This window comes from Ictidomys tridecemlineatus, chromosome 1 (assembly GCF_052094955.1).
Source record: "Ictidomys tridecemlineatus isolate mIctTri1 chromosome 1, mIctTri1.hap1, whole genome shotgun sequence".
Lineage (NCBI taxonomy): Eukaryota > Metazoa > Chordata > Mammalia > Rodentia > Sciuridae > Ictidomys > Ictidomys tridecemlineatus.
In genome coordinates, this window is record NC_135477.1 from 129746564 (window position 1) to 129880360 (window position 133797).

General features: G+C 50.9%; 2 protein-coding genes across 4 annotated transcripts; both read right to left on the bottom strand.

Annotated features, from left to right (window-relative positions):
• Window positions 1–3966: 3966 nt before the first annotated feature.
• Camk2a (calcium/calmodulin dependent protein kinase II alpha) lies at window positions 3967–66310 on the bottom strand. 3 transcript variants are annotated; one of them, XM_005324162.5, is made up of 19 exons: window positions 66059–66310; window positions 50515–50609; window positions 43830–43889; window positions 37006–37060; window positions 36044–36109; window positions 35889–35961; window positions 33140–33242; window positions 31788–31871; window positions 31558–31652; window positions 30526–30648; window positions 30077–30160; window positions 28852–28894; window positions 26028–26068; window positions 21057–21089; window positions 20004–20052; window positions 13636–13711; window positions 10847–10941; window positions 6981–7209; window positions 3967–6752 (listed from the first exon to the last, which is right to left on the bottom strand). In XM_005324162.5, the coding sequence occupies exons 1-19, from the start codon at window positions 66118–66120 to the stop codon at window positions 6749–6751; spliced, it is 1470 nt and encodes a 489-aa protein (XP_005324219.1). In that variant the 5' UTR covers window positions 66121–66310; the 3' UTR covers window positions 3967–6748. The 3 variants fall into 3 exon arrangements, with proteins under 3 accessions (XP_005324219.1, XP_005324220.1, XP_040128935.1); XM_005324163.5 differs by lacking the exon at window positions 21057–21089 and having other exon boundaries at window positions 66059–66307; XM_040273001.2 differs by lacking the exons at window positions 3967–6752; window positions 21057–21089 and having other exon boundaries at window positions 6977–7209; window positions 66059–66309.
• Window positions 66311–72925: 6615 nt separating this feature from the next.
• Arsi (arylsulfatase family member I) lies at window positions 72926–79714 on the bottom strand. Its single transcript, XM_021725679.3, has 2 exons — window positions 78852–79714; window positions 72926–75179 (listed from the first exon to the last, which is right to left on the bottom strand). The coding sequence occupies exons 1-2, from the start codon at window positions 79160–79162 to the stop codon at window positions 73772–73774; spliced, it is 1719 nt and encodes a 572-aa protein (XP_021581354.1). The 5' UTR covers window positions 79163–79714; the 3' UTR covers window positions 72926–73771.
• Between the last annotated feature and the right edge of the window lie 54083 nt (window positions 79715–133797).

The following is a 133797-nucleotide window of genomic DNA, read 5'->3' on the forward strand; positions in this document are numbered from 1 at the left end:
GTCAGCACTGTGGCAAGGCTCCTTGTAGCTGGGCTTCAGTGTCTCCTTTTATATAACTAACGGGTTGAACAGGAACAGTGGGCTCCACTGATGGCTTGGGGAGAGAGGTGAGCAAAATGGACGCTTGGCCTCTACGCACCCCTTCAGCCTTCTGGAAGGACCACGTCTTGAGACCTGAGGAGGGGAGCAACGCCTCCTTCTTCAGAGATGGATTTGGAATTGGCTCCACCTGGTGGGAAAGAAGTTCAGTTTCTCCGGCAGGACAAGCTTAAAAATTAGGAGCTCGGGTGGTCTCCCCAGTGAGCTGGTCTGCCCAAGCCAAACCAGTAGGAACCAGGGTGGGGATGGGGGAGAGGTGGGGAGCACAAGATAGGAGTGGCCACAGTAAGAAAACCATCTGATGGGCTGGGATGGTGGCTCAGAGGTAGCAGTGCTCACCTAGCATGCGTGAGGCTCTGGGTTCGATCCTCAGCACCACATAAATATAAAATAAGGATATTGTGTCCACCTATAATTAAAAAATAAATATTTAAAAAAGGAAAATCATCGGAACCCTAAGCTTTGCTTTGACCTTGACTTTGCTGACCATGGTCAGGGTCTCAGAGAGCTTCTGGGCTTGGGTTGGCAGGAGTTTAGAGGCAGGGGAGGGGCTGATGGTCAATATTGATCTAGCTGAGTCAGGGGAGAGGATGGAGAAGTGGGGAGCCTGAGGTGGGCTCCCTGTGTGACTGTGGGAACCGGGGCAGCGATGCTCTAGGCAGGACTCCCTAACCTGGGGCTTACTTACGGCTGCTTGGACTCCTGCCCAGCTTATTCTCATCTCTGAGGATGGGGTCTGAAACATCTTTATTTTTAGCAAATTCCCAGGAAGAATCTGCCGCTGCCAGACCCATTCCCATATTTGAGGACCACAGTTTCAAAGGAATTGTTATAATGAGGCACTGAAACCCAGAGAGAGGATATAACTCATCTAAGGTCACGTGACCCAGTTTGGCTTGATGGGAAGGGATAGCCCACCTGGCCAGGCTGCCTTCGGGAGGTAGACTCTGAGAACTTGGCAGGCCCAGGTGCAGAGGGAGGCTGGGGTTGGCCCCGGGGAAGGCAGGACGAGGAGAGGGGGATATTCCATAGGACTGGACCTGCTCCACCTGTCCCCGGGTGCCCATATAGACACTCCCAGCTCCTTCTGGAGGATGTTTCCTGGAAGAGTTACTAAAATCCAGGTGTGAGAAAGGCCATTTACATTGCCAGCGACTCACTATGTCTTAGAAAAGGACAACCACATCATGGTGCATTGGGGGCTCTCTTTCAGCCTGATACTTCTGGCTCCTCCTAATATGTTTTCACCCTTCCCACTCCATTTCTGGGCCCTTGACCTTTGCTCTGGCCTCCATGCTTCCCTCATATCTCACCCCATGAGCACCTCCGCAAAGCCTCCAGGCTCCAGACACCATCTCTCCTCCTTCCTGGAGGCTCCCCCAGGGTTTGCACCTCTAGGTCCAGCCCCCATCCTGGCCTGCCCTGAATTCTTGTTCTGTGCATGGCTTTCACTGTCTGAGATGGCCTCAGGGATTCCTGGGAGACATCTGGCTCATTCCTGATCCTTTCCCAGAGCCCAACCTGGCTCCAGCATACCTCAGGGAAGCAGGTGTTAATTGTGGCTCAGAGTCCAAATCCCCCTTCCCTCCCATATGCCCGGGACCATCTTGAGCAGCTTCCTCACCCTGTGACAGCGGTCTCCTCAGTCATGGAATGGAGGGAATGATGATAGTGCCCATCGTAGACAGCTGTGCTGAATATTGAGAGGACAGAAGAGAAAGGATAGAGGGTGTCATGGAAGCCCCCCAAGGGACCTGCAGTGTGGACTTCAGGAGTAGACAACCAAGAGATGAGGGAGTCTCTGGTCAGGGATAGAAGGTCAAGGGTAGGGGAGTTTCTAAGAAGCCCAGTCACTATTTGCTGGTGTCCAGAGTCAAGGAAACACAGACCAGGATAAGGGAGGCCCCTGGGCGAAGTGAGAACTGTGTCTCTAAATTAGAAGACTTGGTGAGTCCTGCCTCATGGTCTTGTAAGAATCCTTTTTGCCTGAGTCTTGTCTCCATCTTCAAAATAGGCCTGTCGTGACTGGCAGGAGGAGTTGTGCAAGCACACTGTGAACCACAGAGCATCACGTTCCTGTGAGATGAGGAGAGTATTTTGAAGAGAGCTGGTGCTTTGTGTATATATGGCACCAGGGATTGAGCTGAATCCAGGAACACTGTGCCACTGAGTATATCCCCAGCTCTTTTTATTTTTTAATTTTTACTTTTTAAAAATTTCTTGCTAATTTACCCAGGCTGGCCTCGAACTTACAACTCTCCTGCCTCAGGGTCCCAAGTACTTTTGAGAGTTGAAGACTGTCTGTCTCTTGAGGTCATCCAGGTCCTCCTAAAGTGTGAGGCAGAGGACAGTAGGACTTGCTCCTGTGCTGCCACCTGCTGGTGGTGTCTGTAATAGCAGCCTGAGCCCTCAAGCCCTTTGCACTGCCCAGGGGGAAGAGTCCAGCTTGCAGGGAGAGCTGGGAGTTTGTGAGCTCCAGGACAAGGTGTGAAGAGAAGTCCCCAGGTCCCTCCTGCTCTTCTCAGCCTTGGCCTGGCTCCTGCTGCGGAGGTCTTCCCATGTGGGCAAGGAATACACTCCCCATACACACTCCCCCTGGCCACCCCCACTTCAGCAGTAAGGAGAGACTGGGAAAGCAGCTGGTGCAGAGACTCTGGAATCCCAGGGACCTGGAGCATAGTCTAAAGGGAACTGTGGGCTCCATGGGAGGATCCCTGTGGCCCTGTTTAAGGCAGGCCTCTGGGAGTGGGGCATGGCTTAGGATGGCCAACTCACCTAGTTTGCCTGAAACAAGCCTGAGATTTAGCACCAAGAATCTCATGTCAGTATCCAAGGTGGTTGGCTGCTCTATCATGGGCTAAGGAGCTACAAAATCACTGCGTTGTCACCCTGGTTCAGCCTGGCCACAGGCGAGCAGTTTGGATCCAGAGAATCTCCCTGCAGCCAATGGGGCCTCTCCTGGCATCCAACTCCCCAGCCCAAGGTCCCTGTATCAGAGGCTCCGCCCACAAACTGTAGGTAAGAGGCCTCTCACACCTTTCCCCAGAGAGCTCACCAGGTGCTCTGAGACCCGAGGCTAGTCTGTGAGGTTGGGAGGAGGGAAGAGAAGGGTAGGGAGGATTTCAGAAACAACTTCATTCTACAAGGAAAGCCCGGGCCTGGAGGCCACAACCTCCCCCACACACACACCCTCCCCACCCCTTGGGGGGCTGAGGAAGACTTTACCTCTTGGTTGTTATGGGAACCCATACCCACCCTCTTGCTCTTGTTAAAGGTACCCTCAAGAACCTGAGAAGACACTGATTTCATCCCTGGTTCTGGGTGTGTGTGGGGTTGAGTGATTGGCTCAACCTTGAGCGTGTCATCTAAGCCAGTCCAACAGAATAAAGACTTTTATTTTAAAGACTCTCCTGTCTTTTTCCATAGGAGAGATCTGGGACAGAGAAGGAACACCTCTTAGAGCATGGTGCTTGGCCAAGACAGAGAGAGACAAGGAGTGCACAGAAGTTTGTAGCTATTTATTGCACTGAAAACACCAAGAATAAAACAGACACCCCTTTCCCTCCCCCGCGCCCGCCCCCAGCAGAAAGTTTGAGCAGTGGTCATTCAAGTTCACAGCCACATATTTTTAAAAAAAGAAAAAGAAAAAGAAAAAGAAAAGAAAGAAATAAAAACAGAACCCAAAACAAATAATAACAAAGAAACCAGCATGGGGAGTCTGTCAAACACATCCCCCAAAGGGTCTCCCTCCGAAGGGAGACTGGAGGCCGGGGTGAGGGGACGAGCCATGGTGGGCACAGACCCAGGAGAGTGCTTTCCTGTAAACGTATTTGCATGCTGGAGTCTGGGTTTTGGCTTGGGTTTGGCTTTTTTTTTTTTTTTTTAATTTTATTTTTTGCATCTAAAGGGTGTTTGGGAGGAGCATGGAGACTGGTGAGGGTGGGCTCTGGGAAGCTTTTTCTGCCAGTTTCTCCCGCCTGCTGCCTCAGGGTCACTGTGGGGCCTCGGGGTCTACACCAGGCGGTCACCCACCCACCTCCACATCGGGGACCATCTCGGCCTGGGGCAGGAACCTGCCTCCACTTCTCTAGCACTTGGAGAGGCACATGGTGGGCAGGCGGTGTGTCGGCCAATGACAGGCAGGACCTTGGGGTCCTTCTGCTCAGCTTCCTCTGGTAGGGAAACCAAGGTGCAGAGACGGGAAAGGATGGGCCCAAGGTCACACTGCAAGTCTGGTCAGAGCTGGGAATTGAAGCCTCCTAATTCTCCTACCACTTCTCTTTCCCCCGCAGCCACTGCCGATGAGCAGCAGATGGCACCAAAGAGGGGACCGAGGGGCCAGCGGGGCAGAGGGTGGGGACTGGCCAGGCCCAGAAGCAAATTAGAGGCCAGTCAGGGAGGAAGCCTGGAAGTTCTCACAGGCGAGATGGGCTTCATGTCACCATCTATGTGATCCTCCATCAGCCTGAGTGGGAACACTTAACCCTTTTAACTAATGGGGAAACTGAGGCTGAAGAAGGGACCAGAACTTGCTCGGTAATCGCAGCATCCCCTGGTGAAGGACACATCCTCAGCTTTGGCTGGGGATGGCTGGGGGGGACCTGGCAATTCACAGAGGGACAGGTGGTTTTGCTGCTGGGATGATAGGATCACTGGACAGTTCTGAGAGGCCCTCTGGACCTGGGGCAGGCCAAGAGCCCACCCTGAGGCCTGGGCATCAGGGTCTCTGCAAAGGAACTTGCAGAGGCCAGCGATAGACCAGCTTGGAAACAGGAGGCTTCGGCAGCCAATTTCCTGGCCTGCAGCCCAGCCTGTCTCACCCGTCCTTGGGCAGCAGGACTGAAAAAGGAACCCAGCAGACAGCTCGTGATAGGGAAAGGCAGAAAATTCTGGATTAAATGACCTCACCAGTTCCACTCCTCCCAATACCCAGAGCCTCCTCCCAAAACCCTGGAGATGTGGCTCTTCCTCCCCTGAAATCCTCCCGAGGGGACAGTATCTCATGCTGGCAAAACACGGCCACACAGAGGCCAGAAGCACGGAGAGGCAGCAACATAATCCCGAATTGGACACTGAGAATACAACCTCTATTATTATGATTATTATTTTGTCCAAAACATGTAGATTGATTTTGCTGTTTTTCTTCTTTTCATTTTTGTTTTTAACATACTTACTGCATATAAAGTCATGCAAAGAGAACAGTGCAGACAGCAGATCCCCATGGACGTGCCAAGGCACTCACACCAGAGTCAATCCCAGGGGAAGAGGGTAGGCGAGAGGAGAAGCGAGCAGAGAGGAGGAGAGCCCGAGGTCCAGGAGGAGGCGTGGCAAGTAGACATTTCCGGGGCTCTGCTTTGGCCACCAGATGCCAGGGGGAGAGAGGCAGTGAGGACACGTGTTCCCGGGGCCCTCAGAGGTACGAGGGCTGCACAGACAGATGGGATGAGATCCTGGGAAGTGCAGTCATAGGACCGAATTTTGAGGGAGTAGCAAAACAGAGCCTGGATGTTTCCGTCTTGCCAACCTCCCTGCTCCCTGCCCTGCCTTGCCATCTCCTAGTCACACTGGCATCGGATGCTCCCCCATCCTGGGAGGACAGCCTGTGTTGGCTCACCTCAGACCAGAATGGCAGAGAGACCATGATCCCTGGGCTGAGCCCCCCTTGGCCTCAGAGTACCACAGGTGACAAGGTCCATCTCAGAAATGACAAAAGAAGAAGAAGAAAACAAAAAAAAGTCTAGAACAGAATAAAAACTACCCCTCATCCCTCTTCCCACCCCCTCTCTTCCCAGCCCAACCCTTCTCACAATAATTTGAGAGGTCTAGTTATTACATAAATATCCATTAACGCAAAATCCATTTACGAAATACACAGAAGTTTGGCTATAAAAAGGCATGCGGTCCAAGTAGAAGTGATACCTAAACGTTGCTTTCTTTTGACCCTGAAACACAACCAGATCCCCTCTCAGACAGGACCAAGCCGGAATTCTCCAGGGACGATGGGAGGGCAGGTGGTGGGTTAGCGTTGGAAGGCAGCAAGTGGGGACACCTGAGGGGTGGGACTGTCCACATGGGGGGCCAGGTCTGCTGACCAACCTCCAGGGAGGGCAGCGCAGGCCAGCAGGGGGTCAGGAAGCAGTTTGAAGCAGGGGCTCCTAGTGTCTGCTCCTCTCTTACCCTCTCCCACAGGGAAGTTTGGCTCTGGAGACCTGGGGTGTTCATCTGCCCTTCCCCAGGGACCCCAGAGGAGGAGAGATCCTCAGCACATGCCCCTCCTTTTCCCTGAACACACGGCTGGGGCATTTCTGCCTACAGCCAAGGCCAGACTAGGCCAACAACAGCCAGGTAGAGGTTGGGGGTCCCTGGGGCCAGCACCCTGGGCCCCGGGGCCTGAGGAAGCCCCACCCTGGCGGAGGGAGAGCGGAGACTGAGAACTGGGGCTGGGAGACCTGGCCATTTGCTCTGCAGTCGTGATGGCTTTGTGAACAGCAGGTTTTCTTGATGCAGGTACAGAGTTGACAGTGGCGGTGGTGGGACAACGTGATGGGGAGAATTCCAGCAAGATCCAAGTGGGAGAACCAGCAGCACATTCCACGAACAAAGAGTGGACCCCTGCGACACAGCAACGCGGTGACCCCAGCCTGGTCCTTCAACTGCAAGGCACAGTGCAGATGGTGAGCCCCAAGGAACCTGAGGGAGCCCGCCCAACGCCTCCCAGGGCTCTGGTCCAGCTGGGGCCCCCAGGACCTGCAGCCCCAAGGTGTCCCTCCTGGGCTCCTCCCACCCTGCTAGGTGGCTTCAGAGACAGGTCCCTGCTCTAGGCCAACAACCCCCCATGCCTTTAGAATACCCTGGGGCGAGCGGGAAGGAAGGATTCTTACTGGGGCAGGACGGAGGGCGCCCCGGATCTGTGGAAGTGGACAATCTGCCATTTGCCATCCCTGCGGTGCCAGACGCGGGTCTCCTCTGACTGGGCGGTGCGGGGAATGCCGCCCGCATCCAGATACTGCGTGATGCGGATGTAGGCGATGCAGGCGGACTCGTCCCCCATCAGGTGGATGTGGGGGTTCAGGATGGTGGTGTGCACGGGCTTGCTGTTCCGGGACCACACTGGAGGCAGGGACGGGAGGGGCAGAGCAGATGCAACTGGGGGGCCTCCTGCCTCCCCTCCTTCACTTTCTCAACTCGCAGGAGCCCTATCAGGGGAGGTCCCTCCCCCTGCCTCATTTGCAGAAGGGGAGTCTTGTGAGAGGGCTCCGATAGCTGGGAGTCCAGGCAGAACTGCTAGGTAGCAGAGACCTCCCACCCCCGTGCAGACGCAGTGAACTTCAGACACGCAGAGTTTTCCAAACAGGAGGGAGTGGGATTTTACAATCATAGTCTCTTGGACACACCGAATTATAAGGCCAAAATGATTAAAGAACTAGATGAGCTCCACCTGCCTCAGACCCAGATCCTACATGGGCCAGGCAGGCGGAGGGACCCTTCTGGGTCAGGGAGATGACGGGGAGTAATGGGAACTGTGGCGGATAGACCTCCTTGTCCCCTCAAAAGGGAGTGCCTGGCCCACAGCTTCTCTGGGGTTACCATGTGAATAGGTGGGACCCCTGTTGCCACACTGGGTGTCTCAAGAGGATCTGGAAATCTGGATGTTTCTATGAAACTCTTCACTTTTATTAGTGATATAGACTTTGAATTTAAAACATGACACAGGCCACATGGAAAGCTTCTGCAGTCCAGATATGACCTGTGGGCTGCCTGTCGGCCATCTCCATGAGAAACATACAGAATTATGAAAACAGGGAGAATATGAGAATTGTAGAATCTTAGAACCTTTAACTTTGGGGATTGGTAGTCATGGAGTGAGGTCATGGAGCTTTCCAGAGTTTAGGGGGGGGATGCATAGCTCTTGTAATCATGACTGAACTGATAAAAGGACCTGAACTACCTCCTGCTATATGAGGTCACCACTGCAATTATTATTATAGAACAGCTGTTTTTCTTTTTTTCATCAAGATAAAAAATAAAAGCACAGAAAGACAATGACCCAGGGGTGGGTTAGAGAATCAGTTGGCTGATTCTCACCCTTTCGAGGAACCCTTAAGAAGAGCCCCAATATAGGTCCTATTTGAATAACTGATTCAAAATGCATATTCTCCAGTTCCACCCCTAGACACTCCAGTTTAAGAGACTAATAAAAATCTCCCTTCCCAGTCCCCATCCTCAGATTCTGATATGCAGCCAGATTTGTGAGCCACTTATTTCCTGAAAAGTGTAAAGAGTCTAATTTTTTTCTGGATTGCAGAAAGTACCCAATAGCCTCCATTTCCTAATATTGTAATCACAGGGTTTTCGATAAATCACCAAAATCATGAGTCTTCGACATATAGAATATCAGGCTTAGAATTCTGGGCTCTCAGGCATACAGAAGGTGGAGCTTTAGTGTCATTGACTTGGGTAACCTCAGAGGTCAAAGGGCACTCCTAAACAATGCATCTGTGCAATGTCCCTGACAGCATGCAAGGAGGAGGCACACAAAACCATCTATTTTAAAGCATCTCTCTAGTAGGAAACTGAGGTCCAGAGAAGCCGTCTAACTTGGCCCAACCTGGTCCAGTTTCTGAAAGTACTACAACAGAACCTAAAAGAAGTCAGGCTCCTGGTGGAACTGAATTAGGACAATACAGAACAATTCCAGAAGGGATGAACGGTTTAGCATTGTCAGGGGATGGGTATTACCACTGTTGTTAAGGACTGAGGTCCCCAGGACACCATGTTAACATGGTGTCTCTCATCCAGATTAAAGGCCCCAGTATCCACCCTATGGATAGGGTGGGAAACAAGGCCACGCCCTCTACAAGAAAGAACTAGCCACATGGAGGGTATGAGCGAGTGGCCACTCTCGGTTTTTTGCTCCTGTGGATGCTGCCTTGGGAGTGACCGGATGGTCAAGGCATGGGCCAGCGCAAAATGGCAGCTGCTGCATAGGCAGACGGGAACTGCAGGGGTTTCTCTCTCTGTTTGGTCCCATGATCATCCCTGCACCCTCAAAGTGGAGCCTTGGCCTGGTCTCTGCTCTGATTTGTCAGGACAGGAGAGTTTATACCAGGTGACCAGCGCCCCCATAGCACAGAGGTATGGTAGTAGCCCAGGATCTGAGTGTGAACTCCAGGGTGATGGGGACCCATGGGGCCCAGCCACCCCTCCTCACATAAGGATTTTATCTCTACTGCTACTGATTTATTAAAGGAGGATGTAGCTTCATTCTTCACAGCTTTTTTCTAGGGAGAGGTCCCCTGTAGTCTGTACTCTATAAAATTCAGTTAGAGAGGGTGCAGACCAGGGAAGGAATGTCCCCCCTAACTGGAGGCTGCTACTGTGCAGATGGATCTGGTGACACTGGCAATGGGAGGAGAGTGAATCAGGTTTAGGTTCTGCCTCTGGCTTCCTTTGGACAAGTCATTTCCCTCTTTGGGCCTCAGTTTCCTCTTCTGAATGACAAAGAGTTGGACGAGATCTTCGGTCACTGAAGTACCGACCTTGCTGTTTTGACCATATACAAGGGCCACCTGTGCTTATTTCATGAAGATATGTTCCTGGATTGACTCACTTTACTAATTTACATGTTTAGTTTGAAAGGAAACTTTTGTGCACAAGCATTAATGAACAATCAGTATCATAGAATAAAATCTTAATACTAAGTTCAGAGAAAATAAAGTTATGCAACTCTATCCAAGGCTCTTGCCTGCCGGGGATTGAAGCCTAGAATTGGCTTAATCCTTGATATAAAGGGACATTAGTTTGGAGACCTGGTAAGGATAGGCTAGCACCCAACTGAGCCTTTCCCCTAGGTTGGAGCAGGAGTATGGAAAGAGATTTTCGAAGGAACAGCCTTCTCCCTGTGATAGTCAGTGTTTCAGGTGGTGCCTGCACAGCCCTGAAATCCTGTTGCATAGTCCTAACGGTACATGCCCCTCACCTTGGGGGGGCCCCAGATAGACCGCCTCTGGGGTCCTTCCTCCAGATCCTAAAGCTGCATGAATCTAACCTGCATGCCCATTTCCTGGTCCCTGTCCGACCCGTGGCCTAGGTGAGACACAGACACAGGCAGAAAGCACCCCAGGGCAGGCCCAGCTGCAGCCCCCTGACAGCCCCTGGTTGCAAAGCTGGCGAGGTCTCTCCTGCAGAGGAGAGGCCCAGAAAGGACGGACATGCAGGACAGAGACCTAGACAAACAGGCAGGGGCACAGCAGTGTGAGCTCGCTGTCCCCCCCTCTTTCCTGCACTGCCCGCCTACAGGGGGCATGTGCACCACAACCCAGGAGCCAGCTTGTGACCAGCGGGGCAGCAGGGATGGCTTCAGACATCACGATGTAGCTTGGGGTGTGAGCCAGTGGGAAGGCTCCCTTATCTGTGAAACAGGAACTAATGCCTACCCCAGACCCCTCCCAGGGTCAAGGATAGGAGAGGGCTGCAATGGCTTGTCACCAGTATCCCTGATTTCTGGGAACCCCCCACCCCACCTTGCCCCATCCTCAGCCATAGGAGGGACAAGTCAGGCTGGCAGTGGATAGGCCAGAGTTAGGAGAGGGAACCAAGAGGGTACCAACCCTGGTCCATACGGAATCCTCCTCTTCTCTGGCTCCTGAGCCGCCCCTGGGGCCCTGCCCGTCACCCTGCTGTGCCATCCGGCAGGACATGGAACGAGAGCAGACAACAGGCACCCCAGAGAGAAGGGATTGCTCACGGTTTTCAAAATAGAATCGATGGAAGTCCAGGCCCTCGACCAGGTTCCCCAGGGCCTCGGGTTCGAAGGCCGTCATCCCGGGGTCGCACATCTTCCTGGGGGAGGAAGCCAGAGGAAAGAGGGGCTGGGGCAGCTTCTTGCTGTGGCCTTGCAGGGGGAGCCCCTGAAGGGCGATCAGGGAGACTGCTGGAAGGGGCTTGTAGACTGCCAAGTGTGGGGCGTGGCTGAGTGGATGGTGCCATCTAGATCCAGGAAACCTAGGTACAAGTCCTGGCTCTGCCACTTATGGTTATGAGACCCTAAGCAAGTTGCTCAACCTCTTGAAGCAAGAGAAACATGAATAGGTGAGCAGGGTCCTGCTGTAGGCAAAGTGTGCCAACAGGAGAGAGAGACTGCTTTCTGCTTCCCATGCAGGGTCCTGGCCTGAACTGTGGACCCAGAGGGGGCGTTTCCTAGTTTGTCTTCCTGGGGTGTGAAGGTAGGTGGCTACCGTTTCTTTTTCATAAAAGGGCTGGGGATGTGGCTCAAGCAGTAGCACGCTCGCCTGGCATGCGTGCGGCCGGGGTTGGATCCTCAGCACCACGTACAAACAAAGATGTTGTGTCTGCCGAAAACTAAAAAATAAATATTAAAAAATTCTCTCTCTCTCTCTCTCTTAAAAAAAAAAAAAAAAAAAGGACCTCTGTTCACCAGGCCAAGTAAGTCCCTGCATTTTGCTAATTTTTGCAGACGTGCCCTGACTTGAGCCTCAGTTCCCTTCTGGAAGATGAAGAAAATGGCATCAGAGGAGGAGGAGCACCTGGAAGGGAGGAGCACGGGGGCGTGGCTGAGGAGGCCCTCAGCAAACAGAGGCTGTGATCAGCCAGCTGCTCCTTCCAGGAGACATTGACAACCAGCTGGGCAAGGGAACAAGTTATCTCCCTCATCCCCAGATGTATAGAATCTTTTGAGGGATAACATAAACCCCTGTGGCAAAGCAATGAAGCCAGGGGTAAGAAATGCCCCAAGAAGGATGAAACACCCAATCCAGGGTGGAATTAGGGATACTGGAGGAGGATGTCAGACCCAGCATTACTCAAGCTGCCTAAAGCTCAGGTGAGCCCACACAGTGCACTTCTCCACCCAGGACCTCAGATTCTCCAGCCAGATTAAGCCAGGGAGATGGGATCTGTGCTCAGACCAAACAGGGTACTCAGGACACTGTCAGCTCCAGAACCTTCCAAGGGTGGGAGCTGGGGGCTGAGTGTGTGGGAGACTGAGCACACCACTGGTGGAGGTGTCTGGGTGGCCCTGCCTCTTAGAATGGCAGGACTCAGAGGCTGCATTGTACAGATGGGGAAACCAAGGCTAAGGGAGATGCAGGGGCTTATTCAGAGACACACAGCACCCAGACTCCAGGGCCCAGACAAGGGCCCCAGAGGTCATGGCAAGAGTCAGAACCTAGGGTAGGCTGCAGATGCCAAAGTGACATCTCAGAGGTGGAAGGGGTCTCAAGAAATGGCACTGAGGGGCATGGGGGCTGTGGGGTCCCCCCACTCTCTTGCTCTCTGGATGTGTCTTTCCAGAGTCATTGATATATCCCAATTGGCATGATATATCCCCATTTAGTTTTTTCTAGGGCCAGTGGCAAGACCAGCCTAACAACCTGTTTCTGGGCTTTTATGCAACACCCAGGCATACACGTGACTACACACTTGGGCACACTTCTTGTGCACACAGTCACAAACGTGCACATATGTGTACGAGTGCATACACACATATGTACAGGATACGCCAGTTGCAGTTTCAACATGCACCTCTCAAGCGCCTTGTTCCTCCAGAGAAAATCAGTGAATTTCTAGGGGTTCTGTCACCCACTGCTGCAGAATCCACCCTCCCCCCCAGAACCATCCTGGCTGCTGAGCCTTTGGGAGGCACACTTCAGCTCCTGGGCACAATGAACACCAGGAATAGACTGTCCAAGGTGTGAACCCCAGCCAGGTTATTCCCAACTCACCTTAACCCAACAGGCAAGGTGACTCTGCCTCAGCAGATTTTCTCTACCAAAAATCATATGTGGGGTCGCCAGAGCCAGGCCTCACCAGCACTGGCCAAAATGCTAAGGCCTAAGTCCAAAATTTTGCTCTCTAGGACGGGCAGAGTCTGCTTCTGGGCCAGAGCAAGAAAGCAGGAAGGACCACCAGGGGGCGCCCCAGCCAAGCCCATGCTCATTTCTCTTGGCAAAGGCCAGCAGCGACTGTGGGATGTCGCAGACTACCTGCTTCATCTGATGCTATTTGTGTGCATGGTGCCTTAGTCCCCGGAACCTTGATTCAGGGTTCCATTTTGAAGTGCTTTGCTCCTCCCTGCTCACTGAAGATACCCATCCTATGGGTCCCTGCCTGCTCCAGCCCAGCCGAGGTCAGAGGCTGAGAAGGTCCAGGACAGGAGCCCGACTGGCAGGACTGAGGAGGGGCCCGCCTCCCTCCCTTCCTTCCCATACTGGAGGGGAGACACCCTCTCCTTCCTTGAGGAAGCAAAGGAGCTTTGATGGAGTTCCTCCTGGGAGCAAGATGAGAACGGGGAGCAGGGGACGGAGGACTGAGTACAGAGTGGAGTTGTAAGCGGAATGCTCAAGTTGAAGCATCAAGTCTGAGTGCAGAACAGAAACTCGAGCTCAGTCTCATTCACAGCACATGCAGAGTGAGCGAATGAATGAGCGCCTGCGACAGGGACCCCCAAAGTTAGCCGTTGGCACCCCCTGAACCACGATCCAGGCAGGACATGCAGAATGAGCCCAACTGACTCACGTGTAGGACTCAAAATCTCCATTGCTTATGGCTTCAATCAGCTGCTCTGTCACTTTTATAATTTCCTGTTTCCGCACTGTAAGGCAGGAAGGGACACAGAAATAATAATGATGATGATAGTAATGAAACACCAGCTACAGTTTCCTGAGTCCCCGTGTGCCAGGGAGACCCTGTGCTGGGACCTGAGGCCTCATACAGATCATCTCATTTATCCTTGCTTGTCCCTGCAGGGTAGATAGCATTCTCCCCATTTCAAAGAAGTAGAAACCGAGGCCCAGAAGAGTGAAAAAAGGTGAACGTTCTCTCAACTTCATAGGGCAGAGGCGTCTCAGCTGGAAGCCTTTGCCACCAAGAATCACGGTGGACATTCCATAGACCTGATTTGAACCCAGGTCTTGACTCCAAAATATGCTTCCCTTCTACCTTGGCCATGCAAATCATGGCCAGATCTGAAGCCCCACCAAGGACAGCCTCGAGGTTCACCCATCCTTGTGACTGAGTGAGATTTTGGCTCAATCCCCCAGGATTCAGGAATTGAGCTGTGGAGATCTTTCTAGCATTCATGGATCCCAATAGCTCTCTCCCCTCTTTGCCACTGAAACACCACGAGCAGCTGACCTTTCTAGTGGAGAGTTAGATGTCAGTTTTCTTATGAGATGTGTGATGTTCTGAGCCTCAGTTTCCCATTCTGTAAAATGGAGGACATTATCACCCTTCATTCATTCAGAGCCAAACACATGATGGAAACCAGCTGGGCTTTGGTCCCAGGCAGATCTTAATTGAACTCCAGCCCAGGTCCTTACAAACTTGTGCAGCTGTGGGCCACAAGATGAACAGGCAGCACTTGTTCAAAAGCCTGACACATAGTAGGTGCACGTTGTCAGCACTGCCATTTTCTGCAAGACCCTGTCCCCCCCAGGCCAAGGGGCTGCCTCCTCTGCTCCTCATAAACACCCTGGGAGGCAGGCAAGGCTGGCATGTCCCCATGTCACATATGAGGTGACAAGCCTCATTGATGAAGGAGTTTGAAGCCAGGCATCCTGGCTCCCAGCACAGAATGGCAAAAGCCTCCCTCAGATTCCCAGAGACAGGCCCCGCCTCCCTCCTCCCCAGGCTTGGCCTCATGCCTGGCCACTTGTTAGCCACTGGAGCAGTCCCAGGTGAGGTAGGTGAGCACATTGCCTGGAGAGCAGGCTCAGGCCTGGCCTCAGCATGCTTAGTCTGGAAGCTGGCAGGAAGATCAAGCCTGGCAGAGGCCCTGGCCTGCCCCTTCTAACCAGCTGTCCATGCCCAGAGCTCACCTGAGGCCTAGGGGCATATAGAACCACCGTTCCTCCAGGCTGGGGAAACTGAGGCTGTGAGGGACTGTGACTTGCCCAAGACAGGGAACACAGCAGGTGCCAAGCCTGACTTGCAGTCTCAGGTGCCCCAGCCTACTCACTATCCCGACGCTCCACTTCACTATTGCTTGGCCCACATGCTTTCCTGTCTCTCAATTCAATATGAGCTCGCGGGGGCTGGGCTGTGGCTTCCCTGGAGCCTAGAATAGGCCTCGCCCCCTCAGCCCCTTAATATTGAATGAACGAACGAACACACCCACCCAGCCTTGAGCCACACGCTTAACCTGCAGAGTCTCAGAGCCTCATAGCAAAGCTTCCCTCCCATATCACAATGGTGCAAACCAAAGGTGAGAGAAGCTAAATGGCTTCCTTCGGTAGAGCTGGGACCCCAACAAGAGTTGGCAGCTTCAAAGCACAGCATCTCCCCCACACCTGAGCCCAGAGCTCCCCTGGGCCTATGGTGGGTGCTAGACAGATAGAGCGATTATGGTTTAATGCCCACCACACAAACAAATAATTATTTTGCTCCTGGCTCCAGTTAGCATCAACTGGCTGGAAATGGGCCCATCTTGAGACCATGTGCATGACCTGGTCATATGGGTTCTCCCCATTGCTTTTGGGACCGTGCTTGGGTTGGGCAGAGGCAGCACTTGGTGCAGAGCGAATGAATGAACCAGTGGATGGCTCCAAACCAGAGTTTTGCCTGGTTCCCTGGAATACCACAAGTCTCCTGACTGCCTGCGCCCCTTAGTGCTCCAGACCCTGGCCTCCTAGTCAGCTCAGCCTACCTTCATGAAAGCATGAAGATGGGAAGAACCCAGCCCTGCCAGGAAGCACCTCAGTCCAGCCACTCCCACACGGAGCCAGAGGTGACAACACAGAGCAGACCAACCAGTTCCTAATGGAACATGGGACCCATGCCACCACACTTGCCTTCTCCCCATGAACTTGGAGACCCCTCCAGCTTGTCATCCCGTGAGCCTCCACGTATCGTCCTACCTCCTGTGGGCTGCTTGTCACTGCCATCGCAGGGAGTCCAGCAAAGTGGTCCAGGGCATGGATTCTGGAGCCAGACTCTGCCTAGGGTTCTCTTCTGGTTCTGCCACTTAATAGCAGCGTGTCCTTCAGCAAGGGCTGCCCTGTGCCTCAGTTTCCTCACATGCATAATGGCGATACTAATGGTACCTACCTTAAAGAGTTGTCTGGAGGACTGAGTTAAGAGATATCTAACACAGAGATAGCTAACCCTCAGAGCCAGCTGCTGTTCCAAGACCCTAACCTCAAGCCACTCATGTATACAAGGATGCATTGGGTCGAGCATCTCAGACAGCAAATGGCACCCCATCACAGACAGCTGTGATTCTTGTCATGAGGAAATCTCAGAAGCAGAGCCTTGCGTCTCTACCCAGGGCAGGGAGGCTTCCCAGCGGCCTGACAGGACGGCTCAGTCTTGGTTCCTCCTTGTTGGCTTATGACTTGCAATGTGTACACTCCTTCTTCTTCCACATTGACACCAGTGTCCCTGGAAGCCCCTAGGGAGAGTTCTGGTCTTCTTTCTTCCTTCTGGAGTGAGCACCTTCCCATCCAGAGCCTGTCTGAGTCTCCTGCCACCCAGTTTTCTCTTCTCTGGATACACAGCCTTCAGAATATGGCTTCCAGGTTCTCCCTCAAGCTGGCCAAGCACTTCTCAAGGGTCCTTGCGCTGTCTGGATGGCTCTCTGAAGGTGGGCACACAGTCAGGTGTGGCCCAGATAATGCAGGATATCAGCTCTCTATCCCCTCCCGAGTTCTGGACCCTGTACCTCCATGAGCACAGCCTGTGACAGTGCTGGAGGCTGTGTCTCCTGCCACTTGGCACACCATTTTGCCAACAGTCGAAGCCCAGTGGGTAAGAGCTTCCCCAGCTTTCTTCCCTAGGACAGAAGATCTAGAGTCTTTGTGCTTCTTCCACAGGAAATCCACTCTTGTCTTGAGCTTTCTGTGCCCGAAGAAACCCCATTGCTATGCAAGGAATTCATCCAGCAGATGCTTGGTAGTGACATCTGGCATTTCTCCTCTGCCAGGTACTCACCCAGATGATCCCATCTGGGAGTGCTTCCCTACGAATGGAAAGGCCAAGGCCCCAGAGAAGGTAAGGTGCTCTCTTAAGATCACACAGGATGCTGAGGCTGTGTGATGGGACCAGCATGCCTAACTGGTAGTTCCCAGAACGTCCCTGCCCAGTTCTTCAGATGGGAGAGAAAATTAATTTTGCATGGAGCTGATCAGGAGGAGGTAGGGAAACGGGGAGGGAGGCTGAGAGAACCTAGTGCAGTTCAGAAAGCGAGAGACCTGTGCACGAAGCCAGAGGGCTCTGAAATATTCATGTCCCTTCCTTTCCTCGGGGGAACTTGCTCCCTGGAGGATGACATTTCTAATTAACTTTAATGTTAGTTCGGAGTCCACCCCACCAGCTGCTATTCTCACTTAGTAAGAGGGCTTAACAAGTTAACACCAGAAAAGAGTTCTCTGGGAACTTTCTCTGAGCCTGGGGAGGCTGGGGGAGGCAGGAGGCCTCTTCCCCCCTCCCACATGAGGAGCAGGTCCTGGCTGGGCCAGAAACTCTTCCAGCAGACATGGCCTCCCCGGCTCTTCTACATGTGGGGAAACTGAGGCAGGAGACAGGGTCCCCGTTCTGCAGTAAATAATACATGCATGCCCTTCCTCCTCTCTAGGGTTCACACTCCTGAGAAAAGAAGTGGAGGCGAACTAAAATTCAAAAGTGTCCTCTCCTGATCCCTGTAAGAGGAGGATGACAGCAAACGTGGGGCCTCAGGAATGTCACCGGAAGCTGTTATGTCAGGTAGAAAACGTCTCTGATGGTCCCATTTTACACAATTATGCATCTGCAGTTTGCATTCGACTCTAAATACTTCTCTGTTCAATGTATAGTTTCTTAATATAATCTTTGATTAAGATTAATAATCTAAGAAAATGTCATGTGACTTCCTGTCAATCATGAACTCAGTTTGGAAAAAAAAAAAAGAAAGAAATTAAGATTGTTTTTAAAAAAACACTTACCACATACTAAATGTTGTGAATATACTTTTATTTTTATTTATTATTACTAATTTTCTTACAGTACTAAGGATTGAACCCAGGGGCACGCTACTGCTGAGTTACATGCCCAGCCCTTTTTATTTTTTATTTTGAGGTAGAGTCTCTCTAAGTTGCTATGGGTGGCCTTGAACTTGCAATCCTCTTGCCTCAGCCTCTGGAGTCGCTGAGATCACAGGAGTGCATTACCACACCTGGCTGGTAGATGTATTTTATATGCAGTTTCTCGTTTCATCTGCATAGTGATTTCTGCGGTTGGTACTATTATCATTACCTCTTTGGTATTAAGGAAACTGGGTCTCAGAGTGGTTGAATATGTTATCCAAAGTCATCCAGCAAATGGATTCTACCAGGGAAGTACAGAGCCAGGCCACCTCCACCATCCCTGTCTACCCTGAGGCCAGGATTATAAAGCCACATGAGGTTGCCTCAGAACCCCAGAGCCTCTCTCTCCCCATTGGGAAAGAGAGAATATCTTAGAAGCCCCATGATTTGGTCTACTACAGACTTACACAATCAGAATCCACAGGGGGAGAGTCACAGGGGATGTGGTTAGAAGTTTGTACCTGGGGGGACCCCGCACACTGACTTGACTCTAGTGGGCAATCCTTCAAGAGGAGGCATCTGTAAAGCTGTTCCTGGTGCTGCCATAGAGGACGATTTGCTAGCACCAGGCTGTGATCCCTCAAGTTGGAAATGACCAGAAAGAGACACCCACAGGTGGGCCCATTTTCTAGGCTCCTGGCAGAAGTCAGGAACCATCATGGTGAGTGGCGCGTCAAAGCTGCCCAAAAGCCTGAATCACATTTGTGCAAAAAGCATGCCATGATAAAATCCTCTTTCCCCAACACTGTCTTCTTTTCAAAGCAAAATATCAAAACTCCTGGAAAATGTCTCAACAGATACAGCTGAGTTCCCTCTCTATGGATGGCCTTTCTGTGTATTTTCATAGACTCCCCAGGTGTCTCTGGCACCTACTGGAATAGACAAACCTCTGAACCCAACAGGCACTCTGTCATGGGAAATGAGGAGGGCTAGGTACCCAGTGCAGGTGGAGCAGCAGGACATTGTTAACACATCAGGGACTTGGTGTCCCCTGGGCAGAAACCAGCTCAGGGTTTCTGTTCCTTCCTCCAGCCTCTCAGAATGCTTGCTACCTACCCTGTGACCAGACCTGGTTCAACTCCCAATCCTGCTGGTTAATTGGTTTGGGGGCCAGTTTACCCAGGCTCTGTCCTTTCCTCAGCTGGAGTCCACCACAGGGAACTACCTTGTAGGGTTGTTGTGAAGCCCCAGCATGTTAGACCAGAAAAAGTCCCGGGAGCAGGCACAGGACTTAGCAAGTATTCATAAATCACAGCCGTGCGTGCTATTCTTGCCATTTCCTCCTTTACCACTTGATTGCAGGTAATCCGTGCCCCCCATTACTCATTTGAGAATTTTTATAGGCTGTTAGCCTTTAGCTACCATAACCTTTGCATTTATGGTTGGTCTTGGGCACAGTTTTCCATGCTCCAGCAGACTGAATATTCTAGATTTTTCCTCCTCCTTTCTTTACTATTATTACTTCGTGCTTTAAATATCAACTCACTTTAAAAAAGAAACTCTCAGAAACACTTATTTCAGAAGCAAAATTTATACCACTAGTACACATTCATGACTTGAATTTGTGATTAATTTTTTTCTCTAATATGTATTAAAGTAAAATCTATGAACCTAAAATAAGAAAAGACCATCCGTGCCCTTCCGGTAACCTGGTACCCCACACAGGGACGTCGTGCCCCACGGTGTGTCGGTTGTCAGGAGCCGGGGCAAGGCTCCACCCAGGCACAGGAAACAGGCTGGCATGGGCCTTTCTGGGGTGAAGCGGTCTGCCCAGAAAGCACCAGGGAGTCTGGGGGGCCAGATGCCAGAGGCAAGACCGTCCCCTACCTTTGGTGTCTTCATCTTCAATGGTGGTGTTGGTGCTCTCAGAAGACTCCTGCCAAAGAGAAGGAGGGAGGTGGTGAGGCCTGTCTGGTGAGCGGCACAGGTGTGGCCAGCCGGGGGCTGCCCCAGCTGCCTGCCAATGTGGACCGGCGTCTGAAGTCCCAAACGGCTCCGCCATCCAGATGCTGCCTGAAACCCTGCCAGACTTCCCGGCCTGAGGAGGGAGGGCCCCACTCTGCAGGTGGCTGGGTGAGGCCCGGATGAAGGGGTACTGCAAGGAGATCCCTGGCCTGTCTGGAAGGGCTGGAGGGGGATTCCTGGGTCCTGTCTGCTCAAGGGGGCAAGAGGGGGTTGCAGAGGAGCAGAGAGACACCATGGCGGCCACAGAATGGGGAAGGAATACACACACTGGCAGGAGAGGAAGACAGATAGAGGGAGGCCCAGTGTGAGAGAGGGTGGGCTTTTCAGAGGGGAGAAAAACCACACAACTGAGTGAGACAGCCATGGATCCAGAAAAAGAGGGACGTGGGCCACCTGCAGCCCTAGACAGAGGCAGGGCTGGTGGCTCCTCTGCCCGAGCAGACTTTCAAGCTCCAGGGGACCTCCATGGCACCTACTACTTTGGCCAAACACAGGTGGAGCACAGCCCCACCCTGGCCGCAACTGGCACAGACCAAGCCCTGAGATGAGTTCTAGAGCAGAGGGGTGGGCAGAAGCCAGAAGCCAAGGGCTGGACATGGGGTTGTGCTCAAATCCACCTTCACATCCGAGAAGGTCTCAGGTCTGCTGTCAGCCTGCTGGCCTGGGCTGTGGAGTTGGAGGTGTCAACAGAAACACGCCAACAATACACACACACACACACACACACACACACACACACCACACACACACACACACAACACACACATTGTCACACAAGGCCCACATACCAAGCACGCCCTGAGCACCCTCTCCCCGCCCCGGGTTCCCGTGCAGCCTGCAGGAGGGAGGCAGGAGCAAGGGAGGAAGGGTCGAGGCCCAGCATTTACCGGCGTGGAGGAGACGGCAGACACTCACCATTAACTGAACGCTGGAACTGGACTTTCTTTTCTGGAAAAACAAGGAGAAGAGATGGGACAGGAAAAGACACAGCGTGAAAACGGCACGGAGCAGAGAAACGACAAGGGATGTTTGGAAGGAGGATGGGCCTCAGGGTCATCCTCTGTGGTTCTTTGCTGGCCTGGCATTGGGAAAAGCAATCAGGGCCACCAGTACAGCTGGCCTAGCGGGGCCAGCCCTCTCAGGCTGAAATCCTGGGTCCTCATGTACAGCTACCTGGGTCCACCAAGATAACAACCAAGCTCAAGGCCAAGCCTCCCTTGGACCAGGGCTGCCTACTACACCTCACTCTAATGGAGAGAGCTAATCCTGACTTTGGCTACCAATTGCCCAAGGCCTTCCGAGCCCAGTGCTCTTGAAGAACAAAAGGGAGATGAGGCTGAGTGCCTTCCCCAAGGCACTTCTCTGCTAAGAGAACCCCACTCCCCTCTCATTATCACTCAGGAAATGTGCAGTGTGGGGATCAAACCCAGGGCCTTGCACATGCTAGACAATCTACCACTGAGCTGCCTCCCAGCCCCAGGAAACTCATCAAAAATGTACAGAATGAGGTCCCCTTTGAGGAGTTTGATAACTAGATCTGGGGCGGGAACTGGACATCTCCATTTCCAGAAATATCCCCAGGGGACATGAGAGATATCAGGACCAGGCAAAGGGTCCTGATATGGTCCTGATATGGCCTCGGGCACTTACAGCTTCCCAGCTACAATCCCATTCGGCTCCTTTATGTTGATGGAGAAACTGAGACACAGCCAGAGTGAGGCTGAGTCTAGAGCTGGAGTCCTGTGGCCTGTCCTTGCACTTGGTAGCATACCCTGTACTGGCTGTGGTGCCAAGGGAAGCGGGTGTACGAATACGGATCCCCTTCTCCTTCCTTTGGCTCTCAGAGCCTGGAGTCTTGGGCTCACACTTATAGAAAGTGCAGGTCCAGACTGGCATTTGTATTGGCAGAGGAGACACTAAGGCCCAGGAAGGGGTAGTGGCCTGATCAGGTTCTTTCAGCAAGCCACTGGCACATCTGAGACCTGAGTGCAGGGCTCTGTCCTTTGCCCAGGGTTCTAGGTCTCCACAGCCTGACGCCCCTTCAAAGGCTCATCCTGTCCTAGATGTTCTTGCACCTGAAAGGCCAGGAGGCCCCTCATCCTGCTGCCCTGTGAGAAACTTGAGGTGCCACCACCGTCAGTCTTCACCATAGAGATGGGGCTTCTGATATTTTTTGAAGGTCTCAGGTCTAATCCTGGGCTTTCTAATTCCATTATCCAGCAACCTTCTGAGAGCCAGAATCTATCCTGTGCCCTCCAACCAGGGCCTCCACAGATGTAGCAGGGATGGCTCACCAGGCATCTCTGTGATCATGTCCTTAGACTACATCTTCCCCAGCTGGGCGGGACAGTGTGGCTTATAGCCAACCACCTGCATCAGCCGCTCTTCTGCCCTGCTCGCCTGGCCTCTCCTCTCCTGTCCTCTCCTCTCTTTTTCTCCTAGTGTTGGCCTCCTGCCCTGGCTGGAGCCAAGCCAGGCTCAGTGTGTGGGGAAGGGGACAGGCCCACACAGCTCAGCTGTCAGCAGAAACCTGAGGAGCCTCGCAGGAGCCAGGAGGTTTCAGGCGGGACACGAGTAGGTAACACAGAGCAAAGACTGCATCAGATTCAGACGCACAGTGACAGGATGGGACATGGGGAGAGAGGTCACGACGGCACGGATGGGACACCAACAGGGGCAGTGAGTGGGGTGAGGGGTAGGAGCAGTGGGCCCCTCCTGGTAGAAGCTGAGGCCGATGGGTGTCAGGGCAGGCACTGCTTCTTGGAGAAAGACTCAGTTTCCCTAAATCACCAAACAACGATGCCACCAACAACCCATATCGGCCAGCGCTTTAGAGTGTGATTGGAAAGGGCTTCCACTGAATGCAGAGTCACCTGTCTTAGAACCACGCGTAGAGGGAGGTTCTAAGCTCAGCAAGGGGTTGGAAACCAAATGTGATTGACGTCAGCCTTGAAAAGCCCTGAAAGACCCGCAAAGTGCAGTCATCTCTGAGCCCCAGCGGAGGTGGCCTCCCTCCAGCGCTGGAACCAATCACTGTTTTTCCTGTGAAGCCCCAGATGAAATGGCAGCAGGTCTCTAAGGACCGGGCTTCAGGAAGAGCATGGATGTCCCCCTTTGGCTGGACACGTGAGGGTCATGGTGTGTCTCCACCAGGCCCCTCCGGGGTGACTTTCTCACCAACCCTTGCAAACAACCACAATGCTCCCCTTGTACAGATGACAGACCCAGGACCATGATCCTCAGAGGGAGGGAGCAGTGAGGCCCAGACTCACCGTGGCTTCTTGGCTTGAGGAAAACATGGCTAGACTCTTTCCCCAAAACCCACTACCCTCCCTTCTCTGGGAGCGACTTGGCAGGCCTCCTGAGTTACTCGCATCTCCCAGAAGGACTTCCTCCCTCCTCCATCCAAGCTCCCAGATGGAGCTACATAAAGAGATGGTTTGTCCATGGATGGCCTTTGAGTTTCACCCACACCCGGGCCACCCTGAGGAGGAAGCAGTGGCGCTGTTCAGCTGAGCCCACTGGAAAGCTCTGTGACGACCAGCAAACCTCTCCTGCCCACTGCCCTCTGCCAGCCTTGGCCTCCTGGCCTTGCTAGAGAGAAGCAGAACTTAGAGCTTCTTTCTTGGGCCTCCATCCAGCCCAAGGGAGGCCCCTTCTGATCCCATGCCCAGGGCTCCTCATCAGCCTCTGTCAGGGCCACATTCAAGAGCAGCAGACCCAGCGGCCTTTCTCTTTCTGCAGCCTCCTCTTCCATTGGCCTGGGCCACAGCACACTAGCGTTTGTGGCCTCTGTAGCCATATACCGAAAACTGCGGCCAGGAAGATGGCCTTCCCCAGGGCCCAATACCCCCAGCTCAGCATCTACCCACTGGGCAGAGAGACCCCTCCAGCTGCTCCCAGCCTGGCAGATCCATACTGCACAAAATCTCCAAAGGCAGGCTAGCCCAGACCTAACACCAGAGGCCACACAGTGTTTTGGATAGGTGCGCATTAACTTGATAAACTGCGTTGGCTTTTAATCTGTGGTTTCCAAATATTTTCTTGAACAAACTTTGCTTTCAAGGGAAATTTCACACAGAAGTCTAACATATAAAATAGAAAAAAGAATCCTGACCGGCATCTCGTGGGCACGTGCCGTATCCCACACTAGCACAGTGCTAAGCTCTCAACGCACATTATCCCAGCTAATCCTCGTGAGTATCCTAGGAGGTGGGAATCCTTTCAGCCTCATCACATGAAAGAGGAAACTCAGGCTCAGGAAGTTTAAATAAGCAGCCAAGGTCTAGCTGCTGGTGAACCCACCCTGATCTCTTAAGCACCCTGGCGCCTGTGACTAGAAGCTGTCCTGGTGGAAGGGAGTGTGGGGATCTTGTGAATGGGGCTTCCCCCTTCCTAATGCCAGCCAGTCCATCTGCTGCCAGAAGGGTCTCCCCAGAACCTGTGGGTTCCAAAGAGTTCAATGTGAAAACCACTGACTTTGACTAATCGCAGGGACACATTCTGAGAAACACATCCTGAGGTGATTTTGTCATTATGTGAACATCAGTGGTTTAGGTGGCATAGCTACTATGCACTTAGGTTACACGGCAGGGCCTAGGGTTCATGGGCTGCAAACCTGTGCAGCGTGGTACTGCACTCAGGGCTGTAGGCAGTTAGAGCACTGATGTTTATGTATCTAAACATAGAAAGGGACAGTGAAAATACTAGGCATAGGAATTCCTCAGCTCCATTGTAATCATCTGGGACCATTGTTGTATATGCCGTCTGCCGTTGACTGAAATGTCATTATGTGGCACAGGACTGGGTCCCTCAAGCACCCAGGAAGAGAAGGGAAAAGGATGAGATGGGGTTTTGTTTTTTTCTTGTCTGTTTTTGGAACTGAAATCTTGAAATGACCACCAAATCCATACCCCAGCCATCGTCCCTAGAGGTAACTCAAGTGGGAGGAGGCAAGGGGCAGAGAGGAGACTCCATCCTGGCCTTGGACATCTAGCCAGACCGCCCCCCCCCCGCCCCATGCAATCTCTGGCAGACCAAAGCCACTGGGTGGCCAGAGACTGTAATGAAGCCATGAAGCCACCAGAACACCTGGGTGACAGTGTTCTTAGAGCATCTCACCTTCTAGTGTCCTGGGCCCCTAGCCAGGTGGGGCACTGAGCCCAGAAGGAAGCAAGATCTCAAGAAAGGAGAACCCACAAGGTGATAGGGTGGCAGGGGAGGAGAGGGCTGAGAGAGCAAGGGGGCAGGCCCCAGAAAGCAAAGGGAAAAGAGAGAAGAGATGGGAAGGAGGGGCCAGCAGGGTGTGGAGGGAAATAGCTCGGGCATCGGGGTGGGGACAGGGGACAGGCCCGGTGGGCAAAGGAGGGGATTCTTGGCACGGGAGCAGCAGGCCTTGGCAGGGAAGGGGCACCTCTGGATCCCACAAGCTAGAGGAATGGCTGCGTTCCCCACAGGTTTTCTGGGTTGGACTAGCATGTGCAACAGGTAGGGGCCAGCCCAGTCCACCCACACTGGGACAGGAGAAGGAGGTCATCCTTCATACCGTTTCTGTCCCTCCCTCCACCCCCTTGTTCACAGTTCTTCAGCCCTGGAGAACCCCCAGAAACCTGATCTTTCCCTTTCCTGTGCTCATTCCAACCCCAGGCTACCTCTCTCTCCCGCCCTCCGCCATCTCCCCCTCCCCCAGCTGCCCTCCCCACCAGCACAGTGAGAGGATGATGCCGCAGCCCAGCTCACTGGGTCTGGGGACAGCCTGGCCACAGACATAACCTGTGTCTGCCCAGAGCACATCGGCAACGCCCTGGTCTTGCCCCAGGCCTCAAAACCCATCCCTGTAGGCAGAAACGGCCAGAGACAGGCCCTGCCGGGCCCCCCGGGGCTCACCTTCACACCATCGTTCTTCTTGTTCCCTCCACTCTTCCCTCCTGTGGAGGAGAAAAAGTAGAGGGTTAGCAACACCAAGCAGGGCACCAGGGCCCAGAGGGTGAGGAAGAGCAGCATCCACAAGCAGCCGGAGAGCAGCCAAGGGGGCGACCGTGCTGGAATGGAGCCGGCCCAGCAACCAGGAAGAGACTTCCTCCTCCTCTTCTTCCTCCTCCTCCTCCTCCTCCTCCTCCTCCTCCTCCTCCTCCTCCTCCTCCTCCTCCTCCTTCTCCTCCTTCTCCCTCTTCAGCAGCCCAGGCTCTGCCAGGGGCCCACTGAGTGGGCCTAGGCTCCTCTGTTCTCAGCAATCTCAAGTGTAACCCTCTGGCTTCATGGGTCCAGGGAGGCATCCAACGTGCTCCGGGACTGTGGGGTGGCTGTTTCAGCCTGGGGATTCCCTCTGGATCCCGGTCACCACTGTGCTGTTGGTGGCCAACCAGGAGGCCTGCTGCCTGGCCTGGGGGCTGGACGCTCCCCTCCCTCCCCGCCGCCCTCTCTAATTTTAGCCCCATGCGGCTGCAGAGGTCATGTGTCAGCCTGCCTACTCACTCAGGACAGCTGCAGGCTGCGTTTTGCCAGTGACAAGAAGCAGATGCCCCCCACGGGGGCCCACCCCTGCCAGAGCAGCCCTTCCCTGGTTTTCCCTTCAGGCAGCATAGGCCTCCCCAGCATCAGAGTCTGGGTCCCCACACAGAGGCTGGCCATCGGTGGCAGGCGGTAGCAGAGGAATGGTACTGGTCTTTTCCCCTCCCCCTCTTTCACTTCCTCACTGGAGCCCTGGGAGTGGGCATCAGCCAGGAAATGGCATAAACACCCAGCCCTGCCCCACCTGGCATCCGGCTGCTTCGGACCTTAAGCAAGTGCCCTAAATGAGACCGAGATCTGTGAAGTACTGCGCGCTCAGCCTGCGTGTAGCTGGTGCTCCATAAACGGCAGCCGTCATAAATCCTTCTCCAGGCAGTCTCAGGAACGTGAGCTGGGCAGGGGTGGTGGTGGTATAGGGCCTCCATGCCCCAGGGGCTCTAAGGCACAAGGCTCATGGCTGGCCCAGCCTTCCAGTCCCCCCACATTGCCACTTACGGTCCCTGCAAGCTGTCATCCAGTCACCCACTTGCAGATCAAGGGATTAACGGAGCACCTCTGGGTGTCTGAGAGGAATGGTTGCCTGTCATCCGTAGACTTTTGTGAGTTGGACCAGGAGGATCCAACAAGCATGAGAGGGTGCTTGTCCCACATGCATCAAGGAGGGTGACCCTTTGATGCTCCAGCCCACTGTGACAGACAAGGCCAGACTGATTTTCAAGAGATTTCAGAAATTTGAGTTTTTCTATGAAATCTACTTACTTTTGACCTGCTCCATTTCCAACCTGACTGATTCACCCCTCCTCAGTCAACCTGGTGGTCCCCTACTCCTAGGAAGTCACCATATGGATGCCAAACTTAGTAAGGACACCCAATGTACAGACCACACTACAACCCAGAACTCCGGGGCTGAAGAGATCCTCCTGCTTCAGCCTCCTGAGTAACTGGGACTATAGGTACATGCCACTGTGTCTGACCAGTCTCCTGACTTTTAAGAACTAGAAACCCATTCCAGAATAATTTCTTAAACATCCTTGGTTTCCTGAAGCACATCTAGATATTGGAACTAATCCATAGGCCACCATTTTCTGGGCTCTGGAAGAGAGTTCTCCAGGGTGCTTCAGGTGTTTAAAAAAAGACTCTGACTAGGTAGCTCATCTTTCAGTATAAGGAACTACAGGTTCCTTGTCTGGGGAAAGGGCAGGAAGGCAGCTCAGTGTGGGGGAAAACCCAAGTCTGGGGTTCTGGAATGCTCCCAGCTCTGGGCCTTGCTCATCCCAGCTGGTCATGGGCAGGTGGACCCTCTGAGGGAAGCCAGGCCTGCACCCTGCTCAGAACTCACCCCTGGCTACAGTGTGGGCACGCATCCGTGGCAGCTGTCTGTGCTGGCCCCAGCCCAGTCTGAGGGCCCCTCGGGTGAGCTTTGCCATATCTGCCATCTATATCTGCTCTGCTGCCCCGTCAGCGCCCAGGGCTCCCCAGAGACAGACCTCTGGCAGCACTGGCCTGGAGTTGGTCCACATACCAAGAGGAGCTATTTGCTAAGCCCTGACAATAATCCCTTCCCCTTCTCTCTTTGGGGCCACATGCTCAGGTAGTTGGGCACTCCCTGCCTTAACCAGCCCAGCTTTGGACAGGAGCCAGGGAAACTCTGGCCCTGGTCTCCCTGGTGACCCAGCCTGATCAAGGGTACTTGCTTTGGGCTGCTCATACCTATGAGGCAGGCTCTGCCTCTCTCTCACCTTTGACCTGATGTCAGAGCTCACCCCTTAAACTCTGCTTCCTCACCAGAAAAAGGAGGATGGCAACAGCCCCCCAGTTCCCTGTCATGAAGGCTATCTGAGCAGAAGTGTGGGGACTGGATAGCACAGGGATCCCGCAATAGCTGGGCAGTACTGTTGCACCCTGGTCCTGGCTTCATCCCTCCTGGGCCGAAACCCTCCACATTCCAGGAGGTTTCCCCTCTAAGGATCCCAGTGTACTGTGAGGCAGGAGAGCGAGATTCACATCTAACCAGGCCTGGAGTTGCTCACCTTTGACCTTTCTCCTTTCCTTTTGAGGTACAGGTTTGTGGCAGGTGAGCTAAATCCCAGTCCAGAAACATTCTGCAGCCCCCACTCTGAAGACACCCAAATATCCAACAAGACCATGCTCGCAGCAGACCAGTGCAGGACATACTAGTGACTCAGGCCCTACCACCTACCAGAGAAGTTCCTGGTGGCCAGCATTGTGGTCAGAATGGCTCCCTGCAACAGATAAGAGTGGGGACAGGGGAAGGAGGCCGGAGGTAAGGGGAGGAGGGGAGACAGAGAAATGGGAGGGGTATAGGGAAGGACAAGCAGGTGGTCTCTTCAGGGACAGATCCAAAGCCTCGGCCCCTGTGCCCCCATCTGTCCCCCACCCCCACCCTGCAGCCCAGACCCCTTCCCCCACCCTCCCTGGAGAAGTCGGCTTTGGCTGGCACAGCTCTTGGGACAGGGCCATCCCAGGCGCAGATATTAATAGGACCCATGGCCTGGCCAAAGCTGATGGACTTGAGGACACCTACTGGCGGGGACTCCTAAAGGCCACTCCTAAAGTTTCCTGCCTGGGCAATGACAGGAGACCTTGCATCCCTCCTCTGGGCTGAGACTATTGTGCTCCAGGGCTAGTTCATTGCTTTGTGGCCCACGGCTCAGAAGCCCGGAGGATCTCCTTGTGGAGAAGCCCCTTGCTATCGGCAAAGGGCTGGGGGAACACCCCTTGCTCCTCCTGCTGTCTGATTCAAACCTGACTCAGACGCTTTCTGAATCTGAAAATCTCTGATGTTAAGCATCCCCATTTCCATTTTGAGACTTCCTCTATGACACAGCTCACTGTGCAGTGAATAGGACCCGGTTCTCCTGGATTATGCTGGCCACAGTCATCCTCCCTCAGAGCTGCGGCCTCTCACCCCACAGTGGTCTCCTGCACAGTCATCTCTTGTCCCCAAAGTTCTCTCCAGACACTCACAACCCCCTCTGGTCCTCCAGGAGGTCATGCCCACCCCTGCCAGCAAGGGCTTTTCGGTGTCCGGAGCACCTTCCCTTTCTGACTTGACACTGTGCTAATCCAATCCCTGCTTATCCTTAGGGTCTCAGCTGACTCCAGGAAGGCCTCCTGGGACCCTTTCCAGAACCTTCCAGACTTGGGAATGCCATTGACCCACTATGTCCTCCCACAGCCCCGGCACAGCACTCACCATGGCCCCGCAATGTCCTGGTCACTTGTCTGTCCTCTCCACCAGACCACGAGCTCAATCAGGGTGAGGATGGGGTCTAATTCACTGCTCACTCCCCAAATCCCAGCCTGCTGTCTAGCATGCAGTAGGTGTTCCATAAATGCTTGTGGAATCAATGAAGGAAAGAACTAGTGAGCCTGGGGGTGTATGGAAGGTAAGGACCTGTTACCTTCAGTTTCCTCCTGGCATTGAACTTCTTCAGGCAGTCCACGGTCTCCTGTCTGTGCATGCAGGAGGCCACAGTGGACCGGTGCTGGAGGAAGAGAAAGAGAGGTCTGTAGTGACACGTGCTGGAAGACAGCCTAGGTCTGCAGCAGGGCATCTCAACAAGGTGTGGTGGCTTTTTGGGAAAATAATTCTTTGTTCTAGGGATCATCTAGGGATGGTGCAGAGTGCTTAGAATGTTGGCCTCAGACGGTCAAGGCCAGTGACACTCCTGGTCATGTGCCAACACAGGACATCCCTCAGTTCCATATTGTCCACGAGCATCACAGTAGGGTCAGTCTCACTGATTAAGCCCCATCAGGCCCAGCCAGGAGCAGGGCCAGGATACCACAGGGGCCTGGACCTTGCAGTCTAGAGGGACTCTGGGGAGGGTCCCTGCTGTGGGAAGCTCACCGAGATCCAGGGGTGCTTGAGGGCCTCGGCAGCTGTGATGCGTTTGGATGGGTTGATGGTCAGCATCTTATTGATCAGATCCTTGGCTTCTGGGGTGACGGTGTCCCATTCTGGTGATGGGAACTGGAAGGGGCAGAGAGGCCAGGTTTGCCCAGCCTGCCCCAGGCCACCCCTGCGATCCCCCAGCCCCTGACTGGCAGGGGAGCAGGCAGGGGTGATAATGCCATCCACTGAGCCCCCACAGCCAGGAGTCGGGACTCCTCGGGACCAGGGGAGGGTCAGAGCCTTGGGAACCAGGACCGATGAAAGCCTGGTCACAGGGAAAGGAGACCTCCCTCTGTCATCCTGAGGCTGTGCCCTCTCTAGAGAAGGGCAGACAGTGGTCATGGTCCAGACAGAAGAATCAGAAGACCTGGGTCCAGGTCCTGCCTCTGTCTCCCCCAGACCTGGGCCTGTCATGAGCCGTCTCTGGGGATGCCGCGGTGTGGCTATCACAGGACTCATGGCACAGGGCTTGATGGACTCCAGCCTTAGAGAAAAGCAGTATGGTTCAGTAGCCAGAAGCATGGATTCGAGGGCCAGAGGCTTCCCTATCTGTAAAGTGAGGATGGTATTCGTGTCTATGTCGTAGCCTGGTGTGAAGATCTCATGTCTCCAAGTGCATAAAACAATCAGATGTGTGCTACGGACATGTGAGCTACTATGATCATTTGTACATGTAAGAAAAAGAGAGAAAAAAAAATTCGAAAATACAGCTCAGGGCTGCCCCTCCCTTCTGCCCTCTAGGGCCCCGCAGGACAGATCTCGTCACTTCGAGCCTCTACTCCTTAGGCACCTCTTGAGCTGCCTGGCCCTGCCCATCTTCAGGCTCCCCTGGGCTTCACCCCTTGCCCCAGCTCTAGAAAGTGGCCGGGAACCTAGGAGGACTGGAAAGGCAGGAGGAAGATGTCCTTCCTCAGATCTCTGAGCTTCACTAGAAGGGGACCAGAGGATGACAGGGGCAGGGTGGCTGGAGAGAGGAGCAACACTCACATCATAGGCACCGGCTTTGATCTGCTGGTACAGGCGGTGCTGGTCCTCATCCCAGAATGGGGGGTATCCAACCAGCAGGATGTACAGGATGACCCCTGGGGAGAAGACCAGGAGAACCTTCAACCCCCTGCCCTGCGGGGAGGAGAGATGAAGGCAGGGTGATGGAAAGGAGTGAGGGGACCCAGGGCCTGGGTGGCCCAGGGGAGGAGCAGGCCTTTGGATGGACTCACCGCAGGCCCACAGGTCCACAGGCTTCCCGTATGGGTCCTTCCGCAGCACTTCTGGGGAGAGGTATCCAGGTGTCCCTGCAAACCCTGCTCCCCAGACACACAGACAGGCAGACAGACACACAGAGATTGGCATGTGAGTAATCTGGAGCCAGATCCTGCTGGGAGAGGGGATGAGAGTCATCTAGAGCTGGAACAAACAGCCTCTGACCCCCAGAGCTTGGGGTTACACCGTGCAACCCTGGTGGGCTCTGGAAGCCAGCAAAGTCCCTAGGCCAGGGAGATAGGCACCTAGCACACCAGCCACCACTCCCCATGGCAGAGTCTGTGGCAGACAGCAGTAATCAATCACAGAGCTCCTTCCCGCAGGGTCCTGATCAGGGTCATAAATTTCCCAGAACAGCCCTCCCAACCCCTCTACCAACCAACTATTGGTGGCCTTCAGCTCTTGCCATACCAGTTCTGCACGGAGAGCTAACATTCCTATCTCCCACTCCCCACTGCCTTGTCAGAGCTGGTCATGAGAGGCCAGAGGCCTGTCCCTAACTCTAGCTTTGCCCCTAATTTCCTCATCTGGTTTCTTTACTTTAGAGCCTCAGCTTCCTCCTGTGACAAATGAAGGATTAGGGATTTCTATTTTAAATACCTCCCAGTGTTTGGGGGAAGATCAAGCAAAATGAAAGACAAACGAAGTATTTTAGCAAGTAATCATGGAACAGTTACCAGTTACTGGGTGTGCATCCTGAACTTGAGCAGAGCACTTTCTAAGCCTGGTCTTAGTTAATCCTCACACAGACCTTGAGGAACATAGTATGATTATCCCCATTTTACAGTTGAGAAAACAAAGTCTCAGAGAGGTGGCTGAGACTCTCAGGGCTGCCCCTCCCTTCTGCCCTCTAGGGCCCCGCAGGACAGGCTAAAGCCACACACTTCATAAGTAGCAGGGTCGGGACTTGAACCCAGAGCTCTGGTCCTTGACCACGGATCATTATTATCCACTAAAAAGTATAACCAGATTTTGAATCATACCGAAATCCCAGAGAGTGCTGGGCCATCTGAGCTGAAGTCCTAACTCCAGCCCTCTTAAGCTCTTGACCTTTTCCGAGTTTCCTAGCCAGTCTCCTCATCTGCAGCATCCAGGCTGAGGTTGCCCACAGAAGCCCCTGCTGACAGTGACCATGTGGCTCACCTGAAGAAGCCATGTTATGGTTTTCGTGATGGCCCTGTTCCTGCACCTGGCCCCAGGGAGACAGGGTGGGCACTACTCACTGACTGGCTGGAGGCTGGATGGGGTGGACGGTGCTGCATGGACCCTGGCTGGCCCCCAACACCCCTGCCACTCCTGCCCCACTCACCAAACCATGCCTGCTGCTCCCCCTCCACCTCTATGGCCAGGCCAAAGTCCGCCAGCTTCACGGCAGCGCCCTTGAGCTTGGAGGCCAGCAACAGGTTCTCCGGCTTCCCAGGACCAGGAAGAAAAGGGGGAGGAGAGGGCGAGAGACAGCAGGTTCAGAAGCGCACCTTGGGGACTGGGCTTGTAGGAAGACCTGCCACACAGTCCAGGGGCCTGGACCCAGGACCCAGAGAGGGAGCTATTCCCTGGCAATTTCTCCATCTTCTACAGAAAAACCCTTCCTCCACCAGCCACCCCAAGTCTGGAGCTGGGTTGAGGGGAGGTTGGGCACAGGGTGGGGGTGCTAAGGCCACCACCACAACAAGAAAGAGGCAGCAGGGTTTATGGGTCCTGCTGTGTACTAGCCACTATGTTCCAAGTGCATCCTCTCACCCACCATCCCAACAACCCCTTGGGTCAGATGCCATTATCTCTGCTTTCCACAGTGACCTTACATCCTTTGAAACAGTCCTGCCCACCTTCCACCTCAGGGCCTTTGCACTTCCTGTTTCCCCTGCCTGATTTGCTCTGCCTTCCAGCCTTGTAAGCCTATCCTCTTCCCTTTGTCCAGCTCACTTCCACGATACTCCTTCAAAGAAACTCCCCCACCCATGATTACTCAATGGAAAGAAGGAGTCATCAGTGTCATCTGTGTTGTCTCTTGTTACCTACATATTTATCATATGTATAAAGTTAAGGAAACCGAGGTTCAGAGAGGTTAAGCAAGATCACACAGCTGGAAGGGGTGGAGTCGGATTCAAGACAAAGATTGACTCCATCTTAATCACTATAGGTTGAGAGATGATGGAGCTTGGCCCCAGGACTACAGCTGACCTGGGGGGAGGCCCCATATCTGTCCTCTGGGTCACTGAGGTTGCTGCCTTCCACTGGCTCAGACCCTCAGAATTTCTCCACTTCCTGCTGGTCCCCCTCCATCTTGGGATTCAGGACAAAGAGAGACTAAGATTCCCTCCATTCTTGGGTCATCCTGGCTTCAGGTCCCAGGATTGCCACTTCTATGCTGTGGAACTTCACCAGATAATTTCATTTCTCTGAGTTTAGTTTTTTTCTTCAGGGAAACGGAGACAAGTCCTCCCTGATGGGGTGGTGTCTGGATTAACCCAGACAGTTCACGGGAAGCACCTTGCTAAGGCGGACTATCAGCGCTTGAGCTTGGCTGCTTGGGGAGGAGCCAAGAGACTCTGGGGAAAATTGGCTCCCACTCTTCCTCTGACCCTTTCTGCAGCAGGGCTTCGAGGGGTCCCACCTCCAACCTTTCCCTGTCAAAACCAGCTTGGACCCACACAAATACAGCTCCCCCTGTCTGGCTCCTGAAGACTGCCTTTGTCCTCTAGGGACTGTACTTTCGATGTGCCCTGGGTCTCAGTGGCTGTCCTGCCCTGATTTGATGAATGTGCCTCTAATTAGTGCATCCAGGGTGGCCTAAATTTGGGCAGCCTCTCCTCCTTCCTTCCTCCACCCGGGCAGGGGCCGGAGCTATAATGGGAACAGGCCTTCAGGGAGAGCCGCCCTGCCTCTGGCCAGAGACCCTCTTGGATCAAACCCCAAGGACCTTGCCCGGGGCACAGGTCAGAAGCCTTGGATGGCCAAAGAAAGTTAGAGGTGGGCAGGGGTGCTTATCAGAGCAGTGTCCCCAAGAGGGGACTGGAACAAATGGAGCACCCGGGAGGTATCCAGGGGGAGGAGGGCCTGGAACTCACATATGGGTAGGAAAGGGGAGCCCACCCCGCCAATACTTCGGGGTTACCACAAAGCTGATCAGGTCTCTCTAGAGCGGAAGGCTTGATATCTGTGTGGTTCCAAACTGGGGTTCAGGACAGAGTCCCACAACAGGAAAGAGCAAGGGACAGCTAGGGGCAGCCCCATGGGAAGTAAGTTCATTGTCACTGAAGGCCAAATAAGCAGAGGCTCCATGGATACGCAAAAGGGTCACCCTAGAAGGGACTGGCTGCTGCAGAAGTACGGGCTGTCTGAAGTGGCCTTCAGGCACTGGACTCTGAGGTTATAGGACCTGCCGTTGGAAGGCCTGGGCTCCATGCTCCTTGCTCAGGCACAACTGAAATCCATGCCCTTGGACTCTTTCAACCTTAACGTCCTATTTTGCAAAACCAGGATGCTCCAAGCCCCTGATGCCATGAGGCCCAGCAGAGGAGGTCCACCATGTTTAAGAGAAGAGGGCAAGGCTGAGTGGCCAGGACAGTCCTAGGCTGCATAGGCCTGTCTATCTCTTTAGGTGGAAAGAGGGGTACTCAGAGGTCCCCAAGTCCTATTTTTCCCCTTTCCGTTTGCCTGAGACCCGAACAAGAGTCTGGGTCAGGGAGATCTCTCAGCCAACATCCCGCCAAGGAGGAGTGAGCAGGCAGAGGGGAGACAGTCAGGACCAAGCAGCCCCAGCAACTGTAGCCTGATTGGGATCTGGACCTTTCCAGGACTGCCTCGCCCTACAACCCGGGAAGGCCTGGTGGTCTAACTGCACTGGGGCTGGGAGTCAGGAGACCTGGGGCCCAAACCCAGCCGCTCTGCCTTCCTGAGCTCAGCTTCCTCCGCAGACAGTGGGGGGGATATTCTCTCCCTCCCAACAGGAAAACAAAAGGGGTTCCAGTTGCACCCCGCTCCGTGGGAGCGGGGAAGGGCAGAGGGGCCCTGGGCTGGGCGGACTCCGGTTGGCCACACCCATCGCGGGCGCTCACCTTCAGGTCCCGGTGCACCACCCCCATCTGGTGGCAGTGCAGCACGGCCTCCAGGATCTGCTGGATACAGTGACTGGGGAGAGAGAGAGGAAGGGTCAGCCCAGGGACAGGCCTCCTCGCCAAGCGGGCAGCGGGCAGGAGTGCCCTGCGCTTACCTGGCATCAGCCTCACTGTAATACTCCCGGGCCACGATGTCTTCAAACAGCTCCCCGCCAGTGACCCTGGGGGACAGGCACGCAGTCACCCTCCCACAGAAGCCCCAGGCGCCACCCTGCCTAGAGGAGTCTCCCAGAAGCTAGGGACGGGGCCCAGGGACCTCAGAACCTCAGCCCAAAAGAGAGGGACCTGAGGCCCCTGGGCGCCACCACGGACACACCCTCCCTTCCCCTGGCCCCTCCCCCGCCCCTCAGACCCCGCCCCCGGCAGGGTCCTGGCTGGTGGCGGAGGGCACCCAGAACACTGCAGGATCACCGCTGCAGGAGCCCAACCACTGTTTGGTTGTGTTCTTTCCATGTCCTTGCCCCCAACGGACATGATCCCCGCCAACAGATGAGACCAGAGTCACTGCTGATTCCCAGGCCACCCCCCCACCCACCACGGAAGATTGCCATCGCCTGCCTGCTCTGACAAATCAAACCCATTCGAAAGGAAACTTGATATCACCCCTATGAATGGTAAACCAGCATCACTAGCCACGAATAGAAGAGAAACAAAAATAAATATATGGCCCGGAGTGGTGGTGCAGCCTGTAACCCCAGTGACTGGGGAGGCTAAGGCAGGACGATTGTGAGGTCAAAGCTAGCCTCAGCAAAAGCAAGGCGCTAAGTGAGACCCTGTCTCTCTATAAAATATAAAATGGGGCTGGGGACATGGCTCAGTGGCTGAGTGCCCCTGAGTTCAATCCCCGGTACCCAAATAAATAAGTATATGATCACAGTTAAAAGTGTTTGGCCGTTTAACTAGGAGGGCTTGGAAGAGCAGACCTACCACATCTGGGGAAAGAGCAAACCTACCACACGTAGACCAGAAGAGGGAATTCTACCCAGCCAGGGAGCGCTGGGGACCCTGACCCAGCACCCCCACACCCATGCCACATCCCAGGTGGGGCCAGACTCACAGGTCGAAGATCAGGTAATGGTGTCCCTCCTCAGAGATGCTGTCGTGGAGCCGGACTGTTGGAGAGGCCAAGGCAGTTGGTTACACCTGGACACACTGCTCCCCACCCCCCACGTCCTCTGCAGCCCATAATATGGCAGGAGGGACAGGAGCCTGAGCTGCCTGCAGAGGAGCTGTCGCCTCTTCAGGCCAAACTGCCAGGAATCCAGAGCTCCCAGATTATTCTTGTGCTTCTGAAAGGAAGGGTAGAGGCCTGGGGATGGCCTCTGGTTGGGCCAAAACCAACTTCTCACGGGACAGGGCTCTCAACCTTTCCTGTACCACAACCTAGACATGAACATGGCATAGGGCGGGGACGCTGGCTCTGCAAATCATGCTTCATCCACACAATGGAAAATCACATGGCTGTTAACATGGCAGTTCTAGATCCCCTGGCTTGGAATCTTCTCCAGATTGTATTGTTTGATGAAAAAGCAAAGTGCAAAACAGTATGTACAGTTCTTTCTAAAAAGAAAGTGTGCAAAAAACACATAACACAATCAATAAGTGGACCAAGAAACTGAACAGGCACTCCACAGAAGATGAGATACAAACAGTCAAAAAATATTTGAAAAATGTTCAACATCTCTAGCAATTAGAGCAATGCAAATGAAAACTACACTGAAAACAATGGAGATAGATAGATAGATAGATAGATATACACATATATACATATATGTGTGTGTGTGTATGTATAGATATATATGAAATGGAATGTTACTCAGCCTTAAAGAACAATAAAATTATGGCATTTGCTGGTAAATGAATGGAACTGGAGAATATCATGCTAAGCAAAATAAGCCTATCCCCAAAACTAAAAGCTGAATGTTTTCTCTGATATGTGAATGCCAATTCACAATGGAGGCAGGGGAGTTAGGGAAGAATAGAGTTACTATAGATTAGGTAGGGGAGTAAAGGGAGAGGAGGGGTATGGGGGTAGAATGATAGTAGAATAGATCAGACATTATTAGTCTATGTACATATTTAAATATACTCCTAGTGTGATTCTACATCATGTACAACCAGAAGAATGAGAAATTATACTCCATTATATATAGTATATCAAAGTGCATTCTACTGTCATGTGTAATTAACTAGAACAAATTTAAAAATGTTTTTTTTAAAATACTAGACTGAGATTTCATCTCATTCTAGTCAGAATAGCAGTTTTTGTTTTAATATTTTATTTTTTAGTTCTCGCCGGACACAACATCTTTGTTGGTATGTGGTGCTGAGGATCGAACCCGGGCCGCTTGCAAGCGCACTACCGCTTGAGCCACATCCCCAGCCCCAGAATAGCAGTTTTCAAGAATACAAGTAGCAAAAAAATGTTGGTGGGGATGTGGGGAAAAAGGCACACTCATACATTGCTGGTGGGCCTGCAAATTAGTGCAACCACTATGGAAAGCAGTATGGAGAGTCCTCAGAAAACTTAGAATGGAACCATCATTTGACCCAGTTATTCCACTCCTGAGTTTATACCCAAAGAACTTAAAATCAGCATACTACAGTGACACGGCCATATCAATGTTTATAGCAGCTCAATTCACAATAGCCAAACTATGGAACCAACCTAGATGCCCTTCAACAGATGAATGGATAAAGAATATGTGATATATTACTGGAATATTACTCAGCTTTAAAGAAAAATAATATCATGGCATTTGCCGGTAAATGGATGGAACTGGAGAGTATGGTGTTAAGTGAAATAAGCCAATCCCAAAAAAACAAAGGCCAATTGTTCTCTCTGATATGCAGGTGCTGACTCACAATCATGGGGAGAGGCTCACCAGATTGGACAGGGGGAGATGAGTTGGAAGTGAGGGGGGATGGGAATGAGAAAGACAGTAGAATGAATGGGACAGAACTTTCCTATGTTTATGTATGAATGCACGACCAGTGTAACTCCACATCATGTACACAAGAATGGGGATTTATACCCAGGTATGTATCATATGTCAAAATTCATTCTACTGTCATGTATAACTAAAAAGAATAAATAAACAAATTGAAGGAAGTGTTTAAGCTTCTATACAATGTAAGTTTCTCTGGAAGAATACAGAGACGTGGGCGTGGGGCTGCCTTTGGGGAAGGGAGTTGGGGAGCAGGTCATGGGGGAGACTCGCTTTTCACTGAAAATCCTAGTGTCACTGATGTGTGCCGTGTGCCTGTATCTCTGACTCAATACTGAGTCCCCTGAATTGCTGTGGCTTTCATATTTGCACATCAAGTTTAGAAAGTGAACTAGGAGACAGGCTGGATAGAGTCCCAGGTGGGTGTCTGCAGGGATGGGAACGGGGGACCAGAGATGGAGAATGACCAGGACACCAATTCAAATTAAAATTTTAAGACTTTGGGCTGGGGTTGTGGCTCAATGGCAGAGCGCTTGCCTTGCATATGTGAGGCACTGGTTCGATCCTCAGCACCACATAAAAATAAATAACAAAATTAAAATATTTTTTAAAAATTCAATACTTTTTTTTGTAGTAATGGGGCTAAAACCCAAGGGCCCTCTACCACCGAGTTATGTCTCCAGTCTTTTTTTAATTTTTTTTTCAACTTCTTGCTAAATCGCTGAAGTTGACCTTGAATTTGCAATCCTCCTGCCTTAGCCTCTCGAGTCACTGGGATTACAGGCATGAGCCACCACACCAGGCTAAAATTTTAAGACATTCTTAAATAAGGATAACTACTAATACATGAGAACCAAAATGTTTTAAATATATTTAAAGCAAAAAAAAAATAATAATCTCAAGATGTACACAGGATAATCCTGCTTTAATTTACAACATTTTATTATTTTAAAAATCCATGCATACAGTCATGTGAAAACCCCTAGGCCCACCACTCTGGTTCCTGTTTTCCTATACTTACTTTACTACCCTTCTACCTGTTCCTCTATTAATCTGTTTTAATTTTCAGTGCATTTAAAAGTAAATGCAGGCTAAACTTTTACAATTCATGTGTGAATTTAGCTGTGCATTTGATTGATGGGACCCAGCAATCCTACCTCCCCTCCACAGAGCCCCGACTGCTGGGAGTACCAGCTGCTTGCAGAGACTCCGCCCCTGTCTCAGGCCCTGCTTCTAGGAGACCTGACCTGAGCCGACATGCCCAGGTGTGAATGGGGAGACCCACATGGCATCCCATCTCAGCTCTAGGTGGACAGCTAGTGGAAGGACTTCAAAAAGTATTTGCCGTCCCGTTTATCTGCAACTAATGTGGATTCTGAGTGTGTGTGGGGGGGGTATGTAAAAGACCCTTTTCTTCTTCCATCTTCCTCCAATGGGTCCCAGGGAGTGCACCCTTCTGGACCCTAGAAGGAGGTTGGTGGTCTTAATGTCCCTTTCCTGAGTATGAGAAGCTCTGAGAAGCCAAGCTGCCGCCAGAACCATCTCAGGAAGGGATTTCAGAACCAGGTCCACACCTTTGGAAGGAGCTCCCAAAAGACGGGTGTCTCAGACCCACCCTCAGGGATCAGGAAAACAGACGGAAGGTGGCAGGGATTTTTTCTGTGGCACAGACTCCTGCCCTGTGATGATTTTGTGCTATTATAAAATGTTGTCCTTCTAAGTCGCCGGGCAGGGGCACAGAGCCTGGACACCAGCCCCCACTTGGGCAGTGCACCACCTATACAACAGCACTGGAGTCTGCCTCAGTCCCTAAGAGAGAGCAGAATCACCCCTCAGAGCCCAGGGGACAGGACTTCTCTCAGTGTCGGGTTCACACACAGCCTCCCCTCCTATCATGGAGGCTGCCCTGAGGAAGGAGAGGAAAGGATTCAAGAACAGCAGGCTGTAGTAGTAGCCCTGCCTCCTGGTGGAGTGACTGGACCATTGTTATACTGTCATTTGACTTTTAAATATTGTCGCAGAACAAATTTGTAACCTAGTTTTCAGGAATGCAGCCAGAGTTATGAAATTCTGACATTCCTGTGATGGTTCCAGTGGATGTGATTTTTGTCTTGAAGTTGAAGGGCAGCCCTTGCTCTTGTCCCTGGGTGCCCTGACACGACACCCCGATGCCCACTTGGGAAGCTAAGTGGAGTGACTAGTATCGTGGACTCGCAGTCAGGCCTGCTGAGTCCCCTCACAGGTCCACCTCTTACAAGCCGTGTCTTTGGGCAAACGACTCAGCCTCCTGAGCCTGCATTTCTAATGAGTGCTCATCAGGTCGGCCTGCTCCAGGTGCTAATGTGAGGGGTCTTGTAGAGTACTCAGGTAGTACTCAGTGCTAGGAAGAGCTTCATAAATGAAGACAGAGCCATCTGGCCCATCACAATTCCCGTTCCCAGCCCAAATCACCTACCAAGCCCCCAGGCTGTCCCTAGCACAGGTCAAGTTCCCTGAGCCCTGGGTGGTGAGGGTGCAGAGAGCAGGGTACTACTGGCCCCAGCTGGACCAACCAGTGCTGAGCCAGGCACCTCCCTCACCTGGGCCACATGTAGACAGTGCTCAGTGCCCTTGTCTGAATTTGCCACGCAGGCTGGGTGAGATGCAGGCTAGTTCCTCTGAGCACAGCGGCCCTCTGGGATTCTGCAGCCACATCTGTCTCCTTGCACTTTGGGGAGATTGCAAGGAGATTGGAAGCAGCTGCCGGGAGGATATCTGGGCCCCTCCCAGGCCCTTCTAACCCTGGCCATGGCTCAAGACTCCTCCATGATTTTCCTGGCTGGACGTTCAGCTCTGCCCTCCAGAGCCCTGGGTACTAGCCATGCCCAGCCACGCCCACCCTGTCCTCATTTCTCCCACCCATCCTCAGGACCTAGTAGAGGCCTCGACCTGTGGTATGCCCTTGACATCAGGTGTATGAAGGAAGGAAGAAATAAATGTCTTGGTGACGATAACAGCCATGAAGATGACAGCTGTCACTTCTGAGTGTAGCTTGGGGCCAAGGGCACTGTCTCCTTTAACCCACTCAACAGTCCCAGAAGCTGAGTACCATGATTATTTCAACTTCACAGAGGAGGATACTGAGGTTCAGAGAGGTTCACATCCCTCCAATCTCAAACACCTAGTAAACAGCAGAGCTGAGATTGATACCTGATGTGTCTGAACCTCTTAATCAGCATGTTATATGGTGTCTTCTGTCGACGACCTACAATCTCAATGGCTCTGAGCAATGATAAGCCTGTGGAGTTTCAGGCAAGAGGGTGTCTTCTTTTTCTTAATATTTATTTTTTAGTTGTAGTTGGACACAATACCTTTATTTTGTTTATTTGTTTTTATGTGGTGCTGAGGATGGAACCCAGGGCCTCTCACGTGCTAGGCAAGTGCTCTATGGCTGAGCCCCAACCCCAGCCCCGCCCCCCAGAGGGTGTCTTCTGATAAGATCCTTCTCTGAGAAAGCGAGGACTGGGAAGGGCAGCTTAGCAATCACAAAGCACTTGCCTGGGGTCTGTCATTGCATTCTGCTCTATCTAATTACCACATCTATGAGGCAGGTATGTATCATTCCCATCCTCTGGATAAAACTGAGCTTCAGAGTGGCGAAGCAATATGTCCAGAGGAACACAGCAATTGAGCAGCAAACCCAGGATTTGAGTTTCAGTTGGTCTACGCCAGAGCGCACAATTCATTGCCCCCCCCCCCTTTTTGGTTGGGAATGGGAGAGGTGCGCGCAGCAGGCAGCATTGACCGGAGACAGCTGCAGTTATACAGCAGCCCCCCTCCCCGCCACCTCTTCCCAAGCCAACAGCCTTTGTAAGAACCACAAGGTTTATGGCCAGAGATGCAGACACCAGAGATGGAGATTGTCTAGACCCGCGCATGGAAGGCCCTGAGTGGTGGGCACTTCCCAGGGCCACCCAATGGGAAGTTAGCAGATGGGGACAGGGTCCAAGCAGGATTCCTTGCTGAGGCCAGCACCTGGCTGCCCCCTCTCTGCCACTGGCCTTGGCCGCTGGCTGCTGTTGTGCAGTGGGGGAGGGGCCTCCTGGACATCAATAGCCTGGGGCCTCTCCTGGCAGGAGCGTTAACCCCTGGGGCCCCGGGCACAGAGAGAGGCTCCACTCCTGATGCGATGCCTGTGGCACTGTCAGGGTGGAGCCATCCGTAGGAGCGGGAGGCCTTCACTGGCAAGGCGTGCTCTCTGTCAGCAGCCTGGCATCTCCTCTCGACTGTGGGGACTGCAAAGCCTGAGGCCCCACCCCAGACAATGAGTCGGAAGCACTTTTCACAAAGTGCCCAGGTGATTAGAGAAGGTCAAGCCCTCATCCACACAGCCCCCTCCTCATGAAGATAGGGAAAGTGGCTCAGAAAGGGTAGCGCTCCTGCCCAAGGTCACACAGCCAATCTCGGACAGAACTAGACAGATGGACAGCTGCGCTCTTCCCCTCCTAACCCTAGCCCTGACTGGCAGGGGTCCACCCCCAGGTGCACAGTAGGGGGACTCAGTGCTGCTGCCCTGGCTCTGTCCTGGTCCCCCTGGGCACAGTCTCTCAGAGGCAGGTGGTAGCAGGTGTCCCAGGACTTAGCAGGGGACCCGTCTGGGGAGTGGGCGCAGGTCAGGGCTGAGTGCGCCCCTGGGCCATTTTCATCTCCGTCTGGGCCTCGGGAGCTTTCCTGAAACAGCTTTTCCGAGGGAGGCTGCCGCAGTGTGGGGCAGGAGGAAGGGACTTTCTTCATCTTCCCCGGGAATGCGCTGGTCTCTGCGGCAGGTGGAAGCCATCAGAGACACCCCCTTCCCACCTCCGCTGCCTCCACCACAGAGACAGCCAGAGGCCAACACCCGCCAGGATGGGCCAGGCGGGGCCACCACGCGGGTACCCCACGCCCCCAGGCTTACCGATGTTGGGGTGCTTCAGCAGGCGGCAGATGCGGGCTTCGCGCTCCAGCTTCTGATGGTCTGAAACACAAATGCCAGGTGAGTCCCAGGGGAGGGAGCAGCCTCCTGCTCCCCCTCTCCCCAGGGCCTCTTCCTGTCACCCCTGCCCGGGCAGCTCGGGCTGGAGGAGCTGGCCTTTGGGTCTTGGGAAGCTCCAGGAAGGCAGTGGGGCGAGTGGGAGGCAGGGAGGCCAGGTGAGGCCTCCCCCTCTGTGGGCCTCCGTTTCCAGTGCTCTCAAAGGTGGGGCCTTCTTCTAGACTTCCTGGGCCAAGCAGCCCAGGTGCCAACTCCTGCCCCTCGCCCAGATGTCCCTACTGAGCGCCATACCTCCACCCCTACACTTGGCCACCTCCCTCTGGGAACAGGCAGCTCTCCAACGTGGAACATCTCCCGGCCTCCCAGCTGCCATTCACCGGCCATCACTCGCTCCCACCCGTCCGTCCATTGAGGTCACCAGCTCCTGGCCACCTATCCTGACAGGCAGGCTGGCAGGGCCTTCCTCTGCACTCTCAGGGCCCCGATGGACATCTGCATCCTTAAGAGCAGGTGCTGTGTTGTACCCCAGCATCTGCCTGAATGCGTGGCACACAGTAGGTGCTCAAGAATAGCTGAATGAAAGAACAGATGTTCGATGAATGAATCTTCCTAATCGAGTGGCTATTCTCTCCAGAAGAGCTATTGCCAATTTCCTTTCTGAGGACTCTGGGACCAGGGATCTGCAGGGTAAGTGACAGCCTCGGCCTGGCCCCCCAATCTCACCCTGCCTTCCACGACCCCTGCCCAAGGCCCCTGGGTCTCCCCACCCACGAGGGAAAGAGGCCTTGTTCAGGATCAGCGGTTTTCCAATTCCCTTTGTGTTGCTTTCCTCACAGTTCCATATCTAATGTCTCCTTTTTAAAACAAAATGGTTAAAGAGAAACTACTAGCAAATGAGGAATACCGGCTGAGAATTCTTTATCTGAAACACTGGGGACCAGAATTGTTCAGAGTTCAAAAAAATTTTTCAGATTTTGGAATATTTGCATATACATAATGAGATACCTTGGGGATGGGACTCAAGCGGGCCACAAATTTTTTTGGTTTCATTCACATTTTATGCACAGACTGAAGGTATGATATTTTTAATAGCTTTGTGCGAGAAATGAAGTTTCAGGGAGTGGAATTTCCCACTTGTGGCTGCATGTCAACTCTCATGAAGTTGTGGATTTTGCAGCATTTTGGACTGAGAGTGTTTTGCTCAGAGATGCTCAAACCTGTAGCTACCATGTGCCAGGCCCTGTGCAGGGTGCTTTATGTGCCATTAAAGCCCTCACGACAATCCTTTGAGAGAGGTACTATCGTTTTTCTGGCTTTATAGAAGAAGAAACAGAGGTTCATAGAGTAAGTACTTGTCCCCAATCTCCCCCACGGGGAGTGAGGAAGCCATGCTTTTTACCCAGGCAATCAGGCTCCAGAGTTGGGATTTTTTGGGGGGAGGGCAGTGGGTATCAGGGATTGAACTCAGGGGCACTCATCCCCGAGCCCCGTCCCCAGCCCTATTTTATATTTTATTTAGAGATGGGGTGTCACTGAGCGCTTAGGCTTCACTGTTGCTGAGGCTGGCTCCGAGTTGGGCTTTAAACTCTGCTGAGCTGTTCTCCTTGCTCCAACTCAGAGCCACTGCCTCCACCGGCCCCCATCTGCTGGTGAGAAAAGTGGAGCCCGCAGAAGGGAACTCACAAAGATGCTCAGAGGCTAAGGCAGAACCAAAACCCAGGCCACTGAATGGCCCCTGCAGAGCAGGTACCCAGGAAGGTGACAGAGATGGAGAAAGTCCCAGCTCTTGTCCCTGGGCACCCAGCTCCCCCTCCCCATCCTCCTCCACTAGAGCAGTCCCTGGCTGCCCTCCAGGCTACCAAAGCCAAGATCGATGCTGAAATGCGGCTCTGCCATCAGCAAAGCAATTAAGTCCAATTCTGTTTCCATAGGCTCAGCCCCTGGGGAAAGACCTGCTGCACGCCAGGGAAGAGAGGGGGTTGGGGAGGCATCCAGCTCCCCCCCCCCCAGTCTCCTTCTGTTTCCTCCAGGGCAGAGGATGTCGGTTCCTGGGCAAAGGAGGGGCCTCCCATCAAGGACTGACTGGGAGCACTCAGAGGGAGCTGGACCCTCTCCCTGCTTCGTACAGATGCCCCCACCCCAGCCCCACAGAACCAGAAGTCAGGCAGGTCAAGGCCAGGCCTATCCGAGGGGACAGGGAATCTTCTGGCCCAGGTGACACATGCAGAGCCCAAATCTGGAATGTTGGTGTTTTCTCTACGTGAGGTCAGCCGGGAGCACAGTTCCACTGGTGGCACACTGGTCACACAACGTTCAACTTGTGTCAGGTTACCAGACCTCCCTACTGGAATGTCAGGAGCTATCGTTTTTATCTTTTTTGGTGGGTATGGGAGTACCAGGGACTGAACTCAGAGGCCCTCGACCACTGAGCCACATCCCCAGCCCTATTTTGTATTTTATTTAGAGACAGGGTCTCACTGAGTTGCTTAGTGCCTCACTTTTGCTGAGGCTGGCTTTGAACTTGCGATCCTCCTGTCTCAGCCTCCTGAGCCACGGGGACTATCATTTTAGGCATACCACAATTGCCCTGCATGGTACCTTTTACCATTAAAAGCAGTATTTATTGGATGCAAATATATACATTTGTAACCGTCTTTGCAACATTGTCATTTTCTGATGTATGGAGAACCTCAAGACAAGGACCATGTTTCTCTTGACCTCTGACTTCTCATTCTGATGTATAGATGGGGAAATGGAGGCCCGGTGGAAAAAAAAATGTTGACCCCCTTATCAAAATCACTTGTCTGGTGGCCCTTTTAGACCTGCCCCACACAATCATTCATGGCAGGTGAAGAGCTTTCATTATTTGTTTATTTATTTGTTTGCAGTACTGGGTACGGAACCCAGGGACACTTTTCCACTGAGTAACATTCCCAGTCCTTTTCATATTTTATTTTGAGACGGGATTTCACTAAGTTACTGAGGCCGACTTTGAACTTGTGATCCTCCTGCCTGAGCCCTCCCCTCCACCCCGCCTCATTCATGGATTACAAGCGTGCACCACAGCACCCAGCAAGTAGCTCTTTTAAACTATAAGTAAGATCCTGTCACTCCTCGGTGTCAAACTCCAATAGCTTCCCCATGTACCTATGATATGACCCAGACTCCACCCCAGCCAGCAGTAGCAGGCTGAATACTGCCTCATGTGGGCAGGAAACTACAGCCACAGAATGACCTTTCTGGCCTCAGGCACACCAAGCCCCTTTGCACCACAGGCCCTTTACACATGCGGTTCCCTCTGCCTGGAACGCTCTTTCCCAGGGACAGCTGCCTTTTCATCATAGACAGGTCCCAGGACAATGTCACCTCCTGCAGAGCCTCCCTCCTGTCCCACTGCTTCCCCATTATCCTGCCTTTCTTGACATCACTCACCTCTTCCTGAGACTACCCAGCTGATTTATGTGTTTAATATTCTTTTCAGCTTCATTCCCTAGAAAACAGGCACACAGAGGGCGGACCTCTTCTGTGGGTCCCTGCCGACTTCCCAGGGCCTAAGATAAAGCTCCCAGGCAGCTTTCCAGGGTAGCAGTGCAGACAAACGGCTGAGCTGGATTTCAATCCTCATCCGTAATGACCATCCTGTGTGGCCTCCCTTTCTGATAATTCATTAATTCTCTACAGTCCATCCAGCTCAGGAGAGTCTCTCACTGGTAAGAAGTCTCTGGAAGCCAAGAGTCTCCAGCTTCCTGCCTGGTACCTGGGAGCATCATCTCTAATGCCCACGGTGACATCTTGGAAGCACTCTTCCCTCCCTGGGTGGGTGGCTCACCGACAGGGTGTTGAGGTGAAGTTGGTGGACACTGGATGAGGTCCCTGGGGGCCAGACAGTCCCAACAGGGCAGGGCAGGGCAGGACAGCCCAGGCCTGTGAGGAAGTACAGTCACACATCTGGTGGGGTTTTGTGTCCAGAGGGACTGGGCTCCAGCAGACAGGGGGCACACGAGCCAGGGAGGAAAGAGGCCTGAGTCTGGGAATGGGAAATGCCCCCTGGCTGCATAGGGCATCAACAGGGCTACCAATGCTGGGAGGCTGGAGAAGTAATTCCAAGGTCCAGGCGAGGTGGGAGGAGACTGGGGAAGAAAGGAGACAGGTGCCTTACTCCTGGGGGTGGGGCATGGAGTCAGGAGCTCACAGTCCCCAAGCTAGTTCCTCTGGCTGCACTGAATACACCCATATGTCCAGAGCCCTAACGAGGAGGGGCACGGGGAGCCTCTCTGAGCCTCTGCCAGGCAGCTGCAGTGGAGCTCGTTCCTCATCGACTGACTCCACCCCTCACCCGCTGGCTCCACCCCTCACCCGCTGGCTCCACCCCTCACCCGCAGAGCTCCAGCAGCTGCATTTTTAAGAAGACTCCCAGGGACATTTGGCAAGGATTGGGACAGGCAAAATTTTACTTTTCACTTAATTTCTTAATAGTTTTTTGAATTATACTATAAGCATTTTTTAAGACTAATTTTAAGACACATATAGAAAAGGCTTCTGGGTTTGGGAATCACTTGCTAGGAGAGGCCAGGCGGGGTGGGGACAGGGGAGCTGTAGCTCCCTGGGAGGGTAGAACAGATGCCCCCAGCCCCTCCAGCCCCCATGGGCACTGCCTCTGCGGGAGCTGCCAGAAGTCCCCCAGGGGTGCCAGCAGGAGGAGTTCAGAGTGTGTTGCCAAAAGCTCAGCTCTAGACCCCCCTGGAGGCACCGTGAGTGGCAAACAAAGAGGCGCTGCTCCTCTCCCGCTGGGTGCAGAGCCTGGCAGTTGGCAGACTTCTTCCCCAATGTTCCCGATACCTTCCCTGCCCCCACTCTCCACAAACTCACCTAGGCTTGGGCCACAGCGCCAAAGCTCAACCAATAGCCAGAGGAAGGGTCTTGGAGGTGACTGCCGCTATAGCCAGAGCACACACTGTCCCAGGAACGCTTAGTCACCTCCCAAACAAAGAGGTGGCCTTTCCACTCTCCTATGCACCTGTCTCTCAGCCTCTGTATGTGTGTGTGTGTATATGTGTGTGTGCCCCTGAGATGGCGGCGAGGCCCTCCAGTCCCCCAGCATCCAGGGAGATCACTATTCGGAACACCCCTCTTGGGACAACCTCATCCTGTCACCACCAAGTTATAACTCTAAGCACATCCTCCCTCTATCTCAGAGATTGGGACATCTCCCTTGATCCCCAGAGACACAAGGCACAGAGAAGGCACAAGACTGCCACTAGTCACACAGCAATGGTAAAGCCAATCCAGGCCTCTGGACATGAGAGCCAGCCTTCTGGACTCCTGCCAGCTTTCCTGCCCACCCTGCTCCTTGCCCCTGGCTCTCTGGTCTGGCCTTTTCACCCTGCCATGCCATGGGTGAGCCCTGGGCCTTCAGAGGCCCCGCCTCTGCTGAGCCTCTTGTCCCTGCAGGACACCAGGGGAGGTCAGTGAATAGGAGAAAGTGCTGGTCCAACAGCACTGAACTGGAGAGATGAAGGGCAGCAACACAGAATGCAACACGGGGCCTGCCGGGAGGCCTGCAGGGAGCAGCGGGAGCACCCCATACAGCAGGACCTCCAGGAAGCCTAGGTCTGCCAGCTGCGCCTCTCAAATACCTGACACGAAGCCTGCCCTCATGCGATGGCTCCCTTCCTCTGCACAGCTCACCATTGCACCCACACCATCCCTCAGAACCACCCTCCGCAGATGGGCCCAGAGGCTGCTCCCGCACTGCTTCATTTAGGATGGAGATTGGCATCTGTGAAGACAACATCTTCTCCAACACACCGACCCTGGTCCCGGCCATTACTGCCCCTCCACACAGGCCAATGAGGAGCAGTCTTCTGGGCAGCCTTCTCAAAATTGCATGTCCATGTGACTCGCCCAGGCATCTTGTTAAAATGCAGATTGGGGTTTTTTAGGTTTGGAGTGGGGCCCAGTGCTTTTGAATTTCTCACAGTCTCACAGGCACATTGACGCTGATGTTCCAGGACCACTGGTAAGGTCCTAGGCCTGAGGTTCCCAAACCTTTCTGCAAATTAGAATTAGCTGGCTCTCTGTCCCCAAACCTAGGTCACCTCCGAGACCACTTGTTTTGGGACCAGAGAGTGGGCTGGTGTGGTTGAACCAGAGCTCACCTGCAGTTCACTAGCCTCTTGGAGTGGCTAGTGTGGGCGCTGTCCCAGGTGCTGAGCGGAGAGCTCAGAATGAGACCCGCCCACCCTCTTGGAGCTTACAGTCCAGAGAAAAAGATGTTAAACAAGGAGTCAGCCCAGCAAATAGGATGAGGCTAGGTCAGGGGAAAGCTGTGACGGAAATAAACAGTATGAAAGAGAAAAGGGGGAGACTCCCTCAGAATGGGTGGCCAGGGGAGCTCTTCCAAGGATGTAACAGAGCTGAGACCTGAAGGTTGAGACAGGGCCAGCCATGTAAGCAGCCAGGTTAGGGTATCAGGCAGAGGGGATGGCAGGAGCACTCCCATGCCAACATCCAGGGGGACGGACTTGGGTCTTGGTTCTAAGCCCAGGGGTGGAGGAGGGAGGCAGGGGAGGGGAGCCTGGAGGTGGGCAGGCCTGGGTCAGGCACCTACCTCTGGCTGAGAGCTTCTTGGTGTTGATGATCTTAGCAGCATACTCCTGGCCAGCCAGCACCTTCACACACCTGCGCACGACCGAGAAGGCTCCCCTGGGAGGACAGAGAAGGCAGAGAAGGTGAGAGGCCCGGGGTTGTGTCCTTGGGGACACTGGAGTTCACACAGCTGCACAGTGCTGGGAGGGAAGCCTCTATTGGAGCTGCTCAGGGGCACAGGGACTGCTGTGGCCCAGCTCAGAATAGCATGGCTGGAGAGAGCCAGAGAGGGACCCAGAAGCTTGGTCTCACTCAAGATCAGCCTCCTGGGGTCACCAAAACTTTGGCTCACCAAGTTGCAAAGCTTTGGAATCCTGTAGTGGTAGAACCACTGAATCCAGGTCTCTTAAAATCTTTAGCTTCTTTTATTCTTTGAGTAGGTAACACATGGACATGACTCAAAGTTCAAAAGGTTTTTTTAAAAAGTACAGTGAAAAGACTCCCCCCAACCCTGTACCCCAGCCTCTGAGGTCCCTTCTCTGGAGGTAGCCACTGCTACTGGCCCTTATGCCTCTTTATGCAGATACCTACCCCCTCACAAAGCTGTTCTGTACCCTCCTTTTTCTCTGTTAGTAATGTATTTTGGAGATCATTCTTCATATCAAAACATAAAGAGCTCCTCATTATATCATATGTAATTGTATGACTGTCCTGTACTTTACCAGCCAGGCCCCTAGTGAAGGGCAAGTGGGTTAGTTTCAATCTTTAGTTATTGCAAGAGTATTATACTGACTAACCTTGTACTGGGTATTAGGATTACATTTCCCATGTGCGCACACATCTGTGGCATGAATTCCTAGAATGGGTGTCTTTTGGTCAAGAGGTAGGCATTGTTTGGAAATTTTGATAAAGACTGAGAGTGTGCATCTTATTTAGCAATGGCACCAACTTACTTTCCCACTAGTATGTGAGGGGACAGATTCCCTGTGCCACTGTCCACAATGTGTGTTATCAACCGTTTTTATATTTGCTGGTAAGAGAGATGGAAAATGACAATGGATATTGATTTAGTTTTTAATTATCATATTAAGAGTGAGACTGAGCATCCTTTCCTGTGTTTTAAGAGGCTCCTGGGATTCTATCCGCAAAGTATCCATGACCAGAAGAGAACTTGGGGGAAGGACTGTGGGTTTCAGAGCTCATGGGGAAATGGATTATTGTCCCAAGCAATGGAGCTCATCACCCCACATCATTTAGTTTTTTAAGAAAACCTAGAAGTCTAGATAATTTCCCAATTGGAGTCTTGTCCCCAAAGGATTTGAGGGCAGGACCAGCCTGAGGGCTGGATCTGGAGCTGAGAAGCCACCAAGTGCTGCACTCTGCTCTGTCCCACAGAGGCAATCTGGCCCCACAACTCACACCAAGGAGGCTTCCAAGGGGCCTGACAGTGACCTTGGCCACAACTATCACTGCCCTAAACACACACTCATGGCAAGAAGAGGAGCTCCTGGGCAGACTTCCCAAACGCAGGTGTTCCTACAGGCCATCCAGCCATCTTGCTAAAATGGCCATTCTGACTCTTTGTGACCAGAGTGGAGGCTCAGGACTCCGAGGTCTAGTGGAACTCTGTGTAGATGGCTCAAGGTCACACAGCAAGTTACAGGCAGGGCCACATCTCTGAGATCAGCGCTTCTGGGTGTTTGACTTCCACACCTAGTGAGCCCACTTGGGTTCCTGCCCAGGTTCCCCAACACAGCCTCCAAGTTTCAATCTCCCCATCCAAGAAAAGAGGCCAGCCAAGTCACTCAGATGAGACCAACAGGAGCAGAGGAGGCCTCTGACAGAAGGTCTGCCCTGCTCATAGCCTGAGTCCGCTATCTCTGAATTCACACCCGGGCAGCAGGAAGTGAGCAGTCAGGAAGCTCTAGAGAAGGAAGAGGAAGACAGAGGCGACGATGAACACAAGGGACTCGGAAATACGACCTCATAGGAAAGCTAAAGGCCAGAATCCATGCAGAATGGTAGGTCCGCCCTGAGGTGTGCAGCCCTGCCTGTTCTTCACCAGAAAGAAAGCAGTAGGCCCTGTGACCCCCACAAGACTCTGCTCCTGCTGTGGGGCCCCTCCTCTGATCCCTGGAGCCCCCCTGTATAGGAAAATTCCTTTCCCTGACTCACTCCTACCGTGCTTCTGGTCACCAGACAGAGACAGCTTCTTCAAACCAACCCATTCTACTCTGTGGACACCAGTTGTGTCCCTCAATTCTATTAAGATGCTTTCTAGAGTTGGTGCAGACCCCACAGGTTAAGGGTTCCATGCACAGGACAGCCCCCTCATCTTAGATGCCCGTCCCTAGCAGTGGGTCCCCAAGTTACCTTCTGTCCAACTTGGCTAGCAACTGAAAGTTCCCACAACCCTCTTCTCAGGCTAGAGAATTTTCTAGGATGATTCACAGAGCTCAGAAAAACACATTTACTTATTATAGAACAAAAGATATGATAAAGGACACAGATGGACGGCCAGTGACGAGGTAGGCCAGGCTGGGAAGCATCCTGAGCACACGGGTTCTGTCCTTGTGGATCTGGGGTGTGCTAACCTCCTGCCACATGGCTGTTTACCATCCAGAAGGTCTCTGCACCCCACCCCTCAGCACCTTTATGAAGGCTCCGTCACATGGGTAAGAAGGAATATTAACTCAGTCCCCAGTCCTCTCGCCTTCCCAGAAGGTGGGGTTGGGGCTGAAGGCTCCAAGCAAATCACGCCTTGGTCTTTCTGGTGACCAGCCCCATTCAGAAGACCACCAAGAGTCACCTCATCAGAACAAAAGATGCCCCTAGCCCCTGAGAAATTCCCAGGGATGAATATGTCAGGAACTGGGATCAAAGACCAAATATTAGAACTCGAGATGCTCTGGACAGCCCTATCCCTTAGGGAATTAGTAGAGTCTTAGGAGCTCTGCTATCCACCAGGCACAAGACCAACTGTATATTTGTCTTACATCACAAGACCATGGTCCCATATTCCCCATCAGGTCCAGGATGGTGGCAGCTCGTCCAGCTCCTGTCTCTCCCAGCTGGGTGAGTTCCTAGAGGCCAGAACTTTCACCTCCCTCTCTAGGCCCCAGCACCAGGGACCCAGTGTCTGTCTGTTACCAAAAGGGCCTCTGTAAGTGTTCCGTGTAGGAGCAGGAGGTTGATATAAGCAAGAGCCAGAGAAACAGAAATATGACAAGAGAGAATTTTTAGGCAGGATTTTTAGAGGGACAGGAACATGCATCTGAGAATAGCAGAGGACTATTGATCTCTCAAACCCAGGCAGGGGGATGGACCCAAAGACCTTCAGGTTCCTGCCAGCTGGGAACCTAGATTCTCAAGAGCCCTGGGGAGAAAACAGTTAAAGTGGCCACTTCTGGGAAGGGTTCTGACCCTCCACAGAGAGGCGGGCAGGGACAGAGGAAGGCGGCCAGCTGCTGAGGGCAGGGCTGCCCCAGCATCTAGCCTGTGCTCAATCCGGGATAGAGTTCAATTAATATGTGTCCAGTGGATGGAGGGATAGAGGGAGAAATGTGTAGTTTCTCCACTAGAAAAATAAAACTCTATTCTAGGTACAGATTTTAGGTTAGTGGTCCTCAAATTGGCAGCTACAGAATCTCCTGGGGATTTTTTAAAAATATAGATTCCTACTAAATCAGAACCCCTGTGTGTGGACTCTGGGAATAGGTGATTTTTTTCTAACCCTGACCCTGCCCTGACTATCTTCTGGGGAAGTCCTGTTACATATCCCATCTCTCCTGGAATCGGTACCAGTAGGGACGTCACTTGGGCTCTGTACTGGGAGCTTGATGGGACCTATGAGCCTGGGCTCTGCCCTAAGGAGCCAGGGGCCTAAGTCTTACAAAACTGGCTGCTCAGGACAGGGCCAAGTTCTCACAAGAATCAGAGATTCCTGATCAGGGGCCCAGGCCTTGGGCAGGGAGGCTGCAGGGACTCTGAACCCCCGAAGAACAAGAATATCATATCTGCATGAGGTTGGGTGTGTGCATTTGTCCCGGGCAGGGGCGCATGGCTTTCCTCTGGTGCTTGGAGGGAGGCATTTCTCAAAACCAGCTCAGAACTACTGACCCAGAGGGCTTCTTCACCCCAAGTGCACAAGCAACAAGCACCTTCTTGACCTGCACAGCAGCTCTGTGAAGTCAGAATCCTTTCAACAGACTGGGAAACTGAGGCCTCGAGTGAGCAGGCAAATTCCCAGTGACCCTGTGAAGAGGATTCAGATCACATCACGTGGACTTTTTCTCCTCACTCCACCAAAGGCAGGAGAGATCATAGCCTCAAGAACCAGGACTCTGTGGTCACAAAGACCTGTGGTCCGATCCTGGCCCACCCCTAGCAGACTGCGTGGCTGGAACTTGCACTTCATGGCTGCTCCGAGCAGAACACCAGCTCCTGAGGTGCTGGGGAGATGAGACAAAGCTCCGGCTCAGGGCCAAGCACGCAGAGCAGAACAAGACAGAGCAGGGAGGAGAGGGGCCCAAGGAGGTGAAGAAAGGGCCTGGGCCAGGGAGACCTCTGGGCTACCCATGCAGCCTCGGTCTCCGTCTATAGGAGGGAAGGCTCCTCTGCCTGCCACAGTGGCAGGGAGCAGGAAGACAAGGGCCGATGAGAGTCATCGCACATAATTGAGACTAAAAACCAGGAAGGGGAGTGCACACCTATAATCCCAGCTGTTTGGGAGGCTGAGGCAGGAGGATCACAAGTTTAAGATCAGATTGAGTAACCTAATGAGACTCCATCTCAAAATAGAAAATAAATTAAAAAATTAAAAGGTCTGGGGGTGTAGCTCAGTGGTAAAGCACCCCAGGTTAGACACTGAAGGGTGGAATTTGGGAGGACTTGGGCAGGGTTGGGTCCTGATTGAGCCTCAGTTTCTTCATTGGCAATGTGGAGGCTGGGGTGGGAATGAGGCGCAATAGTGTGGAGGTCGTTCCAGCTTCCGTGTCGTACCCCAGGTCTGTGCAACAGCCCTTTCTGTGATGGTGGAATTACTCTGAATTGCTCAGTGGGGCAGCCAACCAGGCAATATGGCTGCAGTGCATTGGACCTGTGGCCGGTGGGACCACAGAATGGAATTTTAATTGGATTTCCTTGAAGTTGCTCTATGTGGCTAATGCCTACCATGTCGGAGAATGCAATTCTAAGTGAGTAAGAGTAGGCATTTCTGGACCTGCCCAACCAGAGTTCAAATTGCTGTTCAGCCACTTATGAGCAGGTTGCTTCCCTGTGGTCTGCCTGTTTTCTCCCTTGTAAAATATGAACAATAAGAGTACCCATCCTGTGCAGTGGCTTCCAGGACTCAGTGAGATAATCAGTAGGCTGGAGTTAGCAGAATCCCTGGAGCACAATAAATGCTCAAGAAACAATGCCCTGTACAGGGGCCGTGATATGCCAAGGGTGAGAACAGTTAGCATCATCGGTAATAAAATGGACCTTGCTGGCCAAGCTCAGGATGAAGCAAGCAGGGAAGAGCTGTGTAAAGGCCATGGTGGGGAGGGCAAGGCTGCTCCCCAGGCTGAGCAGCTGCCCTGGTGTGTGCAGGCACGAGTGTGAGCTGGCAGGGAGGCCCCACCCGGCACCCAGCAGATTGCAGAGAGGGCAGAGCCGTAGAGAATGTGGGGCCGTGCTAATGGGCTGTGAAGAGAGGATTCACACTGGGAAATTGCTTTCTGGCTGCCTGGCAGGCGCCGTGTCCTGGGCGTTGTGGGCTGCCAGCCACGGGGGTCTGCCACCTGCTCCAGCCTGGAGTACCCTGAAATGTGAACATGACTGCCAGGTGCAGCAGCAAGGGCACTGGGGTTGGGGGACAGAAGACCCACGTCCCTACCCAGCTCAACTACCAGCTTGCTTATCCTGTTGGGTCTCAGTTTCCCCATTTGAAAGAAGGGGGTAGAAGTCATTGTGAGTGTCCCTGCCGGCAGAGAAGTCGCTGCCAACTGCCTCTAAGGGAAACCTCTTCGCCTTCCCTGGGAGCTACTCAGAGCTCCTCCAGGGGGTCTCTTATTCCCTAAGCCCTCTCCCTGCACTCTGGCCTCATCTGGGTCTGATTGTTTGGGCTCTTTACAGTCTCCAATCTTCCCTTCATTGGCTGCCTCTTCAGATATTCTCCCCAATAAAATGAAACAACGAGAACTTTTCTCTCAACCCAGCAGCCCGAGCTGCTTCCTCCCTCCCATTCTTTTTGCTGCCAAACTTCCAGAACAAATGTCCGACATCCGCCGCCTCCTCTTCCCACCTCCCACACTCCATGAACCCACTGCAATCTGGTTGCCACCCCCAGGGCTCCATGGAAGCAATGCTCGTGCCAGGCTCACCCACCCAAAGCCTCCCCTCCCCAGTGCCCCTGGCAGCCCCCCTTTGGCCCTGGTCCGCCTCGCTGTCCTATACCAGGTAGCGCTGGGCCCAGGGACCACCTGCTTCAAGGCTTATCCCCCTCTTTTTTTTCTAGGTCACTTTGCTGTCCCTGGCATCCCCCTTCACCCACAGTGCCTTGCTGTCCCTCAGTCCCCCAGCCACATTAAAGCTCCTTGTTCCCTCTCCACCCAACCTCTGACAACTTCCTCCTCTATCCCCTGTACCAGGGGCCATTAGCTGGGATCTCTGGGGAGGCTCTGGGCATTCATGAATCCACTTAAAATTGTATTAAAATGATGCTGTGTCTGTGCATTGTTCTGGGCAAAGGACGCATATTCTTCCGCTTCACAAAACAGCCCATGACTCTCCAAATGGCTAAAGCCACTGACATCACTCAGGACTGAAATCTGCATCCACACACCTCGCCCCCACCTTCAGAATTCTGGTTCCACACTTTGACCTACTCGTTTCCTTGCCTGGGTGCTCCATGGCAAGCCACTCTCTTCCCCCAAATCTCCCCACTCTGTTAAGATACATAAGCATCTGGCTTTCTGAGATGAGCTGGGGTGATTTCAGAAGGTTCAGAGGCAGACAGACTAGTGGCCTGTGAAAGGATTAGCATCCAAACCTCTTGGTGGTGACCCAGGCCGACTGATCTAATTGCCCAGAACAGATAGGGTTAGAGTGCCTGGGGGAAAGCAAGAGCTGGGGCTGGCCACCAGAGCAGCATCATGTTGGACCAGAGTGGGGGGCCACACCACATCAGAGACGGGCATTCCCAGTCGAACCTTACCATGCAAGCCAACTCTTATTCCACAGATGAATAAACTGAGGCCAAGACCTTGAACTCAGGATTCATTGCTCTTGCAATACCCCATACTCTGGGATCACAGCGACCGTATTTGGAGCCCAGTGGGCCGTAACGTAGGCAGATCGGCAGGAGATAATGCAGCCTTGCGCATGCAGGAGCAAGTGGGCATGACTGGGAGAGGGTCACTTACATGATTACCACCGAGGGCTCCCAAATGGTTGAAAAGTCAGGTTTGCTCAGAAACAAAGGAAAATCCTGGACAAGGTGGGGTTTCCCCACCCAGTACTGGAGATCGGACCCAGGGTTGCTCTACCACTGAGCTACATCCCCAGACTTTTTTATTTTTTATTTTGAGAGCGGGTCTCGCTAAGTTCCTCAGGTTGGGCTTGAATGTGTGATCCTCCAGCCCCAGCTTCCTGAGTCACGAGGAAGACAGGTGTGCACCCTGTACCCAGAAGCTCTATGTACCTTAATCAAATCCTGTCTCTTTGGGGGCCTCAGCTCTCCTATCTGTGTGATCTACTGTTGGTATAATAATGGAGCCTTGTCTTTCTTTTTCTTTATTTCCTTTTTCATTGGTAGTATACTTTCTTAAAAATAAACAAGCAAAAAACAGCTATGCTGGTTCTCCCAAATGGCAACTAGATCAGAGAAGATGGGCTGGGCTTGGGATGCCCTCCTCCTGACTGCCCCCTCCCCTCCTCAGCTTGTCTCAGCAGCTCTGTGAGCAGAACTCTGCAGCCACAGCATTACACAGACAGACGGATAATCCGGGACCTGTACTGAGACAGCTCCTCTCCCCTGCTGCCCGCCACTGTGGCTGCACCACCCACTCCCAGACTCCAGAAGATGCTGCAGGGACGAGCTGTCCCACCCCCCCACCCCCCCGGGGGGCCCCAACGCCAACCCAGCAGAAGCCTCGTGGGGGACACAGAAGGCCTGGGAACCAGAAGATTCTGTTTGCTGCAGGGAACATTGAACCAACAGAAGTTCCAGCATATTCCTTGTTTTGGCTGTACATGGGTTTTCTTGAATGGGTTACAAAAAGAAAAAAGGAAAAACAGAAAACTCTTCACAGTGCTCAGAGGGAGGGCCAGAGAGCGGCAAACAGGGCAGATGCTGAGGAGCCGCTTTCACACTGGCCTCTGACGGCTGCCTAGCCTGCCCTCACCATGGGCATGGCCCAGAGGCTTTTAGAGGTGCCAGTGTCAGACAGAGTGGTTCCGAGGGGTAAGAGCCCTATGCTGAAATGGAAAGAGTCTGAAACTCTAGTTCTACTGCGTCACCAATTTGTGTGGCCATGGGCAGGCAGGGCTCTTGCCCTCTCTGGGCTTTAATTCCCCACCTGTGAAACAGTGGAGTGCTCTACCACCGAGCTACATCCCCAGCCCTTTTTATTTTTTATTTTGAGTCAGGTTCTTGCTAAGCTACTCAGGTTGGGCTTCAATGTGTGATCCTCCAGCCTCAGCCTCCTGAGTCACGGGGAAGACAGGTATGCACCCCTGCACCCCTGCACCCCTGCTCTTATTCAGATATTCTGGATGGAACTGAGGCTGCCCTGGCCCTGCACTGTCTCCCTCTTCACTTTTGGAGCAATCATCTCACTAGGTGAGGGCAGGGATGTTGGGGTGGAGGGATACCAGGGAGGCCTAAGGTGTGGATTTGCATACAGCAGCTTCCTCAGCGCTGACTCCTGAGGCCGCACCATCTTGGGGCAGAGGAGCAGCTGTGGACGTGAGAAAGTTCCTCCTGGTGTTGAGATGAAATCTGCCTCCCTTACTGTATTACTCTGCTGTTCTGCCCCTGAGGACACCCTTGCAGATATGGGTCGGGGGACGCAGCCCCTATGGGGCTCTTCTCCCTGGTACAGGCTCCCTGCTCCTCAGTGCTCTCTCTCCTGATTTGGCTTCCAGACCATTCCCGCCCTGCCTGTGTTCCGTCTTCTAGACCATAGCAGCCTTTTAATATTCCACTAGGACCTAGCATCTGGAAGCTGTAGGCAGGCTGCACAGGCCTGAGAAGAGTGCGACCCCAGGTCCCTCGGGGGCTGACGGGCTTCACTGAAGGGCACACCTCAGAGCCCTTTGCCTGTGCTGTTCTTGCTCTCAGGAACATTCTTCCTCCCCTTCCCCCTGTTTAACTTTTTTTTTTTTTTGTACTCCTGATTGAACCCAGGGGTGCTCCACCACTAAACAGTGCCCCCAGCCCTTTATATGATTTTTTTTTTTTTTGAGACAGGGTCTTGCTAAGTTACCTAGGCTGGCCTTGAACTTGTGATCCTCCTGCCTCAGCCTCCAGAGTAGTTGGGATGACAGGTGTGCACCACTGCGCCCAACTTGGTTATTTCTTAGTTGCCCCCAGTTCCCCATGTCACCTGCTCAGGGGACTCTTCCCTGAGACCTCCCTCATTCCAACTAGTTGAGGTCTCTTTGAAGCTCACAGCTCTGTTCATAGCCCTTATCCAGATGCATTTAAATAATAGTTTCTAAAGTGATTTGACTAATGTTGGCTTCATAGCAGATCGAAAGCCCCCTGAGGGCAGAGATTGCAGGTGTTACATGCTGAGCTCAGCCCAGGGCTAGGAACAGAGGATCTGCTCAGGAAAGACTTGAATGGCTTCAAGGATCACAGATGAGTCTTTTATGTGACCACAAGATACCAAGACCCTAACCTTCTCCAGCACAGTAAGTCTTCCTTGCCTTTTAGAGCCACCTGACACGTGGCAGACAGCAGTGCCCTTGAGGTGGGTCTCAGCAGGCGGGCTGCGCAAGGCTCACCTGGACCAGAGGCTTCCTACGGTGCATGGAGTAACTCAGAATGGACAGGCCACGAGTGGGCACACAGGACAGGTGGGCTGTGTTAGAGAGAGGCCTGCCCAAAGAGAAGAAAGGGACAGAGAAAGAGAGAGACCAGAGAGATGGAGAGAGACAGAGAAGAAGAGAGAACCCAGAGCCCAGCCAGCATCATCCTGCTGTCCCTGCACTAGGAGGTGAACTTGAGCTGTGTCCTGCTGCAACCAGTGTGTGTGTGTGTGTGTGTGTGTGTGTATGCACCTGTGTGTTCCTGTGAGTTTATGTGAAGGTGCACGTGTGTGTGCACTAGCCTAGGTATGCAGGCTTGCAACCCCGAGGGAGGCCCTCACCCTGCTTAGAAGGCCTGGGCCCAGCCTGCAGGGGGTACTGGCAGCAGTGTCAGCGTGTGCTTGTGGAGGGAGGTGGCAGGAAGGGAGGGAGGCTCGGCAGAGTGTCAGTGTGTCTCAGCCCGTGTGGGGGCGGCAGTGTGGGGGTGGAGGGCTGCGGCATGCACCAGAACATGTGCCTGCCTGCCGCTCGGGCGGCTTGAAGGGAGAACATGAGGAAAGGCTATCCCCTCCCCTGTCCTCACACCCCCTCTTTTTAAATTTAATTTATTAATTATTTTAATTTTGAGACAAGGTCTTGCTAAGTTGCTGAGGCTAGCCTTGAATTTGCAATCCTCCTGCCTCAGCCTCCCAAGATGCTGGGATTACAGGCATGTGCCACAGTGCCCGACATCCTTTACACCCCTCTTGAGGTCCTATGTCCCAATTTCCCATCCTTTGGTTTCTGATCCCTGCAAATCACTGTCTCTTATTCCTGACTTTTGCCACTGCCTCTCACTGTGGCCTTGGACAAATCACTTTCCTTCCCTTTGGTTGTGGTCTCTTGTCTGTGCAATGGATGGGCTTTCTCTATGGCCCTCCCAATTCCAATGCTCTAAGGTCTGCAACTTCTCATTAATCCTGCACAAAGGGAGGCTGCAAGGGGTAGCACCCTAATGGAGCATTTCAGGCATCTATAGAGATTTGATCCCCATTTGACAGATGGTAAAGTTGTGGTACACAAAGGATAAGTGATTCATCCAGGGTGGCCCAGCAAATTCAAGACAGAATCATGGCTGAAAATTAAGGGACAGCTCAGAGTCCCTCCCACCCCGAGGCTACTGCCCCTTTTCCCTTGTTTGTGCTCAAGAGAGGAGATGCTCCCTGGTTACAGCATCTAGAGAGCCCCTCTCAGCAACCTTCAGAGCATGCAGGGATGCTGGAGACCCGGGTGCCACCCCCTAGGCCCCCACCTCCTCGCCCCAGTCTACTCATCTGGAGATGGATAAATAAGCCCTGCCTACCCCCCCCCCTCAGAGAAGAGCTAATGGATGGAGGTGCCCCTGGTGAGCCCCCAGAGTGTTCTGGGTATGAGAGGTTATTAGAAGTAATGGCACACTCCCATCTTTGGGTAGGGCACTAATGTCTAGGTGGCCTCTCTCTCCACTATGACATCGCCCATCCTCCTAATGGCTCTGTCAGAGAAGGGTGGGGTTGCTAAGAACATTCAACAGGCATCAGAGTCTGGGTCCAAGATTGAACCTGAGCAGCCAGGACCCTGGCCCCCAGTGTGGGGGGGCTGCCTCTTGGCCACGCTGCCTGCCACCCATGAGTCAGCCCGACTCAGCCTGGTGCACAGTGCAAATCCATGGAATAAGAAGGGCTCGGACTTAGGGGCCGGCCTCTCCTCCCTGCGTCAACCTTGCTGGCCACCCACACCCCCGCAACCCTCCCCCTACCCAGCACTGCCTGAGTCAATTTCAGATCCTTGTTTCTAGAGAGAAATGAGTGGGTTGAACTCCCTCCCTCCTTCCCTCCCTCCTCTCTCAAGTAAAATCTCCTTTGGAGGCTTTTCCTGTATAGCCCAGTGATCACACAGGCTGCAGGGTGATTCTCTGTCTCTCTAACCTCTGTGGCAGGGGTGGGATCTGAAGCCCTGTATGGAAAAGACTGGAGGAGGCTTCCTCCTTCCTCCTCCGCTGCTTTGGCCCTGACCCCCCCACACACACCGTGCGTCTCTCTGGCCCCCATCGGCAACACTCCTGCCTTCGCAGAGATCCTGGGCTTCGGAGAAGGCCGAGTATGTGGGAGCTGTGACCCAGCACCCTGTCCCTGCCTGCCGCCCAGACTCAGTGCTCCTCTTCTGGCCGTCCATGTCTCTCATCCTGGGGAGGGATGAGGGTCAGGGTCAGGGGACAGGGAAGTCAGCTCATCTCTGGGACCCCCGAGACAGCCTCATGCCAGCCCTCTAGGAGACCTGGAACTCAGTTCTGGCTTCTTCTGGGTCGGTGGGGCCTTCAGTCTGGTAGCATCTGGAAGCCCCAGAAACCCCTGCTCAGGGCCTTGCCTCCAGCCACAGCCCCCAGCTGGCTGCCCATTAGGCAGGAAGAGCAGCTCCTCTTCCGCCAGGAGCCTGCCCTTTCCTGGGGTCCTGGAAGGCCTGCAGTCACAAGCCAGGCCTCACTGGGAAGGACAGGAAGCCTGGAGGATCCTTGCCCTCCTCTCCAGCTCGGCAGCACAGGACCCAGCTGAAGGAGGCCCAAAAGCTCCAATGTCCCCTTTGAGAGTCAACTTAGCCTCCTCTGCCAGTCCTCCTGCTAGTGACCTGGAGTGGGCTCTGGAAGGGGACTTGGCTTCTGGGTTTTGACCACACTCTCCTGGCTGGAAGGGGCAGGAGTCATCAATTAAAGAGTAGGCCTTGCACGCATCTTCACTGCCCCCCTGATAGAAGGGGAGCCAAAGCCTCTCTGCCAGCCCAGGAGAGCCTTGGTCAACCCTCCCCCACACTGCACAGACTCCAGAGAAAAGGGAAATAGCAGGCTTTGCTCCCTTCCCCAGCCCTGCCCAACCCCAGAGCCCAACAGCCAACCCAGCAGTGATGTCCTGCTGGAGTCCCTGTGTGCCCTGGCTCAAGGCTGCAGCTCCACCCACCATCCCACTTAATCCTCACTAGTCTTTTTAATCTCCAGGGTGTAGATGAGGGAAGAAGTGCCACACAGTGCCCAGTGTCACAGAGCTAAGAGCTGAGTGCCGCCAGCCCACCCTGCCCCACAGGACGCTCAGACTGAAGCGGATAGACAGAGCCCCAGCTGCCTGCCTCCTCCATGGTGTGCCCTGGACTTCATAACACAGACATTAGAAGACGTGGGACCGGGCCCCTCAGCCCCTTCTCTCCAATCCAGGCATCTTCCAACTCAGGCCCAGGCACAGTCCTCCAAGGCCCTGCAAGCTCCTGACAGTGTCCGCAACATTTTGTAGGTTTGTGCATTTTTCTGGGGAATGTCAATTTAGACTTTCATCAGATTCCTGGAGGAATATGTGACCTAGAAAAGGTTAAGAACACTGAGGGTTCTGGAAGGAAGAGGTCTGACATTGATTAGACAAGGCCTGGCCGTGACTGTCACCCTCAGTTTTCCTGCCATGGTTCCCTCTCCCCTGAAATCCTGTTCCTGCCCTGGTCCTTCCAAGAGCCCAGGCAGGCAGAGGGTGACAAGGCTCACAGAGGGTCTCTGTGCAGGTCACCCACACTAAGCCCCATCTTGACAGCCTCTCCTCTAGGGGCAAAGCAGCACTTTTGATGTCACTTTGAGCACTTTAGTCACATTCCAACCATCACACTATGCTCAGTGACGCAGTCCTGCTACAAGCCAGCCTTGGTGGCAATCTTAAAGGCAGCTCCTGGCTAATCAGACAGTTCCTAGGTTCCAAGTGGGCATTGGAGACCAGCTGAAGAGAGGTCCCAGCTTGAGTTTGGGGGACATCCCAGTCCTCTAGAGCAGCTCTAAACATTGTATTCCTTCCCCCACTTCCAGCACAAAGACACACTCAGAAAGGCAGGAAGTCTGCAGGCAAGAGTGAATACATTTGCACAAGAGTGTGTGTCTGCATAAGGAAGCTGGCCTGTGTCTCTAGGTGTTAGGATAGGCTGAGCGTGTGTGTGCATGTACGTGCGCGTGCGTGTGCAGGCATTCTGCTTATACACAGCCATAGGTCCACCTCCCACACATATGCAGACACCAGCATGAGCTCACACACGCCTACAACACCCACATGAGCCTGTGAGCCCAGGCCTCGCACACGCACGCACACACACACACACACACACACATGCACACACACCTTCCTGTAGGCATCTCACAGATGTGCACATGTAGACCCCATGGGAATGCCGCTGAGTCCATGCCTCCGTGTGGGTCTTCACACATGCCTAGGCCCCACACTCATTGCTTACTGATGTGCACCCAGTTCTGACCTAACACAAACGGACTCACACAGTGACACACAGTGACACCTTCACTCCCGTGCAACCCAGCCAACAGCACTCTACATTCTCACACATGTGCACCTTTTCAGGGCACACTTGCATTTTCAAGCTGTGCACACCAATCACACACATAAGCACCTCTTTCTGGTGCACAAGCAAACATGAATGTTTGCACAACCTTTTGGTACACACACAAGTGTACCCCAGAGTCAGTACTTATACAACCTGACCAACTCTCCTCGAAAGTCCTTATACAACAGCACACATCAACCTCCACCTCAAAATGCACCCTGGGCTCAGATGTCTAGACCTCCAACTGACACACACCTGCTTCCAAAGGCCCTCTCCTCCATGCTCCAGCTGCCACGGCAGTAATAACTAACCAGGGCACTGGCGCTCCTTTGCCCAGAGGGCACCCTCCACCTCCAAACTGCACCCCAACCCTTGATCATCCCAGGTCCTCCACAAGCCTAGCTGGGGGCATCCAGGGACCTTCCCCTTCTGCAGTCTACTGGGCTCCCTCAAGATGCTCCCCGGGCTCCTCACCCTCCCACCTTCTCGCATCCGTCATCAGAGGCATAAAATGGGCTCTGGGGCTGGGCAACCTTTGCCAAAGGATCCCAGCTCTTCACCCTTCATATTATCAGCCCTGCAGCAGTGGTGTCCCCCCAGCTTGCTGATGGCACCTCCCCTCCACCCAACACCAGTCCTTCGCATATTAACCCCTCCTGTACCTATGCCCTCACTTCTGGTAGGAGCTGGAAAGGGGACAGTAGGGAGAGGATATGCTTCAGGAAGTTGGCACTCTGAACAAGGGCTGTAGGTGTCTAAAGTCAGGAAGGGCTACCTGGGAGGTGGTGACCTCTCCATCACCACAGATATCCAAGAGAAACTAGAGAAGGAATTCCAGCTGAGTAGGAAAATCCCTTTTAACCCTAAGTTTCTAAGAATCTGTGAGCACCCAGGTTGTGTCTACTTGTGCATGTGTGCACACACGTGCACACACACTGGCATAGACCACCAACCTATCACCCTTCCACACACACACCTGGCTGGCTTGGCGCATCTGCACCCACAAACATGCCTATGCCTGACTCTGGCACCTTGTGCACATGCGGGTGCCCCAAAAGCATGTAGCCTGCCTTCCTCTGTGTGCACAAGAGAGCCTGAGCAATGTAGGCACACGCCCCCCCAGCCCAAGAAACTGACCCCCTGCACCCTCCAGGACTCCCTGAAGTGCAACTCACTTTCCCAGTTCCTCGAAGAGCTGATACTCTTCTGTGAAGCGGGTGCAGGTGATGGTGGCCATCCTGGCACTGGACAGGCAGGCAAGGCTCGGGGCTGGGGCACCAGGACTGGGGCGCTGCTGCTCTGCTTCCGGAACTAGGGGCCACTCGCCTGCCTGTGTTGCTGAGTGCAAACGGAGAACCGGCTTGACTGACGAGCCTGGGGCTTCTGAGCAGGGCACTGTGGCTGCTCACAGCCTCGCGAGCCTTCGTCAGCATCCAGGTCCCCATGGCAACCACCTCCGAAACGCCCTGTTCCCGTTGCCCCGGTAACTGCCTCCCCAACACCTGCCTGCCTTCTACTGCAAAACCTGCTCCCGGACGCCCTGGCCCTACCGCACACAATACCGCAAGCCTGTGCGGGGCCAATGGAGGGTGGACTCAGCACCCCTAGGGTGAGGCACTGAGGGGCATGGAGAAGGGGGAAGAGAACAAACTTAGTCCACAAGTCATGTTCTCCTTCCCACCTCCCCCACCTCCAACTATGAGTCCCTTACAGCAGACGGGATGGGATTAAGTGGGGCAAAGAGGCAGTTGCCATGGTAACGGCCAATGGGTGCCACATTCCAGGATGGTCCTTGGGAAAGACAGGATGTAGTTACCCTGGCAACTTCGTCTTCTCTGGAGAGACAGGTATTGCCCCGTTGCCCTGGCAACAGCTGGGTTCTAAGGTTTACAGGGAAATGATGGCCAATTCATTGGGATGTCTCTCTCTGTGGATCTCAGTCTCTATAACTGTCTCTGTGTTCCCCTCTGGGGTTGGGTTGGGTTTTACTTCTGCCTCTGTCCTTCTTATTTTGCTCTTCCTCTCTGCTCTTCTGCCACTCTGTCCATCACCCTGTTTCTCTAGCTTGGGGAAGAAGTGCAGAGGAGACCCCAGGATTGGGGATGGTATAACTCTGGCCACCTGCTCACCCTGACCTCTCACTACTGTGACAGTGGGTCCCTCCTGAGTCCTCTTCCACAGCCTCTCCCCCAACCTACATGCCCAGAGGGACAGTGGAGATCTGGTCTCCTGGGGCTCATGTCCCAGTTTCTGTTTGTGCTTCAAGTCAAGGTAAAAAAAGGCAAGAGGCAGCTTTGGTGAGGTTAGCATGGCCTGGCTTACCAGGGGCTGGCCAGAGGCCATGGACCTGCCCTGTCCTGCTCTGAAAGCTTCATTTCCAAATTCCATGGGCAACTTCCCTACCAACTGCAGTTCTTCGGAGCATCAGCAATACCTACAACCCAGGGTTTTAAGAAGAAAAGGAACTAGAGTTTAAGAGTAAGGATCTGAGTTCAAGTTCCAGCTCTGGCATTTATAAACTCTCTAACCCTGGGCAAGTCACTGACCCTCTCTGAGCCTCCAACTCCTTTTCTATAAAATAAGGGAACAAAACTGCCCTTGCAGAGAAAGGCTATGAAGTTCCCGTGGCTTAAGGGTCCTGAAGGCCTTTGGGAAGTATGTAAACATAAGGTCTTTTTTCAGTTTCTTTTTCTAGAAAAAGAAAAGGGAAGTATTAAAGTATTATCTCATTACTCTGGCTTGTATTTGGAACTTCTGACTTTACACACTTACCTCCTCCACTCAGGGGGAAAAAAAAGTATCCCTTAGCTCATTTCACAGTTCCCGGGTTGAGCCCCCGTGACAGCATTTGCCCCCCACTGAGCATGGGACAGACAGAAGGATCCGGATGCTCTGGGTTCTAGCTCATCCCTCTGAATATCCAAATCGCCTTGCTGGTTGCCTCACTTGCTAAGATATATGGTCTGCTTTTTGGTATTCTCCAATCCCAAGAGTCCCTGACCGGCACGCCTAAGTCCAGAGGACCCTGGCAACATCAGGTACCCCCCCATTGTGCCCTCCCTCCTAGGAGTCAGGAGGGAGGGAGGAGGAGGGGCAAGCTCTCTAATTCAGCCACTTTTTCCCAGGAGAGAAAGGGAGGGAGGCAGAGGAGAAGGAGGAGAGCGAGCAGGGGGTGGGGGTAATGGCTTAGCCACTAATTGCACCATTACCACCTTCAGAAAAAGGAAAAACCACTCGGTTTTGTTTCTGCACACAATATGCTTCCCGCTTCTGCCGCCAACGTCGCAATTCAGAGGCAAAGAGGAGAGGCCTGCACTGGGGACCGCGCAGCGGTGGGCAGCGGGCAGGGCACAGAACACCACGGCCAAGCTAGAGGCACGTGTGTGGGGAGGCAGGGGAAGGGCTGCGCTGCCACCCTCCTGACCGCCCCCCCCTCCATCCTCCGCCAGGCCTGTGGAATGCCTTCACACCCAGGAGCACTGAGGCCACCTCAGCCATCGCCCAGGGGAGAGGACAGGCAACATTTTTCAGTCATTAGGGTGTCTATGTGACTTATAGGCTGTGCGACTTTGAATAAGTACCTTAACTTCCCTGTGCCTCAGTTTCTTCGTGTGAAAAATTGAGTAAATGATATTTCCTATCTCCATGGCCACTCTATAGATTCAGTGAGATGAACACAGTGGCTGACATAATATGTGTGTCCAATACTATTGTGATTGAAGGACTTAGAAGTCTTTTCCCGTCACACCTCTTGCTGAATCATGGAAGCACACACAACCATCTCCAAGTCCTGGCATGTTGGGGAGCTGTTCTCTTGAGTCCCCACAGGAGTTTAGCTCATGATTTGGATATCACCTTGCCCAGATCTCACATCTGTAACACTTCCTGTGGATTAGAAGGCTAGGCTAGGAGAAAAAGTCCCTAGGACCTCCAGCTCATCAGTTGCCAACCAAATGGCATCTCTGCTTTGAAAATTAGTAAAAACAAACAAAACCAAAGGTAAAACAAGAAGGAGGGTGGGGTATAGCTCAGAGGTAGAGCACTTGCCTAGCATGCATAAGGCCCTGGGCTCAATCCCCAGTACTGAAAAAAAAAAAAATTTAGTAGAACAAAAGGTAAGGGTTCAGAAAGCCTATTAATGGATATCTAGTGTCTGAACAAAGGTCCTGCTTGGCCTGGGGCTGGCTGACCACTCTGCTGCTTCTCCCCCTCCCACTGATGAAATAGAACTCAGAATCCAGCAGAGCACATGGGGGAGGTCCCCACATCAGGTCCCTAGAAGAGCTCGCGGTAATTCAGAGGACGATGTGAAGGGCTGCAGGTAGCCCAGAAGGGCCAACTGGCTCCTTGTCTCTGACAGGGACCATGGGGGTGGCCTATGTGCCTTCAAGGTGCAGGGCCAACGCACCCCACTCCACTCCCAGCTTCCATCTCTACTTTCCACTCTCCTTTCTTCTCTCTTTCTTGCCTTTTTCTCCATCCTTCCTTCCCCATTCTCCCGTCTTTCCCATTCCTTTCCACTTCTGTTCTAGCTTCTGTCTCCCTTCCTTTCTGTGTCTTAGTCTCTGTCACTTTGTCTCCTGTGTATGCAGTATGGGGGGAGGGGCAGTTCCCAGGCTGCAGGATGCATCTGATGGTGATGGAGGAATGTCTGGGCAAGACAGAGAGGAGGAAGGGGAGGGAGAGGAGGAAGAGGCTTCCTTGGTGAGCCTTTCTAACACACACGCATACATGCCCCTCTGAACCTTCTAGAACCCAGCTCAGGGGTGTGGGCACTGCCTCCCACAGGCACCCCCATACTGAATGCAACTGCCAATCTGCCGAGGAAGCATGACCGCTAATTCACTGCTTCCTCTGTGCCCGAAAGGCTGGCAGCTGTGCCCGGTGGTGGCGGGCAGCGAGGAGCCAGCCATGCCTCTGTGGTGCTGAGAGAAAGAGCCGATGATTGCATCAGGGGGATTGTTCCTGCCAGACTCCCCACTCCCCGGGGCCATGGCAGGCACGAGAGCCAGCACGTGTGCCCCCATCTGCAACATGCATGTGGCATTCAAGAGCAGGCCTGTGTGCCATGGGCTTGTGGCCAGCGGTGGGAGCCCTGGAAGTTGCTGAGCACAGCACCGACAAGCCAGGATAGGGATTGGCTGTGAACACAAGCAGTGGGAAGAATAAAAGGAGACAGGAGCTGGTTCCTGGGCAGGCAGTGGGAGCCCCAGGGACACTGTAACAGCCAACTTAAATCCCACCTCCCACAGTCCACCCACATGCTCACATGCATGATATGCCCAAGTGTTGCAGGGTCCTACAGGGCCTGAGCAGGCACCACGGAAAACGTGCCGTCTGAAGGGTCCCCGTGGGGCCTGTCCCACTAAGGGCAGCAAGTGTGGGGCAGAATCAGTGGAAAGTGGGCCAGGAGAGAAATGATCCTATCAAGGGTCTGGATGGAGGGTGATCGGGCTAATTCATTGCAGCAAGCAAAGCCAAAGCTGAGCACAGAAGGAAGTCAAATGTCACAGAGCAGCACTGTCCCCCAAAGCATCCTGCATAAAAGCCTTCCTTACAGGGAAGAGTGAAGCAGGGAGCCATGGGACAGAGGACAGTGGCTGCAGAGCCAAGGACTGCACAGCATGACCTGCAGTGAGGGGACCCAAGTTTTCCAGTCCTGGAGAGCTGGCAGCAGAGTTTTTCCTCAGTGGGAAAAGGATGGAGATAAAATCTTCATTTATTGATTCCAGGGACCTGAAAAGTAGTTATTCTCACCACAGAGCCAGGCCCTGAGGTAAGCACTCAGCACAGTAACATCTGTCCCTGACATCACGCATCACCTGGGACAGGTGCAATCATGCCCATTTTGCACAGATGTGGTGCTGCTTACCCACCCAGGGCCATGCAGCTGGGTTCAAACCCAAGTCTTTGTGATATCTGCACCCCTGCCCTGGGTTATTAGGCTTGCACTAGAGAGTACATGTCCCTAACCAATGGGGGACCAAGGCCCAGAAAGGGGAGGCTGCCCTCTCATCATTGTTAGAGGCATGAGAAGTGGGAATTTCTGGCCACCAGACATTGCTCCTTCCCCCACTCTGCTCTGCCCTCCCTCACACAAACCTGGAGCTACAAGGAGGCCCCGGATTGCCCATGTCCCAGGGTAAGCCAGTAGGCACCTAGTACAAGAAGGAAACACTGCTAAAGCCCTGGCAAGTGTGGGGGTCTCTCCAGGCTCCCTAGGGAATGGTCATCAGATCCCAGGACTCCACAGGCAGGACCCAGCTTGGTCAGGCTGCCATCTGGCACTAACTCACTAGCTAACAGATCTGCTGCCACCTGGTCCAGCCAAGGGAGAAACTGAGGACCTTAGCAAGCATCTCTGGGCTTTGTTCCCCCAGATGTATGACTGAAAAGGCCAGGACTAACTCTGGTTGTCCCCCACCCCAGCTCCTGCCTATTACAGAGATTGGGGTGCTGTAAGCACCTGCCAACAGTGCCATATGGGGGTCTGGCAGAGTGCAGACCCAGCACACTGAGAGAGAACTCAGGGGACTACAGGATGCCAGAGCAGAAGGGCACTAGACATGCTGAATGCTGATTGCTGGGCACAGCAGAGGCCACAGCAGGCTGAGCCTCTCATGACACAACCCCTGAGAGAGAATCTCCACCAGTTTTCAGGCCTGGACCACCAGATTGTAGGCTAAAGCTTAAATGGGGCTCCTGGGCTGTTTGCTGGTTTCTGGGTTGAGCGGGGCTCTGAGTTACATGAACTCTGGACTGGGTTTGAGAACCTGGTGGAGACATGGGCCCAGACTCCTTCTCAGGGCATAAGAAACAGGAATCAGCCGCAGTCCCCAACTGTCTCTATGGTTTGGGGCCAAGTTAACAGCAGGGAGTAGTAGGTCTTGATCCCCAGGGGAGAAAAGAAAAGACCATTTATGGTCTGGCACTTGTGGCCCCAAAAGGCACAGGTCCCAGGAAGGGAAACAGGGGCTACAGCTGGGGACTGGGCCACCTTGCACAAGGCCAACTTAGCAGGCACCAGAGGCATTGATACAATTCACACAAACCTGGAGCTGCAAGGAGGCCCCTGATGCTGTGCCTCTCTGGAAGGTCTAGCACGTGCCGAAGACCAAGCGGAACACTATGGCCCCAGGTACAAGGTGCAGAGCAGTTACAAAGCACCTGGCAGAGCTGGAGCATCCTGAATTGCGGGCAGACAGTGGAAAGCCCAGCCCATGGTATACCCCAGGCCACAACATTACTCTAATGGGTGACTTCTTCAGAACTTCCCTCCTGAGCAAGCAAAAATGCTGGGGTCACTGGACTCTGGAGGCCTCTGCAGCTCTGGTCCCTGCCCTAGCAGAAGGCCTCAACATCAGGGAAGCCAGGAAAGGTTTCAGGTGGGGAAGTGACAAGAGGCAAAGTAACAGGGCTGAGAGGAAGGACCCAGGACAGGATGGTCATTTCCACCTTGCAGCCGCAGGCCAGACCCTCACTACTGGGCTCAATCACTGCGGTGGGGATGCGGCACTGTAACCAACACCCGAACACCCCACGCACCGCACCCACCCCACCCCACCCATCCCGCTCATCCACAAGCTGACGAGTCCTAACAGGCCTCCTTTGCCAGCGACAAAAATAACTATTTTCAAAATTCACAGCAGGGCTTTCGCCTACACACTCCGCGCCGACTGGAACCTGAAGGGAGATATGCAGAACGCTGTGTGCGGTGAGGAGCGAGCGCCGTGCAGCAGGAAGGCTGCGCAACCCCGCGCCCCGCCCCCACACCCGGCGCCGCACCCCCAGACGCGTACACCGGACGCCCACTGCGGCCAAGTAGAAAGAGCTCTCAAATGATCCGCTGTGCAGGGAGACACTGAGGCCCAGAGAGGGCCAGGGGTTTGCCTGAGGACATGCAGTGGAATCCAGATGTTCTGCCCCCTAGCCCAGCTGTCCACCTTCTCTCCCCTTCCCTCATTCAACCGTGAGCTCACACCTGCCCACAGGACGCACATGCACACACACCTGTACCCACACATGTGCTCACAGACTCACAGTCCTCTGTGTCAGGGCACTTTAATCAAGTTCATAGGCTCCTCCATGACCTGTAGCTTGGCCAGTGTTCTGCAGCCCTGGGAGGTAGGCAGAGCCAGGGCTGCATCTCCATGTGCAGATAGGGAAAGGAAGGCCCAGAGCAAAAGGACCATGCCAAGGTCAAAGAAAATACTGGTTCTGAGGCTCTTTTCACAGCTGTTTCTGCCACTTTTGATACTATAGGAGGTTAGGGCCCAGATAACTTCTCTGGATGCCCAGAAGCAGAAAGAAGAGCTTTCCAGCATGGTTCCCAATGCCATCTGGCACCAGGACTGGCCAGGCCACATGAGGGCCCTCCCTACCTGGCACCTTTACCCTCAGCTCTCATGGGTCTCTTTAGAGAGTAGCCAGCCCACCATGCCCCATCTAGGGTCTGGCCTGGAGTTGCCTCCCTGTGGCCCGTCACCCAAGCAGCACCACAGAGGCCCAGAGAGAAGGGGAAGGCCTTTCCATAAGGGGGCAAGGGCACCAGGAACCCCACTATTTCCCCAGGTACAAGGTGCATAGCAGTCACAAAGTCACGGGACCTCATTTTACAGATGAGGAAACTGAGGATGAAAGCTCATGTAGGTCACCTGAGGTCACAGAGCCAGTCAGTGAAGAGGCAGGCCTGGGACCCAGGCCTCCCAGTTTGGTTTATTCCCACCCCCACCCCAGCCATGTTCCCAACCTGTTCAGCTGAACAGCTCTGCACCCTCCTACCCTTCACATATAGGCTTGACCTCAGGCTTCTCCCTGAGAATGAGTAGGGCCAGACTGAAGGGGGTAAGTCTATTCAGGGCATTGAAGATCCCTGCCACCCCCACCCGTCAAATCCGGTGGGACATCAGTCTGGTGTTGAGTTTGCGGAAGAAAGATCGAAGCTTGCAAATCTTGCACTTTTTCTTGCGGCGACCCCGGGAGAAGCTTCGAGACCTGCCTTCCTTCTCCTCTTCTTCCTCTTCTTCCTCATCACTGGCCCAGGGCCCCCAAGCACCCCCATTAAAGTCAGGATGAGCCCGGGGATTCTCAGCCGGGTAGCGCACAGGAATGGCAGTGCGGTTATAGTCAGCCAGGCGAGCTAGCAGGGTACGAACCACATCGGGCCGCTGGCCAGCTAGGTCCTCTCGTTCGTAAGGGTCGGCGCTGATGTTGAAGAGCCACACAGCCTGGCGGACGCTGGCCATGCGCTCCAGGTTCCACCAGCTATCTGGGAAGGCAGCCAGCGTCTGTGGAGGGATCCAGTCACCATTGCCGGGGTCTCCCGTCAACAGCTTCCACTCACCCACACGGATGGCAGCCTGCACAGCGGTGTTCCAAATGCCAAACCCACCCTCCAGGGAGCCGTGCCGGGCGTGGTTGTAGAGCGGGTCAATGTTGTGCAGGATCTCTGTGCGTGGCGAAGCCCGGCCCTCACTGATGGTCGGCCACACATCATAGCCATCTAGCCCATCAGCTGCCGATGCATTGCCACCAGCCAGACCCACCAGAGTTGGGTACCAGTCGGTGATATGTACCAGTGCCCGGCTGGTCCGGCGTTTTCGCTTGAGCAGGGGGCTGTGAACAAAGCCCAAGCCTCGCACACCACCTTCCCAATAAGTGCCCTTGCGTCCTCGAAGTGGCCAGTTGCTGCCACCCGAGAAAGTCTGGCCACCATTATCGCTGGAGAAGATGATGACACTGTTGTTGTAGAAGCCATAGCGCTTAAGGGCCCAGGTGATGTTGCGCACAGCCTCATCCATGCAGGTCACCATGGCTGCATACTTCCGCCGGGCCTCGTTGCCCATGCTGCGGTAGCGGTACAGGTACTCGCGAGGGGACTGCAGCGGCGTGTGCACTGCCTGGAAGGCCACGTAGAGGAAGAGGGGCCGTCGGGGGTTGTGGCTGGCCAGGATGTGGCTGACGCGCTGGGCATAGAGCATGGTAGAGTACTGGCCACTGAGTCCCCAGGCTACGCTTTCACCCTCGTGCAGGTCGAAGCCACACACCCCGGGGCCATCACAGTTGTCGTAGGTATAGTAGTCCACGTTGCCTGTGAGCGAGCCCAGGAAGGTGTCAAAGCCCCGCCGGGTGGGCAGGCACTCCTTTCGGTAAAAGCCCAGGTGCCATTTGCCCACCATGTGAGTGGAGTAACCTGCCTCCTGCAGCTTCTGTGGCAGTGTCACCTGGTCCAGGGGTAGGCAGTTGGGCTGGCGGGGGCGGATGATGGAGTGCTGGAGTCCTGTGTGGATCTGGTACCTGGTCAGGGGAAGGGAGGACACAGAAGGCAAAGATGAGCTACAGACCACCACTCCTGCTAATCCACCCCCAATATCACTCTGAGGGGGCTCTGGTCCCAGCACTATCAGCAAAAGATAGTAACAATAACCACCAGGAACTACCTAAGGGCTCAGCATTCTCATTGATCCACAACATTAACCGAAATAGCTATTTTCAGTTGATATCATTTTATAGATATCAAAGCTCAGAATGTTTAAGCCCAGGATCACACAGCTAGGGAGTTGAGAAGTTAAGAGAAGTTAAGAAGTTAAGAATCTAGATTAATAATAATTAATAAGTTGAGAAGTAATTAATAATTAATAAGTTGAGAAGTTAAGAATCTAGATTATGAATAACATTGATAATAGCTAACACCAAGCACTCAGTGTGTGCTTGGCACTGCGTAAGTCTTTTTTTTTAATGAATGATCTCACTAAATTGTCACCACCAACTAGAAGGTACCTATTATTATTTCCATTTCCCAAATAAGGAAACTGAGGTTTGGCAGGTTAAATCACTCGCCTGGTAATTCACATAGTTAGTAATTGGAGTAAGATTTGTATCCTAAGTAGTCTGGCTCCAAACTTCAAAGGTCCTGAGCAGTAAGCCACCAAATTGCTATGGAGCCTAGAGCAAGTCCCATTCTCCGGAGCAAACTCATACTCACTCTTGAAAGCCCTATCCAAATGTGAGTCCTGCTGTCATATCTCCCACTGTTTTCTCAAAGAATGAGTGACTTTTACTTCTGGGGCCCCCAGCATTTAGTACACACCCTCATTGTCCTATTTGCCCATGGGGGTATTCCCAGTTGTACACACTCTCAGACCCAGTGATATGTAATGGAACTGTCCTTTCCTTGGCTTTGTATTCCCAGCACCCAAGTCATGTTGAGAGGACTCTTGGTTCCTTGTGGAATGGACCAATGAATGAACAAATGAATGAATGAGTGATGACTCTCAGAGGGTTTTTAAGCCAAAAGAGACCCAAATCCTCATCTAATTTATTCAACTACTCTAAAAAAAAAAAAAAAATCAGCAGTGGAGTGGCACACATCTATAAATCCAGTGACTCAGAGGCTGAGGCAGGAGGCTCAAAAGCCCAAGGCCAGCCTCAGCAATTTAGCAAGACCCTCTGCAACTGAGATCCTGTCTCAAAATAAAAATAAAAGGGGCTGAGAATGTGGTTCAGTGGTAGAGTACTGCTGGGTTCAATCCTCAAAACACAGAAAGAAACCAAGGTCAGAGGAAGAGAAGGGTCACTCAGGGTCAGAGGCAAAGCAAAGACTTGAAAATAAATCCAAGCACAGTGCAAGCAGGAACTCTTCAGGCTGCCCCCATCTCCTTTCATGTGGGAACCACAGTTTACTCATGTGTACAAGGGGGCTGGCTAGAATGGGAAGCCTCTAAGACCCATCTAGTTCCCAAATTTTAGGAGACAAAACTCCCACATGACTGTGAGCTCATGCAGTCCCTCCATCCAAGTCACTCAGGCAGGCTAACGCCCTGCGGCAGGAGTTGATGTTCCACAGAATCCTGAATTCCTCATTTATTCATTCATAGCCCTTCTTCCCCGTTCTGTGGTCAAGGACCCCATGTGATCTGTTTATGGTGTCTTAAAAGTCCCAGAGTAAATAAGAAGCCTGGAACTTCACAAATGTGTTAGAATCCCACACCTTTTTCTCACCCTCAGGCATCCAAGTTAGTCAAGACCTGAGTATTTGACACCTTAAATGCTGGGAGGAGGGCTCTCTGTTTTGGCTTCCTTATCTTAAAGGTGTTATTTTGGTTAGCTATAATTAGCTACTACTGTCATATTAACATTATGTGCTACACACATACATTATCTCATTTAATCCTCATTTTAAAAGCCTGCAGGGAGACTCTGATTACACCCATTCTACATATAATGAAACTGAGGCTTGACAAAATGCAGAAACTGGCCCACAGTCAGACAGCTGGCAAGCAGTAAAGCTGAACCCTGAGCCCAGTCTATCCACCTCATGCTCAAAAGCTTTTGCTGATACCGCCTCTCAGGGCCTTAGTCAAGCTAATAAATGTCTGAACTTGATAGAAGCATCTTAGGATCTGAGTCCCAGGGGAGCCTCTAGGTGGGACTCCATGGAGCACTGGCTTGTAATGTGGGTGGGCCAGCTAAGAGTCACCAAATCCCATTTGCAAATAAGTAACATGAGAAGCATTGGCTCACTCCAGCTTCTTTCTCCAGCTTCACCAAATGTGACTGGATGCATTAACAAATGCTAACAAGATCAGTAAGTATCTGTCACATGGAGCCAGCTGCAGAGGGTGGGGGCAGAGGCTGGGCAGCCACACTCAGCTAACTTCACAGATCAGGGGCTGGAGAGCTGCCTTTGCTGGCTGCTCATTCCAATGCTGCTTAAACCTAAAGTCTCCACTTTCCAGAGAGAGAAATGCTAACCTGTGCACAACTCTTCTGGAAAGCGGATTCCTCCTTCCTCCTCAGGGAGTTAGTGATGTCTGGCACTCCTATGCCCCCCCCGCCTTAACTCAAGCACACCTCACCTCTCTTCCTCCTCCTTCTCTTCTCCCTCTGTATCTGGACCTAACTACTGAGTGCCAAATAGTAGAAAGAAAGGGCTCTTCTCGCAGCGCTCTTCCACGAGACCTCAACATGAGCACAGGTACCAGGCTGAGCTGTCCCTGACTTCGTGCCTCAGTTTCTCCCATCCAGGTGAAAGAAGACTAAGGCTCTGGCTTCTGAGATCACACACAGGACTCTGGGGTAGAATTTGAGAGAAAGTGTGCCTTGGCCCCCTTCCAAGGGGGATTAACTTCAGCCCAGCCAGAGGATTTTCTCCTAAGTGGCCAGAGTTTGCCTTCCACACCCCCACCTCCTGTTTCCCTGCTCTTTTAATCCTGTAATCCTGCTGCCTGCCTGGGGATGACTCCTTACTGAGAGAGCAACACATCTCCTTGGGGCTCCCAGCCAACTTGGAACTTGGGAGGATTTTGCAGATGAAAGAACAGAGACTTGGTGAAGTGAAGTAACCAGCCCCAGGCTACATGGGTCTCAGCATCCTAGGTGTCTTTCTTTTCCACCTATCAATTCCTTAGTGTTCTCCCAATGTAGTCATCTAACTACAGGGAGGTAGTGCAGGGACCCAAATCCTTCTGGTGACACTAAGGCTGCCACTTATGGATATCCAAACAGGTCATATACAACTCATTCCATGCTCACTGCTCCCTTCAAGATAAAAACTGCTCTTTGACCCATTGCATAGACAAGAAAACTGAGGCTCAGAGATGTTAAGTGACCTGCACAGAGGCTCAGAGTCTGTGAATAGAAGCAGCATTCCAAATAAGTGTCAGAGGCTGCCATGTTCCTCTAACAAAGGGATGACCAGATGTCTTCTCCACATGGTGTGAATGTGCATGTCCTAGAACACCAGAGTGAGATCTCAAAGATTAACAAAACTAGTCAGTGTAAGGGGAGGGAAATTGAGGCCCAGAGAGGGCAAGGACTTGCCAACCATCCCACAGCCAACTAGAAGCAAAACTAGCCCATAGTACGGGTTTCCCGGGTCCCAGAAAGGGTTGTTCCAACAGGGAAAATATATTGAGTGTGTACTGGGGGGCTTGGACGCCCAGCCTCTAGGGTCCGGGCCATGCCTACCTGCCAGTGAGAAGCTGACTCCGAGAAGGTGTGCAGATAGGCTGGATGTAATAATTCTCCAACTTGACGCCCTCGGCTGCCAGCCGGTCCAGCGTAGGGGTCTCAATATCTGAGCCATGATAACCCACGTCGTGATAACCCTGGTCATCGGTGAGAATGAAGATGATATGGGGAGGCTGCGGTGGAGCGGCCGAGGGCTGTTCGCCCGCCTCCCCGGGCCCGTCAGCCACGAGGCTCGGCTTGGCCCAGTCCCAGGACAGGTAGCCGAAGCTGAGCAGGCTGACCAGAGAGAAGCCGGTGAGGGCGTGCATCGCCAAGTCGGCCGGCGGGTCCCTGCGCGAAGGGCTCCCGGGCCTCACTGCCTCGCGCGCCCAGGGCGCACGGCCCGCCCGCCGGCCTGGATGCTGACAGAGGGCTCAGCGCCCCCGGGGGTGGCCCAGTGTCTTATCCCGGACCCGCAGCCCGACGGCGGAGTCGGACCTGCGCCGCCGCAGTGGGGCGCTCCGGGAAGGTCAGGGCCACGCAGAGCCGCCTCCCGCAGCCCGATCGATCTCCCGCCCCGCGCCGCCCTCGATCCCTCTCCCCCAGCTCAGCCCGGCCAGCCCGAGACGCGGCGGAACGGCTTCCAAAAAGTACTCTCCACCATCCTCTGACTCTCCTCTTCCTTTTTACCCCGGGTTTCTCCCGCCTCCTAATTTCTCTTGCCTTTGCTTTCCCTTCCTCCTCCCCCCGACCCTCCAGCCCGGGGCGGCCTCTTGGCCCCTCCCGGAGTCCTCAGAACAGTCCAGCTCCCTGCAGGGCGGTGGGCAGGACCCTGGCGGGAAAAGGGAGGGAGACACGGGGTGGGCGGGCCTGGGGGGGACACCGCGGGAGTGAACGTGAAAAAGTTGTAACATCTGCCGGGCCGAGCCCCAGGTGGAGAGGCGGGACGCCAGAGCGACAGCTCCGCCCCCGGGCGGGGAGCCCAGGCCCGCTCAGCCGGCCTGTTCCAGCGCCCGCCCCTGGACGGAATTGGGAAAAGGAGGGAGGGGGGCTGCTTAGAATTCGGTGGAACAATTCCGGAATGGCCCAGTCAGACATTCCTTCATCACGAAGTCTTAGCATCTCTAAGTGCCAACCCTAGAAGGGATGCGCACCACTCTCTAGGCCAATGGAGTCATTCTACAGATGCAGAAACTGAGGCCTTGAGATGAGTTGGGAACCGGGATCTCTCCTAAACCAGAGCAAGCTAGTGGCTTCTTCTCTGAGGTTCATAGTGGCTGCCTGAGATCAGTTCACTTCTGTGAGCCAGTACTTTGGCAAGTTGGGGCCTTGCCAGCTTTTCTCTCCTCTACCCTTCCCCTTCCTCATTCTGCAGTTCCCAGCTAGACTCTTAGGAGGGTGGGGCTGTTGTATACATATGCCTTATATCCACAGGGTCAGGCACACAGTGACAGTACAATCAGTATCAGTTGCATGAATGGAGGGATGCATAGGTTTCTGGGGTCACCCAGGCCAACTCCCACCAAGGAAACCTTCACACAAAAGCTTGTTGACTACAGCCAAGTAGTCATGGGTGCAAAGACAGAGGCAGCTGCATACCTAGGGAAGCCCTGGGGCTCCAATGACTCAGAGACTACACCCTTGTTTCGAGCTGTTCACTGGTTGTCAGCCAAAAATGTGGACCAGTGTCTCCAGATGCTCTAATTTTTTCAAAAAGAACACCCAAATCTGGATTAATATGAAAATATTCAAAGTATTAAGTGCTAGTAACTAATTTAAAGCAAAATTTAAGCATTGTGTGTGCCAAATCGAACTTATCTGAGCAATATATCAAGCCTTAGGGCCATTTGCTACCTCAGCTCTGCATCATCCATATCCAGATTTTTACTATGCTGCATTTTTAAATAGAAAACCAGGTTAAACAAAAATCATTAGGTTTCTTTATTCCCAGGACTTCAAAGTTTAACATGCACACTGCTGAGCTCCAGGAGTGTGTGGGTAACACTGAATTTCCCGACATCATGTGACCAAAGACCCGCTTTTTTCCAGAGCTTCTTAAGAGATCAGTGTCTTGGGAATTTTGGGAAACAAAACCTGCCCAGGTGCATTCACTCTCCTAGCACCTTTCTCCTGCCAAGATCCTTCCCTCTCACTTAAAACCACTGTGTGTGGAGAAAGAAACCAGACCTCAAAAATAGCAAAGAGGAGCCCGTTGTGAATCTCCATTTCGAAATGAGGGCTGCGTGGGGCCAGCCACTCCTGTTTGCTTAAAGCCCCATATTTAGGGTGACCAGATTTATCAGAAGGGAAAACTGAGCCTGTTGTTCTGGCAGAAGAAATGTGGAGGACAGACAGGAAAAGCACAGCCTCCTGGGGGGAAGGTTGCTAAAATGGTGCTTCCGGAGGCTTCAGCAGAGGCTATCCTGGGTGTCAAAGTGGGGCAAGTCACTGGAGGTCAGGGGACCTGTGCTTTGCATTCCTTATGTTATCCCAGACCTTGGTCAGGAGGAACTAACTGGTCAGGGATGCCTTGGACTTGCTCCATGCTCAAAGAAAAATGGTGAGGGGGTGGGGTGGGGATTTAGCTTGGCCCCCAAAAGGGCCTGGGGATGAGATTGGAGGCTGCGATCTCTGTGGAGATGTCACAGAGACAAGAAAGGAAGTATTTCAGAGTTCAAGACTGTGAGCTCTGACATCAAACAGTTTCAGCTTAAATCCTGTCATTTTCATGGGATCTGCCCTTGGCAAGTCATCATGCCTCCCTGGGTGTCAATTTCTTTGTCTATAAAGTGGGATAATGATATAAATGAGGCACAGCACAATTCTCAATAAGGTGTCCCCAGCTATCGTAAGTACTCCACGGATGTGAGTGGTTATGATTTTTCTTTGTGCTTTTGAGAGGAAGGGCTAAGTCCTGTGGGTGAAAGTTACTAGGAGACAGATTCAGGCCAATTTAAGGGATCACTTTTATAGAAAACTCTGGCAATCTGCTTAATAAAAGGATGGCAGTAATGGGTAAACCACCACGTGGAGAGGAGTGGGCAGGCCTCTGGGGCCGACTCCTGTTCTTCAAAGTTCACATTTCTTTTAGAAGTTTCTTAGTAATCACCCCAAATCCACAGCAGCCTCAGAGAGCAGCATTCGCCCTCTGGTGCTCTAGGGAAATAAGCACTGACCGTCAGCTCTTTCTTAGATGCCGTTACACCATTGGGCCAGGCTGGAACATTTAAACCAGACATTTCCAAAGTTTCAAGGACAACAAAGCAGAAATAAACACAAAGTGTAATGCGAATCCAGGTCATATCTCTTTCAAGATTGGCTACGAGTCTTCTCTTTGTGTTTCCTTCAGAGTACTTACTCCCTTCATCCTCTGTGACAAAGTCCATCAGTCCTACCCTGACCCTGGTACTTTCTCAAAGCTGATACCCTTAGTAGTCTCACACTGAGGCCTCAAAGGAAGGCTCGGCAAAGCTGCATTCCCTATCTGACCAGCTAACCCAGCCTTGCAACTTTCCATCTCAGGACCTGCTATTTCCAAGATGATTGACATCAGCAATGTTCCCCCATACAGGAAAGATCCCTTCCCATTCACACAGGTGGGCTCTCATCCCATAACTCCACATAAAAATGCTATAAGAATCTGGGTGTGGTGACCTGGGAGGCTAAAGCAAGAGGATCTCAGGTTCAAGGACAGCCTCAGCAACTTGGCCAGGTCATAAGCAATTTAGCAAGACCCCATCTCAAAATAAAAAATAAAAAGGACTCAGGATGTGGCTCAGTGGTAAAGCACCCCTGAGTTAGATCCCTAGTGCCAAAATAAATAAATAAATAAATTACAAGCAACCTAACATTTGCCCATGAAATGCAGATCAAGCGTGGCAGGGGTGTGGTCCTGTTACTTCCTGTCAGGAATTTCACTTCATTAATGAAATCAGACTTCCAGAAACACCGATACAGGACTCATTTGTTTTGGAGGTAATAGAAAAGATTCCTGAACGAAAACAGGGAGAAAAACTAAAGGACTTTGAAAGTTCTTTCCAACTTAAAAAATGTCATTATTTGACTATTTGTGCTCAGACAACTTTTTGGAATGTGGAAATATGAAAGTGAAAAACTGAGTAAGTCTGTGTTTTGGCTTCATCTTTCATTGCTCTGTATGAGAGAGAGAGAGAGAGAGAGAGAGAGAGAGAGAGAGAGGAGATATATATATGTATTTGGTCACTTTGAACTCAAATGATCTTAGTATAGATATTATTTCCTTCTGGCTTACTGCCCTTGGCAAAGATCCTATGCACAGATTGTGTGTGCTGTCACCCTCTTGCTAGAGGTCAACTTGTCTAGGCTGGACCACATCAAAAGACTTGCAGGAAAATATAGAAGACTTCAGAACAGTCCTAAATTGATCATGCAGAGGAGAGCTCCCAGGCCTTCCTCACTCCAAGTCTGCTGGCCCCTACTTCACGAACAATTCTTACAAGATTATCATCGCATTCCCTGTCCATGAATATTAGAAGCAGTTCAAAGGGACTATATAATGTTACTATATCACTATATAGTAATACAGTTTCACAGAAAAACATTAGAGAGAAATAAAAGAATAAACGTTAAATCCAACTGATGAATTCCGAAGTCTAAGAGATCAGGGCTACTTGGTGCAGCAGGAAAGAGCCTTATGTATGAGACTCAAGGACATCACCAGGCCAGAAGTGAATGAAGAATTGCCCTCTAGAGTTTAAATTCTGTTCAGGATCCTCTTTTTAAGAAAACCAGAAAGGCATCATTTATTTTATTTTATTTTGGTACAGGAGATTGAACCCAGGGGTGCTTAACCACTAAGCCATATCCCCAACCCTTTGTATATTTATTTAGAGACAGGGTCTTATAAGCTAAATTGCTGAGGCTGGGTTTGAACTCGAGATCCTCCTGCCTCAGCCTCCTCAGCTGCTGGGATTACCGGCGTGTGCCGCTGCACCATCCATCATTTATTCTTTAAGGCCTTCATCTAAAATAGTCAGCATGGAAGTGCACAGTGCATGTTCTGCTTCCGTTGCAGGGCCAGGCTTAGGGAGGGAGGGAGGTCCTCGGTGGGAGCTGCCATACTGTGATGCTGGAGGTCACTCTCAGCAAGCCAGCAAGAGTGTGCTCACTCCCGGTGGCAGGCTCGCCATTCACCTTCTGCCTGCTCTTTGCAGTTCCCAGGAACCACCATTACCTTTCTCATATCAAGCCCCACATGGTTTGGCAGCTGAAATGGTGTGTGGCCCTGGGTGTGGGAGGCCAGAATCCCACTTCTATTGCTAGCTGTGAGTCCACGTCCTTCTCTCAGGATGAGGAGCTCCCCCAGGTTCACCTTAGTCATCTTGCTCAGTGATCACTGGCTCATACTGCAACTCCCATGATCCCCATGATTGCATCATTAATTATAGTCAATTAATGATCAATGGAAAGCTCGGAGGAGTTTCAGAAAGCTGTACTGGAGAGAGGATGTGTCATAGAGAGTAGGTGGCAGTGGTGCCTGCTAAGTGTCCACGTAGGGAGTCCAGGTGAGACACGCCTGCCACGTGAGTCAGGGCCAGGGGCACCTAGAGGCCCAGTGCCTGCTGGCTATTACTTGGATAAAAGGGTTCTTGGAGGAAAGGAGTTTTCCTCTTGATGCTGGGTACCCCTTTTGCATTTCTGGAGGAAGACCACACTTCCCCTCTGATGCTTGCTTCTGGCCCTCTGGGTGGTCCCACCAAATGCCCTTGTCTTAGTGGTCAGGATCCCCATATCATGCATCTGGGCCAGCAGTGGCAAGAGCCTGGGCACCCATAGTCCCCTTGCCTTTAACCCTTCATGGGGCCCAGCCCTGGGCATTTCAATGGCTTCTTTCTCTGGCGCTCAATGAAACATTCTTCCGAGTAGATTATTGAAAGCAGAGCTCCTGCTGCACAATGGGCGCTCTGTGCTCACAGCCGCTGCCCAATCTGTTTGCCCAGCCCGACTGCAGCCTCACCTCTCTGCACACTCTCCGCCCTACACCCACCCGACCTGGCCCCACTCGGAGGCCAGCTCAAAGGGAGGCCGTATGAAAGGACTTGTTCTCCGGGTTCTCAGAAGTTCCCGCCACAGCCTCTGCCAGCCTTGGGAGGAATTGGCCTAAAGGGACTCAGGCCTGCCTCTGGCCCATCCATCCGGGGCTCTACCCACTTTGATGTCCAGGGGCTTCTGTCCTCACTAGTCAGCGGAAGTTTTTTCTCTTCCATGTGCTGCACACTCACATACACACACACACACACACACACACACACACACACACACACACACTCAAAGAAAGAGAAGTCCCAGAGAAACAGTGGAGGGAGGATTCTAAAAAAAAATAGAAAGGCTCTCAAAAGTGAGGATGCCAGGCTACCCCCACCTCCCATCCCAGAGCCTTCATAGGCTCAGGGAAGGAAAAGAGAATGTTCTGGTTAATATGGGATCCCTGGCACAGATTGCCATGGTCTAGCTTAGCAAACTGCCATTTGCTAGCTCTGTGTGACTCAGTTACTTGAGTTAAACTCTCTGTGCCCCAATTTTCTTATTTATAAAACTGTAATAATAATAATAATAGTACCCACTTCATAAGGTTGTTGGAAGGATTACACAGACAAGACTCATGAAGCTCTTCGCACGGTGCCTGGTGTATAATAAGCTCTCTCAAAATGATAGCTATTGTTATCATTGTTCCTATACTTAGATTCTATTGTCAGTATACTTAGATTCTATTCTTACAAGTATATAACCTCAGGACAAAAATCTGCATGCCCCTGATCAAGTTATTCTTCGCCTGTGAAATTTTTAATGGCTACTATCTGTCTGTCATAAGCTCAGGCTCCTTCATCTGACATCCAGCAGCAGAATTGTGTCTTCCTCCTTTATGATAATGGTCACTGAGTACATGGAAGAACAACGATTACTGTTTTCATTGTTATCATCTACTAAACTTGGAGATACCGGCTGTTCACACAATTAAGGAGACCCTGCCTCGGGAGGGGATAATGAATTGATATCAAATTGACACTTGAAGTAATAATAATAATAATAGCAATTTGAATTTATTGAGCACTATTATGTTAGGTAATGTGTACAACTCTTTATATCAATTAACTGTTTTAATTCCTACATGGTCCTATGACAGAAGAAAAATTATTATCATCTACATCTTACACATGAAGAAACTGAGAAACACAGAAAGGGTGGATAATGTACCCAAGGTCACCCACACACAGCTAGAAAGTATCAAGGCCAAACTTGAACCTAGGTCTCAAACCTAATGCTTACTCTATTAAAGACCCTACCATGTGCTTTCCTGTTGCCCAGCCTGTAAATGGGATCTCCACTCTCCTCTCCGCACATGGGTGATTAGATGCCACACTTCCAATGCATCAGAATGTCCATGCATCCCCCAGAGGCCCTGGGAGGTCTGAGTGGACCTGGGAATGGCACAGATACACGCCTTAAAGGCTTCCCTTGGCGGAGCCGCCTCCACGCTGCGCCTTGCCTCAGGTTCCAAGTGGGAATGGAACCATCTTTGAAGCTCCTCTCAAGACCTGTTCTCTGCCCTTCCTGTTCCCTTCCTGGGGCCCCTCTGCCTGCTCTACTAGCTTTGGAACGTCCCAAAGCCCTTCAAGACAGAGGTTTTCTTTGGCTGCCTATCTTCTCAGACCCAGGTGTCACCTGTCATCTCTACTTCTCTAAGAGCAACCAAAATCAGTTTCCCAGGGCAGCATCTTTCTGTTTTTTTGGGTTTTTTTTCCTCCTAAGGGACAGTGCCACCCAGCTTCCCCCTCCCCCCTGCACCCTGGCCTTAGCTAGACAGCTCGAAGGCAGGGATGCTCACTAATGACAGGGATGAAGCTTGCCTCTGTTCCTATGGCAACTGCTGCGCTCTACTTAGTCAATCACTTTTCAAGCTCCTGCTGGTGTGAAAGTTATTTTGCATAGAAGTACTTAACCCTTATCCAAGAACACTGCTCTAGTCTTTCCATCCTTCCGATCCCTTACAAATTGATTTTCTCTTTTCCCCACTTTGTTGAAGTTCTTTAATCTTGAAAGCTCAGCTCAAATTCCACCTCTTCCAAGAGACCCTTCCACACCCACCCCTGGCATCCCCTCCCCATCCAGTCAATCCCCCAGGCATGTTTATGACTCTATTAGATCACAGTGAGCCTGTTTCACAGTTATTTATGTGTCTCCTTCTGAGCCCCTGGTGAGTGATCGGCCCATAGTAGGTGCTAAACAAACATTTGTTTGAATTTATTTGAATTTCCCTTTCAGGGTTTTTTAAAATTACTATTATTAACAGCACAGACCGTTACTAATAATCCCTTTCGCTTGTAAAATTATTTACAGTTTATATATAGCTTCATGCTGGAGGGCATTGCTTTAAACCCCAGCTCCACCCTTCCTGGCTGTGTGACAGTGTGCAGGCTTGTAACCTCTCCCAACCTGCCTCTCATCAGCAAGATGGGTGGTTGTAAAGATTAAAATAAATGTGCAAAGGGCTTATTTCACACAGGGCCAGATTGCCTAGTGATGCCCCAATAAATGTTAGCTACTAATATATAATTCATCGTCTCAGGACCTCACGAAAGCTCTCGTATGGGAAGAAGGGCAGGGATTTTGCTAGTGTCAAGACTGTCATCAATGACAGGTGAGGTAACAGAAGCTCAGAACTGGGAAGATTTGCCCAAATATTCTGACTGTAGTCAAACACTGTGCCAGCCACCTGTGGTCTGCCTTGCAACCATTTCGTCTTTCTTGGTGACGGAACTCAGATGTTCCTTGGGGGAAAAAAATAAATAACTACTCCCTCTTCCACCAGTGGGTCAACTCCAGAGCATGTTGGGACCATGAGAGCATCAATCATCCCTAGCCAAAGTGACTAGTTCAAGAACAGGCGAGTGACCCAAGCCTACGTGATGAGACTTAGTTCTGAGATTTTTGTTTGAATATTTGAGATAAGTTAGTCCCTTTCCTGCTGGACATGGAGCAAGAAGACTAGAAGCCTAGACCCACCTGGGGCTAAATCCAAGAGAGAGAAGGCCAAGTCAGCAGGACAGATGGATTTTTTTATGATCTCATTTGAGCACATGAACCTTCCCAGTCATACCTGAAATTAGAATTTGGTGATGTGACCCAATACATTCCTTTTTTCTTATATCAGTTTATGTTGGTGTCTGTCACTTGCAACTGAGCAAGTACCAACTACCACGGGCACACTCCCTCCTCCACCCAGAAGTCGAGGATCTCCTTAGTCCACTCATTGATGCAACAAACACTCAATGACTGTCGTGTCCCCCTCACTCACCAGGGATGAGACCACAGGAGTGGACAACACAAATCACTTGGCCCTTTTGGAGTGGATTGTCCCTTGTCACCTATTTGATATGAAAACACTAAGATTTAGCGAAAAATGCCCCCAAAATGAATTCTTCCTGCTGGTCCGGATGGAGGCTGGGCAGGCGCCCGAGGCAGGCAGCTGGGATCAGTCAGCTCCTGGCAGGGTGGGTGGATGTAGGGATTCGTGAGTTTCTGTTCAACAGCAATTTCCAGGCCAAGGACAGGGGACGGATCTGGAGGTTGAATCTCTGGTCCCTGCATTCAGGATTCCAGGCAGGGGAAAGGGTCCCAGGAGCAGCATGGCTCCTAGGTCTGGTTTGGAGTCATTTCCATGCTCCGGACTTAGTTGACAGATTCTCCCTTAAGTCTAGAGCTCTGATTGCCAAAGTGTTCCAGCATCCAGATTGTCCTAGGAGGAGTTTTCCTCTCACAGGAGCCCTCAAAAGACTCACCATAGGGCTTGATCCCAATTTCTAGCCTAACCTTCAGCCCAAGGCACATCCCTAGGAGCACCCGGGCTCTCCAGGACCATTCCTTCCTGGAAGCGGTGGTGTAGAAGTTGGATTCACATTCAGTTTGCTTTGTTTGGCTCTGGCAAACAGAGTTCCTGGCACAAGGTCTGGCACACACTAGATGAGTATGTTTTTCATGAATGAGCATTGGTGGGAATTTTTAGGATGGGGAGAGATACCTGTGCTGATGCAGATTGACCAAGAGACTAGCACAGCTTAAGCTTCTGGATGCTTCTCTAAGCCCTAAGCACAGACACCTCTCCAAGCCCTAAAAGGGACCCTGACAATGTGCTCACATGGTCATGTGCTTCCATAAAATTTGACCTACTCAGTTGAACTGCAGTCAGTTGTGATCAGTGACTCTGCCCTCTTCCTCTCCTCATCTTATCCAATGGCTTTAGAATCACCATGGCATTGGGGGTCTGGCTCAGGGGAAGTTAAACTGGGGACACATTTAGTTTGCCTTCAGTGGAATTTTAGGTTCCGAGAACATGTAAGAGTTGGCTGACTTGGTGTAGAAATCTCTTGCCGCCCACTGAGCTGACTCACCTGGTGTACTCACACAAAGGTATGGGCTCCCAACTTGAATGGTATCAGGAATCTGTTCCCTGTACCTGGCAATAGAAGCGAGTGTGTTGAAGAGAAGTGAAATGCAGGGAGCCAGAGGGGAGGCTGTGGAAAATTCTTCCCATTATCAGATCCATAAAATCAGAAGCAGAGGACTCACTCACAGAGATGCTTAGACAAAATGGAAATTATTTCCTGTAAGGAATATTCTCTATAATTTGGTGCATTACAATAATAAATGTATCAAAACTTTTTTCCCCCTTTGATGGGTATCATGCTGTTCTTCTTTGACTTTTGTCCCCTAAAACAGATATGTCAAACCCCCAGTACCTGAGAATATGACCTGATTTTGAAATAGGGTCTTTACAGAGTTAATCAGGTTAAGATGAAGTGTTTGGGGTGAGTCCAATATGACTCACGTCCTTATAAAAAGAAGAAATTTAGATACAGAGACAAACACGGGAGGATGTCTGTGAAGAGGCAGGCAGAGATTGGGATGACGACTATCTAAGCCAAGGACACCAAAGACTGCCAGGAGACCTCCAGAAGCCAGGAGAGAGGCAAGGACCAGATTTTCCTTACAGCTCTCTGAAGGAACCCACCTTTGATGGGCGTTTCTGGACACCAGAACTGTGAGACAGTACATTTCTGTTGTTTAGGTCACCCAGTTTTAGGTATTTTGTTATAAGCAGACCTAGCAAACTGGTACATAAATGTGTTAGGTGAAATTTATCAGAAGTCCTGTGTCTCTAAGCCACAAACCTATAGCAGTATTACAGTGAGAACCTCCATGCCTGAAGTCCTGCGTTTTATGCATTTCAGCTATCCAAAAGTAAGAAGAAAATTGTAACTAACCATGCAACAGGGAAGGGTGGATTATCCTTCCACTCTGTGTATAGAAGATAATTACAAGATCAAAGCCCCTATCAGGGTTTATCTAAGAAGGACCCTGTGGCCTATTTTCCTCCTCCAAATATTACATTGCTCCTACCCTCAGGGCCTTTCTCCCATGGCCTGCAGCTAGGACACCCCTACCACTGTATCCAGGGCCCTCATACTGGGTGCCCATGTGTTCCTAGATCCTTTTTAGAAAAATAACTGGCAACATTCTGCTCTCATGGGCCCAGATCTCAGATGTGAGATACCGAATGAAGGGGGTCAGAGTGGCCTGACCTCTGTCTCCAAAACTACCCCTGTCCATCACTTTCCATTCCTTCCTCTACCCAGAAAATGAGATTGGAGTTATTTCTGTTCAGAAGCTGAAAGAACATTGCCTTCATGTTTGGCCACGGACAGTCTGTCTCAATTACCCTGTGAAAGGCCATCTAAACATTGGCGATTCTGCTGGGTTTTTCTTTCCACCTTTTCCTCCCTCTCCCCCCGACCTGGCCTCTGGCCTCCCTTCTGTTTTCCTTGCTCTACTGTGTCCTCAGGGGAACCCCAGCTCTCTTCTTCCCTTAACACCCACCTCCCACCAGCCTTTACCACCAGCCTCCTTGGCCTTCTTTCCAATCAGATGACCAGCAGGGGTCAAGTGTGTCTTAGGGTTCTGTCTGGGCTCAGGACCTGGAGAGGAGCTAAAAATGATTCGGTTTCTAGGTCTAGGCTAGAAATAGGTGGCTGACTTTGTGGAGGGTTCTATCCAGAACACCCTCAAATACGACTCAGGCCTTTAAGACTCTGAACTCAGCAGTAAGAAGGTATCCATTGAGAATTTTGGGTGAGAGAAACCCACTGACCAGCTTAGGCAAGCAGAGGAGATCTCTGGTATGACCACAAAGAAGGGGACAAGATAAAGCTAGGCTTCAGAGAGGGCTTGGACCCATCCCATCTTTCACCTCGATCCCTCTTTGGATTCATTTTCATTCTTCCAGACAAGTAGGATCACCAGGGAAGACAAATGTGCCATTACTGGTGGGGACATAAAAAGGCCCAGCCACTGTGCATAACATTTTGGCAGTTCCCCAGAGAGTTAAGTTCAGAATTACCATGAGACCCAGCAATTCCACCCCTCAGTAAACACCCAAAAGAACTGAAAATGAATTTAAGCAAATACATGTACATGGATGTTCACAGCAGCACTAAATTTACAGTCACCAAAAGAGGGAAACCACCCAAATGCCCTTTCAATGAATGGATAAACAAATTAGTAAATACATACTATTGAATATTATTCGGTCATAAAATAATGAAGCCCTGATGTATACTATAACACAAATTTTAAAAAAAAAATGCTAAGTGAAATGAACCAGTTCACAAAAGTTCATTATTGTGTGAAATATCCAAAAATAGATAAATCCATACAGAGAGAATATACATTGTGTTTGCCAGGGGCTGGTGGAAGCTGGAAGAGTTTTACAACTAGGTGGAGGTGATATTGCACAACATTGTGATGTACTAAATGCCATTGAACTGTTGGCTTTAAAGGGTTAATTTTAGGGCTCAGGATGTAGCTTAGTGATAGTAGGCTTCCCTAGCATATGCAGGCCCCACACATACATACAAAGTCTAATTTTAGGTTAGGTGAATTTTATCACAACAAAATTTAAAATTCCCAGAGAGGGGCTCTGATTGGCCAAGTTTGAGTCAGATACCCAGACTGGCCAATCAACAGAGCCTAGGGGTTGGACCTACAAAAAAAAAAACAACCCCTCCAATTGGAACCACATGGTTGCAGTTGAGACTGACATTCCTGAAGGGCAGAAAACAGGCTACTCTTCTGGAAAAATGAAATGTTAGCTTAATAAGTAAGATGTAACCCATCAATATCAGAATGTGGAGAGAATTCAGAGCCATCAATATGATGGACATTAGCTATGTGTGATTACTGAGATTTAAATTAGTTCAGGTCCCTAAATGGCGCTAGCCACCTTTCAAGAACTAATGGTACCTTACTGGGCAACACAGACATAAACTTTTCTACCATTGCAGAAAGTTCTATCAGAGAATACAGCTCTTTTACTTTATAGGTGAGAAAAACAAGGCCTGGAAAGAAGAAAGGACTTCTGTCACTACAGACAACTGTTCAGGGCCAACCAGAACTGACAGATTTTAGTTTAGAAGAAGTGGAGGTGAAGTTTTTAATTGGAAAGAAACTCATGTTGTCAACCAACATGCTTGTTGCACGCAATTTTAAAAATATTAAGAAAAAAATAAAGATCAACACAATTTTCATGACTCAGAGATTATCATAATTAACATAAATATACATACATATATATATCTTACTTTTTCCCTGTGCATTTCTACTTATAGACACATATATATGGATAGAAACACATCTTTGCATTTTATTCTGCCTCCTTTTTCACAATATATTTCAGACACTTTTGTGTCATCAAATGAGATTCGTGCCATCATTTTAATACCTATGAGCGATTAATACTGAACGGAAGATTCTAAAAGGCTCTTTTGATGAAGCGGTATTGCCCAGGCCCTTAAAGAATTAGGAGATGGAAATGGTGGCAGAGCCTTCTCAGCAGAGATCAAAGCACAGTAAAAGTCCACTTGTGATAGGGCATTTGCCCACCGGCAGTTGGCCTTGGAGAGCTGCAGGTATGGAGACTCCAAAAGATGAGATAATGTGGGCTGGGGTTGTGCCTCAGAATAGAGCACTCGCCTAGCATGCATGAGGCACTGGGTTGGATCCTCAGCACCACATGAAGTAAAATAAATACAATGTGTTCACCTATAACTAAAAATAAATATTAAAAAAAAAGATGAGATAATGTTACCAAGATGACACAGTGAGCCAGCGTCAAGAATGGGGGACTGGAACCTGGAACTCAACTCTCAGTCTAGGACTTCGGCCTCCACAAAGTCCAGTCTCAATTCTTCACAAGGCATCTGAGGCCTGCATCCCCTGGTTCTCACCAACTTTCATTATCTTAATCACAGATGACAGCCCATCTTGGATCATCCTCTGCATAGACTCCTTCACAGAGAGACAGGGAAATCAAGGCCCTGGAGGGGAAGGGCTGCCTAAGGGTTTTCAGCGAGATAATAACAATTGCTGAAATGGACAGAGCCCTCCTGGCATGTCAGATCCTTCTGGGGCCTGGCCTGCATTCCACCACAAGACCCTCTCTCCTTCCCTCCCTCCTCTCCCCTGGAGCGGCTGTGCCTGCTCAGCCCCTGAGTCACTGTGGGCCTGTGCCATGAGTCAGCAGCATTCTTGTGGCTGAGAACTCTGTAGCTCAGCCTCTGGCCTTCCTGTGTATCCTCAAGCTAGACCAGCCAAAAGTACCAGCCGGATGGGTGGCCTCGGGTCATGGCCAGACAACCTGGGAGCTGACCTGTGGACCACAGGGCTTCTATGACTCAGAGAGACCCCAGCTACCTCTGTGCTGCTCAGACACTAAATGCTGACCTCACCGTGTCTCTGAAGTAGCCCCGGGGCAGAAAGTACCAGCAACTATCTTGGCTGGGAGAGTGGTAGGAAGCAGTAAGAAGTCTCTCTAGGACCCCCCACCCCTCTTTGAGCAAGTCACTCCTCACTTCTGGGTGACAAGAGTGGGGACTGAAAGCACACAGCCAAACCTGGTAGCTGGGATTGGAGTCTCAACCCGCCTCTTATGCACAGTGTGACTTTGGCAAGTGCATAACTTCTCTGAGCCTCTGAAAATAGGAAAACCAGTCCCCACCTCATAGGGCTATGGCAGGAGTAAGTGGAGACATGTGTGTCATGCACTCAGCACGGTGCAAGGCACCAAGAGCTGCAGGAATTCATGGCTTATTAAGGAATAGAAAATATTATCCAGGTTTCTTCTCAGTGCTCCTTCTATTCATTCGCTCACTCATTGGTTTAACAAGTATGCAGTAAGTCCCTACCAGGGCGGGTCAGAGTTCAGAACAGGGCTTTCCAGAGACTGGAGGTCACACGATCACTGATATTTATGGTTATGACCTTTGCTGAGCAGAGAAAACACATATATCTATAAACATGGTCTCTGCCATCATAGAACTTATATCTTAGTAGGGAAAGTGATGCAGCAAACAGATAATAAGCAAAAAAGAAAATATGTAAGAAACCAACAGAAATGGTAAAGGGGCAGGCCACCACAGGCAAGTGGCCCGAAGCAGCCTCTCCCAGGCGACGGTTACTCAGAGCTGTGAGGGCTGGATGTGAGAAGCCATCCTGTGAAGAGGTAGGAGGAGTGTTTCGGGCAGGTCAAGGGCAGGGGCAAGGGCAAGACTGGCACCAGGCCAGGAGGAAGGTTGGTGTGGAAGGAAGAACAAAAATATCACAGGGCAACAGTGGGAAGGAGAGCATGGGGCGTGAGAGCAGGGGTGGCCGGTCCTGTGACAAAGCATGTTCCCTTCTTTGCAAATGCAAGTCCAGGACTCTGTAGACTGGGGTTCCAGTCTCTGTAGACCCCTGAATGCCTCAATCAAAACTAAATTGTAAGAGCTTGATCGTTTTCCCAAGGGCACGTCCCAAGCTCTGTCAAGCTGCTGTGACCCTCAGCCCTCCAGCATCAGCAGAGCCTTTGAGTGAGTGGGAGACCACAGCAGAGATGCCCTAGCCACGTTATTTTTGGCGGTAGGGGGTGGGAGGGGGAGAACCTGGCCCTCCAGCTGCATTCCAGGAGCAAATCTACCCGAGTGGTTGGACCTGAGGAATGCAGAGCCCACCCCTGTCCCAGACACAAGGAGCTTTTTCTTGCCCAGGCCCCTGGGGTGAGGCTTTCCGGGGGCTGGAGGTCACCCGATTTCTGCTGTTTATGATTTGAGCTTTTGCTGAGCAGAGAAAATACAGCTGTCAGCTAGAGGCCCAGCACAGCACCTGCAGAGAGGGACAGCACAGGGGAGGGGGCAGGCTGCCCAGGCTTGCTGGGGTCCTCTCCCTGCCTATGAAGTTCAGTTATCCTGGCACTCAAGGACCTGCTTCTACAGCGACTTTCCTGTAGATCATCCCCAAACACAATTCAGAGGCAGGGAAACTGAGGCTAGGGAGGGAGGGGCCACCCACCTAGATACCAATAATCTCTATCTTTGAGAGCTTTCTATGAGTCAAACAGTGTCACAAGAGCTCAGCCAGCATTTCACAACCACCCTGTGCTGTGGTTACTTGTGCAGATGGGGAAATTGAGGCTTCAGGCATTCCGATGACGGGCCCAGGGTCGAGTAACTACTAAGTAGAGGAATCAGGATTTGAACTCAGACCTTCTGACTCCAAAGCACACTCTGGTTTTTTGTTTTGTTTATTTATGTTAAGTTCTTTTCCTGAAAAGAAAGTTCTTTTGCTGTTATGAACAAAAATCCTTATCGAGCAAAGGTGAAAATAAAAGCAATGAGAACCAAATAAGGGGGGTAAATCGTGGCTAGCTTCTGCTGCGGTTCAAAGACATGAGCCTGAGAACTGTTCTCTGCTGGCAGGATAAGAGCCCATGACACGCAAGTGCTGCCCGAGCCTTCCTCCTCGAAATAATCAGAGAGCTAAAGTGAGATTGGAAAGGATCTCAGGTTTTTACCGTGTGTTTCACTCTTATTTAATGCAGCTTAGCTACGTGGTCATCTCAGCAAACATTTCTGGCTTTTTGCCCCTCCCCTGGCTGGTAGAAGATTGCCACCCCTGATTCCTTTATGATTGGGTGGGACCACGTGACAATTGCAGCCCTTTCTGAATTGCGCATTACTTCTGGGCTAGAACATGTAATTCCTGGTGTGAGGACATCCAGAGCCCAGGTCCCAGAGTGAGGACAGTGCAGAGGAGAGAGCCCCAGCTGAGCCATAATGATTATGTAACGTGAACAAAAAAATATGCTTGAATGTTAGACACCATTAAGTCTTTCGGGTTGTTTATTTACCGCAGCATAAATGAAGCTATCTGACAAATTCAGAGTGCCACCCAGACTCCTACCAAAGACACGGCCCCCCCTCTTTCCACAGCCACAGGCTTAATTACTGTGCTGTGCTAGACACTGGCCAAGCCAGGGCGGGAGCCAAGCCTCCACGTTCCATGGAGGATGCTCTTACCTTCTCTGTTGCCTCCTTCCCCAAGCCCACTACCTTGGAAAACTGCCCTCTTCCCCCAAATGCCCTTGACTCTCCATGTCTTGGATATTACCATTCCTCTCTCAGGAGTAATACAGACCTCCATCTCCGCCCCAACCAAAGTCATGGTGAAGAGACAGCCTGTGTGTGAATCTGGGCTCTGCTACAAGGCTGCTCTCTGAGACTCGCCCTTAACCTTTATGGGCCTCAGTTTCCTCATCTATAAAATGGAAATGAAACCTGAATTAGACAGGCAGTCAGTATAGATAGGTAAATCCAGTCAGTCGGATCAAGGAAGCCAATTTGAGTGTCCAGGAAGTTGGAGACTGTCTCCTGAGGGATTGAAATGTTCATTCCTTCAGAGCCCTTCCTCCATCCTATCAAGAACCTGCCCTGGCTCCAACCTGTTGCTATGGTAACCTGTACCAGGAATTGCCCCTCCCTACAGGGAGCTATAAGGCTGTTAATTAATGTGTCCTGGGCTGCTCCATCCTGTCCTTCCCCCTTCAGCCCACCCGTTTCCCACCTTTCGGCCAGTCCACCGAGTACACAGGAAGGAGAGAGATAAGGGGAAGAGAGCAGGAGAACAAAGGAAGCCTAGGACATAAAAAAAGGCAGAACCCCTTGCTTCTTGGGATACCAGGACACCAGCTACGGCCCCCTTCTCCCTCCTGGGAGAAGTCTATGTTACCCTTTTTTAAATAAACTCTGCTTTATATGCTCGCCTTGGCGTGCTTCTCTAATGTTCAAACTTTAACATGTGGGGAAGCAGGACTCATCACCAATCACCCGCGGTATCAGAAGCAGTCGTGTGACTGCTCAAGGAGGTAGAGTGAGAATTCAACATGGGGGGGAGGATTCATGGAAAGCGCATGGTGGGGTGTTTATAAACATTGAACTATTGATCAGCATTATCCCTGCTTGGTGAAACACCTCTTGCCTTTTCAGACCCTGTTCACAGGTCACCATTCTTAGGGTACCTTTGACAGTCACCAAGTGGCAGTGTTCCCTAAGCCCTCTCTGGGCAGTTGTATGCTGTCACCCCAACCAGATATCTGTCCTCAGTTAGAGCTGTATCTTTGACATCTGGATCTCCTGCCTCCTCCACACTGCTAGCACCTGGCCTCACACAGTGGGACTAAAGAATGCTGTTAGCTCTGAACTGACTCAGGCCAAGGTAAAGAGAGGAGCCTTGGGCATCAGTGAGGCTCACCTGGGGATGGTCGGCCTCTGAGGGCAGGGGGTCTCACGAAATCAGTGCATCAAATGGGGCCCGCTCCCTTACTCCTGGGGGGGTCAGTTTGGGTACCACGTAGAAAAGCTGGATATCACGTACAGTGTTTGCTTGGGCTGCTACAACAAAGTACCACAAACTGGGTAGCTTGAAACAACAGAAATTGGCTCTCCCTGTTCTAAAGGCCAAACTCCTGAAGCCCAGATACCACCAGGTTATGCTTTCTTGAGACTCTGGCTCCTGGTGGTGGCCAGCAGCAACCTTGTAAGCTCATCACTCCAGTTTTGGCTCAGCTGTCACACTGGGATCTCCCTCTGTGTCTGTGTCTTCACATGGTTGCTCTCTATGTGACTCCTTTCTTCTCGTAAGGACACTGGTCACGGTGGATTCACCCCACACAAGCTTGTCTTCATCTTATTCACCTGTGAGACTCTATTCCCTATAATCTCACATTCACAGGTACCGCTGGAGTTAAGACTTCAATGTGTCTTTTCAGGTATCCCAACTTAACTGGGAGTCAGAAAACATGGACCTTTGACCTCTAGCTTCCCCCATGGAGGCCACAGCAACTAGAAAAGAAAGGGGGCTAGGGAGAGCATTAGCTGGGGGACCAGGCCACTCCCAGTAAGACCTTGAACACTTGGTTTTTCTGGGCCTCACTTGGGTCTTCCTGGTAATAAGAGGAAAAAGTCCCCCTTTTAACCACCAGGTCTTGTGAAACCCAAGTGAGGTAGGGAAGAAGAAGGGACTGTGCAGGCCGAGAGCCCACACACCAGGGAGAAGACCTGTCCTTGCATCCTCCTGTGCCTCCGCCTGAGCTCAGCAGTCACTTCCAGGGCTGTCTTTCTACACAACTGACCCACTTAAGTGTCCCAAGTCTGCCTGCTCAGCTGTCCCCATCCACTCTTCTCTCTGTGAACCCATCCCTCCTCTTGGCCTTCCTTTTGGGTCACTTGGATTCCCCGGGTCTCAGTTTCCTTCTCTGCCAAGTGGGGAGAGTGGTATGGCCCCATATCGTCATTTCAAGGATTAAATTTTGAGGCAGTGCCAGTAGTTCAGCACAGGGCTGACACGTGGCTAACTTACTGACTTGGCACAAAAGCAAGCATCGCGCCCACAGGGAACAGAGCACAGGAGGTACAGATGGCAGGCCACTGTGGCTTCTTTCCTCAGCTCCTAGGCCTTCTTCAAGCATCGGGCCAGCTCCACACCTTGCCTCTGTCTCTGAGCCCCAGTCTTCTCGAATGCACAGAGAGGCCTTCAGACTGGACAGGCTCTGAGAGGCCTGGGCAGCTTTCTCGTCTTGTGATTGTGGCTTAGGCCATCCTTAGGACACTCCTGGCTCCAGAATGGAGGATGGGCCCCATGGAGGATCTTCAGACAAGGCCAGGACTCCTGGTTCCGCCTCCTGCTTTGTCTCTGCCCTGCTTGGTCGATTCCCTCCCTTCTAGGGCGCTTCCTTCCTCATCACAGAAGAGGCCAGCCAGGGCGAACCTTCCAGCTTGCTTCTCCGGAGCTCCACGACCAACCCACCAACTGCTTGAGAAGGGGCCCAGGTTGTCCTCCCCACCCAGCCTTAACCCTGCAGGGCCCCAGGAGACGGTTCCCTGTAGCCATGTGCTGCATTTCTTATCTCCATTCAGGTCTTCCACATTTCAGCCAAGCCTTCCTTCCCACCCACCCCAACAGCACAGCCCTTATGCCCGGTTTTCCCCTAAATACCACACCTCACATCGCTCTGAAGCTTTTCCTTTTGTCACTCTCCCTCACCAAAATATAAGCTCCATAATGACAGAGACCTTCTCCATCTCATTCAATATGGACCCCACCCCACCCCAGCGCCTAACATAAGGCTGGGCACCTAGGAGGCACTTGACGTATTTTAGAAGGAGGAGAGCGCAGGGGGAGGGAGGGAGACTTGTCGTACATGCGTGAATTGAATCCAAAATCACTAAAATACCTTTTTTTAAATTTTTTTTTTAGTTGTAATTGGACACATTATTGTATTTTTATGTGGTGCTGAGGATCGAACCCAGGGCCTTGCACATGCTAGGCGAGCACTCTATCGCTAAGCCACAATCTCAGCCCCTAAATATTTATTTTTTAGTTATAGGTGGACACAAAATCTTTATTTTATTTGTATGTGGTGCTGGGGATTGAACCCAGTGCCTCAGGCATGATAGGCCTGCTCTCTCCCTCTGAGCCACAGCCCCAACCTGCCTTTTTCCTTTATCACCCTTATTGTGGCTATCTTTTTAGCCTGGATCTATCTGTTCAACTAGTATTTATTGCAGTCATGTGAGGTGCCAAACCAGGGGGTATAGCGTGTAGGGGGTAGTGATCCTGATGTCCCAGGCCCTCTTCTTCTAGATCATCCATCTTCTGTGAAACACAGAAGTTAGCATGTAGCCCACAAAATAAGCCAGCAATGTGGCCAGGGAGTACAGGAGGAGAACAGGGTCTTGTGTGACTATGAGGCAGAGGACAGGCAGGGAGGAGTGAGGGGAGGGCTTCACAAAGCGAGTGACACAGGCCTTGAATGTCTGCTTAGGCAGGAGGCCATGACAGTCCAGACAAGACTCAGTCCTCCCGACCTAGGACTCCTCCACCTATTCCCACAAGAACCCTTTCTTGCCAGCAGCCCCTGGACCACCATTGTCTAAGGCAGGGCCCTCTGGCCCCTTCTGCAAACCAAGGGACCAGGTTCTTTCTCTCAGATCTGTCCCTGTATTTCTGTGGCCTGTAGCACAGTCAGGGCAGCAGGCACAAAAGCCCTTGGCACAAGCTGGTCCATGAAGAGCAGACCTCAAAGCCCCTGTGCTCCTCACTCCTGCGGCAGGCCTCCCCCTGGGCCAAGAGGAAGCCAAAGGTCTGTTCCTCTTCCAGGGAGTCCAACTGTCTCCCTGTGGAAGGATCAGAATCAAAGAACGGTTCAAGCTTAGACAAGACCTTAGAGAAGCGAACTGGAGAGAGATCCTGTCTTCTGAGTGTTTTCACAAATGACTGCCACAGCTGACATTTACCTAGGGCTTCCTTCAATGCCGGGCACTATCTTATGCAATTACACTAGCTTAACCCTCACAAAAACTAGTATCCCCGCTTTGCAGATGAGGAGACTGAGGCAGGAGAAAGTTACACCCACACAGCTCTAGGTAATGGAGCCTCCGCTGAAGCCAGCGAGCTCCAGAATCCAGCTCTAAAACCCCTTGAAGCATGTCTAAGTCACCAACACAGCCCCTGAACAGAGAGCCACCCAGGCTCCAACCTTGGAACACACTGGGCAGAGGCACTGGTCATCACCTCCCACGCACACCCCCAGCCCTTGTCCTCAACCTTCTGAATGTTTGGCCTCCAGACTAGAGGCCATTTACCCAGTGACGGATCTGGATCCCGTTTAGAAGAAAAACATGATTTTCTTTTCCACTCCGCAAGCCCATGTTTCTCTCCCCTACCTCCAGCCCCAGTGTTTATTTCGGCAAGGAAATGGCCTTTGAAGTCCCCACTTCTTGAAAGCCAAGAGGGAGAGGGAGGCACTACAAACATTTAAAAGCATGCCCGTGTTGGTTTCGACGTGGAAGTTTTTTAAGGATTAATAACAGTTTTTTAAACCTGTGGACCCTGCTGCTCTTTCAGAATGAAAAAATAAATAAATAACCCCTTGAAAATCACAGTTGCTAGTGAGAAAAGCTCCCCCTCTCCCCAGCAGGGAGCAGAACCAGGGGTCTCCTTCAGCAGGGTGATGAGGAACAGCCCCAAGTACCCACCCAAGGGGAGGCTTTCACAGATCCCTAGCAAAGAGCCAGTAGGAACGGTGTGGATTTCTTAAAGCTCCACTTCCTTCATTTCAAGGATTATCTTTTATTCAGGGATTACACCCATCCTGCTTTGTTTGATATTAAAAAGTCCTTTCTTTAAGGAAGTTATCACTGTATTAAAACAATAGCTTTTTTTTTTTTTTTTTTTTTTTTTTTTTGCTTTTTTTCGAGACAGCCCAGTTCAAACTTCTAGACTCAAGCAGTCCTCCTACCCCAGCCTCCAGAGGGCTGGGACTTCAGGCATGTACCACCACACCCAGCATTCAACAATAGCTTTTTTTAAAAAATGTCTTTAGCCAAAGAAAATAGTTGACAATCCCATCTCAGTCTCCTAGTTCTTAATTTTTAAAAACTTTTGGAACCTGTCTGCTCTGTGAAATCTAAGCTCTGAGGCCACAGCTGAGAAGGAAGGAGAAAACGGACATGAAAACAGGGCTTCGTAGACATGCCAACGTGCAGGGGAGAGTCAGGGGAGGTGGCGCCAGAGGCAGATCCTGGGGCAGTCCTCAGAGCAGGGGCGCTTCCCTGGAAGAGAAGGACTGGGAGAAGCAGAAGCACTCAAGAGGACAGCTGCTTGTCCAAGGGCTCCCCGTGAAGCCATCCCATCTACTTCTCCCCATGACCCTGCAAGGAATATATTCCAATTATCTTGTCTAATGCCCAAGAAACAAGATACGGCAAGATTAAACATGCACGAGATCAGGCTGTGAGCCAGGGTTGAGGCGGGTTCTCATCCAGACTGCCCAGCAACACCAGCTTCTTCATTGGTTGGCCCTGTGCAAAAGGAAAATGTGGGGTCCCTTTTCATGTATTATTGAGAATTTTAAGCCAGGTATGGTGGTGCACACCTATAATCCCAGCTACTTAGGAGGCTAAGATAGGAGGATCCCAAGTCTGAGTTTAGCCTGGGCAACTTAGTAAGGCCCTGTCTCAAAATAAAAGATAAAAAGACCTGGGAATGTAGTAGCTCAGTGGTAGAGCACTTGCCTAGCATGTGTGAGGCCCTGGGTTCAATCCCCAGTAACTCACTCACCCACACACACACCACACCACACACACACACACACACACACACACACACACACACACACGAATTTTTTAAACCAAGCAAGGGACCCTTTACAACTGCTTAGGTCATACACACATGACACCAGTTCTGCTGCTGGGCCTGAAAGTCCATCTGTTTCCTTTATACGTCACTGCTTTCCATTAGATGGTAGAGTTCAGCTGAATGAAGAGAGCAAACCCCAAAATTATCTATTCAGTGAAACCTACAATATACCCATTCAGTCTGGCATAATATACAATCTAGCAAATTATTCATCAATGGCTCAGTTGGGTTGGGGGGTGAGATCATAGGTGAATTATTCTCTACTTCTCTGTATGACGAATTTTTAGTATGAGCATGAATTTCTTTAAAATAGAAAAGGGGGCTGGGGCTAGGGCTCAGGGGTAGAGCACTTGCCTTGCATGTGTGAGGCCCTGGGTTCGAACCCCAGTGCCACATAAAAATAAATAAATTAAATAAAGGTATCATGTCCATCTACAACTCAAAAAAATTATTAAAATAAGACAGAAAAGAAGTGGGCGTTTGTTGTGTTTCAGTGGTTTTACCTGTAGGATGGGGAAGAACTACCAGGTTTCCTGGCCATGCTCCTGGCTTCCCTTCCCAAGACCACTTGGTTCCTCTTTACCTATCATCTCTTTTGGCTCTGGATCCCGGCTACCCTGACTGCTTGCCCTAGCCTAGCTCTGGCCTGTGACTAGTTGTTGGGACCAGAGTGTATTGTGATCACACAGAGTATGTGGACCAGTGGAAGACAGAAGCTTGGGAGAGAAGCTGGGCCTGGTCCCTGCTTTGCCATCAGTGCACAGGGTCCCCTTGGGCCAGCGCCTTTCCCTCCTGGACCCGATGTTACAATAGGGTCCTATCATGCCACAGCTCCAGAACTGCGAGAATCAGGAAGATCACTCTAGCCACTAAGATCCTTTCTTGTTTTTCCTCCTTTTCCACAAAGAACATAGAGGGAGTGAAGCTGGATGACTGGGAGAAGCAATGTGGTCCAGTGGGAAGAGGGATTCCAAGTCAGAGCTGTTCTAGGGAGCCCAGTCTGACCCCCTCAGAATCTCTGAACTCTGCTCCAAACTCTCTGTGGCTTCCCACTATCTCCAGAATGATCCTCAAACTCTTTTCCATGAACCTACATAATCCACCCTGCTGGCCTCATCTGCTTGCTGCATCTTACACTTGACCTGCCACGCTGGCCTCCCTGCTTGGCCTCCAAGCTTATCCCCCTCAGGACGATAGCACTGGCTGCTCCTTTTAAATTTGGAGCCCCAGCTGAAATGTCACTGTCAGAGCGGTCTTCTTACCACCCAGCTTCTATCCACAAGCCCCTGTCAGCATCTTCCCAGTGCCACCTTGCCATCTGAATACTTCTCTTCTCATTTCTACCTTCACTCTGGGTGCACTTCCCAGTTCAGCCCCAGGACAGTCAGCACCCTACCACAGGAACCTCCGGTCTGGCTCCCCATGGTGACCTCGGTGCTGAGACATTCAAGAAATATTTGATGAATGAGTGGTTGAATAAATGAATGGGCCTCCATTTGTGTATCAACACAAGGAGGGAGTAAGTACAACTTAGTAATGCTGATCACAAATACCTTTTTAAAATATAGTGCAATTTAGAATCCAGGTGTGGTTGGTGGCACATGCCTGTATTCCCAGCAACCCTGGAGGCTGCGACAGGAGGATTACAAGTCAGAGGCCCCCCTTCAGCAACTTAGCAAGAACCTCTCTCAAAATAATTTTTCTTTTTTTTTTTAGTGTAATTTAGGAAACCTCTGCCCTAGAAGGCACACACTCACACACACTTTGGGTCTAGTTTGGACCCTATGAAGCTCACAACAGAATCCTCCATCTTGCTCTGAGGTTGTCAGCCTTGGGAAGAAAAACACTTCAGATCAAATGGTTGTTCATATGATTGTAAAAGGGACCCAAGATTTGCTGCTTCCCCTTCATGGAGTGTGTATTTCCTCACTTGGGGCCAAAAGTGTTCCTTGGTGTCCCCCCCACCCCCCCACGCCTCACTCTCATCCCCAACTCAGCAGATCCCTGGTGGGGGACAGTCAGGCCACATTCCTCCTACTCCTTTCTGGGCCTCCAAGTCTTGCTTCAGGCCTTCTCTTTTCTTCCTGCTGCTGGGATCTTAAGACAGAGGACTCAGGCCCTGGAGAAATGGGCTCCCCTATACCGGCACAGTCCCCGTCCATAAAACCTTTCAACTTCAGAAACTCGTAACTGCAGAAATCTGTCCAAACATTCCGGGGCGGTTGTAACTATTGGTGTTGGCTTGCAGGCCTGTGCGAGCAGCCAAGGCTTTAATGAGGAAATACTTAACAGTCCCAGCCCAGGGTAACGCCAGGGAGGGCCGGCGGGGAGCCTGAGGACGGTGCCAAGGAGTGAGAGCGGGCCTCCTCGGGGCACAGGGCACAAGACAGGCTGTGGACGGTTTTCTCAGAAGAGTGACATGGACCCAGTCCTGTTACCTCTTGGGGTTGTGGGTGGAAGAGAACCCAGTGGGCCAGAGTCAGTGGGATGGCTGTCAAGGTCAGCCAGGGCTGAGCTTTTGTGTCAAGACCCATGCAGACAGACAGATGAAAAGGCAGCTTTCTCCCTCCCCGGGCTGGGGCGCGCTGTCTTTTCCATGATTAATGTGGAGAGAATGGCTTAGCCGCTTTTGAGGCCCGGCGAGGAGAAGTGGTCCTTTCTTTCCTCATCCCCAGGCGCCTGTCTGGAGGATGGTGGGCAGAGAAGGGTCAGCCATGTTGGTGGGGCTGCTGTGGGGCCACCTGGAATGCACACAGGAATCCACATCCCTGACACCCAGGGCCCCTGGCTCCCGGGAGGTGGGCTGCGGGTGGTGACCTCAGGAAGAAGGGCCTGCTGCAGGCCCAGCCAGGCAACTCCAGAGAAGCAGCTACCCATGGTACTTCCCTTCCCAGCAGCCACATGAAACAGTTCTTGGGGGAGAGGGAGGGCAAAGCACACTTTAAAAGTGAGAGTGAAAATTTGGTCCTGGCAGACGGGATGCCATCCACGAGAAACGGGCAACCCGAGGGCCTTGGGCATCCTGGAGTCTTCAACTAAAGGAGCAACCTTCAGTCTGGCATTAGGAGAAAGGGCCCATCGGCTATGGGGTTAGAAGAAGTGCTGGCCCACCCTGTCCCCACCTCCCTATCATGTGACAGAGGGCTGGGCCCTAGATAGGGCCACATGTTGTGCCTGCAGTGAGGCAGGCAATTCTAAAAGCTGAATACCAGAAGCCCTAAATCAGAACAGCGATTCTGACCTCATCACACGGTCCAGCCTGGTGGCCACATCTTGAACCCCAAATTTCCAAGGAAGGTACCCCTGGCCAAGGAGAGCTGATAAATTCCAGGTACATGGAGAAACACGTTCACTTTTTTTTTTTTTTTTTTGTGGGGCGGGAGGGTTGCTGGGGAGACTCAACTACTGAGCCATATCCCCAGCTCTTTTTTATATTTTTTTTATTTAGAGACAGGTTCTTGTTGAGTTGCTTAGGGCCTCTTTAAATTGCTGAGGCTGGCTTTGAACTCTCAAACCTTCTGCCTCAGCCTCCCAAACCCCTGGGATTACAGGCGTGCCCCACCACACCAGGCACAAGTTCACTCTTGTAGAAGTAAGGACACGGGGACCTTTCCTAAAAAAGGCCATTCCCTATATCAGCAGCTCTCAAGGCCCTGCCTTGATTAATGTTGGTCCCCACGGAGACTCTCCAAACCCAAGTGGAATGGAACTCTACTCTCTTTATAAATAAGACCCTGGAATCAGCCTGCAGCCCTGAGAGGTGCTTAGGTGCCTGACTAATGGACAGAAGGAGAATCTGAGACCCCAGAGAAAAGCTGAGTTCGAATCACAGAACAGAAATTGAGCAACTCATTAGTTTTGCAAGTGGAAATGCTACAGCTCAGTAAGAGGAAAAGATCAAAAGTGCCCCCAGCACCCTCCATGTAGCTCTGAACATGGCCTCCATCCTGGATCTCTGGCCATAGCCTCCCATTGACCCTCCCTAGACTTACCTCAGCCCCAGAAGAGGCCAGCCTGGGCCACAAGAGCCTCAAGAGCTGTGGAGACCTGAGAGAGTCACAGATGCTAGGACAGGGACCAAGAAAGCTGCTTTCAGTCCTGTCCTGTGTCTCTGTGGAGGCCTTTTGATTTGGGGAGTCCCTTTGCAAATACCCCTCGTATTTGAAGGCTCTATGTTTGACAAGGCTTTTTCACATGTAATATTTCATCCTAGCCTTAGTTTCTTGGATCCTCAGTTTCTCAAGATCAAAATGAGGAGACTGAACTGACAGATGGTTTTAAGTCTTTCTCTCCCCCAGATGCTAATATTTTGTGAGAGACCAAGTTTTATAGTGTCTCATGTTTTACATGGTTCATTTTAGGATCGATGGTGTTAAGATTCTGTGTTCTCTGGGCTTCTAAACTTCAATGGTCTTTGATTCTCAGAATATATGACTTTTTTGTTCCATGATTGCGTGTGTCAGTGTTGCCCAATTTCACTTGTTCCCATACCCCCCTCACCCCATAGGCTCTGTCTGGACAGCACCTGTATTATTATTCATTTCTTTAAATAGACTCTTTTTAACTTAAATAAATGTCTTTAAAATGGAAACTTTATATCATTATTGCAAATGGAAAACTAGTCTCACCTGCCATAAATAGGAGCTAAAAGTAAAAATAAATACAATAAAAACAATGCTATTAAATTCTAACTAGATACTGTTGCTTGCCAAAGGCTCCAAGCCCAAGGCTTGCTCTTTAAAAAAAAAAATTTAAATACATACACATTAGGAAAACTTAGAAAGGTTTGGGGTTTTCATGTTTTTTGATTGACTGAAACTTTTTTTCTTTTCTTCTCTTTATTTTTTACCCCCTTCCCCATCCTCCACCCCAGTAAAGGAATTGAACCCAGGACCTCATGTGCGCTAGGCAAGTGCTCTGCACTAAGCTACATCCTCAGCCCTTTCATTGTTGTTGTTCTAATTATGCATGACAGTAGAATGCATTTTAACGCATTGTATGCAAATGGAGCATAACTTCTCATTCCTCTGGCTGTATGTGGTACTGAGTCCCATCAACGGTGTGTGTATCTTCAGCCCTTTCTTATTTTTTATTTTGAGTCAGGGTCTCATTAAGTTGCCCAGTCTGGCCTTGAACTTTCGATCCTCCTGCCTCAGCCTCCCGAGTAGCTGGGGATACAGGCCTGTGACACCAGGACCAGCTTAAAAATATATTTAAAAGACATGTTAGCATAAAATTAAAATAGTATGGGGAAGGAAAATATCACTTAACTTCTGATTTCTTTCTCATCAGTGACTGGAAGTTGTTCAGAGCTGCACTGGCCATCGCCCGCATCCATTGCAGGGGTGTAACCTTTCCTTAGGTGAAATGCCTCTGCAGTGTAGGCGAAGCCACCTGATTCATGTCTGCCAGGCCACACACATATTGTTCAGAGAGTCCAGTCGGTTTCCTCTCTTCTGGGTTTTGAAGAGCTTTGCATTATTACAAACCCTCAAGGCCTAATACCTGAAGATGGTTGGAGACATCTGTGGACCTGGGGGCACCTCCAGGATTTAGTCAGGGAGAAGCACACTCACATTAGCACAGGTCAGGTGACTACTGGGCCTGTGGGTGATGCCTTTGCCTGTGGTGCAGAGAGAGCAGGCACAGCCCAAGGGGTGCTGGTCCCCCAGAGTCAGGGAGGGCAGAGGCACTGTGGAAAGAAACTGATGGGTCTCAGCACACCCCTAGAAATTCAAAGCCACATTCACTCTCTTTGGGGCTGGCTGCAGAGCCAGGAAGGATCAGTACAGGCCTTGATCTGATGGCAGGAGGACCCTAGTTCTAACCCTGTGACTGTGGGCAAGGCGATTCTCCATAGCCCAGCCTCATCACCTATAATCAAGATGTACACACTGCTCCGTCTCCAGGAGGAGCAAATATATCTGACAGCTTGCCAGCCAGCAACTTCTCCCTTACTTGCAAGTTTCCACTCAGATAAACTACTGCTGCTATTATTGTTGTAACAATAACATATTGCTTATATATTGTATAAGTGTATATCATTATTTGGTCTTCAGCTTTCTTTGAGGACAATTTTCTCATGGACAGGGAAAACAGATATCAACATATAATATACATAAGTACTCCATACATTGAACAATAAATCTCTTTTTTCTTTTCTAACAGGACACCCCCCCCCCTCAAGGGTAGCATCCATCTCTGATCTGGGCTCAGTTTCTCGAGCTGGCCTTGTGACAATTTCTGTGTGATAATAAACTCAGCCTCACATCCAGGGTGGCCTTTCTCTGACTCCTCAGCCCTATATGGAAAACCAGGACTGCCTTCCTCCCTGCCGTCCCCACCCAGGCACGTTCCCCCTGTCGGCTTTGATTTTCACTCTTGCCTTCCCCAACAATGCTCTCCTCTCTCCTCTTGGTCTGATCCAGCTCTCAGAAACTAATCTGTGACACCTAGCATTGGTCCTGGCTGGATCCCTGATTCTCTGATTATTTGGAGTAAGTCCCCTGGCTACTCTTGGCCTCCGTTTCCCCATACAAAATAAAAGAATTAAAAAACATGACCTCACTGGGTGTGGTGGCACATTCCTGTAATCCCAGTGGCTCCAGAGGCTGGATCAAGAGTTCAAAGCCAGCCTCAGCAACTTAGTGAGGCTCTAAGCCACTTATGGAGACCCTGTCTCAAAAAACAAATGACCTCTAAGTTCCTTTCAACCCTGGCATTGGGCATGGCAGATGCAATCTTGTCTATCACAAAAAGGAAGTGATGCCCACAGCTTAGATTCCTTTGGCTCAATGAAGACCTGGCCAGGCTTGCAATCAGAAGAATGAGGACAATGGTTTGACCCATGGCCTGTGAGGAAGTCTTCATGTCACATTTAATCACTGAACAAATGAACCATCAATAGTGATTGCACCATTTGAATGTCCTGATCCAACATCAAAGTCCTCAACCACTCTAGACAGCCAGAGGACAGGGACCACACCTGAATGTACTGACCCTCACTTCTCAGCCCAGCATAGTACTCATCACATTAAAATTGCTCAATAAATAATTACCAAATGAATGCATGTATGCTGAAAGGCTGGGATGATAAGTATTATTAGAAAACTCAGATTGAAGCCAAATGCAGTCGAGTTAATGCTCTCAAAATTAAGCTCTAAGGAGAGAAGCCCCCATCTGTCTTTTTAGGCTCCAACTGTAGGATCCACCTAGTCTAAGGATAGGTAGGTGTGTGTGTGTGTGTGTGTGTGTGTGTGTGTGTGTGTGTGTGTATGAGAGAGACAGAGAGTGTTACACTTTATTAACTTACTTTAGCTAACTAAAGAAAACTGTGGGCATCTTTGGGCTTTATATCAGCTGCTTACCCTGCTCAGTATTCACTCAGTGGTTTTGCAAACACTTCAAATATCTGCAAATAGCTGGGGCTACAGAAAGGATGGAGGACAGGCATGAAATTTGGGGAATCAGAACATTTGGGTTTTAGCCCCAGCTCCTATAGGACCTTTTTGTGCAGCCTTGAGCAAGTCGTTTCTCTTCTCTAGTCTCTAGAATCTTCATCTGTAAAATGGGGTGTTAGACTTGATGCCTAAAGCTGTTTCCTTTCTTATTATCTGGTCTTATGACCTTATTATCTATGATACTGTGAGCTACAAATTCCTAGAGCAGGGAGGACTGGGGCATTTGAAGAGGTCTGGGAAATAGTCCATGCATCAAACATTATCTGCAAAAAGTATATGACATTCCAATGCCTCTCAGTGTGTTGAAATGGGGAGGCTAATGCACTTTGCAAAAGGATCTACCAACTGAGCTATATCCAGGGTGGGGATATAGCTCAGTTGGTAGAGTGCTTGCCTCACATGCACAAGACCCTAGGTTCAATCCCCAGCACCATCACCAAAAAAAAAAAAAAAAAAAAATGTAGAACTCTGACGTAAAGGGCATTGGTTATCACCCTCACTTTCACAGAGCTCACAATCTAGCCAAGAAGATAAAACCCAAGCAACCCAAATACAGTGAGTGAGAGAAACAGACAGGGACCCTGAAAGCTCAGAGGCAGAGAGATCAGTGATCTTTGGGGGTCACAGACCTCACTTAGAATCTGAAAAAATTAATGACCCTCCCTCCCCCATACAAAATGTGCCACAATCTTCATGCAATTTCTGGATGATCCGGGTTAACAACTATAGATTTAGATAAAACCCATAAGTAAAAGTCGGGTAGATCTGGAGCAAATCCTTAACCTGAATTCTTGAACAATGTTAATTGTTAATTAATGTTCTAATAACCACTCAAGTTAGGCTAGAGACACAAAGGCCACAAAGACACAATAGAGTCAATGGCCTAAAGGGCCTTGATGGGACAGGAGGAAGCTTGGGTAAAATAAACTATGAGCCATGTTCCCTGTTCCTTTTGTAAGACAAGCAATTTTTTAAGCTGTTTTGACCAAACCCATAATCTTCAAAACATAAGCAAGCAGAGCCTCTTAAAATCATTGAGGAACTGTTTATAAATATAATTGTTGGATTAAGTCATCTGCTTATAAAGACATCCAGGCGGAGAAGCCACAGTCCCCATGATTGGATGTTGAAGAGGGAAAAATGACGAAGGGCCCCTGTGGGGGTAAGACCCCATCTGAGATGGTCCTATTCAGAGACAACACCACTAGCGACAGAACCCTGCTGCATTCGCATGCTCCTAGGGACAGCAGAAACCTCATGGACATGCTTGATTAAAAAGTGAAAATATGCTTTTGATCCTTGAGTGGTAATAATGTTAGAGGTCGTAGCCAAAGTGCCTGCCCTGCAATTACACTCAGCAGTCTCATGGCAAAGGACAAAGGACCCAATGGCCAAGTGCAGTTTGATTAAGGCTGCTTGGCAGCCAGAGATGTAGACCCCTGAGTGACTGTGGAGGTGGCGTGGCTGGGGAGCCAATGCTTGAACATGTATCTGAATCACCAGGGCATCTCGTTACCATGTGGATTCTGATTCAGTGGATCTGGGATGCAGCTGAGATTCTGCTTTTCCAGCAAGCTCCAACAAGCTGCCAAAGATGATGGTTCACAGGCCACACAGATAGCGAGGTCCAAGATAATGGCAGGGACAGCAGAATAGTTAAGCCCACAAACTTCAGAGTTAGGCCTGAGTCTAAATCCTGGTCTCCCCTTCCCACTGGCTGAATAACCTCTGTTACTTAGCTGGTTTGAAATTCGGTTCTTTATCTATAAAACAGGGAAAATAGGCAGGATTATTTGTTTATGCAATAAATACATATTAAGCATCTACTCTGTGTCAGGTTTGCATTAGGCCCTGGGGATGCACTGGTGAGACATAACAGACCCAGTTCCTGCTCTTGTGGATCTGACAGTCTTGGAGATGATGGATGTGAAGTATTTAGTAAAGTGCCTGATACAGGGTAAGAGCTCAACAATTGTTATTTGTTTTTGTTAGTAGTAGTATGGTATTATCAATTTCAAGCACCCAGGGGACAGAACCCTGCTGTTCAGTGTCGATGGCTGAAAGGATCTGGGATTCACTCTACAGTACAGGGGGTAAAGATGTGAGAAGCACACGGTCATCCCCCATAAGGAGCTCCCTGGTTAGAGAAGAGATGTATATTTAGCCCAAATGGCCCCCCTAAGCCGCTAGGCCCTCCCTGAGAGCAGTTTGCTGCAGAGGTCACTGTGTTCCCAGAAGCCATAATGTGCTGGCTCAGCTCCCTTCTGAGCTGGCTGGATGGACTTCTCTCTAAATTACTCGGTCCCCAATGTTAGTTTTCTTACTCCACCTCCCATTTCTACCCTTCCCTCAACAATTTGACTTGAAAAGTGCTATAACCTAACTCCGGCTGGCCAGAAGGCCTGCGGGCCACACACTGGAAGCTGTGCTCTGCCCCAGGCCTCCCTACCTTCCTGCCCACCAGGGCCTGTGAATCCATCATCCTAACCACCCAGGAGATGCTCCACATCCTGGGAAGCTGGAAAAAAAAAAAATCACAGACTTAGAAAGCAAATCTGCACCATGGTAAAGTTGCCCAAGTTGGGATAGGCTCCGCCTCAAGAACTGGTGGTGTTTTGATGAAGAAATGACAAGGTGCTTCAGGGGGATGTGGCTTAGGTGCCTGGGCTGGTCCTCCCTCTGCCCTGTGCCTGGCACAGACTTCAGGACAGCAGTTTTCATCGTTACTGTTGTTTGGGTTCTAGGGCTAAAACTCAAGGGCATGTTACCTCTGAGCTACCTCACTACAGCAGGGTTCAGCAGGGTTCAGGGGGGTTTTGTTTTTGGTTTTTGTTTTTGAGACAGGGTCTCTCTCTAAGATGCTGAGGCTGGACTTGAACTTTCGATCCTCCTGTCTCAGCCTCCCAAGTTGCTACCAACTCTCTGGGCTCACAGCTGGGTTCTGAGTCATGGCTTGTGGGAAGGTGAGAAGCCACAGGGAGTAATTTCAAGGAAAGGTCAGAGGCGGCTCAGGCAGTCTTAACCCGGAAGTCACCACAGAGCTTAGAAAGAAACTGTGCTGAGCAGCTAATGGATCCCAGGGCCTGGAGATACAGCAAGCAGCTGGCACAGTCCCTGCCCTTTTGGGATTTAGTCTAGCACAGAAAGACAACAGGTTGGCAGAGAATCACAGTGCATGTGGTGGGCAACAGACCAGAACTGGCATGGTACATCAGCAGGGACTCCCAGGAAGGGACACTTCAGTGATACCCGAAAGGGAAGGAAGAAGAAGCAGGAAAAGACGGCCGGAAGGAGCATTCCAAGATGAATAAACAGTTCACGTGAAGTCGGATCAAGGTTGCTGGTCCAGCTAGGCCCAGTGGTGCACACTGATGATCCCAGCGACAACTGAAACAGGCTGTTACAGGAGGATCACAAATTTGAGAGCAGTCTGGGCAACTTAGCAAGCCCCTGTCTTGAAATAAAAACAAAAAGGACTGGGAATGTAGCTTAATGGTGAACACCCCTGGGTCCAATCTCCAGTACCAAAAAACAAAAAACAACAACAAAATTACCCAGAAAAAAAAAAAAAAAAAAAGCGCTGGTCCATGTGGTCCCAGAGACAAATGTGAGATAGGGGAATGGTGGGCAGGCCACAGGAGTCTAAGTCCCAAGGAACTTGGAGACCTTCCTGAGATCCATGGGGAATCGTGGAAGGATTCTACGGTGTAATTCCACCCAGTTCCTAGGCTGTTATTTCAGGTGGGGAAACAGAGGCACCGAGGCGTGGTTAGGTAACGGGTCTAGGGTCTCGCCACCAGAAAGTGCTGGGGCCAGCAACACTCCTGCCAGCCTGAACCAGAACCTGCCCTCTCCAGCGCTCAGCTAGGTACAAACACACATACATTAAAAAACACAGCAGCCAGAGCGCAGGGCTCAGCCAGAGGCCTTGCAGGCAAACTCTATGTAAACCCATTTAACAAGGAGTCTCTTAATGATCTCATTAGCCTGGACAGGGGCCTTAGGAAACTTGAGGCGAGGCACTGCTTTAAATGGGGTTTCTTTGAAGTGGCCACCACCTGAAGCCACCACCTGAGAGGGTGGGGAACAACGCCAGCCTGTGAGGCCCACGCCCACTTGGCAGGAGCCACGGGCCCTCCAGCACGCAGGACGAGGCCCCATTGTGGCCTGGGGCGCCCTCAGGTTTCCATTACTTTGCTCCCAGCCGCCCTCTCCACGGGTTCCCTCAGGTGGGCCATCTGTCTGGCCACAGTGAGGTCACACATCATGATGGCAGCAACTGTGGCCTTCCCTAGGCCTCACCCACTCAGGTATGGACTCCCAGGCTCCCCTCAGCCCTGGACTGGCTCATGACCAGGGAGGTTCAAGGCTCTCCCTGCTCCCTACCCCCAGTTACTTTGATCAGTCCTCCTGTTGCTAGAATGACACCTCTTCCTTTCCCAGTCACCCAATTCTGATCTCCCTCAAGGGTGCATGACCTTTCTGTAGCTGTGATGAAGACCCTGCCCGGACAGTCTCCACATCTGTCAGGGAGGCTACTTCTCAGGACAGCTTTGGGTCCTCTGGACTCTGCCTCTCTGGCTGGAGAGGCATCGGGACTTAGACCCCTGTGGCCTGCCCACCATTCCTCTATCTCACGCTTGTCTTTGTGGCCACATGAACCAGCACTCATTTTGGTTTCTGTGGGTAATATTTTGCTATTGTTTTTTGGTGGAGATTGAACCCAGGGGTGTTCACCACTGAGCTACATGCTGCCTATGTCCAGCATGAAGAGGAAGAGCCAGCACCCCAGCAGGCCCAGGTTACACCTCCCAAGGTGCCCCAGCAAACACTTAGAGGTGATCGACCTTCTGAGAAATAAGCAACCAGCCAATTGTCCCACCACAGGGTGCAAAGCTCAGACAGGCAGAAGGAAGCGATTCACCTTTGCAAAGCTGCAAGCGAGGCCCTCCCAGCAGGCTGTGGCGGAGGCCCCTGCCTATTAATAGTCAAGCAGCTGTTTGCTTCCCTGAATGAGACTCTTTATTGCAAGCTGCGTTGACAAAACAGATCCCGCTCCTTCCTGCCCAGAATATTTGAGGGTGGAGGGGCTGCAGCAAGATGTTCCTTCCTTCCAGGGAAGCTGAGCAGGTCAGCACTAGGAGAAGGCTTAGCCGTGACCTCCTCAAAATCAAGGAGACCAAAAACAAGTTCATTGCTACCATCTCCGCAGCCCCTTGCCTGCTCCTCCTCCCACATACCCAGCTTTAGCACGCAGCCTCACGGTTCCCTGGGTGCTTTCTTGACAGTCTCGTCCCTTGTTTGTCCCTCCCCATCTAGGAGCCTCAAAGTCAAGACCTGAAGTGCTTGCTCCTAGTGACACCAGCCTCATCTCCCAAGCCTCACCTCCTCCATCAACTGTGGCGGTGGCTTTGCATGCTTTTTGTCACCTACTGGGCTTTGCACATGCTATTTTCCCTGCCTGGTGTTCCCTGTTCCCACTCTTCATGTGGCCAATGGTCCTTTAAGCCTTGGTTTGAAAGAGACAAAGAAGTGAGGCGCGTTGGCACATGCCTATAATCTCAGAGGCTCAGGAAGCTGAGACAGGAGGAATATAAGTTCAAATCCAGTCTCAGCAACTTAGTGAGGCCCTATGTAACTCAGTGAGACTCTATCTATCTCTAAATAAAAAACAAAAAAGGGCTGGGGTTGTGGCTCAGTGGTTAAGTGTCCCTGGGTTCAATCCCTGGTACCAGAAAAAAAAAAAAAAAAAAAGAAAGAAAAGAAAAAGAAGAAAGCAACTAAGGAGCCTGGTCTCCCCTAAACACCCCTCAGTGTGCCTCACTCTCTGCTGAACTTACCTCCCATCTCCTTGCTTCTGGAAGGGGAGGAATAAGGCCTTTGGGGGCTTTCTAATCTTCTACCGGCCTCCAGGACACAGTCTGACAGCTGAGTTGAGGGTAGGATGTGAATGATTTCTTCTCTTCCCTCAGATCCCACAATTGGATCAGTCACCAAGGCCTGTCCATTCATCTGGGTAAGATCACAAGCTCTGGTAACAGCCTACATGGGTTTGAATATGAATCTGTCACCAGTTGAGGGGTCCTTAACCTTACAAAGCTTTAGTTTCCTTGCCTGTCAAATGGAGCCAATCATAGCATCTGTCCCTCAGGGCTATTGTAAAAAATCAATGGATGGGCTGGGATGTAGCGCGTGATAGGGTACTTGTCTAGCAAGCAATACGTGGTACAAAAAGAACAGGGAAAGAATCTCAGGGCTATCATTTCTGTCATTCTCTAGTGGTTACAAGATGGTGGCAGCAGTTTCTGTGATTCCCAAGTCAATGGATAATGCTTGTAAAATGCCTAGCCCAGTGCCTGACGTATGCAGCAAAAATTAGTGGCATAAAATTTAATTAAATGCTTTGATGTGACCATAGAACCTCCCCTCCATTTCCCCATTTAACCACCACCCACAGTGGTTAGCGTCCCTCAGCCATACTTTTGAGGGCTGCCTATGTAGGCTACCCTCCTGCCAGAACAGGGGCAGGATGTGAGGCCAGAGGAACAAAGGAAACAGCTGAGAACTTCAGTGTCAGGCACTATGGTTTGGTGGCATTCCCGCATCTTGGCCTGAGCAGCCAGGCCCATAGCTGCTGGCTGGCCCGGTAGCCTGCAGTGGCAGCTTCCCAGGGAGATCCAGCACCAGGATGCCCACCATCTTTGTCTTAGAGATGCCTGGGCTCAAGATTTTGTCCCCAGTAACCCTCAGAACGGACTAAGGAATACTTAAGCCAGGAATAAATGGGGCTTGCTCCTCCTCTCCCATTAGGGCTACCTGGAGACAGGTACCTGGAGACAGGGGCAGGTGAGGAAGGAAGTTCATTCAAGCCTAGGAACTGATGCTCTCTGCTTCTAGGAGTATGGCCAGCTGCTCTTCCTTGCAGGGGTTCTGAGGACTTTCTAAATTGTCTTTAAAGAGTGAACAATAATCCTTCTCCCCCCAGCACACACACACTGACTTTTCAGTCCCGGAAGCACTTGGCTTGCATGATTTCATTCAGCTGCTTTTGAGGGCTGCCTGTGTAGGCTTCCCTATGAGCAGACTAGGCTGTCCCCAACTTGTTAGGGCTGTCCCCAACCTCAGCTTAAATTGAGGTTCAGAGAAGGCAAACACCTCACCTAAGGCCCCAAAGTAAAGTTGTGAACACTTCGAGGCTGAAACCAGATCCCACAGTTCTTGGTCTGTGCTCTAATTCACTGGCCAAGGCATGTGATCGAATATTCCCTGTGGTGTGAGGGACTCACATTTACTTAATATTCAATTCAATATTACTGAGTATCTACTAAATGTTAGCAACTTTATTAGGGATAAAATTATAGATTGTATCTTTGTGTGTGTTTGTATATGTGTGTTTTTAACAACTTAACAGAGATAAAACTTATAAGCAAGAAACTGCACGTATTTAATGTACGTAGGGCTTACATCTTTTAAACAAACAACTCTAGTCCCATAAGTATATGAAAAGATATTCAGCCATACTAGGATCCAGGGAAATGAAGATTAGATCATTATGAGACTTCACTTTACACCCACTTGATTGGCAAGAAATTATGGATCCTGATAATACCAAGTGTTGGCAAGGGTGTGGATCAACCAGAGGCTTATAAGCTGCAGGAGGGAATGTCTATGGGAATCTGTGACAATTCAGTATTATCCTGTAAAGTTGATTATTCACTTTCCCTGCACCCCAGTAACTCCACCCATAGGTAATGTATAGTCCCAGGCATGTACACACCAGTACTTACCTTTTAACCACATCAGTGATTAGAATTTTGAAGTATTTCCATGCTATTTGGTAAAGAACTACTCTTCCAGTCAGGCACACCTCTAATCCCAGTGACTCAGAAGGTTGAGGCAGAAGGATCACAAAGTTCAAGGCCAGCTAAGCAAAATAAAAATAAAGGGTCCTGGGGATGCAGCTCGGTGGTAGAGCACTTGTCTAGCATGGTGAGGCCCCGGGTTTGATCCCCACCACCAAAACAAAATAAAAAACTACTACTCCCAACTCTTCCCCCTCCCCTTTGCCGTGTGACCCACTGTGCTCTGCCTGCCTCAACCCCTTTCCCAGGCAACCTCCCCAATTTCCAGCAACTAAAAGGTGAACATCAGGCCTCATAAAATAGCTCCAGGACCAGGTTCCAGCTCCATAGCATTCATCTGACTGCCCAGTGGCCTTTCTTTGCAGTTTGTTGTTGTTCTGTACACTCTGCAGGAACCCTTGCTCACACACACCAAGAGAAACACACAAGGTTATTCATAGCAGCACTATTCTTAATAGAAACAACAACCGTAACAACCACAAAAAACAAACAGCTATGAATAACCAGATGTTGGGGGACTGGAGGTGCCCATTCCAGCTGCTTTCTTGGGTCAGCGCAGACAAGCTCCTCTGAGGTTCAGGATAGATGGAAGAGATGGGGTCCGGGCCCAGGTAGACTGTCATGCTGGAGAACAGGTAGTGGGCATTCTCTCTGGACCAGGGGCTATGGGTCTTATTTACCAGCCCAGGTAACAGCTACTGTTCCTCATTTCATTTTATAGGTTAGGAAATGGAAATGGAGAAGGGACACACACACACAGTCACACATTGTGAATCTGGGCTTGAGTTCATGTCTGTGTGATTCCAAAGCCCAAACGTATCTTCACTATTGTGAGCACATTATCACTATCTGGGACTTCTTGGGATACAGGATTTTGTTTGGCTTGGGATCCCCAGCAGATAGCACAGAGCCCCGCATATAGAAGATGCTCAGTCAACAGAGATCTGACGCCACTGATCAGTCAATCACTCTGTTGCAAATGACCTCAGCCTCTGGACTGGGCTTCACCACCTGCCTGTCTCCCAGTTCCCTGAAGTCCAGATCAGAAGACCACTTCAGCCCTGCCCTTGTTCCCTGACCTCCTGACTTTGAACCTGGACTCAGTAGACATATCTTCTCTGAGACCCCTTCAAATGTTTAAACACAAAAAGGTGATTCCAGTCATTCATTCCTTCAGTCTTTAAATACTGACTGTGCCCCCTTGTTTTCTTGATGGAGAAATTAAAACAGCAAAGACAGAAGAGGTAAACTCAACGAAAAGAGGTAGAGGCAGAGCAAAATCCAGGCTCCCTGTCCTGGCCCAGCCCTCTCATCCTTGTGCAAAGCACTGGGCTGAACCTGGGAGAAACAACAGTGATCAGACATGGTCCCTTCTTTCTGGAGCCTGCTTGACCCCAACCCTGAATCCATATTTCCAAATTCCAGGTACTGAAATGAAGTGTCCCTGCAACCCAGCAAAATAGCCAGTCTAAGTGTGGGCACCAAGCTACCTGGATAGAGTGTTGACATTTGCCTCTTGTATGACCTTTCACCTGAGAAAGAATGTTTTTGCTCTGGGCAGAGAGATATAGCTGTGGGAAATTTGATGTGCTCATTTATTTGTTTGGTTTTCCAAACTGAATCTCTTTAAAAAATAAAAATAAAGAGTATGTTTGCCCAAATAATGACAGACCCATCTGAGGTGTTATTATTATACTTTCCAGAATTAGAAAATCTAACCTATTGCTAGTGGTCTACGTGCCCCCGGCAGCAGAAGGCAAGATAGTTGGGCTCCCAGCCCAGCCCTTTCACTCTGACAGAGTGATGAAGGGACGGTCCTTTCACCTTTCTCACAAGGCTCCTTTTCCTTTCTGATGAAATGAAAACGTTCTTACAATTGTGCAGACAGAACTTTCACATTCGCTATCTCACCTCACACTCAGTCTCTTGTGAGGAGGGCATTTTTACCCTTTTTTTTTGATAGTGCTGGGGATTGAACCCAGGGCCTTGTGCATGCAAGGAAGCACTCTACCAACTGAACTATATCCTCAGCCCCCTTGTTTTCTTGATGGAGAAATTAAAACAGAAAAGACAACGAATAAGATAGTAGAGGCAGAGCAGAATCCAGGCTCCCTGTCCTGGCCCAGCCCTCTCTCATCCTTGCCAGGGTTTCTCATGCTTGAGTAACATACAGATGTCAGAGGAAAATTCTCTGACCCTAAAAATGTATTCAGGGATTTTAAGGGTCTAGGGACCCAAATTTAAAAACCTGCTCAATATAATATGGTACCCCCTTTAATAAGTACAACTTTGTGTATATGTCTGTAAGGTACTAGGGATCAAACCAGGGCCTCAGGCATGTTAGGCAAGTGCTTTAGTACAATCTTTGTTTTCACGGATCAGTTTAAAAAAAAAAACTGCTCAGGCCTGGCATGGTGATGCACACCTGTAATCCCAGCAGCTTGAATCGTCAGTTCAAAGGCAGCCTCAGCAACTTAGGGAGCCCTTAAACAACTTAGCGAGACCTTGTCTCTAAATAAAAATGTAAAAAGAGCTGGGGATGTGGCTTAGTGGTTAAGTGCCCCTGATTTCAATTGCTGGTACAAAAAAAAAAAAAAACCTCCCAAGTCTGATAAATAGCAAAACTCAGTTTATTCAGGGGGCTGCAAGATCATTGATGATCCCTGGGTCATTGTGATCGTTAATACAAACAACAACGTGCATGAAGTCACGTGGCCATCTGCTGTTATAAGGCACGCATCAAATACAATTTTTAATTGTTCTGGATCATCACTGAAGGAATATTAAAAATTCAAGTCTTAAGGAACTTGTGGGAACTTCCCCCTCCCCAGTCCGAGAGTCTCTCTCTTTGCTCTGCACTGCCTGCTAACCCCTCCCCGTTCTAACAGTCCTCGAGTTTCCCTGGTAACCATCTGCTGGTGGAAATGACAATTAAGCTGCTCAGCTGCCTGGTTCACTTAGTTCCCCCACTGTGGCTCTGTGCCAGGGTCAGGAAGGCCTGACTTCACCCACCTACGGCGACAGGCCAAAGGAAAGGGAGCCTCCCAAGGTCAGGGATGAGTCTTGAAATACACAGGACAAAAGCCCAGACCTGGGTGGCCGTCGTGCATCCATCCACCCACCACCCCGACCACTCAACCATCATCCTTCAGACATTCACTCCTGCCTGTCATGTTCTAGTTCCTAAACTCGGGGGAGAAAAGATGGCATGGAAAAAATAAGCAAGCTTTACCATAGTATGCATAACGTGCTACTGTCAATATTTCATATATACATATAAAATCCTGGTAACATTGGGGATGGAGGGTGGGAGGCTGGGAAATTTACTTTTCTCTGTATCCTCTTTGTACCTTTACATTTTTTTTTGCATAATTCATATATATATCACCTACTCCAGAAATATGTTCCCTTTCTTTTTTTTTTTTTATTTTGTTCCCATACTGGGGATTGAACTCAAGGACACCCCATCACTGAGTCACATCCCCAGCCCTATTTTGTATTTTATTTAGAGACAGGGTCTCGCTGAGTTGCTTAGCATCTCGCTTTTGCTGAGTCTGGCTTTGAACTCGTCATCTTCCTGCCTCAGCCTCCAGAGCCACTGGGATTATAGGTATGCGCCACTGTGCCCGGCTCCATTTTAAATAATGTTCCTTGCTCCTGTACAGTACTCTGACCACTTGAGTAGGATGACCCCTGGGGCGGGGGTGTGACTTGGGGTCAGTCAATGACCTACTGACCTATGATTCTATGACCTTTTCCAAGAGACTGCAGACCCCAGAAGCCTCTGTCCTCCCTTTCCTCCTGGCTTGTTCCTGCCCCAACCTGGTGTGTACTGTGCCCAGGATGAACAGCTCAGTCATAGGAATAGCCGCCCACTGCCAATGGCCTCAAGAGGCCTCTTTGTGAGGGCTGTCATGTGGTCACATATGAGTGAAAGTGACTGGGCACGTGTGTCCTTTTCTTTTCCTAAACCAATATTGTCCTTGGAACCACCAGATGCTTTCCCAGGCCGGTGGCCATGGGCAACTGGGCAGCTCTGAGCAGCATGATGTACAGAGGGTGAGGGCACATCCTGGCTTTCATGAGACGTCGGCAATGCTTGTCCACAGAGGTCACTTCCTCTGGAGTCACAGAGCATATGCTCAGGAGGGACTGTGCTGACCCCTCAGGGCCAGACAAGATCAGGACATCACACGCCATGGCTCTCAGGTAATGGCTTCTCCAGAGACTTTTTGTGACCTCAGCTTTGCTAGGGGGCTTCAGTGCTTCCTGTTTCACATTGGCCTCCTCCTTCTATCCTCCTAGCATCCCTGAGAGCTGGTGGCTCTTCTTATCCCTATGTTACAGAAAAGAAGCTGCAGCCCAGAGGCAAAATAATTGACCCCAAGTTCACCCAGCCTGTAAGTCACTTAGCCTGAATCTCACCCAAGAATGCCCAGCATGGGATCCCACACTCTCGTCTGCACCACCTCCTGGGAGGGTGCCAGACTGCAGAGCCCCCTAACACAGCAGAAGACACGGGAGCTGTGCATCAAAACTGCACAGGAGGGGCTGGGGTTGAGGCTCAGCGGCACAGCGCTCACCTGGCACACGCGAGGCACTGGGTTCGATCCTCAGCACCGCATAAAAGTAAAATAAAGATATTGTGGCCACCCACAACTAAAAAAAATATATATTAAAAAAAACTGCACAGGTGAAGGGAAAAGAGGAGACATGGGCTGTCAGAAGACCCCAGCAACAGACCATAATATATTAGAGCTCCTGAAAGTCAGTAAGAAAGACACGGACAACCCATAGAACCCCAGCAGAGGACACAAAAGGCAACTCCTAAAAGGAGAAATCCAAACAGCCAGTCACATCACAAAAACATTTAAACCCACTGAGCAGAGCAATACAAATTCAGAACAAGAATGAGAGACATTTGGCCCATCAGAGTGGCAAGCATTCCGAGGTCTGACAACTGCTGGCAGAAACACCCCTTCCACTGCAGCTGGGCTGTGACAGACCAGCAACACGACGTGCATACATTCAGAGACTCCCCACCAAGCACACGCAAGACTTATACAAGGGCCGGTGAGGTGGTGCACACCTGTAATCCCAGCGGCTCAGGAGGCTGACGCAGGAGGATCTCAGGTTCAAAGCCAACCTCCGCAACTTACTGAGACACTTAGCAACTCAGCGAGACCCTACCTCTAAATAAAATATTAAAAAGGACTGGGGACGTGGCTCAGTGGTTAAGCATCCCTGAGTTCAATCCTAAATACAAAAAAAAAAAAAAAAAATTGGGCTGAGGATGTAGCTTAGTGGTTGAGTGCCCCAAGTTCAATTCCCATACTCATGCATGTTTGGTCATGGCTGTGTGGTTTATTGTAGAAAACTGAAAATCATTCAAATATCCATCCACCCAATGGGTTCATAAGTCATAGTACCTATAATGATGTAGATTGGATGGTGGACATGTAGTGCTAGAGCTCTGTACTTCAACCCAGAGAAACTTCAAGCATAATGTTAATGGGAACATGCAACTTGCAAAAGACTGTACACAATATTATGCCATTTACACAAAGTTTTAAAACCACCAAGCAATACATTCTGTTTTAAGAGTGTGTGCATAGGGAGCATAAATAAAAGATCATGTACAGGAATGTCTGGAGCCAACCCCAGGAAACGGGCTGCTGAGCATCACTGGGCAGGAGGGAAGGAAATTAACTGAGAAGCTCCTATTTATCCGTAATGTCTTATTTCATAGTCTAAGTCACAGGAATATAGAAACTGCCCTTGTACTTGTCATATGTTTGATGTTTTCTAATTTATAATTTGAAAAAGCATGCAAGCACAGTGGTGTATGCTTGTAACCCCAGCTACTCAGGAGGTTGAGGCAGGAGGATCTCAAGTTTGAGGCCAGAAAGTTTGAGACCATGTCTCAAAATAAAAATAAAGAGGGCTGGGGGTGTAGTTCAGAAAAAAAAAAAATCTGGGAGCTGGGCAGCTGCCCTAAGGCCAATTGTCTTCTAGGTCATTGATCACCATTAGAAAGTTTTATCTAGAATTTTCCTCCCAGTCATTGGCCCTAATTTTGTTCTTTAAGGATCCCATGTGAAAGCCTAACCATTGGTGGCATACATCCCAATTGGCTCCTGCCCTCAGCAGGCTGGCAACCGCAGAGAGGAGGCCCATCTCCTGGCCGCCCCCTCCATTGGCACCCCCTGCACCCTTTTCCACCACCATCCTTTACCACCCCTTCTGGCCTCCTCAGCAGATGGCAGCTCATACAGCATGTTCTCTTCCAGAGAAAGTCCTTGACAAGCCCAAAGGAAAAGGAACTCAGAGAAACTCCACCGCATTTGTCAGTGGAACTTCTTTGCTAATAATAATGGACCAGGCTCTGCAAGAGATGCTCTGCACGAAGAACTGAGTTGGGAGTCCGGATGTTAGTCATTGACCTGCTGGGTGACTTGAATAAGTGATGGAACCTCTCTGAGCCTCCACAAGTACACTGAGGGATGTGTGCTGTCGAACAGTGGTTCCAAACCTAGATGCGTCAGAATCCACTGCAAAGCTTTCTAAACCACAGATGCAGGGGCCCCAAGACTGCACTTGCCTAAGGTGGGGTCTTGGAATTTGTATTTCCATGGAACAGTGAGGCACTGTCAAGTTGGGAATCACTAGATGGTCCCTCCATGTTGGGCATTCACATATGCAGGAAAACTCTGTTTACCTCTTTCTCCCCACCCCCAGTTCCTTTCTGCATTTTGGTTAATCATCACCCTGAATTCTTTATGCCAAGCAGGGTGCTGGGTGAGAATGAGGGAGCAGATGAGCTTCCAGAATGCGGCCCCTCTCAGCCTCCCACTCCCTAGTAACTGCAGGGAAGCTGGAGAAGGAGACAGGAAGGGGGAGCCAGCACTCGTAGCCCCCCCCCACAGGCTGTGGTGGGTCTGGGGTGTGTGGAATGCCTTCCCCTCCACCCAAGGATCAGCACCCCAATTCCTGGAGGCAGCTCCTTCTCCCTGCCTCCACCCCTACCAAAGGCAGGCATTCCTGCAAATCACAGCCTTCTAAAACATTAAAGGCAGACCAATGTTTTCTCAACCACCGCCATTCACTGCCGTCTTACCACCAGTACTATTATTTAATTGGTACTTTCTTTTACATTGACTCACTGGTTTTTTTTATTTAAATGCCTATTTAGCCCCATCCTAAGCAATAATATCTGCGAAATAACAGGTTTGATGTGCTAGTTATTTTTTGTCTGATACACATTTATTTTAATACATAATGATTTCCATTTTAAAGTGTCCATCTATTTCTCACAAAGCCACTTCTTGCATCACCAGGTTTTCAGAAAGTACTGAACTAGCCCAATGCTATTTTCACAGAGATGCAGACTGAGACCCAGGGATGGGCAGAACTTGCTTAAGGTCACACCACTGGGGTCGAAGTTGCTATTCCCAAAGGCATCCTCAGTAGAGGGCAGGCCCCAGGTCCCCTGGTGACCTTGACCTTTTGGAAGACCTTCCTTTGGTTGTGCACTGCCCCCTCCTGGCTGGTCATCTGCAACAGCTGTCCTTCTAGAAGGAACAGCCAGAAGGGAGAACCTTGTTGCAGGGCAGAGATGACTCTCCCTTAGGTGGGAAGCTTGGACAGTCAGGGAAAACACCATGGAAGAGGTGGCATTTGCACTTGGCTTTGAAGGTACGTAGGAAACAGTTAAAACTTCAAAGAGGAAAAAGGCAGTCTGTTCAAATGGTGTGAAGAAGTGAGATGTTCCCAGGACAATGCGTTCTCCAGACTTGATTGCTGGTTTGGGTGAGAGGAGATGCACCAAGGATCAGATTGGGATGGGCTTCGAAGGCCTATTATGAAGCTCTGCCTGGAGCCTGTGGTCGGTGGATCATCAGGGGAGGTTTGGCAAACAGGAAGTGATGTGATGCCAAATAGCACAGAGCAGAGGCCCGGCAGGAGAAGAGAAGTCTGCAGCCGAGAGGATAAGGCAGACTCCAGGCAGCAGTGACAAGAGCCTACCTCTGCTTCTAACCCTCTGGGGACATTGCCCAGACACTTACTGTCACTGGGCTGTTTCCTTAACAGTAAGAGGAAAGAGCTGAGCTAGATGCTCTCCCAGGACCCTCCCAGCTCTGAGAGAGAAAACCACAAAACTAAAAAATTATGCTGATGAGACTATGAATTGCTACAGCCCTTTTGGCAGTTAGTCTGTCTTTATCTATTAAAATAAAACACACGCATCCCCTCTGGCCTCCTCTTGATTCCATCCTGCAGAAATTAAAACTCTAGTCTATAAGGATATATTTACTGGGATGTGCTGTTTTAGCCAAAAAACTAAAAGTGAATAACCTGTATCATACTATCTCCCATCCCTGTCTCTCAGTGGTGCCACTCAGGAACTGCTTAAGAGCTCCCTAGGGGCTGGAGATATAGGTCACTCAGTAGAGTCCTTGCCTTGCATGCACAAAGCCTGGGTTCAATCCCCAGCCCCCCCCCAAAAAAAAGGAGCTCCTGGGCAGTTGGAGAGGGTCCAAATCCTGCCATTCAGCATATAGCCCAGGCCTTAACCTCTCTGAGCCTATTTCCTCTTGTATAAACAGGATGGGTCATGCTTCCCAGGGTATGGTGGGGGTTAAACTGGTTAAGCCCCAGTTATGGCCCATTGCATGTACTCTGCAAAATGAGCTGTTACTGTCACTCAAAAGGCTGTGGTGCCAGACACAGTGGAGCATGCCAGTAATCCCATCTACTCAGGAAGCAGAGGCAGGAGGATATCAAGTTTGACCCAACTGGACAATTTAGTGAGACCCTGTCTCAAATTAAAAATGAATAGGCTGGAGATGTAGCTCAAAGGTAGAGCACCCTAGGTTCAACCCCCAGTACTACCAAAAAACAAAAAAAAAAAAAAATGGGGAGGCAAATCAGAATATTTGGAGGAAATAGCTCTGATGTGTTTTTCTTAAATAAAAAAAAAGTTGCAGAGTTTTATGTTAAAAATGATCCCTTTTGTAGGAAAGAAACAAAAGAGTTTGTTTTGGGGCAGAATCCTAGGGATTGAACTCAGGGGCACTCAACCCCTAAGCCACATCCCCAGCCTCATTTTGTATTTTATTTAGAGACAGGGTCTTGTTGAGTTGCTTAGCAACTCACTTTTGCAGAGGCTGGGGATCCTCCTGCCTCAGCTTCCTGAGCCTTTGGGATTACTGGTGTGCGCAACTGCGCCCAGCAAAAAGAAAGAATAGAGAAATGAGAAGGGGCAGGAGAAGCCTGGAGTCCTACTAAAGATGCGCAGGATCTGACGCCAGGCTCTGATTTGCTGGAGGGGCGGGGGCTGGGGGCTGCAGCTGGGGAAGTGGCCTGGGAGAGCCTAAGAAGAGGGCAAAGACAGCCACTGTCTTCATACCACTCCAAATTGTTTAACATGTTACTTCAGTTACAATTTGGAAACCTTTAAAAAAATTTCTGTAGGATCAAAGGAAAGAAAAAAAGAGAGAAATTGTCATCCTACGTGAGGGAAAGAAGCTGTGGGAAATCTACTGGCCAAAGTGACTCGGAGCTGGGAACACTTGCTGTAATAGTGGGTGAAGAGGGCTGTCTTTGAGTCCTGGGGGTGAGGGCAGCCTTCCCAGGGGGGCCCTTCTGTTAAGAATACAGTACTAGAAGGTGTTTGTCTGGTAATTTCATTAAGCAGGTGTGTTAGTGAGCTTTTCATCACCGTGACCAAAATACCCAACAAGAACAACTTAGACGAGGGAAAGTTTCTTTTAGCTCACAGCTCCACGGGTTTAGTCCACCGTGGGCTGACTCCTTGGCTGTGGCCCAGGGGAGGCAGAACATCATGGCAAAAGGGCGTGATGGGAGAGTGCTACTCAGTTCACAGTGGCCAGGAAGCAGAGAGGGAAAGGGGAAGGGCCACAGGGAAGACGAACCCTTCCAAGGCACGCCCCTGCTGCCTTCAGTCACTACTCGGTTCATATAAACTAGGATAGAATGATTAGGTCACAACTCTCACAATCCAATCATTTCACCTCCAAAACTTCCTGCATTCACACAAGAGCCTTGAGGAGATACCTCCTACCCAAATATAACAGAAGGGAATTCTGAGGACCAGAGGAAGCAAGAGACTGGCCCAAGGTCACAGAGCAGAGCCAGACCAAAAAGGTAGTTGACTGTCTCCTTGCCTAGGAGCTTCTCTCCTGTATCATGCCACCTCCCACTCTGTGCTGGAGTCATTCCTGCTGGGGAGGAAGGAGCGCGGTGCCCTACCCATGTAGCTTTCTTCCCTGTTGTTTATCCTTCCTTCCTTCATTTCCTGAGTGCCCTCACTGTGCCCTGCATGGGAATCCAAAGTGACTAAGGCATACTGCTTGCCCCAGAGGCACTCACAGTTGAGTGGTCTGGAAGCTTCTGTCTTCTCCAGATAACAAAGACATCTTTTTTTCTAACTGGTAGAGAAACGCTCTGAGGCGAATGTTTTTTAATGCACTGTTTTGTTTGCTGCTGCCTTAATTGTTGCCATGTTATATTTTATCAGTTTAATGTTTTAATTTTGTGCTTGGGCCCTGAGGCAATTCAGTGAAGGGTATGATTTGGAAAATCAAGGAAATAAAGAAATTGTCCACAGAAGAGGCAGCCTCCCAGGAGCCGAGGACAAAGCGTAAGTGCTGACAATTAATTTTATTAGGCACCAAACAAAAACAAACAACCTGTTGCCAGACAGAAGATATTGGACTGTCCTGGTTTGGTTTGGTTTTTTTGTTTTTTAATTTAATACCAGTTCTCCATTTCTTCCAAGGTCAGTCAAGGACGCACATCCAGTTCCTCCTCCATAGTCTCAAATCCCCTCTGCATTCCTGCCTTCAGACCCATATGGTGAGCACCTACCTGCTGGTCTGCCCTGCTGCCCTCTCTCTAGCAGCCTTCTGTGCACCTCACCTAGGGCCACGTCCTCAAGGAGCTCAACTGATCCTGGAGGGTAAGGGTAGTGAAAGAAATCCCAGATGGGCTGGGTATGGTGGCACCTATCTGAAATTCCAGCAATTTGAGAGGCTAAGGCAGGAAGATTGCAAGTTTGAGACCAGCTCAGGTAACGTAGAGAGACTCTGTCTCAAAATAAAATATGCAAAGGGCTGAGGTGTAACTCAGTGATAGATCACCCCTGGGTTCAATCCCTAGTACATTAAAAAAGAACTCAGCACATCACACATCATGTATGCTGATCATCCACTCGGTTAGCCGGTTAGCAAGCAGAAACCCAGGCTCCTCACTATCACCAGAGAAGAAATATTTACAGAGAAATTCCGAAGAAGGGGGAAACTAGCCTGGGGACAAGTGGACATAAAAGGATTTCAGCATGCGTCAGTGGAGATTTATTTAGGAAAGTAAAGAACGCACAATTCAAGAGAGAGCGCAGGCATCTCTGAGAGTTTAAAGGAAACTTGGGTATGGGAAGATATGTAGGGATGACATCAGTCTGGTTGTTCTTAGGTTCCTGAAGCTAAGGTAGTCTCCATTATCTGATCAACAGACAATGTCAGAAAGTCTCCCGCAGTACAGTTTTTCAAAAATTCATTCCTCTTCATTTGATCTATTTGTTGGTGGGTTAATTAACAGTACACAGGTATTGATCATAAGTGAGTGAATTTATGGTAACTCTAAGATTTATAGATTTCCCCCTAAATTTGGGAGCAATGGGCTTAGGAGAGAAACTGGCTTTGGAGATTGACAGGTGTAGAAAAACTATGTGGAACCTCAAATTAAAGTTGTATATGCTTGTGCCTCCTTTATCTCTCCTATTTTACCTACTTTTTATTTCTTTTATCCATCTCCAATCACCAGCCCTCTCCGAGGCAAGGCTTCTGGCTCCCAATCTCAAGAGAGCCCAGTCCACAAAGTTCCTGTTATCTGCCTGACAACTGGCCCCACCTGCCTTCATTTCCCTTCATTTGCCTAGATTCCAGGACCCAGTTAGGCATATCTTTTGATCCTGTGCCCTTTATTCCCTTCCATCTTGCAAAGTCCTGGACCTGGATAAACTCCAAGTACTTCCCTGCTGCGTGCACCTGGGCAGGTGAGCCCTAATGGTGGAAGCTACTCAGCAAGTTAAGACGGGACACACAGACGGTAATGACCACCAACCCTGGCTGGGTTGTCAGGCTGTCAGGCTTCAGGGGATTCGTGGACAAGTTGCTTCTTGACTCTTGATCATTCTCCTTCCTTCCAGCTCTTCACCACCTCGTTCTCGCTCCCAGCAGACCTTGCCTCCCACTTGGCAGAAAAAATAGAAGCTCAAGATGAAATCTCCCTTAACATCCCACCACAAACCTACATCTACATCTGCACCCATTCTCTCTTTGTTCCCGCTTTTGGGTTCCAGAGAAGTCATCCCTCCTCCTCTCCAAGACCAATCCCTCCACCCACACGCCTGATCCCCTCCCCTCACCCATGCTCCCGAATGAACATCACTCGCTGGTTATCTCCCCTCTTTGCTACAATCTTGATTAACATTTCTCTCTGCTGGATTTACCATCAGTTTTTAAATGAACTTAAGTCTCTTTCATCTTAAAACACGCCTCCCTGCATTACACACATGGATCCTGTCCCATCATCTCTCCCTTCCTGGTCACAAGAAACTTTTCAAAGGACCTGCCTCCTTCATTCCTCCTGCACTCAGACCACGGCCATGAGACCCCCTCCATCGCTCCAGTAAGTAGCACTTCCTAAAGCAGTCCCATGAGCCCCTGGTTCCATCCTCACCTCTGATCTCAAAGAGCATCACCCATCATTGGACTCTTTTCTCTTTCCTCCTTTAGCTTCTCCACATCTCTGCTGCTCCCTCTCTGGCTCCTAGTCTAAATGAGGCCCCACCCTGTGTGTGTGTCTCCAAGCTCCATCCTGGACCACCTTCTCTTCTCACTCCACATCCTCCTGCCTTGCAATGTTTGTCCTCATCCACAGCTCCAGTGATCACCTTTCCATCAACAACTTCCCATCTCCATGTTCAGCCCAGACCTCGATGCTGAACCCAAACCAGATTTCCAGTAGCCACTGGAGATCTGCTCTTGATGTACAAAGGCACTTCAAGTTCAGGATGCCTAAAATAATACCTGCACTGTTCACATCCCCTCCACCACCCCTCCTCCCTCAACGCTCTCTATCAAGGCCTTTTGCTAAAAGCTTGGTCCTTGTCCCTGATGCCAATTCAACAACCAGGACACGGTTTTGAGAAAAAGGTAAGACGGCTTATTGCTTTGCTAGCAAAGGAGAAACACAGGGGAATCCTGCTCCCAAAGGCTGTGATTCTGCCCATCCACAGGAACAGAACTTTTATAGAAGTGATTCAGAGAAAATGAGATTAGGTAGGAGAGATCAGGAAGGAGAAGATCAGGGAAAAGAAGAAGATCAGGGAGGAAAAGTTTAAGGAAAAGAAGATTGGGAAAAAGAAAAAAAGAAATCTAAGTTTCAAAGCCACAAAGGATATAGTCAAAGCATCAAGTGAAGCCCTGATACAGGCCCACTCTGGTTTTCCCATCTCAGAGAAAGGCTCTGTTCACACAGATATCCAAGAGTCTGTCCCAACACTGCCGCTCCTTTACCCTCTTGCTCCAACACGTCTTGATGGCAATTTGCCGTCTCACCAACTCTAGGAAGGCTCCACTGCCCTCCCCTGAATGCCTTAACTGCTCTTCCCATATCTACTCATACACCCCCTGGCACTCCCACTGGGCCTTCACACAGGCCACAGCAAAATCCTTTTTGCATCTTGTCCCTTTTGGGCTTACGCTGTCACTGGCATCCAGTCACTCAGGCTGAAAAGAAGGAGCTCAAATGTGGCTGATCCCTTAATATGGAATCTACCTTCTGCAGACTTCTACATTCCCCAATTCCCGGTTCAGGTTCACCCTCTTGTCCCTGCTAAGCCTTCCCTTGCCTCTTCTTTCAACTGTACCTTTTGTCTCAGTCGCTTTGAATCGGTCCCTCCCTAGGCCCAGGATTCTTGTCCCCCAGCCTTCCTTATACTATAATCCAGGCTTCCTCCCAATCATCACTTCCTCAGAGAACACTTTCCAGTCCTCTAAGAAAAGATAGATGGGGCTGGAGTTGTAGCTCAGCAGTAGAACCCTCGCCTCACATGTGTGAAGCACTGGGTTTGAATCTCAGCACCACATTAAAAATAAGTAAATAAAACAAAGGTCCAGGGGCTGGGGTTGTGGCTCAGTGGTACAGCGCTTGCCTAGCATGCATGAGGCACTGGGTTCGATCCTGGGCACCACATAAAAATAAAATAAAGATATTGTATCCACCTAAAACTAAAAAATAAACATTAAAAAAATAAAAAATAAAAGGTCCATCAACAACTAAAACATTAAATAAATAAATAATAAAAAGAAAAGATAGATCTCTCCTTCCTGATAAAGGCTTCCATAATAATAGTGAACACACATATACACATGCATGTGTGCAGGAGATCTTCTAAGTACTTCTACTTAGAACTCATTTATCCCTCCATGCCAGTATTTCCAGCTACTTTTGAGATTGAGGCAAGTTCAAGCCCAGCTTGGGCAACTTAGTGAGACCTCATCACAAAAGAAAAATTAAAAAGATTAGGAGTGTAACTCAGTAGTAGAACATTTGCCTAGCATGCCCAAGGCCCTGGGTTCAATCCCCAGGACCTCAAGAACAAAATGGTAAAAAAGAAAAAAGAGAAGGAGAAAAGAAAAAAATCTCATTTACCACCCACCCCATAATAACCCTAGGAGATGGAAATTATAATCATCTCCATTTCACAAATAAAGAAAGAGGCACAGAGGGGCTGGGATTGTGGCTCAGCGGTAGAGTGCTCACCTAGCACGTATGAGGCCCTGGGTTTGATCTTCAGAACCACATAAAAATGAAATAAAGATATTGTGTCCAACTACAACTAAAAGATAATAAATATGTTTAAAAAAAAGAGACACCGAGAAGTTATGTAATTTTCCCAAGGTCATTTAGTTAATAAGAGGCAAAGCCAGAATTTGAACCCAGGCTGTGTGACTTCAGTGTAGTTTTCAAACACTGTACTACTTCATAAGAAAATGCCATCCTTTTCCTGTCTGTGTTTAGCAGCTGTTTGTAACAGTGAATTATGTGACTATTTGTTTAGCATGTCTTCTCCATTCAACTGTGAGTTCTGTAGGAGTAGAGACAATTTATCTCCAAAAGTAGGTACTCAGTAGATAGTCAGTCACTCCATGGTGAATGTAGATTAGTCTCCCTCTTCTTGCCCACTACCTCTAATCAGGCACCTGGTCCTGTCTGTTTCTTCCTTCCCCTAGGCAGTGGTCCCTAATCCTTGGAAGTCTGGATGTCTGCTCATCTGGTTCCTGAACTTGGGTGGAAAGTGTTATATGTTGTATATATCCAACATTTCTAGAGCAAAGGCTGGGTAATTCAAGCTGTCATCAGATTCTCAAGGGGTCCATAAAGTTTAGAACCATTGTCTTAAGTATTCCCTAGCCCAGCTTACCCTCTTCTTGCCAACTCTCCTCAACAACTGCAACAGCCTGACATCTAGTTTTGCTCTCCAAAAATCCACCCTCCATGCATTGGTCATGGTGAGGGGGTGTTGTAAGTCTGTCTACTTCTGCATCCTTAGATGTCCTAACTGGGATTCCTCTCCTCCTTACTGTACAGCCTAGCAGCACAAGATTGTTTGGGATTCTGAGACTATTCCCAGGCTGTTTCTCATGTCCTGATTCAAGCTGTGTCCCCTGCCTGGTGTGTCAGTCTCTCCTCAGCACCTAAAAATTCCTGTCAGCAAGGTGCATGCCTGTAATCCCAGCGACTCCCAGGGAGAGGAGTTCCAGGCGAGCCTCAGCAATTAAACGAGGCCCTAAGCAATTTAGTGAGACCATGTATCAAAATAAAAAAATAAAGAAGGCTGGGGATGTAGCCCAGTGGTAAAGTGTCTCTGGCTTCATCCTCAGTACCAAAAAAATTAAAATAAAAAAGTAAACTCCTACTGTCTTTGAGCCTTAGTTTAGATGTTTCTGTGGG

Coding starts and splice junctions, on each gene's coding strand:
- Camk2a (XM_005324162.5), bottom strand. CDS start 66,120: ATGGCCACCATCACCTGCACCCGCTTCACAGAAGAGTATCAGCTCTTC. Junction 35,962..36,043: donor TACAGTGAGGCTGATGCCAG/GTAAGCGCAGGG, acceptor CTCTCTCCCCAG/TCACTGTATCCAGCAGATCC. Junction 21,090..26,027: donor AGAAGAACGATGGTGTGAAG/GTGAGCCCCGGG, acceptor TTGTTTTTCCAG/AAAAGAAAGTCCAGTTCCAG.
- Arsi (XM_021725679.3), bottom strand. CDS start 79,162: ATGCACGCCCTCACCGGCTTCTCTCTGGTCAGCCTGCTCAGCTTCGGC. Junction 75,180..78,851: donor AGTCAGCTTCTCACTGGCAG/GTAGGCATGGCC, acceptor TCCCCTGACCAG/GTACCAGATCCACACAGGAC.